The sequence below is a fragment of the Nematostella vectensis genome, chromosome 9, assembly GCF_932526225.1.
Source record: "Nematostella vectensis chromosome 9, jaNemVect1.1, whole genome shotgun sequence".
Classification (NCBI taxonomy): Eukaryota; Metazoa; Cnidaria; class Anthozoa; order Actiniaria; family Edwardsiidae; genus Nematostella; species Nematostella vectensis.
The window spans coordinates 3,610,443-3,753,276 of NC_064042.1; the positions used below are offsets into that span (position 1 = coordinate 3,610,443).

General features: G+C 39.7%; 9 protein-coding genes and 1 pseudogene across 28 annotated transcripts in view; 3 read left to right on the plus strand and 7 right to left on the minus strand.

The window, feature by feature from the left end:
• Positions 1-5,997: 5,997 nt before the first annotated feature.
• Positions 5,998-10,857, minus strand: LOC5517260 (lysosome-associated membrane glycoprotein 1). Its single transcript, XM_001637279.3, has 5 exons — positions 10,700-10,857; positions 9,749-10,110; positions 7,950-8,205; positions 7,458-7,643; positions 5,998-6,631 (listed from the first exon to the last, which is right to left on the minus strand). The coding sequence occupies exons 1-5, from the start codon at positions 10,743-10,745 to the stop codon at positions 6,471-6,473; spliced, it is 1,011 nt and encodes a 336-aa protein (XP_001637329.3). The 5' UTR covers positions 10,746-10,857; the 3' UTR covers positions 5,998-6,470.
• Positions 10,858-13,026: 2,169 nt separating this feature from the next.
• On the plus strand, positions 13,027-13,443 carry LOC5517307 (myosin heavy chain kinase C). The gene has a single exon (XM_001637229.1). It carries the CDS (start codon positions 13,027-13,029, stop codon positions 13,441-13,443), a length of 417 nt encoding a protein of 138 aa, XP_001637279.1.
• Positions 13,444-13,849: 406 nt separating this feature from the next.
• LOC116618303 lies at positions 13,850-15,933 on the minus strand (annotated as a pseudogene).
• Positions 15,934-28,605: 12,672 nt separating this feature from the next.
• Positions 28,606-32,467, minus strand: LOC116621546 (lysosome-associated membrane glycoprotein 1). The gene is made up of 5 exons (XM_048732746.1): positions 32,038-32,467; positions 30,810-31,051; positions 30,407-30,614; positions 29,921-30,076; positions 28,606-29,222 (listed from the first exon to the last, which is right to left on the minus strand). Exons 1-5 carry the CDS (start codon positions 32,078-32,080, stop codon positions 29,068-29,070), a joined length of 804 nt encoding a protein of 267 aa, XP_048588703.1. The 5' UTR covers positions 32,081-32,467; the 3' UTR covers positions 28,606-29,067.
• A 90-nt stretch (positions 32,468-32,557) lies between these two features.
• On the plus strand, positions 32,558-41,588 carry LOC5517261 (cysteine protease ATG4B). Of its 2 annotated transcripts, none has more exons than XM_032387376.2 (14): positions 32,558-32,729; positions 34,404-34,478; positions 34,682-34,780; positions 36,314-36,360; positions 36,443-36,497; positions 36,586-36,658; positions 37,984-38,063; positions 38,517-38,779; positions 39,016-39,094; positions 39,203-39,282; positions 39,498-39,560; positions 39,831-39,899; positions 40,267-40,387; positions 40,984-41,588. In XM_032387376.2, the coding sequence occupies exons 1-14, from the start codon at positions 32,606-32,608 to the stop codon at positions 41,052-41,054; spliced, it is 1,299 nt and encodes a 432-aa protein (XP_032243267.1). In that variant the 5' UTR covers positions 32,558-32,605; the 3' UTR covers positions 41,055-41,588. The 2 variants fall into 2 exon arrangements, with proteins under 2 accessions (XP_032243267.1, XP_032243268.1); XM_032387377.2 differs by having other exon boundaries at positions 32,562-32,729; positions 39,831-39,887.
• A 1,318-nt stretch (positions 41,589-42,906) lies between these two features.
• On the plus strand, positions 42,907-109,518 carry LOC5517308 (sortilin-related receptor). The gene is made up of 50 exons (XM_048732495.1): positions 42,907-43,240; positions 44,321-44,554; positions 45,708-45,869; positions 46,440-46,507; positions 47,711-47,769; positions 47,995-48,104; positions 48,189-48,278; positions 49,054-49,217; positions 49,583-49,781; positions 50,167-50,275; positions 50,665-50,738; positions 50,940-51,028; positions 52,414-52,592; positions 53,585-53,774; positions 54,057-54,167; positions 54,898-54,980; positions 55,405-55,599; positions 55,993-56,188; positions 58,265-58,466; positions 59,065-59,254; positions 59,568-59,741; positions 60,340-60,453; positions 60,759-60,875; positions 62,459-62,581; positions 63,063-63,197; positions 63,432-63,551; positions 64,050-64,205; positions 64,623-64,760; positions 64,878-65,024; positions 66,141-66,272; positions 66,905-67,027; positions 67,459-67,585; positions 68,564-68,748; positions 69,055-69,158; positions 69,301-69,408; positions 69,682-69,769; positions 70,220-70,320; positions 71,016-71,190; positions 98,034-98,131; positions 98,249-98,426; positions 98,738-98,844; positions 100,149-100,424; positions 101,931-102,227; positions 102,828-103,103; positions 103,649-103,924; positions 104,980-105,273; positions 106,031-106,318; positions 106,902-107,088; positions 107,329-107,532; positions 108,327-109,518. Exons 1-50 carry the CDS (start codon positions 42,962-42,964, stop codon positions 108,386-108,388), a joined length of 7,893 nt encoding a protein of 2,630 aa, XP_048588452.1. The 5' UTR covers positions 42,907-42,961; the 3' UTR covers positions 108,389-109,518.
• On the minus strand, positions 78,883-86,337 carry LOC116604483. Of its 10 annotated transcripts, none has more exons than XM_048732505.1 (20): positions 86,120-86,337; positions 85,295-85,428; positions 85,138-85,167; positions 84,784-84,825; positions 84,481-84,519; positions 84,295-84,348; positions 84,161-84,172; positions 83,975-84,016; positions 83,788-83,832; positions 83,633-83,680; positions 83,379-83,417; positions 82,797-82,844; positions 82,294-82,418; positions 81,588-81,685; positions 81,344-81,414; positions 80,685-80,774; positions 80,242-80,357; positions 79,831-79,884; positions 79,485-79,542; positions 78,883-79,131 (listed from the first exon to the last, which is right to left on the minus strand). In XM_048732505.1, the coding sequence occupies exons 1-20, from the start codon at positions 86,335-86,337 to the stop codon at positions 79,043-79,045; spliced, it is 1,452 nt and encodes a 483-aa protein (XP_048588462.1). In that variant the 3' UTR covers positions 78,883-79,042. The 10 variants fall into 10 exon arrangements, with proteins under 10 accessions (XP_048588462.1, XP_048588457.1, XP_048588456.1 ...); XM_048732500.1 differs by having other exon boundaries at positions 78,883-79,128; positions 84,116-84,172; XM_048732499.1 differs by having other exon boundaries at positions 84,116-84,172.
• LOC5521641 lies at positions 86,293-94,104 on the minus strand. Of its 7 annotated transcripts, XM_048732511.1 has the most exons (8): positions 92,631-94,094; positions 92,239-92,530; positions 89,367-91,679; positions 89,216-89,283; positions 88,748-88,888; positions 88,229-88,409; positions 87,713-87,930; positions 86,293-87,415 (listed from the first exon to the last, which is right to left on the minus strand). In XM_048732511.1, exons 4-8 carry the CDS (start codon positions 89,266-89,268, stop codon positions 87,256-87,258), a joined length of 753 nt encoding a protein of 250 aa, XP_048588468.1. In that variant the 5' UTR covers positions 89,269-89,283; positions 89,367-91,679; positions 92,239-92,530; positions 92,631-94,094; the 3' UTR covers positions 86,293-87,255. The 7 variants fall into 7 exon arrangements, with proteins under 7 accessions (XP_048588468.1, XP_048588471.1, XP_048588470.1 ...); XM_048732514.1 differs by lacking the exon at positions 89,216-89,283 and having other exon boundaries at positions 92,631-94,093; XM_048732513.1 differs by lacking the exons at positions 92,239-92,530; positions 92,631-94,094 and having other exon boundaries at positions 89,367-91,789.
• A 2,590-nt stretch (positions 109,519-112,108) lies between the features above and the next one.
• Positions 112,109-128,551, minus strand: LOC5517265. The gene is made up of 22 exons (XM_048732498.1): positions 127,038-128,551; positions 126,866-126,928; positions 125,382-125,459; positions 124,942-124,980; positions 124,599-124,653; positions 124,031-124,110; positions 123,679-123,730; positions 123,345-123,390; positions 123,160-123,252; positions 122,682-122,753; positions 122,371-122,452; positions 121,979-122,054; positions 116,859-116,920; positions 116,556-116,638; positions 115,874-115,974; positions 115,677-115,732; positions 115,388-115,565; positions 114,501-114,595; positions 114,092-114,160; positions 113,870-113,926; positions 113,143-113,233; positions 112,109-112,673 (listed from the first exon to the last, which is right to left on the minus strand). The coding sequence occupies exons 1-22, from the start codon at positions 127,056-127,058 to the stop codon at positions 112,573-112,575; spliced, it is 1,650 nt and encodes a 549-aa protein (XP_048588455.1). The 5' UTR covers positions 127,059-128,551; the 3' UTR covers positions 112,109-112,572.
• A 340-nt stretch (positions 128,552-128,891) lies between these two features.
• Positions 128,892-142,834, minus strand: part of LOC5517309 (DNA excision repair protein ERCC-5) — a 24,138-nt gene continuing 10,195 nt past the window's right edge. For 3 of the 4 annotated variants that reach the window (XM_048732496.1, XM_032387347.2, XM_032387346.2), the window contains 7 exons: positions 141,765-141,978; positions 140,960-141,028; positions 140,654-140,729; positions 140,316-140,382; positions 135,290-135,414; positions 134,409-134,493; positions 128,892-133,820 (listed from right to left, as the gene is read on the minus strand). In XM_048732496.1, coding sequence (XP_048588453.1) covers positions 133,002-133,820; positions 134,409-134,493; positions 135,290-135,414; positions 140,316-140,382; positions 140,654-140,729; positions 140,960-141,028; positions 141,765-141,978 — 1,455 coding nt within the window. In that variant the 3' untranslated portion in view covers positions 128,892-133,001. Of the gene's footprint in view, positions 133,821-134,079; positions 134,185-134,408; positions 134,494-135,289; positions 135,415-140,315; positions 140,383-140,653; positions 140,730-140,959; positions 141,029-141,764; positions 141,979-142,834 lie in introns of those variants that run through there. The other variant, XM_048732497.1, reaches the window with a different exon arrangement.

A 142,834-nucleotide genomic window follows, 5' to 3' on the forward strand; every position in this document is an offset into this window, starting at 1 on the left:
ACGGACTTAAAGCCGCATTGTCACCAGTTCACTTCCGGAGGTCCGACGGAAACCTCAACGTTAAAAGACAAAAGAATCTATTAGAATCCGAGATATTAAACAGGCCATCCGCTCTAAATTATCAATCACATCCTCAAAGAAACTTCCAATAAACACACTGCTTTCAATATTTTGAAATATTTTTCGCGTTTTCCGTTAAAAATCATCGGAGATTGTAACGAAATCGACCGGAAGTAAACTGGTGACAATGCGGCTTTAAAGACGAAATCTATCGTAGAATAAGACTATAGCACAAATAGAGTGGAATATATCTCCTTTCTTCTATTTTTTAACAATTTTAGAATGCCTGTTGAGTGGTTGCTACTAGCAACGGGTTTGTTTTTCTTTTGTTCTGGTAGCCCTTATCGCCAATCAAAAAAAAACCCTGCCCCCGTTTTCTTGTGTTCTGGTCCTCCTGTGCCCTATATGGCCGTATTTAGTTGAAGACTGAAACTAGAGCATCGAGATCGGGATTTAGCCGCAAATACATCGAACATATAAATCATTATACAAATTCTCTCGCGCCCATCGTTATTTACCTACATTCCTACATTGCTATATTCGACATTTCTTTACTCTTTCAAGAACAAAGTAACTATGCCTAAGTTTAGAACAGTAAGGCGCTCCAAAACATAACAAGAACACTAAAAATGCAGCAAACCATAACTTAGTACTTCCAAAGGCTCGGACTACATTAGCAAAAAACAGCTTTAAGTTTGTAGCAGCTAAAAGGTGGAATGCATTGCCACTAGAAATCAAAGAAGCCAAGTCAATCACCGCCTTCTCCGCAAAACTAAGAGAATACATCACAACTCTGTAAATAAGTTTATAAATCAGCAAAGGATTGTTATTGTAAATAGTTTCGTCAAAGATTTTGCTGTAAACAGATTTGTAAATAGCTTTTATTAATTTTGTTTCTGTTGAGGGCCATGCGTACATTATCATTGTGATATTAAGTGAATCCCTCATTAAAAAGGGCATCTCTCTCTCTCTCAAAGCGAATGTTTTATGGAAATTGGTTCACTCAAGATGCCGCGGTTCGTCCTCGTACTTCTATCTCATCGAAGAAGTTATCGGGTTCCGAGCTCCACAAGAATACAGAGAACAATCAAGTCTTGCCTGGGGCTCAAGCTATTTCTGGATTTTGCTTTATTGATGTCGATATTCTCCAACAAGTTTTCGCTTCGCTACCTTGTGCTGACTGCGGTCATTTTGAACTTAAACTCACGGAGAATACTCTCAACAGGAAGGGCTGCGCTTCCAGCATCCGTAGATTTTGTGAGAACTGCGGATGGAAGTCTGAATACTACACATCGAAAGCACATTCAAAGAGTTTCGAGGTGAATAAAAGACTAGTATACGCAATGCGATTGATTGGCAAGGGTCATAGTGGTGCCCTCGTGCATATGTCAAGAACGCCCTAGAAATCTCCAGTAAGGTCAAAGACATTGCTGAGGAAAGCATGGCTCGTGCTGCCAAGAAAATCAGGGAGCTTCATGGTGGTGATGAGGGAGATATTGTGAACTGTGGTGTGTCCTGTGATGGGACATGGCAGAGAAGGGGGTACTCTTCTCTAAATGGTTGCATCACTGCCATTTTCATCGAGACAGGGAAAGCGGTGGATGCAGAAGTGCTGAGTTTGTTCTGCAAACAGTGCCAGCTCCATGCACACATGGATAAAAACTCTAAGGAGTATGAGTTGTGGAGAGCCAACCACAACAAATGTAAGGCTAACTTAAAGGCTCATCCCCTGCCATGGAGTCAGAGGGCGCCAAGCGCATGATTGAGCGTTCTAAAGACAAGAACGTGCTCCGCTACACAGAGTTGTATGGAGACGGTGATAGTAAAAGTTACACAGAGGTGAAGGAAACATATGCTGCACATGAAATTATAGTAGAGTAGGAGTGTATTGGTCATGTACAGAAACGAGTCGGCACAGCCTTGCGTAAGATGAAGAAGGAGAATCGAGGGTTTGGCGGCAAAGGAAAGTTGACAAATGGGCTAATTGACAAGCTACAAAATTATTATGGCATAGCAATCAGAGCCAATGTTGGAAACCTGAAAGATATGAAGAAAGCTGTGTTAGTCAGTTTGTTCCATTGCGTTTCTAGCAAGGTTCACAACCTTCACCAAGACTGCCTCACAGGGTATTCAAGCTGGTGCCGCTACAACAGCAATATAGCAAAGGGGGTCAGCAATGCTAACTACAAACATGGTGCTGGGCTACCCAACAACATAATCAGAGAGATAAAGGCTGTATACCAGAGGCTGAGCAGTGATGAACTTCTCAGCAAATGTCTCCATGGCAAGACTCAAAACCAAAACTAGTCTCTCAATGCCATGATCTGGCAACGGGTCCCAAAGGAGGTCTTTGTCAGCAAATATATTATTGAATTTGGGATGTATGATGCCATTGCACATATCAATATGGGAGCCACCACAGTGGCCAAGGTTTATAAGGCCGTGGACATTCCCTGTGGGAAGTACACTATGGAGGGATGTAAAGCCCTGGATAAGTCCCGCATCAATAATGCAGAGTACAAGGAATCTCAGGCAGTGAAAAAGCGCAGGAAACTGCTAAGAGGGTCCAAAAAGAGAAAAGAGGACGAAACACAAAAGAAGGAGGGTAAAACATATGGTGCAGGAGCATTTTGAAGACAATCTTATGTATATAATTTTCTGTAACTATGTACTCTGAGCTTTAAAGCACATTTTCTCAAAAACAGGATTTTAGCACAGCATGGCATTGCTTAACACCAATAGCTCCATAAGTATTAAAGATATTTTAACCATATTTTTCAAGGATATTAACTAAAAGTGTATCTGTGCAATTGACTAACAACCATTCTAAAAAATTATATATTTTAATAAATAATTTGCATAATTTCTATTGGACAGCGGCCAAAAAATGATATTTTCTAAATATATCAATTATTTGTTAATTTGAAAGTGAAATGCCTATTAAAATTATAGTCAGTTGCACAGGCCCATCTTTAGAGAATGTATTTGTGAAGATTCCATATAATATTTTTCTTTTTACAGCTGATCATGAATGGAACATGGACGGTGCCAGATTGCTATGGCAACCATTCCACTTTGAAAACACATCAATTTTTTTCTCTTAATGAGGTTAATCTTTCTGCAGCATCACCAATTTGATAAAATTTGTTTTGAGAAAAAATGAGTTTTTGTGTATCATACCACTAAGGGATGTCTACTAAAGGGAGAGTCCTAATTTTTTTCACATCACTTAGGGGAGGGTCCTATTTTTTTTAAAACAAATATTTTGTGTGGAATATTTCTTTGCTCTATCACATAAACCTCAACAGGGAACCCATTATTAATCTGCACAGTTGTCACTTTACGAGTCAAACATTAACTGGCCGTGCACTTAACATTAAAGTAACGCAAAAAGTGGGTCATTTCTTTCATACTATGCTTTTTCCATATGATACCTATGACTGTGCAGCCCCCCTTCAGCCAATCCTGGGTACGCGCCTGCATGTGTTCGAGAAAAGAAAGAGGAAGGAGCCAAGGAGGAGGCGAAGAGAGAAAAAAAGCTTGAAAAAGTACGACAACTCATGACTAGATACACCCAAATAGGGGGCAAGCTCAAGAAGCTTAAGGTGTCGGTTCTTGATCTATACATAGAGAAAGAGAAGCTCAACTGCTAAGGAGTTGAAGGACGATCAAGTCGATGCCATCGCCTCTGCACGGAGGACTGTAGAGAACGCTAGGAACGTAGCACCCAAAAAATGAAAGTGGCCATTCAGAGGAGGTAAAGTAGGAGAATAAGGTTGTTATACATAATATTGTTAGTGACGATAAGGGGAGTTGTTCATCAGATGCATTGACAATGAGTCGGAGGCTGATGGGGAAGACGATAATTCAGAGAGTTACAGAGATGATAGGTCAGATAGTGTAGGAGAAGTTGATAATTCGGAGAGTGATGACTGATATAACTCTGAGAGTGACAGTGGAGACACGCTCCCGCAAAGGACTAGGTCCGGTCTGATATGCAGTACTTGAAGGGGCCGTTAATTGCACAAATGACATTTACAGGTGCAAAAGGAATGAAAAGTGCAAAATGAATAGAAAGTTCATGACAGGCATGTTTCACAATGTGTGTGACACTTTATATGGTTGAGCACAACCAGAACTTCTACATCCTTTTTACTTCGTCATATGCCGTTATATGTAGTAATATTTATATGTCGCTTTATTTAAGTAAAATACCCCAAGAATAGGCTGTTTAAAGCAAGGGGTGCACACACTAGACTGAGAAAAACACTGGTACCCTCAGTTTTGTTATGCGGTTGTGAGCAGGGGCGGCGGAGTAGTCGGGCCAAAATTGGGGTGGGGTGGGGGTGGGGGGGGTTGGTTGTGGTTTCAGGGGAGGGGTGGTTGGTGGTTTCAGGGGGAGGTGTGGGTGGTGGTTCCAAATTAGTTAAAAGAACGCAGGGATTTTAGACTGTTCATCAAATTTATAATAAAAATATATAAACAAATATAAATATATAAAAAAAGTGAAGCTCAGAAAATTGTGTGTGTGTGTGTAGGGGGGGGGGGGGGGGGTGGCCCCCTGACCCTCCCCTTACGCCGCCCCTGGTGAGACCTGGAAGATCTGGAAGGGAGATATTGCTGCCAGTACGTCCGGGATGTTTTCCAATTGAAATACTCAACATTTGCTGGGAAGATCACATGAAAAATGTAATGTAGCCATGACATGGGCACCTGACGAAAAAAGAAAGATTTTACTGATCGGGACACGAAACAACCCCGATCTTATTAGCCCCAAGGAATTGCTTTAATGGACTAAGGGAACGCAGAAGAAATGACTTGCAATTATAATTTCAAGCAAATGAATGATTAAAGAACGTGACATAAAAAAGCTACGAATTCCAATACGATAACTCTATTTATGACAATGTCACGGCGTCTGATGATCTGTGATGAATTTATACGACTAAACCCACGAACAGGGTCCAAAACCAGGGAGAGCCCCCCCTCCCCCTTCCAACAGCCAAAAATATACAGAAGAAAATGTTAGAAAACAAAGACACAACTTTCCTTTCCTAAAGGAATAAAGAATACAAACATAACCTCGCTAAAAAAGCCAAAATTTTACCATTCACACTTTCTTTTTTGTATGGGGGGTTCCCATTTTTTTACCCTATGGCTTGGGGTCCTGTTTTTTTACCCTATGGCTTGGGGTCCATAGGGCCCATTTTTTTTCGCTATTTAAAAAAAAAAAAAAAAAAAAAAAATCAGAGCCCACCCACCCGCTAAATAATGACACTTCCCTAAAATAGGTATATTCTGTAAATTTAGTCTTCACTTGTCATGAAAAAAAAAACAGATGGACCATGAGGCAATCATATGAGGGTAGGCTATATCGTTGTGAACCATAATTTGCTGACGGTTTAGTAGCGAAATTCCCCAGGAGTTTGAACAAGCCTAAATCTCTAATGTTAAAATTTTAACAAATCCTTTCAAATATACATACTCAAATACCCAAGAAAGAAAATAGCATCTTGAAGTGTGGGATTTTGTCCGGTTTATTATTATTTCTTTTTTCTTAAAAAGAGAGAGAGAGAGAGAGGGGGGGGGAGAGGGGGGGGGGGGCTGGGGGGAAGTGGACGAACCAAAGAGACACCAAACATCAAATTGTTCTCCCTAATGTAATCTAATAGGGGACTTCTGCTAAGAGATCAAGTGACCTTTCTGGGTGGCAAATTCAAAACAAAAAAATCACAGAAATGACTGTGCCCGTCAGTAACACTACAAAACAACGAAAAAATATCTCTGGCTTTTTTTGTAAGTGCTGAATAAGTTGGTTGTTTTTTGTCGCTGTTATTTTGCTGCTAAAAGCCTGAGCATGTGCTAGTTTGCACCCAAACAGTCACATGATCTTTGAGCGCAAGTTCCGTATTGGTTGCATTCAAAGTACAACAATGGTAAAGCCAGGTGATTATTTTAATAATTTAATTTGTCCATCAGAAGAGATAACAACAAAGAATATATCCGGACAAACCTATTTACCATTCTTTATGTGCAAGAAAACCAATTAGCATTACTTTCTATTCTTTGGGAAAACAAATCATTACGATAATCAAAAAGGCTGGAAAATAGCACAGAGGTTCTATCAGCCTTCAGTGAGTGTAGTGAAGGTCAGACTATTATCAGGCTTTTGACTCATGCTTGGGGAGGAACTGTGAAAAAGTTCCTCTGTGAAACTACCAAAAGGGCACAGAAAGCTTTTTTGTCTGTGGACTTGAGGGTGCTGACTGACCCATTATTCCAGTTATTAAAGGGTCTTAAACAGCACAGGTATCTCTCTCAATAAATCAACCTGAGTGTTTGACTGCAATATAAAAAGGTGACTCCAAAATAAGTCTGGTCAAGCCGTGTAGTAATGATCATAAAGGTCTTTAGACTTTTTCATAGCCGCGATGGCTCTTTCTGCGCCCAATAATGTATGCAATTAGCACAATAAGGACGAGTCCTGCAAGGGCACAGCCAACAGCAATCGGCACAATGTTATCATCATCTGGCTTTTTGGAGGGGTTCTCATTCTCGCAGTCTTCATAATCTGAAAAAAAATGAAACAAGTTAAACTAAGGGTTATAAATCATAATCATTTTTTTATGAATAACAAAATGAGAAAATACAGCCACTTGGGCTTCAAATTCACAAAAATAATGTTTCCATGCAATCACAAAATTAAAGATTCGCGAAATGTACAGTACTGAGAAATTTTTTACGAAATTTAAGATGGGCAAAAATAAAGAGCAAGGTATACTATGTTTTAGACACATACAGTAACTCCTTATTTGAAATCCACTGAGAATTGTTTTGTTGCAATCAGTGACAGGTCCTTACTATTCACATAAAATGTTTTGATTGACTAGAGCAGACATGACTTTAGGTGGATGTGATAGGTTTTTGGCATTGCCAATCTGCTAAATAATCATCACCCAAATAAAATCAAACAATAAGTGGAGTCTGAAGGTTTCTATGCATACCAGTTCAATAATGAGACCATGTTATTATGGGAGGTTCCCAAAGTAGCAATCAAAGGAAGCAACATATTATTTTTTCTGTAGATCTTAAAGAAGGCCAATCACGCCGTCTTTTCATGCTCCCACTCAAAACTGAGTCACACAAGCATCCATTTCCATGGGCTAATTCAAACGTGTAACCAAGATGTTTTCAATCAAACATCGTCAATAATGTATCAGATTTGATTTGTAGATTGTTATTCAAAAGTTTCCTTGTGAATAAACTGCTGTATTTTCAATGATAAATAATAACAAAGGAGAGGTTGATTGACATTCTTTAACCTGCTTGTTTCACAAAGGGTTCCACTTGGGTTTTCAATGTAAGTACGCAAGACTTTTTATCATGACCTAACTCACCTCCAGAGAAGGTTTCGTTCTTAGACGGACTCTTGACAAAAGGCTCTACTTTCACATGGTCAAGCTGAACAGAAACAGTGTCTTCAATTTTATATGATCTCTTTCCAGCACAGTTGTAGTATTTGCCATATTTGGCATGGAATCCAGACATTCCTGTACCATTAGATGCAACTTTGATAATTTGTTCTGAAAAGGAAAAGGAGATACATTATATTTAAAAGGATGAGACAATTTGTCATATGATGTTCATATAAACTGCACAAAGGAAAATCGTAAGAAACAGGATATCATATGTGATATTGAAACATATTGAAAATTATTCTTCCCTCGATGAAATCATCAAATAATAAAAGATTTTCAAACACAGACAAGCTATATAGGTTATACAAATCCTCTTTTTTGCTGCTTATTACAGAAGCCAGAAAATTGCAATGCATTTATTAAAAAAAAAAAACTAAAAATAAGACTTCACATAAATAGAAAAGAGTTTACCTGTAGCATTCTCAAAATCCTTATTATTGATAGTGTTCACAACAAAGGCGATATGCTTGATGTTCCAATCTGTGTAGTTTACGCCATTACTGTCCTCCTTGCTTTCTGCTGCAGCAAATGTCAGGGCAAATGTGTAGAACTTCTCTTTCACCGGCCAGACAACTTCCAGTGTGGAAATGCCATTCTCCTCAGAACACTTACTGTTTGATGTGTCAACTAAGCTTTTGTTAAACGGCATAGAGACTGTAGATGACATCTAGAAGGAAGCAACACATTAATCAGGCAATAACCAATACAAATAAATGGTACTGTATATGACTCTGGGTGGAGGCCAAACATCTGAGTGGTTCCAAGTAAAAACTGGAGTCAAACAAGGCTGCATAATGTCAGGCTTTCTATTCCTTCTTGTCATCGATTGGATAATGCGTGAAACAACTAGCCAAGGCAACCCTGGAATTAGATGGAAAATCAACACCCAACTAGAAGACCTAGACTTTTCGGATGGCATTGCGCTCATTTCGACCAACCACAGCCATATACAAAAGACAGACAAATTATCTGAGACAGCCCAAAAAGTATGACTTAACATCAGCCAATCAAAAACCTGAGTACTGAAAGTAAACTGCAAGAACCCAGAGCCAATCAAGCTCCAGAATGGCCAAGACATTAAAGAAACCAATGACTTCACCTATCTTGGAGACTGCATAAGCACTGACGGAGGTGATGATAAAGACATCGATACCAGAATTAGCAAGACCAAAGCACCTTTCAGGAAACTGAAAAAGGTATGGGGCTCCAAACAATACAGCAAGACCACAAAGATCAAGCTATTTAACACCCTCGTGAAACCTGTCCTCTAATATGGAAGTGAAACATGGAAGACCAATGTTAAGGACTGCAAAAAGCTCGACTCATTCCAGTACCCGTGTCTAAAGAGAATTATGGGCATCTTCTGGTCGTACATAACATCAATAGAGGAGCTGAACCAAGAAACAGGATCTACATGGATGAGCTAAGAAGTGAGAAGAAGGAGATGGAAGTATCTCAGGCATGTACTCAGAATGCTGCGACAACACCATTGTGAAACTGCACTTACAAGGCAGCCCGAGGGAAAAAGAAAAGTAGGAAGACCTAAGACAACTTGGGGGCGGTCGGTGGAAAAGGAGAGAGCAGAGGCAGGATGGAACTCTTGGGAGGTGGCAAGGGTGGTAGCTCGAGATTGGCACAAATGGAGGAGAAGTATCAAGGTCTTATGCACAACTGAGCGCAAAGAGGATAGGTGAGGTGATATGACTAGAAAAACCACAACAATCAATATCTAAGGGTCATCCTTGATGTACTAACACAAGCCAAATAGAAGAGATGCACCAAAAATGCTTGTTTTAGAGGCCTGGGTGCTTTTTTTATAGTGGACAATAATTCAAAGAGAAACTCTTATTTAAATCAGGGCACTTATTACAAAATACAGACTTCATCAATAGATATACAGTATTTCTGCTATTACTTTATTTCAAGGATAGAACTATTACTCTCCTTTATATGCAAGGAGGCACACTCTGAATAGCCATGTCCAGAGTGACCTCACCATGTTTCCAGTAAATTCTGTTGTTTTTTTTTTTTGCTGCAATCTGTAGACCAGGTCCGCAAGCAGTATTTACAGGGCATAAAACTGTGATTTGTATGACCCTTTTAAATAATTGCCTTTGATCATGAAGATTAATTTATAAAAGATATTTATACCAGCACACAGCAATAGATGTTGAAGTACTTTAAGAGCACTACAAGGCATTCATACTTACCTCTTCTGTCTTATTGCCTGCCTTCTTCTTAAGATAAGTGACATTGAAGGTAGCACTTAGCTGCGCTAGAAGACAGAACATGCCTTGCTTATCCTTTACACTATAGTCTCCAAATGTCGGCTTAGGAGGGGTGGTTGGTGCTTTAGTTGTGGTAGCTGGTGGAGTTGTGGGTGCCACACTTGTTGAAGAAGGCATTACTGATGATGCCACTGATACAGAGATTGACGGACTGGAATGCATAGAAATGGTTGATGGTACAATTGTTACTGGTGTTGTCAAAAGGGCTGCTGTTGTTGGTGGTGCCAGGGATGCCATTGCAGAAGATGGGAAGGGAGTTGGAGTAATGACTGTTGTATTGGTGCCTAGAAACATAGAAAATGTTAAGTAATTACATGCTCATTCCCCATACATTTAAATGGTTGTTAAAAAGCAAGGTTGCACCATGCTGTACCGATACAAACGTCAGATGTCCCATTTAAAAAAAAATCGAAATAAGTATCATATTTCACAATCTCAATATTGTACCACCAAATGTACCAATAAACCCCCAAATGTATCTCGTTATTTTAATGTTCAATGCCAAAAGTAGAAATAGTACTTAATTGTCGAGAAAGGGATGGAGAGACAGCTTGTTTGCCTATTTTAATTTGACATTTTTTACTAAAAGATGAACTAGCGCTACTGAAGCATGAGATATTCTTCTAATGCAGAGAGAGTGTCATCATATTCGAAGAAAAACATTCACGCCTAACTAAAGATCAGAAACACATTGCTATCTAGAACAATTTGTACGCTTTCCGCACGGCTCATATCAAGTGAATAAACATTTTCAGAACGAACTGATTGAAGGCAAACTCGCGCATGGCGCAATGTACACGACGTAAAAATCTACGCTTCCACACAGAAATAAACCCTTTCTCGAATCAACTGTGATATAAATGATAAACTTACCATACGCCATTGCCAAACAGGCAAGAAGTAGTGCAATATTTAACATTTTGACGTCTTTTCCCGAGTTCAATGCAGCTTGGTGGGACCTTACGCAAGCAGGAAAGAGAGAATGAGAATCTAACTACCGTCATGTGACTACCACGGGGGCCATTGATGCGCATGCGTAATGTTTTAAAAACAAAAGCGCAACAGTACGGAACAGATATTTGCATAAGCCACTGTCCGGCGTCCTCGATTCTATGCGACGCCATTTTAAGTAATCGTTTCACACGGATAAGATAACTTATCAAGCCTTCTACCAAGCTCAATGATAATAAACCCAAGCCTGTACTTGAGCACAAACTTTGAAACATTTCAAAATTTAACGTAAGCAATTTTTCTAGCCGAATTCTTTCAAATTTTTTTCAGGAAACGCATTAAAAATATTGATATGGTGGAAAAGAGCTTCTGAGGAGAAATGCGACCGAACAGTGCATTTGTATGGTGGCCGATCGCTGCCTTTCGATTTCTTTATTTTCTTCGAGGAAAAATCACATTTTTTTCATTCAAAAGCAAAATAAATTGAAAAAACAAAAATAATTTAAAAGCGAAATCGATGTTAAATGCAAACTAAATTGTAAAACCAAAACAATTTCAAAGCGAAATCAAAGTTAAAACCAAAATGAATTGCTAAACAAAGTATTCTGAAAGCGAAATCAAATCTAAAAGCAAACTTATTGTAAACAAAAACAATTTGAAAGCGAAATCAAAATTAAAAACAAACTGATTGCAAAACGAAAACTATTTGAAAACGCAATCAATGTTAAAAGCAAAATGATTGTAAAATCTCGTCGGCCTATCACTGCCATAGTATCCCATGGTGCACATCGGCCCTAAGCATAATAAAAAGCGAGGAGTACAGACTATATTCTTCTAAACACTTATTCGAGAGACCCCTTTCTTAGAGATCTGTCCTATTGGGCCTTGTTTTTGTCCCTAGAGAAACATTGCAAGGGAGCACGACAACGAAAACAAAAGGAACAATTGGCAAGTGTCGGTTGAAGACCGCCCGAACATATCGGATAGGCAAGTACCGACGAAGGTGCACGAAGTGCACCACGAACCTCGGAGAGGCGCAACCCAAACTCCTCGGGAAGCATCCAGGCGTTATACAAACAAGGACCCTGTTGACAGACATAATCCACTTCATAATCCGAGCCCCGCGCCCCCAACAGCGCAAGTCAGCTAACTTCCCTTACAAAACAAACACACGTTAGCGGTTTTCGTTGTCATTTTCATTGCCTCGCGCCCCCAACAGCGCAAGTCAGCTAACTTCCCTTAAAAAACAAACACACGTGAGGGGTTTTCGTGGTCATTTTTATTGCCTCGCGAGCCCAACAGCTGAACAGCGCAAAGCGCCGATTTGATCCTAAGCCCATCGTACTTACAGTATGGCCGGCTGGAAACAGTTCAAAAAGAATGTCAAAGAGAAACGGATTGGAGAGAATTCAAATAATGTGGTAAAGCAAGGTCGTTTGACAGTGCAGAGGCTAAGCGCAGAAGTCACGGGGAAGGCGCAGAAGTATTCACGGATGGTACCTCGTGAGTTCGTCCCGTACGAATTCGACTAACTCACCTTCGCCGGAATAAAAGAGGCATGCCGATCTCATTTTCGAGATCGGATAGGAAATAATGTCTGCGATATTCTGGCCGGCGAGCAAGGTCCATCATGTAAGACCCTCGACCAGATCCCCGACCTCAAACTGATCCACGTCAGATTTATCGAATCTGAAGCCGAGGGGGACGATGAGACTGAAGCGGAGGGTGCTGAGACGAGAAAGAGAAAAGCCGCCGCCTCCGGGATTGCACCAAACTCAAGCTCCGTTAGACCGTTAACTCTTCAAGGAACGCCAATGCAAGCGTGAAGAAATACCCCAAAAGTTTGTCTATTATTGAAATGATGCGTTTGGGGACAGCCATCCATGACAAACTAGAACAAATACATGAATTTGATATCAACGAAATGAAATGGTACAGTCGTCCACGGGGAGGTGGACTTCAGTATCGAAAAGGAGCCGTTTGCGAGTGGCGGCAGTTTCGGCTTGCCTTTAAAGCCAAGTCCCACGACAAAGGCTACGCTGGAAAGACGTTGTCAAAAAGTTTCTCTCTAAAACCTTGGAGGACGTACAAAAGTTGAATCTGACAGCTGAACAGCACACGCGGCAAGTTGTGCAAATTCACATGCTTGCTAAAAAACATCGCTGAAAAGCTGCGCGATGAATAGTCAAGGGAGACCGCCTTGAGGAGTATGGCAAGACTTTGTCTTACAATACTGTATACATGGGCGGATGACAAATGAGCTTGGACAGCACAAGTGGGTAACAATAGAGGAGTATGTGAAAGGAGACTTTGTCAAGTACATTACCAATGACGGAACGAGCTGCGATTCAGAGGATGGATACATGGAGATTGAGCAGAAGTGTGTAAGCCTGACCCACTTTTCTATTGAACATTCTCTGGGATTGCTATTGATAGTAGACCTGCAGGGGAGTGGTCACACGCTGTATGACCCAGAGATTGCCTCACGAGATCACACAAAAGACGGAAAATTTTTGTTTGCCGCTGGAAATCTATCTCAGACTGCCATGGATAACTTCCTGGCTCAGCATCGAGAGTTTAACATGTACTGCAAGTTACTCGAGCTAAAACTTGAGAAAGGAAAAAGACTAAGACAATCAATAATACCGAGAGTAAAACATTCATAATTGATTTTTGCACAATTGTACAAAATGATTGTAACATGTTTTGCAAGTTAATCGTGCTTAATAAATTTAATTTGAGAAAGGAAAAAGACCAAGACAAACATAATAATTCCAAGAGTAAGCATTCATAATTGATTTTTGCGCTTGGTAGTAATATTAATCGTTACAAAAGATGACAATGTTAAATATTTTATACTGTGTATTTGTATAACAAATTAAAAATCGATGCGTTGAAATATATGCATTATTTGTTCGAATTAAATCTTGAATCGATGATAAGGATATAGAACAAATATAGGATAGAGTTGTAAAGGCTTGTCATTTCGATTCGAGGAAAACGCTAAAAAAATCTCCCACCCACACCCTACTAAAACGGATGAAGATAAAGCTGAAGTGTAGTGACTCCTCATCATTTTGATTGGCATATATTTTATTTAAATGTTGAAGTTTTGTTTTAGGAAAAGATATGCTTCCTTGCAATCCTTTGCCTTTATATCATCAACATCTGGGATAAGGCTCTCACACTTGTGCCTAAATTCTGACTTTTCAGCAGCTTCTTGAAGTTGCTCCTCTGATATCATGAACCCTGTAGAATTTATCAATATATAATTACAGTCATTCCCAAAACGATAAATAAAGAAAAAGAAAATAAACAAAAAAGAAAAAGAAAATAAACAAAAAAGAAAAAGAAAATAAACAAAAAAGATTACCGCACTGTTAAAGCCCATACTCCTCTGGAAAACTGTATATGTGATTGGGAACACCAGCAGGCAACGCTGTTTCTTTTTGGTGTCTTATCCTATGGCTTTTCCAGATACTGTCTTTAAAGACATCAACTTCTTTTTGGAGATTAGGTATCATTATGTATGAAAGAAGCATTCTGCAATAAATCAATAATAAAATGTGTGAGTAAAGAAATTTAACAAAAGATACGTTTGGGGGAGGAGCAAATACAATTCTTTTATTATATTTACTGTCTTTTTTTACTGGAAATACCAAAGGTTGGAGAGGTCAAATCTCAACCATTTTTTTTTTTGGGTGACTTTTGAAATCGCAAAATAACAGCCTATGCTGACTGGGGTAAAAGAAGTTCATACGAGGGTATCAGTCTTCTGTCCTTGGAAGAAACATTCTGGAAAAAGATCCAATAGACAACTACATAATATCAACTAAAAGAAGTAAAAGAAGTTCATACAGTGGTATCAGTCTTCTGTCCTTGGAAGAAATCATTCTGGGAAAAGATCCAATAGACAACTACATAATATCAACTAAAAGAAGTAAAAGAAGTTCATACAGTGGTATCAGTCTTCTGTCCTTGGAAGAAATCATTCTGGGAAAAGATCCAATAGACAACTACATAATATCAACTACTTGACTGTATGGACTGTAAATACTTGGAAGGATAACTTATGATTGCCCCGTAATTAATTAACCTTCATGTCAACTACCACTAGCTTGTCTTTATTCATGCGTTGATTGACATTAATGAATTGGTTACACTGTACCTATCAGTATCATTATGCCGATCATAGTATCTTTGTTCCTTCAGCCAGCTTAGGTGTTCCTTGAAATATTTTTCTAGAAGCTCATGGAGCTCTCTCCACCATCTTTCAATCTATAGTATATTAAGGGAATAAAATCATATTCGCTTCCAAAGCTTTACCAATTGCAAATAATATCGCCCTCAATTAGCAAAACCTTAAAAACAAATTATATGTCCTGTGGGAAAGATTATGCCTTATGTAGATCAAAATAACGTAAATAAATGAAATCAGAATATGTTACCTGATTGGATGTTGATGGACCATAGATGACAGAGTCAATGGGATCGTCAAGATGATGGTGCCTGAGAAAGGCAAGCGTGGTAGCCATGATTCCCGTTTCAGTACCTTTCGTCCATGCGCAAATAAGCTGGGATACACATGGTTTCGTAAATATGTTCTAAATACCACCTTCCGACAATGGCTGGATCGGAATTTGTCACCCAAACACGTATCCAAAGCAGTTTTCTGCTACATGTATCTATGCACCCATAAACAGCCAGGGGAAAGGTGCTGTTTTGATAACCCATGATTTTATCAAGGCCATCAACAGAGTTCACGAAATCGGTACCCTTGGTGGTGAATACCCCTTTGGCTTTTTTCTTCTTCTGAACAACGGAACGATTTCTGGGTCTAACTCAAACATTACGTCATGTACTAAATCCCTCGGGACGTTTAAATCATGCTGCTGTCTTATCTTCTTATGCATGGCCTGATAACCAAGCAGTTTCCCTGGTCCGTCCAGTTCTTCTTTTACTGCATCCTTTACTTCTTCAAGAGTCACGGTAGTGTCGGTATAATAAATACTGAAGGATCCAGGGAGCGAATACTTCATGTGTAATGAGGATAATCCCTCTGCATATAACTCAATATCTCGTTTCTGTTCAAAATTTGATTAACATATTTCTTTAGATCATCTTTGAGGTTTGTTTCTTCCTTCCACGAATCGTTACGAAAGTATCCTACACTGGACGCCATTGTTTAGAGACTTCGCCTATCCGATATCATCGGGCGGTCTTCAACCGACACTTGCCGATTGTGCCTGTTGACAGACACAATCCACTTCATCATCCGAGCCCCGCGCCCCCAACAGCGCAAGTCAGCTAACTTCCCTTACAAAACAAACACACGTGAGGGGTTTTCGTTGTCGTGCTTCTTTGCAATGTTTCTCTAGGGACAAAAACGAGGCCCAATAGGATAGATCTCTAAGAAAGGGGTCTCTCGAATAAGTGTTTAGAAGAATAAAGTCTGTACTCCTCGCTTTTTATTATGCTTGGGGCCGATGTGCACCATGGGATACTATGGCAGGGACAGGCCGACGAGATTGCTTTTAACATTGATTGTGCTTTCAAATTGTTTTTGTTTTACAATCTAGTTTGCTTTTAATTTTGATTTCGCTTTCAAATTGTTTTTGTTTACAATTTAGTTTGCATTTAACATCGATTTCGCTTTTAAATTATTTTTGTTTTTCAATTTATTTTGCTTTTGAATGAAAAAAATGTGATTTTTCCTCCATGAAAATAAAGAAATCGAGCGGCAGCGATCGGCCACCATACATTTGGGGGTTTGAATTAGAAAGCTGTTTTACTCAAAGTTTCTAAGTTGATTGCCAAACTTCGTAAATCATTCACATTAACATGATCATTTCTTAGAAATCTTGTAGATCGGACGTATTTGGTTCTTTCCTTCACTAAAATTTATTGCATTATTGTTCACAACAATTTCAATGGCGCATTACGCCTTTCTGGTCGTTTAAAGCTTCTATTTAAAATTATAAAATTACCATAGTAAAGCTGGCAGGCAACTCAACAGGCAACTCGGTGAAGTTAGCAGGCAACTCAAATGTGATGATTTGTGTAATATCTCAGCAGGTATATGGCCGATTGTCACGAAATTTTGACACGATTGTACAAAAAGTACAACAAACATATTTATGCATGTATGATATCAAATATTATTAATCACGTGACTGTGTGACGTTGAACGTTCCAGCAGGCAAGTCGTTACATTACAATTGTCGCAATATCTACGTCCCATTTTCACCGATAGTCATCAAACTTTAACCTTAGTGTACAAATGTAATAACGAAGACAACGCCGTATTAGTTATTCTCATGACGTCATCAATCACGTGACCGTGGGAAAAAACATTTTCTCGAGTTCCTATTGAGAAAACATTACGAAACTTTCGAAATATACAAATAGCACATGGGATTTTACAATAATGAACTTTTAAAATATGACGTCATCAATCACGTGACCGTGGAAAAAAGTCGATATCTAGGGTTCTGACTGAAATAACAGTGCGAAACTTTCGAAATACGAAAAATTATGTATGTCGTTATTAAAGCCTCACTTTTTTTAAATGTTTTCGTGATTTACTTTTATAAAAACATATAGCAGGCAACTTGACAGTACAACAGGTAACTCGTGATGCACTGGGAATATCGTATTCGTCGTTATTAAAGCTTCACTTTTTTGGCATTTGTAAGTGATTAACTCGAATAGAACTGGAAATATAGTATTCGTTGTTGTTAAATGTTCACTTTTGGCACTTGCACGTGATTTATACATCTTAACCTGCACTGTAATTCCTACCGTTTCTCTGCCGTATCTACGCTTATTATTTTCGCTCGATATGGGCCATCGCTTAAGCTCATCGATTATCAGACACTAACCTAGAGCGCGAATCCTAACAAACTCTCTCTCTACACGACACAATAGAAAAACCCATACTCAAGGAGCCAACTGTCCAATACTTATATAACCACTATCTATCTTCTATTTGCCATCATTGCTTTGACCCCTATTTGCACGCTTTCAGATATTATTCCTCACCGGTCTTGTTATTGACTTGATTTTTCACAAGCTCACATTACACTCACAGGAAATTATCAACAGGTAATTATCACCCTCGTTCCAAGGTCAAATACACTGTTCTGCCCTAACATCTCACTCCAAGCCCGTTTTCTACATTTCATTTATAGCCACAACTCTTAACTAACATCCCCAATGCAATACACCATATATAATAGCCATAATTGCACACTTTAACCCACGCACTAACGTCTATTACCATACATTTTATAACCGCACACAGCCGCCTCGGTACGAATACCAGATTTAAATGTTCACGTTTTGGCATTTGTACGTAATTTACTCGAACAAAAACATATAACAGGCAACTCGACAGTACAGCAGGTAACTCGTTATACACTGGGAATATTGTATTCGTTGTTGTTACAGCTTCACTTTTTGGCATTTGTACGTGTTTATATTTATTAAAAACATATAGCAGGCAACTCAATAGTACAGCAGCTAACTCGTTATATACTGTGAATATCGTATTCGTGGTTGTTAAATGTTCACTTTTTGACATTTATACGTGATTTACTTTAATAAAAACATATAGCAGGCAACTCGAAAGTACAGCAGGTAACTCGTTATGCGCTGGGAATATCGTATTCGTCTACATTCAAGCTTCACTTTTTTGGAATTTGTACGTGATTTACTTTAATAAAAACATATAGCAGGCAACTCGACAGTACAGCAGGTAACTCGTTATGCGCTGGGAATATCGTATTCGTCGTTGTTAAATGTTCACTTTTTGGTATTTATACGTGATTTACTTTAATAAAAACATATAGCAGGCAACTCGATAGTACAGCAGGTAACTCGTTATGCACTGGGAATATCGTATTCGTCGTTGTTTAATGCCCTTTTTTGGTATTTGTACGTGATTTACTTTAATAAAAACATATAGCAGGCAACTCGACAGTACAGCAGGTAACTCGTTATGCACTGGGAATATTGTATTCTTCATTGTTAAATGTTCAGTTTTTGGTATTTGTGCGTGATTTACTTTAATAAAAACATATAGCAGGCAACTCGACAGTACAGCAGTAAACTCGTTATGCACAGGGAATATCGTATTCGTCGTTGTTAAATGTTCACTTTTTGGTACTTATACGTGATTTACTTTAATAAAAAAACATATAGCAGGCACCTCGAAAGTACTGCAGGTAACTCGTTATGCGCTGGGAATATCGTATAAAAACATATAGCAGGCAACTCGACAGTACAGCAGGTAACTCGTTATGAACTGGGAATATTGTATTCGTCGTTATTAAAGCTTCGCTTTTTAGGCATTTGTAAGTGATTTACTCTGATAAAAACATATAGCAGGCAACTCGACACTTCAGCAGGTAACTCGTTATGCACTGGGAATATCGTATTCGCCGTTGTTAAATGTTCACTTTTTGGTATTTATACGTGATTTACTTTAATAAAAACATATAGCAGGCAACTCGATAGTACAGCAGGTAACTCGTTATGCACTGGGAATATCGCATTCGTCGTTATTGAAGCTTCACTTTTTCGTGTTTATACATGATTTACTTTATTAAAAACATTTAGCAGGCAACTCGACAGTACAGCAGATACCTCGTTTTGCACTGGGAATATCTTATTCGTCGTCATTCAAGCTTTAGTTTTTTGGAATTTGTACGTGATTTACTTTAATAAAAACATATAGCAGGCAACTCAACAGTACAGCAGGTAACTCGTTATGCACTTGGAATATTGTATTCTCCGTTGTTTAAGCTTCACTTTTTTGGAATTTGTACGTGATTTACTTTAATAAAAACATATAGCAGGCAACTCGACAGTACAGCAGGTAACTCGATATGCGCTGGGAATATCGTATAAAAACATATAGCAGGCAACTCGACAGTACAGCAGGTAACTCGTTATGAACTTGGAATATTGTATTCTCCGTTGTTTAAACTTCACTTTTTAGGCATTTGTAAGTGATTTACTCTGATAAAAACATATAGCAGGCAACTAGACACTACAGCAGGTAACTCGTTATGCACTGGGAATATCGTATTCGCCGTTGTTAAATGTTCACTTTTTGGTATTTATACGTGATTTACTTTAATAAAAACATATAGCAGGCAACTCGATAGTACAGCAGGTTACTCGTTATGCACTGGGAATATCGCATTCGTCGTTATTGAAGCTTCACTTTTTCGTGTTTATACATGATTTACTTTATTAAAAACATTTAGCAGGCAACTCGACAGTACAGCAGATACCTCGTTTTGCACTGGGAATATCTTATTCGTCGTCATTCAAGCTTCACTTTTTTGGAATTTGTACGTGATTTACTTTAATAAAAAAAATATAGCAGGCAGCTCAACAGTACAGCAGGTAACTCGTTATGCACTTGGAATATTGTATTCTCCGTTGTTTAAGCTTCACTTTTTTGGAATTTGTACGTGATTTACTTTAATAAAAACATATAGCAGGCAACTCGACAGTACAGCAGGTAACTCGATATGCGCTGGGAATATCGTATAAAAACATATAGCAGGCAACTCGACAGTACAGCAGGTAACTCGTTATGAACTGGGAATATCGTATTCGTCGTCATTCAAACTTCACTTTTTTGGAATTTGTACGTGATTTACTTTAATAAAAACATATAGCAGGCAACTCGACAGTACAGCAGGTAACTCGTTATGCGCTGGGAATATCGTATTCGTCGTTATTAAATGTTCACTTTTTGGTATATGTACGTGATTTACTTTAATAAAAACATATAGCAGGCAACTCGACAGTACAGCAGGTAACTCGTTATGCACTGGGAATATTGTATTCTTCATTGTTAAATGTTCACTTTGTAGTATTTGTAAGTGATTTTCTCTAATACAGAAGGCCGTAGCAAGAGGTGGGTCACTTGGGGCAAGTGACCCCCCTAATATTTTCAAAAATTATAAGGAAATAATCAGGAGGGGCGTGGCTGTGTCCCCAAATATTTTCCTAATGTTTCTGTATTGAGCCCCCCCCCCCAATTTTTATGAATATTGTATTATTTGTCTTTGCTATAGCTTTCTTTCTATTGTATTTGCACAATTTTAACATTAGAAGATATAGCGGACATACTACAGTGTTGCTGTATTATATCTACTTTCCAACATGATTAGGGGGTTTGGTATTCTCTTCATACTGGTGTTTTAAAATTTCAAAATATGTTTGCGTCATGGAGTACTTGAGTAGTAATATAGTATATGTTTTTATCAGAGTGTATCACCTACAAATGCCAATAAAGTGAACATTTCATAACACTGAATGCAATATTCAAAGTGCATAACGAGTTACTTGCTGTACTGTCGAGTTGCCTGCTATATGTTTTTATCAGAGTAAATCACTTACAAATGCCTAAAAAGTGAAACTTAAACAACGGAGAATACAATATTCCCAGTGCATAACGAGTTACCTGCCGTACTGTCGAGTTGCCTGCTATGTGTTTTTAATAAAGCAAATCATGTACAAACACGAAAAAATGAAGCTTGAATAACGACGAATACGATATTCCCAGTGCATAACGAGGTACCTGCTGTACTGTCGAGTTGCCTGCTATATGTTTTTATTAAAGTAAATCACGTACAAATACCAAAAAAGGGCATTAAACAACGACGAATGCGATATTCCCAGTGCATAACGAGTTACCTGCTGTACTGTCGAGTTGCCTGCTATATGTTTTTATTAAAGTAAATCACGTACATATACCAAAAAGTGAACATTTAATAACGACGAATACGATATTCCCAGCGCATAACGAGTTACCTGCTGTACTGTCGAGTTGCCTGCTATATGTTTTTATTAAAGTAAATCACGTACAAATTCCAAAAAAGTGAAGTTTGAATGACGACGAATACGATATTCCCAGTGCATAAAGGAGGTACCTGCTGTACTGTCGAGTTGCCTGCTATATGTTTTTTAAAGTAAATCACGCACAATTACCAAAAAGTGAACATTTAACAACGACGAATACGATATTCCCAGCGCATAACGGGTTACCTGCTGTACTATCGAGTTGCCTGATATGTTTTTTTAAAGTAAAGCACGTATAAGTACCAAAAAGTGAACATTCAACAACGACGAATACGATATTCCAAGTGCATAACGAGTTACCTGCTGTGCTGTCGAGTTGCCTGCTATATGTTTTTATTAAAGTAAATCACTTACAAATACCAAAAAGTGGACAATAAACAACGACGAATGCGATATTCCCAGTGCATAACGAGTTACCTGTTGTACTGTCGAGTTGCCTGCTGTATGTCTTTATAACAGTAAATCACGTACATATACCAAAAAGTGAACATTTAACAACGATGAATACGATATTCAAAGTGCATAACGAGTTACCTGCTGTACTGTCGAGTTGCCTGCTATATGTTTTTATTAAAGTAAATCACGTACAAATACCAAAAAAGGGCATTAAACAACGACAAATACGATATTCCCAGTGCATAACGAGTTACCTGCTGTACTGTCGAGTTGCCTGCTGTATGTTTTTATTAAAGTACATCACGTACAAATACCAAAAGTGAACATATAACAACGATAAATACGATATTCCAAGTGCATAACGAGTTACCTGCTGTACTGTCGAGTTGCCTGCTATATTTTTTTATTAAAGTAAGTCACGTACAAATTCCAAAAAAAGTGAACATTTAACAACGACGAATACGATATTCCCAGTGCATAACGAGTTACCTGTGTACTGTCGAGTTGCCTGCTATATGTTTTTATTAAAGTAAATCATGTACAAATACCCAAAAGTGAACATTTAACAACGACGAATACGATATTCCCAGCGTATAACGAGTTATATGCTGTACTGTCGAGTTGCCTGCTATATGTTTTTATTAAAGTAAATCACGTACAAATTCCAAAAAAAGTGAAGCTTGAATAACGACGAATACGATATTCCCAGTTCATAACGAGGTACCTGCTGTACTGTCGAGTTGCCTGCTATATGTTTTTATTAAAGTAAATCACGTACAAATACCAAAAAGTGGACATTAAATAACGACAAATGCGATATTCAAATTGCATAACGAGTTACCTACTGTTTTGTCGAGTTGCCTGCTATATGTTTTTATCAGAGTGTATCACTTGCAAATACCAAAAAGTGGACATTAAACAACGACAAATACGATATTCCCAGTGCATAACGAGTTACCTGCTGCACTGTCGAGTTGCCTGCTATGTGTTTTTATTAAAGTAAATCATGTACAAATACCAAAAAGGGAACATATAACAACGATGAATACGATATTCCCAGCGCATAACGGGTTACCTGCTGTACTATCGAGTTGCCTGCTATATGTTTTTATTAAAGTAAAGCACTTATAAGTAGCAAAAAGTGAACATTCAACAACGACGAATACGATATTCCAAGTGCATAACGAGTTACCTGCTGTACTGTCGGGTTGCCTGCTATATGTTTTTATTAAAGTAAATCACTTACAAATATCAAAAAGTGGACATTCAACAACGACGAATGCGATATTCTCAGTGCATAACGAGTTACCTGCTGTACTGTTGAGTTGCCTGCTGTATGTTTTATTAAAGTAAATCACGTACAAATAACAAAAGGTGAACATTAATGAACGACGAATGCGATAATCCCAGTGCATAACGAGTTACCTGTTGTACTGTCGAGTTGCCTGCTGTATGTCTTTATAACAGTAAATCACGTACATATACCAAAAAGTGAACATTTAACAACGATGAATACGATATTCAAAGTGCATAACGAGTTACCTGCTGTACTGTCGAGTTGCCTGCTATATGTTTTTATTAAAGTAAATCACGTACAAATACCAAAAAGGGCATTAAACAACGACAAATACGATATTCCCAGTGCATAACGAGTTACCTGCTGTACTGTCGAGTTGCCTGCTGTATGTTTTTATTAGAGTACATCACGTATAAATACCAAAAGTGAACATATAACAACGATGAATACGATATTCCAAGTGCATAACGAGTTACCTGCTGTACTGTCGAGTTGCCTGCTATATTTTTTTATTAAAGTAAGTCACGTACAAATGCCAAAAAGGTGAAGCTTTATTAACGACGAATACGATATTCCCAGTGCATAACGAGTTACCTGCTGTACTATCGAGTTGCCTGCTGTATGTTTTTATTTAAGTAAATCACCTACAAATGCCAAAAAGTGAACATTTAACAACGATGAATACGATATTCAAATTTCATAACGAGTTATTATTATTAACGAGTATTGTTTTTATTAAAGTAAATCACGAAAAAATTCCAAAAAAGTGAGGCTTTAATAACGACATACATGATTTGTCGTATTTCGAAAGTTTCGTACTGTTATTTCACTCAGAACTCTAGATATCGACTTTTTTCCCACGGTCACGTGATTGATGACGTCATATTTTTAAAGTTCATAATTGCAAAATCCCATGTGCTATTTGTCATATTTCGAAAGTTTCGTAATGTTTTCTCAATAGAAACTCGAGAAAATATTTTTTTCCCACGGTCACGTGATTGATGACGTCATGAGAATAACTTATATGGCGTTGTCTTCGTTATTACATTTGTACATTTATGTTAAAGTTTGATGATTATCGGTGAAAATGGGACGTAGATATTGCGACAATTGTGATGTAACGACTTGCCTGCTGGAACGTTCAACGTCACACAGTCACGTGATTAATAATATTTGATATCATACATGCATGAATATGTTTGTTGTACTTTTTGTACAATCGTGTCAAAATTTCATGACAATCGGCCATATACCTGCCGAGATATTAAACAAATCATCACATTTGAGTTGCCTGCTAACTTCACCGAGTTGCCTGCTGAGTTGCCTGCCAGCTTCACTATGGTTATAAAATTAATTGTCATTGATGACCTCTTAGTTGGCTCACTGGGGTTTACCTTTGATCTAGCATACGGTTGATGTAACAAAGGCTGCTGATTTGCAACCATAGCTAAAAATGGGTCTTCTAACATTTTTTCACTAACCTTTTTGGAGCACTGCAACATGCACTGCGTGGTTTAAATTAGTTTTTAAACAAAAGGACTCTCGCGATTTTAACCGCTTTAACCTGACAAATTAGGGACTATGGGTCACATGACAGTTTGATGACTCTTGTCATAGAGAACCTATTTTGCAGGTTTTTTTTTGGTTAATATCAATCATTGGTCATACGTTTACATTTTGATTCGATTGAATCGCTTTGCTTAAAAGCTGGTAAAACAATTTTCATAAGTGAAACAGCCTACACTATCGTATAAATGGCATTTCACTTCTTCAGGTGGAGTACCAAAAGTAATGTTTCTAGCTTCAAAGAGGCTTAAGAGGTATCTTTCGATGATTTTCTATCCTCTCTCTCGGTGTCTTACCCCCATGGTAATGCTAAGAGGAAATTTACAATAAAAATCATGCTCGACTCATTAGCATAAAATCTCTAGGAGGTGAATAAAATTATATTTTGAGCCTTTTATTCGTTTTCATTTTCTAAATTGTATCTCATTCTAAAGAGTAATGTTCACGCATAATAACACAATTTTATTTAGTCCAAATAAACAAAATTTGGGAGGAAAAAGAAAAGTTTATTTTTTTTAACTCAGTTGCCATGCTGGAATGCACGGTCACTTGTTCATTTCATTCTTTTGCTATTTACGCACGCTTCTACGGCTAGAACAAAGATTTAGTCGAGACCGAGTGGATGACACACTTTTAAATTTATCCTCCTATTATGTAAACGCGTTAGGATCTTGAGCCCATCTCAGCCCATCTCTCATTGGTGCACCCACCATGAAGGATGCCGGCTGCTGTTTTTTTGTAGAAACCTACTTTATTATCTTTAAGACATTTGCCTATTCTCATGCCTCTCGGCCTTCAGCATCAATCATGGCCTTCGGGTAGTACTTGGTTGGTTTTACCTAAAGAAAAGTGAAAACAATTATAAGTATTTTTTCTTTCAAAACATCATTTTCATCATGCCATTTATAACCTTATTAACTTTTGACAAAAATAATAAATAAATAAACACAATAGATAGTATGCAAGATGCAGACAAAATAAGCCAAGCAAAAAGAATATAGGTAATAGGGGTTGCATTTTGTGTTTTTATTTTCGATAAGAAAATTCTCTTGTAACTGTAAAGTTAATATATAATAGTATATATAGTATATATAAGTTATTTCTAGTTATGATAATGTTGAAAAAGTTGCTGTACCTTCGAGACTAAATAAACAGAATATAAAGACAAGAAAGGTCTTCTTTAGCAATAAATGACAGGATGATATTTGTCAGCCTTTATTAAACATCTTAACGCAGTCAATAAAGTATAGAGAGAACGAAGAATATCAAAGGATGTTGTTATGCTCAAATTGTTTTATTTAGACCACGAATTCTCAAATCAAACTCTATAAACAAATGCATAAATCGAACAGTATTTCTGTCGTTAAATTCTTACTTACCGTGAGGAATATATGCCTGAATTTATAGAACGTGTAAGAATTTACGAATTTAACATTTTCATGGCGATTGCCAGTGGAATGAAAACCACTCAAGTGCACCCTAAAATTATAAGCCAATCGGAATTCAAGTAGATGGTATTTTAGCCAATCAAAATAGGGATAGATGACTTTGATATGACATCTTGACGTCAAACTGGTACGGTGTTTTAGCTTGAGCGATTGGTTTTGGAAAAAAAAAACAAGAGAACGAGCATTATAAAAGCACAACAATAAAAGAAAAATAACTGTGATATTCTCAATACAAACCGTCGTTCAAAACTCACCTTGGCAGTGGTTTTTGTCGCTTTCTGTTTGTCGCTTGTGTGGTTGTGTTCGCTTTTTGTTGTAAACTGTGAAATTGTCGACTTTTTGCTAGCAAGAAACTCGTCGACACAAGTGAATTATTTTTATAGCTGAAAACATACATCAATCTAAGGCCCTTTCTTCTCAGGATCTCCTTATAGATCTCCACAGATATAGACGTGAATGAATATTATTAGAATGGTAGTGTAGAGCCTCCAAGTCGTCCTCTTTTTGCTGCTGCAACCGACGGGATTCACGAACACTTGGGTAGATTTTACTATCGGCTCGTACTTCAGACAAAACGGTTCCTCAAAGATATCAGACCATTTGAATCCGCATATTTTCTCATTAAATGCTATTTTCAATCTGCCTTTTTTCGCTGTGAACATACGAACTTTGAAGGCGGTAAAAAAAATTAAAATACGTAAAAACGTAAGACCGAGGGGGCCTGGGAGTTGCACGATTGACTGGATGGATTGTGACACCACAGGGTACCCGTGCGATGACCACAAAACCAAGTCCCATAGCTATACCATATTTCTATACCTATGGAGCTCCGCGCGCGGCCTGCGGCCGCGCTGGCTTCGCTAAAAATTCTAAGCAACATATTATCCACACCGCCTCACGGTATAGGCGCGTACGGCTGAGCGCTTTTGGACAACATTTTTTGAAATTGTACTAAAAAAACACTTTTTCGTTATGAACACAGTTTTTGACAAAAAGTAACGAAAACGAATAAATAAATCAATCAATCAACGAGCATGACTTCCTTGGGGTCCGATGCCCGTGACCAAGGCACTGCTCCAAAATTTCCACAATAAGCTCCTTGGTCTCTTGCGCAGGATGCTAAATTCATGCTCACAGAACGTGAAAGAACGCGCGCCCAAGGCATGGAGTCACATTCCAAAGATGTCCAGAAGTTCGAACATTTTCAAAAGGAATTTACAAAAACGTAGGAAGAAACCACCGGACAGCCTCTATCTGCTGGTGTGCGTCGGACCTTGTGGTCTGCGTCGACAGTTGATTGATTAATAAAACCTTTAAAAGAAAAAGTCCACAACAACGCAGATTTATGTTTTATAGAACGATATTTCGGCAGGCCAATACCTGCCTTCTTCAGGTTATAAATGAGTTACAATGGTATGTTATAGCTAGTATATGTACAAAGTTCATTGATGATTAACTAACAAAAGGTAAAAATAGCGCTGGCACTCTTGAACCCGGTGGCCTCAACCGGCGTGAAGAAACCGTTTAGCTACTTAGTAATCCACACCACCCTATTTACCATCTTCCACAAGTCACTCAATTACTATTTTTACCTTTTGTTAGTTAATCATCAATGAACTTTGTACTTTGTCACTCAATTACTATTTTTACCTTTTGTTTTTTTCTTTTTCTTTTAAAGGTTTTATCAAAAGGAATGCCACGCACTTTGTACCAGCGCCTACCACCCTAGTCTGATTAGCAATTGCAAAAGGCTGAGGAAGATGAGGGGTATCATGCACACTTTGAGGGAAGGATGGAGCAAATGTAGGGAAGGGGAGCGCTTTGCAGCCGAACCCCCACCCTCCCCCATCCTTCTACGTCCCTAGCGTCGTTACTCTTTTTCCCCTCGATCTGTTACAGCGGTGTAGCCAGGATTTTTAATAGGAGGGGGCCCAAAAGGGATTTTTAAGGCATTTTCTCCTGTATTTTAGATAATGTCTCATACGTTTACTGTATTTTTGGATCCTAAAGGGGGGGGGGGGGGGGGCAGGCCCCCTAGGTCACCCCCCTGTGTTATATGGAACCTGCTACCCTCTGAGGTAGTGGGTGCTTCATCTCTTTTCAAAACGAGTGCCTTGCCAGCAATTCCATCCTTGTGAATCCCTGGATTTCTATGACATTTTAGACCTGTCGCCACCACCTAGACTTTAGCGCCAAGCTAGAATAGGTTTAATAAATTAAGAACAAGAGAAAAACGTGCAAAGGGTTACTACTCCTCTTTTATGAAATTCTTTTTATTTCTTCTTAGGGACCTTATGGAGAAAAATCTGCTAAATCTCATTCCCTTGTCACCCAGAAAAAAAACCAAAAAAACAATGGGCGACTTGAACTAAGAAGTTACGTGTGACTTTTTGAGTTGCAAATTCAACAATTGAAGTAAAAATAAGCAAATAGATGGCTGCAACCGTCATGGTAGAGATAGCCAAGAAAAAAGTAAAATCTCTCAATGAAAACAGGCCTTTTCTGACAAATAAACTTTATGGCTGATTCATTATCACTGGATAAGTTGCTTTTTGTTCTAGTTATTTTGCCAATAAAAGGCAGCACAAACGCAAATTTGCCACCAAAAAAGTCACATGATCTGTTAGTACAAGTTGCCGAATGTTAGCTATGGCAGAATGTATTTTCAAAAGTAAGTCCACATTTGTCCGTCATTGTATAGATCACATGTTCTCATATCCATGTTGTTTCCTGTGTTTTCCAACACAATAAGTAATGATGAGAATCAACACTAATCCAGCCAGAACACAGCCAACTACTAGAGGTACTACGTTGTCTGTTCCATCCTTCTGGTTATTCTTCTCTTCACAGTTGACAACTATTAGGGCAAGCAAAAAACAAAGATCAGGGGGCTTTGCTAAAAATATTATTTGCCTGTTATATTAAATACACCTCTGCCTATTAAGAAAATTAAGAATGCTGTGTAAAATACTGTAACAAGGTGCAAAAATGTACCATTATTGTTGAATAAAAGCTGAGATTCTTATATTTAATTTTTCATTTCCCAGAAAATAGGCGCTTACTGATGATGTGGCGATGTGATTATTTCAAAATCCATTAAATCTATAGATGAAAAGGCTTTTTCTCAATGTACAGGGAGCAAAAAACCTTGCAATACCACAAAAAAAGCTTAGTATATGATAATAAAATTTTGTGGTGGGTAGTACAGTTAATTTGTTACCCTTTAACAGTCCCCCTCTATATCAGAGTTTTGGAGTGCATTTAGGCAGTGAGGTGTTTATTCAAGGGAGGGGCTTATACATATTTTTACCTCTTAGCCAAAGGATATTCAGGGGAGGTGCTTTTTTATATTTTTTCACCTATGCAAGGCACTTATTGGGGGAGGTACTCATTTGGGGAGGCAATTATTAGATCAATTATGACCATTTGATATCTAACAATTAATGTGCTTATTCAGGGGAAGGGTGTGTTCATATTTTTTTCTCTAAAGCTTTTTCAGGGAGGTGCTTATTTATATTTTTTCACTTTTTTTTTTACTGTACCCAAAAGACTTACATTCCCCAAACTCATCAGAGAATGGCTGGACCTTGATACTCTTGAAGATCAGCAACACATCACTTCCAAGGTTGATTGAGTCTTCTTTCTCGCACAAGTAGCTATAGCCTTTTTTGACCAATATTGAACTGTCATTTGCCCTTGCCTCCACAACACCTTTTGACAAATAAAAACACTTGCCATGGAGTTGTGACCTTGAACCAGAGAATGAATATAATGTAGGCAGTTGACTATCAGTTTTGGCTTCCTAAAAATATTGGAGAAACTAAACCAATCCACAATAATCAATTAAAAAGACATAGACATTTTGTATAATTTAGTACATTGGGGGCTCAGAAAACATGATGAGGTGTGACTTTGGGAGGGTGGTTGGTAATGAGAAGGAAGTTATAATGCTGCCCTTAACCATCACTCACTATAAATACTGTAAAAGTGAATGTTTCACATAGATTTGAGACGTTTTTGGTTTAAAATAACCTTGCTCACCTGTAAAATTGGCAAGCAGGGGGTTCCCATTAGCAACAAACTCAACTTCACTCATTTTCCATATGTTACCATCTTGCTTGAATGTCAGGGTAAGATTGAGTGTAGATCTTGAGAGTGACCATGATAATGTGACTATGGACATAGCAGATTGGCTGCTGCAATTGCCACTAACTTTGGCATTACTAGGCAAATGATACCTCACAGATTCCTGTTTGGTAGACACAAGGAAAGCATACTTATTGCAGATTTTTTTCAATGGCTACTCTATTTGGTACATTTTCAAGTATGGGTCTAGTAAAGCACCACTTTCAGGTCCAGAAAGTCTTTGGGTTGGTGGAAGGGGGTTGATGAGGGGTATTCAATATACTAGGGCTATACTCGAGAATTTTTTAGGGGAACTTACAATGCTGGCTTTATAAGTAACTTTGATATCACAGTCCAGGTCGAGTAGCAGACAGGTGGTCCCATTATTGGAGAGAGTAAATTGTCCAAACTTTGGTAAGGGTGTGGCAGTCTGAAAGGGCACTGTAGATGGTTCTATGGTACTATTTGTAGTAGTGCTGCTATTTGGGCCCAGAGTGGAGGTTGAGGTTGATGTATTTGTTGTAGGTTGAAGGAGATCCCCAGATGTCAATACCAGAAAAACTGCAAGGAAAATATCATTGGTTTTACATGAGATAACACTGTTTTGGAAATGACCATTTGATATCTAACAATACAGTAACAAAAGTCAAAATTGCTTGAAAAAAATATCCATCAAGCAACCCTTGTACTTTGAAATGACCACAGAGTAACACTTCTCACTCATTGACATTAGCAACAGCATAGCTAGAATTTTCCCAGAGGAGTCACTTAGGCATATATACCATATGCAAAAATATTAAAGACTTATACACTCTTTAGGTCAGGTGTGTCAGGATTTGCTGAGGGTACGACATAGTATTTGCATAGGTGTGGAATGGAAAATGATAGCATTTGATGAGCTTTCAATAAGAAATGACCCACTTTTTGGTGGCAAAGAGGTTGAGAGAGGGGAGGAGGTGAGGGCATACACCTCAGCACATGCCCATTTGTGGTAGGAGGCTCAGCACCCCCTCTGACCACACCTAGCTCGGCATGTACTCTGTCACTAAGTGAAGGAAGGCTCCTCCTATTCCACTTCTTTCTAGGCGTCTAAACATGTCCTTGTTTATCATTAGATCTTGTTGACAAAGCTTCATCATGGCTAAAGCACAAGATCTCAACGAGGTTTACATTCTAATTGTATGCATTCGAATTAAAAAGTCGAAAATAGAACAATAAGTTTAGTAAATAATATTGAAGAGAGTCGAAGACAAAAAAAGTACATAAAATATATACCGTAATAAAGAAACAAAACATTAAATTTGAACATGTGCAAATAAAAATGAGTTGAACTGAACTGGACTGTTCTAAGAAATGGGTATAAGTAATTATTGATAGAGAAACTAACAAATCAATAAGTTGTTTTTCTCTTGCGAATCATGGTGCTAAATGGAAAAAGAACCTAAAACAAAATTAAAGTTTAGCAACTTGGAAGTGCTTGTAAAACATATACCGTGCTTAAAATAAAACATACTTAAAATTGTATAGGCAATTCGTGTTATACTTACCTGACAGCAAGCACACGAGCAAAATACTGCTCTGTGAGATCATTTTGTAGTGAGTTCTTCTGTGCGAAAGTCCTGTGTCCAACTGCAAATCATGCGTTCCGCATCGTTAAACTTTAACTCCAAAGCGTTGATTGACTCCCGCCAAAATATTGAATAGCTCCCAATCATGGTCCATTGAGTCAGTTGTTGACTGACGTTGATTGGTGTCGTATGATGACAATGTTGTCTTTGCACAAACCAAGAAAGGCTAGAGTAGAGGCGAAATTGAGAGGTGATCGATGGGACATTACGTCGGTTACCCTGGGTACCAGAGGCTCCGAGCTTCGCGGTACGCTGTGGTAAGAACAAAAAAATGAGCCATGCGAGTAGTATGCGGTATACGAATATGGCAGAAAAAGTCTAAAAAAATGAAAGAAAAAAAAGGAGAAAAATAAAATCCGATGTAGCCGGTGTAACGAACGTTCCAGCTTTGCTCGAACAACTTTTCACGCATACAGATTCCCGCGGGATTCCCGCTCCATCAGAAGACTGGGCCGAATGATGACATTGAAAACATATCTCCAACAAAATGGCGGGTCCAGTTATGGACGCGGCCTGTGTTACTTACGAAGGAGTTTCACACGAGATAGAGACGTTTCCTCGCACTGAAGAAGATGTCTGGATACTAGGAAAACGGTACAACATTCTACAAGGTGAGTTAATGAGCATGGTCTTTTAAACAGGGACGTTTTCCATTCTAAAAAATCTTGCGAAACTCGAAAATTCTCACCTCTAATGACCGCGCACTTCCACCATGTAAAAATGTTGTATCTTTTCATGAGATTTCGATGTGAGTGTTCTAAGAAATGATTTTTTTATGTAGGCTTATGATGAGTATTTAGTACTGGATTTTGGTTCGAAAGTGTTTTATACACATTTTTATCCCGTGATAATAGACCCAAGGAAGTCAAGACGGACAAGCAGCTCCATATCAAACTTTATCTGTTTATGGACGGTTGCTTGATGGAGTTTGATTCGCCTAGCGTAAACTATTGAATATTCTAATACGGATTTTCGGATGTTTATCAGCATTTTACATAACTAAGAGTTTTTGTGTTTGTTGAATTTTATTATGCCAAGGCCACACCGACCACCAGTGTTTTGCTCGCATAAATTTGCATTTAAAAACATCAATGTTGACAATTGACTGTAGTGTGAGATATCAAATACCCCAATAGATTCTTTTTCTTCCATATCTTATAAGAATAAGAGCTGATGTTTTTATGCCACTAAAGATTCTTTTATATTACTGGCTTAGCATTGTGGGGTATACATTCAAATCAAACTACTTAAACTTTTGATAAAGGACCTTGTGCTCAGATTTGAGACCTAATTGTGCCTCATTGAAATTTTTGTGTCATATCACAGGCTTACCATCCTCCCGTTGTTATAATCAGAATTATGTTCCGTAAATGATCTATTACAAAATAAAGATCGAATGAAAGGTCGAATCTCATAAAGTCGTATTTGATGTCAGCAATTTCTTTCAAGGCCGCGATGCATAGCCCCACTTCACATGCTTCAAATTTCAAACAAAAAGGAAGAATTGTGAAACGCACACCCCACATCAAGAGAAAACAGGTCTCCGCCACGTTTCACGGTCGTCCTTAATTTCGAGATGTATTAAAGCGGTTAAATATTTTACCTTAGGCAATGTTACGGCCAATCATCCAACGATCAAAGACAAGCTCGAGACCATTGGAATGCGAAGAGTGCAACCTGGTGTTACAGAGTAGAAAGCATTTCCACCTCTCTCATTATGTTCCCTTTTTGGTGGTAACTGTTTGGGTTACTGTTTTACGTTTCGTTAGACCATATTTCATAGTTTTTTTTTAGAGAAAAAACATCTTGAAATGCTTGGTGAGCTTTCTTTTTTATACCACATACTACAACCCTGCTTCTTCTTTTACGTTTTTAAAACAGAGGAAAGAAAGCGACTGCATGCATTAAATTTCTGGCCCGTAGCCGGGATTTTGAGCGTGGTGGTGGCTCGTAGTCGTACTCAATTTTTCTTCATTAAAGTGGACCTTCCAGTTGAGTGGGGTTGTTCTTCGAACTATTGGCCTGAATTTAAAGTGTTCTCCCTGTGGTGGATGTTTAAGCTTTAGATTTCTGCTGGTATAAAATATACTACTTGACATGACTTTTGAGAGAGAGAACAACAATAAAATAAAATATTTTGATGAAAATAAGCCCTAACTGACAAAATTTGCTGGAGCACACACATGTTTGCCACCCAAAAAGTTTTGATTTCCTGGTGCAAGTCACTTCTAGGAGATGCTGTGCATATATCATTTAAGTAAAGTTTGTTTTTGTTTGTTATATAGGTGACATGGGTTATCTCAACACAGATGTTAGATCAAGGATATGGTTGACATACAGGAAAAACTTCCCTAAAATAGGTACTGTACAAGGTATAGCAATGGTCATGTCTTCAGGGATGGAAAAAAATACAGTTGAACCAAAAGATCAGAGTTTTATACACATGTTTAATATACAAGAAAGAAAGAAAAGTATCATGGTGTAAAATTTATTTGAGATACGTTATTATGTGATTTTGCTAAGTTTTAATGGTATTATTTCTCGGACAATGCCATTATTTCAGGTGGTACGGGTCCTACAACTGATTCTGGATGGGGATGTATGCTGCGATGTGGACAGATGATGCTTGCACAAGCACTGGTTTGCAGGCATCTAGGGCGAGGTATTATATAATGGAATAAGGCACTGGTTTGCAGGCATCTAGGGCGAGGTATTATGGAGTAAGGCACTGGTGGTATTATGGAGTAAGGCACTAGTCTGTGGGCATCTACAGTGAGGTACATTATATGTTATTTACCAGCTGGGAGGTCCGTATCGTGAAATACCGTGACTGAGGTCTTGAAAATACTGACCGAGGCTGAAGGCCGAGGGTGAGGCTGAAGGTCTAGGGCGAGGTATTATCTTATGGAGTAAGGCACTGGTCTGTAGGCATCTAGGGCCAGGTACTGTATACTAGTCTTTAAGCAGGGCTTCTGGAATTACGCGCTTGTGCGGAAGCGCGTAATTTGGCTAAATTTTGAAAGACAAAACATTTAATTGCACAGCTGATGTGTTCTTTTAGGGTTCTTACCTCTATTACCCGTAAAAAAAAGAGAGATATTCTTCGTGAGAGTGCGATGTTTTGAACTGAATTTGGAAAACAAATAAAATGACTAGGCATTCTATGCCAAACCGCGAAGGCCTAGGACTAATAATAAAATACCTTTTTTAATTGGCTGGTGGCTAGGAGCGAATGAAAACTTGCCTAAGATATTTTCACGCAAAAAATAACCTTTTCAAGTTATTTCGTTCTTTCCTTCGGTACAAAATGTACTTTGGGCGTAACAGTTGATATTCTGTATAATTTAGCGTGTAATTCAGTAATGAATCCCGCAAATTTTGATTTTTAAAGAAAAATGCATTGCAAAATCCCGCGTAATTTAGCGCGTAAATTATTGATTTTCCGTGTAATTTAGTGCATAATTTAGCAAAGAATCCAGCGTAATTTTGAGTTTTTTTCTGCTTAATTCCAGAAGCCCTGTCTTTAAGGCACTAGTCTTTAGACATGTAGGGCGAGGTATTATCTTATGGAGTAAGGCATTGGTCTGTAGGCATCTAGGTGTCGTACAATTTATGATCTGATGCAGTAAGGCACTGATCTGTAGGCATCTAGGGTGAGGTAGTATCTTATGGAGTAAGGCACTGGTCTGTAGGCATCTACAGTAGGGCGAGGTACTGTATAGTCTTTGGGCACTAGTCTTTGGTATTATCTCATGGAGTAAAGCACTGGTCTAAAGGCATCTAGGTGTGGTACAATTTATGATCTGATGCAGTAAGGCACTGATCTGTAGGCATGTAGGGCGGGGTATTATCTTATGGAGTAAGGAACTGGTCTGTAGGCATCTAGGGCGAGGTACTGTATAGTCTTTAGGGCACTAGTTTTTGGTATTATCTCATGGAGTAAACCACTGGTCTAAAGGCATCTATGTGGGGTACAATTTATGATCTCATGCATTAAGGCACTGATCTGTAGGCATGTATGGCGGGTTATTATCTTATGTAGTGAGGCACTGGTCTGTGCCAATAGTTGATTGGTCCAATGCCATGCTCAACCAAGAGAGTCCAAGATTTGTTAGAATATGCAATGTTATATGCAGTGACCAGAATAACAATGAACATTGGAGAAATGGTTCACTTAATTAATCCTTTTATCTAGATTGGCAATGGGACCCAGAAAATAATACCACCCCAGAGTATATGCAGGTAGGGATTTATCATAGTTTTTTTTTTCATACTCACATTTCTTCATAGTTTTTCATTAATGCTCCACCGTCTTTTTTTACAGATCTTAGAGGCATTTTTAGACAAAAAGGACAGTTTATATTCTATACACCAAATAGGTGAGCATGTTACATTTGATTGATGGTTTGCATGATTAAACTGAGTAAATATGCTGCATCCAATACACTGTGTTGCTTGTTTTCACAGCCCAAATGGGTGTGTCCGAGGGCAAGGCTGTAGGTAGCTGGTTTGGACCAAACACTGTTGCACAAGTCCTCAAGTAAGCCATGTCTTATTTGATTCACTGAGTGAAATTTATGTAGGTAGGGTGGCACTTTAGTCGGCTTTGCAGCCACTTTCAGTGTCACATGGGCCTCTCAGCAGCTGCTGAAAACTGAACCACATTCCTTTCCCATTCTCGACCAATCAGAATCATGTTCCAGAATCCTTAACAGTGTATGCGCTATGCAAATTGCCTTAGCAATGACAGCGGAATATCCAGAAACTTTAACATCTGTTCAAGATTTCTTTTTAACAATCATCAAAAGTTGGCTATCAAAGCAATATCTGTAGACAAGAAATGTTTTTTTGGTTAATTTGCCTGCAGGTTTTGAACAATTCTTTATTTTCTAAGCTTTATTATACCAACTGTGTTTAATAAGTTTTATTCAATTGAGAGCTGGACTCATTGTTATTGTTGTGATTCCTTTGGTAAGCCTCTGAGATCTGGTTAATGTCCCTGAAAGCATCACTAAGCAAGTTGTATGGCCTCGTGTTTAAAAGAGGAAAGCAGAGTGATACAGTCGGGTGTACTTTGTGGTTTACTGTGCGTGGTGTGGAACGAAATGAAGAATATATTCATGAAACTTCTTAAACACATCAACTTTGAGCCCGTCGAGGTAGTCCCAGCAAATTCCCTCAAAATATATTGCTTGTTGGGTCCTGTTATCTGGTTCCCCATGTTTGGCATAAACAGGTCTCGTGATCTATGTTTACCTCAGGGTTTTCATCTCATGATTATTCCATGATTTTACGAATAGGCACAACACATACAAAGTATCTTGAAGCTGTGCTACAAAGATACTAAGGGCTGATTTCCCACAAACTGACTTATTGACCTTACCCATATTTCCAGGCGTATAATGCACACTTTCTTACTCCCAAAATGACCTTGAAAAATGGGGTGCACATTATATGTGGAACCCCTTGCACGGAACATTTATCTCATCTTGATACTTCTGTTACTGTTCTTTTCTGTTACTTCTTGTTACTTCCTTTTTGGTTGTTTCTTATTTCCTTGTTTTTTTCTATTGGGGTGGGTATTATACGAGGGTGTCCATTATACACCTGGAAATAAGGTATGCTCATCTAATTCCTAATCTCTGATTGGCTTGATTTCATTTTCAAATGAAAACAGCCAAACAATGGGAAAGGAATGTGGTTTTGGTTTACAGCAGCCACTTGTGGGAAAGGTGTACGTGGCATTAGAAGGGGCTGCTAAGCAGACTACTGTAGGTGGCACTGTTGTGAATGATTTGGTCTAAGCCTTTTTAGGGCACTTTCGTGTTGACTCTTACAGTATGTGTGATTATTGTTATTGCACAGGAAGCTGTCAGCATTTGACGACTGGAGCTCTTTATGTTTACATGTTGCAATGGATAACACTGTTATAATTGAAGACATAAGTAAGTAAATATAGGTTTTCTTGCTTGACTGATTAGCCCTCATTCACTATATATGACTACATAGACTACATAGAAGTTGTAAAATAGTAGGTGGTTTGCATAGACTTGGTGGAATCAGCGAAATAATTTAAAACAAGGTTGAAATGGTATGTTCTACGTTTCTGTAAAAAAAGTAGTTTTAGTGACATTTCCAGCAATGGACCTTCATCATTGTGAAAAAGGCTCTTTTTGTCTGAAGAAATAGCCTGGCTAATGCTTACAAACTTCAGCAAAACTGCTTGCATTTCCCCGTAATAGTAAAACATACCAATCCTTGTGTTGGTTTACTTTATTTCCCAATTTTATTATACAGTACCTGACCAAATCATCCACCCAAGTACAAAAAAAAGTTCTACAGTTATCAGGCTAGCTTGAAAAGACCTAGTTTCTTACTGATGCAGGTTCTTCTTTCAGAGAAACTCTGTAGGGTTGGAATGCCAAAGAGGACGTGTGGAGAAACATCATGCTACAATTGTACCACATCATCTTCTGCTGAGGCTGAACCCTCCCTTAGGCACCGGTCCCATCACAAAGAGTATTCCGCTACCTCTCCAAAACGCCATAAACACTCTGATAGGCGACGCCCGTGTAACCCTAGCTGGAGACCGCTGGTGCTATTTATCCCTCTGCGATTAGGACTAACAGAAATGAATGTTGTATATAATGAGCCCCTTAAGGTGGGTTGGATAGGAGATATTTCGTAGATTATTAGATAATTGTTTTTGAATACTGTCGTTGGCTTTTACACAATCATTACATTCGCATCATGAATGATATAACTGTTGATAGAACAAGGGAGAGGAAGAGGGAGAGAGAATTTTTTATGGATACTGTAATTGATTGATAACAGATGCATACTTAGGTTGTTCCAGTGAGAAGATTTCTAATAATAAGTTCTCTTTTCCTTTTACAGGCGTGTTTTACATTTAAACAGTCACTTGGAATAATAGGAGGAAGGCCAAACCATGCTACATACTTTATAGGATATTTTGGTAAACCCCATTTTACATGACTAGCATCTTCATAAGAAAAAATAATAAATACATTGATCTTTTTTGTTTTGTTCACCAAAAAACATTTGAATATTGTGTTTCTTTCAGGAAACAATTTAGTTTATTTGGACCCTCATACTACACAGCAAACTGTAAATCCAGATGAATTAAGTAGAATACCTGATGGGGTAAGCCAAGTGGATCATGTTCCACTACATACTGGAAGTATTTTTTAAGCCTTTTATACTGACTCCACTGGAAATTCCATGTAATTTTGTGTACTCAGCTTCTCCATGTATTGTTTATTTATTATAGGTAAATTTAGCACATTTCTAATCATAAATGATTTGGCAATGTATCAAACACAGCCAAAACTAACGTGTCGGTTTTGTTTTCTGTGCAGTCATTTCACTGTGTGTACCCATGCAGGATGAACATAGCTGATGTGGATCCATCAGTTGCATTGGTGGGTAAACTAAAATCTCTCTTTGTACTGCCTTTGGGTCCTGTTTGGTCAGCCCCTCTACCCCCACCAACACCCAAATTCACTTACCACTGTTTTTACTCCATTGTGATTTGAATGACATGTCTTTATTTAGCCATACTTTAAGTCTTGTTTTAAGTACAGAGAAGCTCTTGAATATCATGTTTGAGAAAAATTAAAAAAAAAATTAACAAAAGAAGAGCACTATATAAACTTCAGATTCTTATTGCAGGCATTGTGTTTGTGTTATAGGGCTTCTTTTGTAAAAGTGAAGAGGACTTTGATGATTTATGCCAGCAGATCCAAAAGGTACATGAAGAGGTATATGAGCTTTTTTTTATCATTCAATGTAAGACAGGATCCCTGACAAGGGTTCTGGCAGACTTTACTGACTAAGTGCTCAAATTAAACGAGATGGTAGCAACTCATATGATGTGAGTAGTGGCTATATTAATTAAAACGACTTTGTAGAGCTATACTAAGTGCTACGTCAGTCACCACATTATTTCTGGGTTTTCATAGAGTTTATCATTTTCAAACTGGTATATGCAGTACATGTCCTCAAAATCATAAAGACAGTTTATATATTGTAAGTGCTTAATTATAAGTAACCTTGAGCCGTTCACTCACTTGCCCTCTAGCCTTTATAGATGTATATTCATTTTTTCCTGTGTTGTTTTACTTACAGAAGATTATTGATGGCAAATCAAGGCCCATGTTTGAGATAGCCAAAGACAGACCTCAACACTGGCCAGTCCTAGAAATACCCACCCGACCCTGCGACGAGTTGAATAGCAGCTGTCAATCAGGTGATTACACACCCCAATCTTTGGGAGTGGCACAAGTTTAAGTACATAACTTACCACCTTAGAGTGATGCTAAAGCCTTGAGCAAACAGTGGCAAAATAGTGGACTTGTGCGGCGGTTTCATTAGGCCCCCGCGGCCGGCGGAAGAACCGGCTATTTTCCACCAAGTGCCGGCTACTTTGTTTTAAAAAAGTCGACTTAAGTTTTATTTGAACTAAAAAGATAAAATAACTCCTACCCCCTACTTATCAATCTCCACCGCCTGTTGTGCTAAGCCCTGTTGTGCTAAGATATCATTTGACCTTTGGGGTGGCAAATTCAAGCCAAAATAAATAAAAATAAACCCTTTTCAAAAAAATAATAATCTGTCGAGGGTACAAATCACTGTTTTTTAAAAATGACAAAATTGCCCCTCCCCCCCTGCGTCTCAGATTTTTGGCACCCCCCTGAAAAATTATTTACTTGACCTAAAAAAAAAAATTGTGCCAAGTTTGGTGCTTCTACTAAAAAGTGCACAAAACAGCCATTTTTTGCGCTAAGCCACACTTCTATTACAGATTTTGACATTAAAAAATATATATTTTGTTACTTGTTACAGACTTCACCGAGCTTACCTACGAGGATGAAGACAGGGCGTATGATACGGACGGCGAGTACGAGATCCTGTGATGCTCCCTAATGACCACGTGATTGATGATCACGTGACTACACAGCCACAGACCCGCAAGGGGGCAGGACGCTGCCACGTCGGGGGGGGGGGGGGGGTGGTCCTCCTACTACCATCCCACCCCCTTCCAGTCCCTTTTGCTCTTATATCTGCAGTTTCAGTTAGCCTTGTCATATAGACTCACTTTTTTAGTCACTGTAACTTGATGTTATGATAAAATTACTGCGCAACAAGTATTATTGATAAACTACGTGGTAAATGAAACTGGTTTTTATGATTTTTCGCTAAAGCGCACGGGAAAATACTTTTCACTTTCCATTGACAAAATTTATGTTTTCATATTTTTTCTTGTTGTTTCAAAAAGTTTTATCAATTGTTTTAATTTCCTTACGCTTCAGTTTTACTCACAATTTATTGTATATAAAGTACTACTATCCAAATCAGGGAGGGATATGTTTTAATTATTGATAGATTCGAATAAAGTACGGGTACGCAAAAAATGCAATTATTACAATAAAATTAATCTTCTTTCTGTAGTTTGGGATTTTACTGAATTAAAAGAAAAAGTAGACCATACTTTCAGACAACACAAAGGATCCTTAGGTACCCGCGCATTTATGGGGAGGCAATTACCAGGATCCCAGGCCTGTCTTAGTCAGTTACGCCACGTACAGCTCGAGATGTACACTGAAAAATATCGGGGTCTTTTTCCCGCTCGCATCTCTTGGGAATTAGCGTGTTGCCATAGTAGTGTGTTAATTTCGTCATCATACATAGTACGCGGTCACCTATAGGTGTAATTTATGACCGCCGTTAGCATTTTCCTCTGCTTTGCTCTGTCGCGCACGTGCATGTGGCATTGTGTCACGTGCTAAGAAACCTAGTCTTGCATCGCCATCCGGGGCATAGGGAGGGCAAAACAAGTGTGGCATGCAATTAAAGAAAACCTTTTTTCAATGTCTCTGCTTGAAAGTACACCAAACCATTGAAGGGCTGCTAAAGGATTGCCTGATATATAGAAGTGATTTGACAAGGGCATACAACCTCCTTCCCGGTACACGTTAAAATGGCATATTTCGCCGTTTGAATATGTTCTGATGCCGAAAATATCCATTTTAAAAGTTGCTGGGAAAGGTTTTTGTTATCCCCCATGAGGGACCATTCATTTTTTCCAGCACATGTATAATTGCCCGTAATAACCGATTGGGACGATTTTTTTTTCTAAATCCGCTTCAGCGCCCCCCCCCTCCCCCCCCCCCCAAAAAAAAAATAATAATAATATTCCCAGCACAATTAGCTCGACTCCACAAAATTTGCCAGCAGAACAATTCGGGAGGATTTTTCCCCAGCAACCGTGGGTACTCACATCTACCCAGCCGCAAAACAACGGGCTGTGGAACAGATATTTTGCGGAACAGATCCGTTTTGTGCCCTTGAGTTGAATCCAGTCTTTTTTTTCCTACTTGGATACCTGTATAGTATTTTGTTTTAATCTAATGATGATTTATTACAAATAAGCTTATAATAACAAAGTCTCTAATATAATAATAATGTCTTTGAAGTAGAAGGGTTGCCCTCACAAAATTTACTACAATTTGACCATTGAAAGAAACCCAACTATTTATTTTAGATTTTGAAAGTCATCATCATCATCCACCCCTTTACAATAGCTAAAATAAAATTTACTCATTGGGAGTTTCTTTAGTGTCCTAACTGTTGAAACTCGTTCCTTCAATATATTTTTTTATATTTTACTTTTTGTTGTTGTTGTGTTTTGAAAATTTTAAAAATAGCCTATGACGTCTATACTTGGTAAGTGTTGAATAAAATGTCACGTTATCACGTGAGCCGTAACACAACTCGGTACCATTCCGTAAACGCGCTACTTTACACTACGCCAGATGAAAACATGGCGCTCAAACTAGCGCTGTTTCTGGCCTTAACAGTGCTTCAAATATGTTCCACTGTACAGGAAACACAGGATAAAGAGCTATTGTCTCGGCACGTCTTTGTACAGCGCTCAAAACCTCAACCAGGTGCTCCGAAAGATTTGTACGAAGTCGGTGTCGACGACGAAACTTTGTCAAAATCGGTCAGCAGCAAATTTACATTGGAGAAGATTGTGCAGAAAGCCAGAGTTCGTGCTCGCCGTGGAGTCAATCCTGATCAAACTCCAGATGTCAAAGAGGTATTGTATAAGCTGATGGCTTTTTTTAAACTAATATTACACGTTTGTATTCCCTGAGAGAGAAGTTTCTTGGAGTTTATCCTTGTTGCCCTATGATATATAAGTAAAGAGGATTACAAAGCCTTCAATTAAATTGTCAGCTTGAAAACCCGTTCTTATCTTGTTGCTACGGAAAACGTCCCGCAATTCGTGTTTGCTTATAGCTATCTGTACTTGCATATGTTTGTATTTTTTGACAGTCATGTTTTAGCGGGTTTCAAATGACAACTTGTGCACCTTTTGAATTCACTGGGTTACTTTCACTTCCGCTTTACAAAAAAAAAAAAAAAAAAAAAAAAAACGTAAGAAAGCGGTAAGAAAACATGATTAAATGTTGATAGTAAAATTCGATCTTTTGCGCTTTCCTTATGATGATATATTACATAATAATTGGACTTCATAGAGTCTAACTTCGAGTTGTGCATATTTCATTCTCTGCGTTGCGCAAAATTAAGTCTGTTGTTTACACTTTCTGAAGATGCGCTGGTGCGTAAAAAGAAATGATTAGAAAGTAACTTATACCGTTATTTTAAGAATTGGTGCATAATTGTTATATTATTTTAGCAAATTATTCAAGTAAAGAATCAGACTGTTTAAAATAACCAATTTTCCTTGTAGCTACCATAATATATTTATTGAATTCAATTGTTCAATCATTTTGTGTCAAACAAATTAGATCTGCTCTATCTTCCAAATTTGATGATTTCTAAGCCCTTGCGGTGCCACGAGCATTTTAATTTGCCAACCCTTCTCAGTGCACCACCTAGTGAAGACACATCAAATCTTAATCTTAATTACCTTATCCTTAATATTGTTCAGCCCTTGAGCGGCTGCTGATCAGTCAGTCTGGTATGCGGAGGGGGGGGGGGGGGGTACAAGAAACATATCTGATTGACAACTCATCAAGCATTCCTGTTTCTATTTAAGATAGATTATTATATGCCAATTGGCCGAATTGCTTAAATTAAAACTTAGTTCAACTCATTGAAATTATAATTACTCTCTGGCCTTGTCATCTTAAATCTTGTATTTATTCCACAGCTGCATCTGAATGACAGTCACCTTATGGCCTACGTCCACTGGGCGGGGGACAGCAAGGATACCATTGTTGTGCTGACACGTGATCCTAATCCAGGGCCAAGAAGTACAAGCTTTGTCTGGATATCCAAAGATTATGGGAGGAGCTTTTCAAATTATACCTCTCTTTTCAACCAGTCGTCTGGCAGTATTGCTTCAATCACACTTTTCTATGCCTCTCCAGTGGACAACAACAGGGTGGGTATATTATGCAGTATGTTGTATGTGTGGGAAATTTGCTATCTGGGAACATTATTTTGTCTTGCACTACCAGATGTATATATGGGTCTTGTCATGCTCACAAGAAAAGGAAGGGGGGTGGGGGTACAGTATATTCCACTTCACTATTAGAGTTTTGAAAAACTCTATTGAGTATATACTTCAAATGTTAAAGTACCTTTAAGACTCTACCAATGATTTGCTCTATATTATAACTTCACTTGCAGGATTTGATCCACCTATGATAGGCCCCCTTTTAAAGATCAGTTTTCACACCTATACTGCAAAAGGGATTTTATTAACTTTCAGAGTAGGCAGTGGAGATTGATAAGTAGGGGGTGGAAGTAATTATCTTTTTAGTTTAAATAAAACTTAAGGTAATTCCCTTGAATTGCACTACGCACCCCTTCTGCGCATAGTGGCGCACGCTGTTTGTTCAAATTTTCCGGTATTAATTGCGCGCGCGCCACAGTTGTACAAGAAATACAGCAAAAGTTGCACGTTTTTTACTTAAAATCGCTTTGACAGAGAAACGAAGTCAGATACCCCCATTTTTTATTTGCTCAAATAGTTAAATATATACGGAAAAATGATATACTGAAAGAAGAAAAAAAGTTGGGTTGTAGAAGTTTTGTTATTTATCTTCAAGCCGTAAAAATACTTTAAAATGGCGCTTTTTACCGTATGAATAGTGGCGAAAACAACGTCTTTTTGTGCGATCTCTTAAAATGTGATTTGTTTTGAACATAAGCTACTACGGGTTATTGTTTAGGAGATCGGATTTTGGCAGCTCGACAAACAGAACTTAATTTTCTAAAGACTATAGGCACTCTTTTTGAAAACTAAGAGTTAGGATTTTTCCTTGCGCGATCAGTAAAAACGCATCAACTCTACGCCCCTCTGTTGTGAAAACCGGGTCAGTTCCCCTATTTTTTTATTACATTTTTTGAAAGCCCTTAGCTTCGATATTGTTTATGCCAAGTTTTAAAAAATTCTGGGTTGTAGAACCATTTCAAGAGAAATACCTTAAGTCGACTTTAAAAAAAGAGTAGCTGGCTCTCGATGGAAAATAGCTGGCGTTTCCGCTAGCCGCCGGGGCTTAATGAAACCCCTGGTAATTGTTTTCTTGTAGTATCTATTTGTGGACAAGGTGCGCAAGCTTATGTTCGCCACGCTAGATGACTGCAACACATTTACCAAAACTGAGCTGTCATTTACTGCCGACAAAATCCTGTTCCATCCCACTAATGCTGATGTTGTCTTGGCTTATGATACAACAGCATCTGTTAAAAGGGTAAGAGACATGGAAAACCTTGCTTCCTTTCTCAGGTTTCAATTTAATCTCCAGTTATTCATTTATTAATCATGGGCCCTTGGCATGACATTGCTTGACTCTTGTTTGACGAAGCAGTGGGAAAGGGGGACCTTGCCCTCTGGTATCTACATACAACCTCAAAATTTTAATCCCAATCTTTAAGTTTTGTCTTTGGCTCTCTTATCCATTTGATTTTGAGGTAAATGTCTACATTGCAAACTTTGAAGTCTGCATGTTTATACCCTGGTTGGCTGTGTAGTAGGAGAAGGGAGGGGGGGGGGGGGTACTAAGCCCCTGGTTGGAAATGACCACAATGTAATTGTAAAAAAAAAATACAAATTTTGATGCAAAAAATATTGATTGCAATGTCTCACTCTTTAATTGTGGTTTGCATAATAAGACCTCTGCAATATAATTTTTTCTGTTGGAGTTTACTGAAAGTGCATAATATGCATTTTTGTCAAGTACCACTAACTGGAAAAAATAATATATAAGGATGATTTTCAAAAGTTATGGTTCTTCATGTGTTCCGAATATCTTTTTCTCCAGCTCTTTGTCTCTCAAGACTTTGGCTTCACGTGGGTACTCAAAGATGAACAAGTGAGGTCGTTCTTCTGGTAAGTCCATCTTAGGGAATTATAGGACTAGTGCTAAAAGACCATGTGACCGTTCCGGGTGGCAAATTCAAAACAAACTAATCAAACAAACAAAAAATCAGAAATAGCTGCGCCCATCACACCCGGCAACAATGAAAAAATAAAATCTTTAAATGAAACTAAACCCTTTCTGAAAAAAAAAAATCTGCTTTTTTTGTAAGCACTGAATAAGTTGCTTTTTGTTGCTTTTTTACACTAGTTTGTCACCCGAACAGTAACGTGATCTCTTAGCACGAGTCCCCTATTATACTGTACAATGAAAATTGCAGTGCATTTGTCAATTAGTAAAGAAAATGAAGCAGGAAATATTTTATTACCTTTGACAGGGCTTCTGGAATTACGTGGGAAAAAACTCCAAATTATGCGGGATTCTTTGCTAAATTATGCGCTAAATTACGTGGAAAATCAATCATTACGCGCTAAATTACGCGGGATTTTGCAATACATTTTTCTTTAAAAATCAAAATTTTGCGTTATTTTTTACTGAATTACATACTATATTACACGGAATATCAACTGTTATGCCCAAAATACATTTTGTACCGAAGGAAAGCACGAAATAAGGTTTGCGTGAAAATATCTTAGGCAAGTTTACATTGGCTTCTAGCCACTAGCCAATTAAAAAAGGTATTTTATTATTAGTCCTAGGCCTTCGCGATTTAGCAAAGAACGGCTAGTCATTTTATTTGTTTTCGAAATTCAGCTCTTATGAAGAATATCTCTCTTTTTTTACGAGAAATAGAGGTAAGAACCTTAAAAGAACACATCAGCTGTGAAATTAAATGTTTTGTCTTTCAAAAATTTAGCCAAATTACGCGGAAATTTGTGGATTACGCGGAAAAAAGCCAAATTACGCGCTTCCGCACAAGCGCGTAATTCCAGAAGCCCTGCTTTGAACACTAAGCTGTTCTGATGGCTCAAAAAGGTTACGCAAGACCACAGCCAGTGCAAAAATTGCAAAAGTTCTTGGTTGGTTTTAAGCACAGTTTTTTACGACTTTGTAAACAAAAGGCCAGTTAAAATCTGAGCATCAAAAGCTATCAAAGACAGGGTATGGCATATCAACATGTAGACTTCAAACTTACAAATTTCAGATATCAACTGACCATTGTATCAGGTGGCATTTTGTGAAAAATTAGCATCTCTTTGTTGTTGTTGTTGTAGGGGCATTCCTCCACTTGACGATGCGAACACTCTGTATGTTGAGAGGCAGGAACTTCTAGGTAAGTTATTTTCTGAGGAAAAATGACCTTTCATTAATAATTCCTGTGAGATCCAGAACAGCTAAAACTTAGATTTATATGAAAGTTATTATTGTTTGCTTGGTTATTGTTATGCCAGGCTTAGAATGAGAATAAAATTATCTCAAGTCCCCTCTCCAAGGCAGGCATGTGGTTCTCACCTGTTAGTTTCCCATTTGAGCCTTTTTTATGATATTCTGTTTGTAGGAGGGAAATCCATTGTTGTAAAGACAGACTACTTCTCTAATAGTGCAGTCTCTCTTGTGTCCGGTGTCAACGATTTTGAAGTAGTTGACAACTTCATGTTTGCTTCCAAAGTAAGTTGCTTTGCATGTACAGTCGATTCTCTCTATTCTGTAATAATAGTGTGTTGTATCGTCTAATCTCCTTTCTTTTCCCAGACTACATCAGGCTCGGGCCTCTCTCTCCTTGTGTCTGTTGATAGGCAACCATTCAAGACGGCAAAAATATCTACCCGTCTTCCAATATTGGTAAGTATAATTGATACATTTAGGAGGCTTTATCATACATGGCAGTAGATAAAATTCTTCTTGTCTGACAGTAGGCAGTGCTTCTGGAATTACGCGAAAAAAAACTCAAAATTACATGGGAATCTTTGCTAAATTATGAGCTAAATTATGCGGAAAATAAATCATTACATGCTAAATTACACGGGATTTTGCAATACATGTTTCTTACAAATCAAAATTTTGCAGGATTTTTTACTGAATTACGCGCTAAATTACACGCTAAAGAATTACGCGCTAAAGCACAAAATAACTTGAAAAGGTTAATTTTTAGCGAAAATATTTTAGGCGAGGTATTTTATTGTTAGTCCTAGGCCTTCTTGGTTTAGCGCCTAGTCATTTTATTTGTTTTCGAAATTCAGTTCGAAATATCGCACTCTTACAAAGAATATCTCTCTTTTTTTATGAGAAATAGAGGTAAAAACCCTAAAAGAACACATCAGTTGTGCACTAAAATGTTTTGTCTTCCATAATTTAGCCAAATTACGCGATATTACACGGAAATTTTGTTGTTTACACGGATTACGCTGAGAAAGCCAAATTATGTGCTTCCGCACAAGCGCGTAATTCCAGAAGCCCTGATTAGGGGTAGAAAGGTGGAGAGGGGGGTTAAGTTGTCCATTGTTGTTACTAGGGGGTAAGATGACATCTCGTTTTTAGTCTATTCTATTGTAAATTAATATCAACTTTTCTTACAGCAGTCCTTTCATGATTCCAAACTCTGTATTCCTCTCCTCAGGATTTCCTTGTGGCTGATGCATCTGAGAACCAAGTGTTCCTGGCTGTTAGTCATAGCAGCCAAACCACCCATCTCTACATCTCCGACTCCACAGGCCTCAGTTACAGCATGTCACTTGAGAGGGTCCTCTACTTTTCTGTCAAGACAGGAAGCACATGGCTCAGGTAAACATACTGTGCTTCACATAAGGGATATTGTTTTTTTTTATATCTTTGGTCCACCATTGTATTAACAAGTAGGCCTACTCCATGAACTTTGATTTTGTCAATAGCTTTTTCTGGTTAAAAATTGCGCATTGCTTGAAACCAACCATTTCATCCCAAGGGATATAATTTGGGGTGTTTAATTGGATCATAGCCATGCTTAAAAAAAATACTAGGTGTCTGAACTCTGTAAACAGCGATAATCTAACATTTTGAATTGTTTAATGTTTTCCACCCTAAGTTTCTTTAACATATAAACCCTTCCACAATGCCATGAAATGACATAAGAAAGTGCCAGCCACAGTAACTGGTGACTTGTATTGCAGACATTACATTGATCACTCATTTGTTGACCTGCACAAAGTTGACGGCATAAGGGGTGTGTACATTGCAAGTCAGCTGACAGCCGGCTCTGTGGGGCATCGTAATATCATGTCGCTCATCACATATGACAAGGGAGGGGAATGGAGTGCCATTGCGGCTCCCAAGAATGATTACAGAGGCAAGCCTCTAAACTGTACTCTGGTAAGTACACACAAAACAATGCGTTATACTGATAGATTTTGAACAGTCTCTAACTAAGAGGAGAAAACTTCAGTCTATGTTCTGTTTAGAATTGTTTGAGAGGAGAGATATTGAAATTAGTCTGGAATTCATCAAGTCTTATAAGGGTACAAAGAATCCCGCGTAATTTTGGTTTTTTTTCCACGTAATTCCAGAAGCCCTGGTTTGGCACCTCTTTTGGGGTCTTGATCTTTTTAGAGAATTATGCAATCATGAGTGTATTTGTTAATGTTGTCAAGTGCAAATGGCAGTTATCAAATCATAATCCTATGACCAAAAGCCACATGAGGGTTTAATTTGTAGAGACGTAAAATGACAGCCTGATGGACTTGCTTGAAATCCACAGCCCTCCTGCTCTCTTCATGTGTCCCAAGAATTTGGCAAGTACTACCCCTACACCAAGTACTCCCCGATGTTATCCAAGACATCAGCACCAGGAATTATTCTTGCAATGGGTTAGTATTCACAGTTTGTTAAAGGATGATCATGAGAAACTACTTTTTTATTGGCTTATATTTGAAAATTTGATGGTCTATTTGCAAAAGCTTCCAGTTAATTATATGAGTACTAAAAATACTAAAACATCCCTAAGGGAACTCAATTGCAACTTGCGTACCTATCAACCCCTATCCCACCCCTTTAGCTACCAAAAGCGGTCTTCCATTTTCAAATAATCGAAAATTCTTAGACTTTTTAGTATACCATCAATGGCTATGCACATCTCCGCCTACACAGATCTCAAGTCAATCTACACAGTTTTGGGGATTCAAATCAAATAAAAAAACTCACTTTCATTGCAGAATGGTAACAGTGAATTACCCATTTTTTTTTTTCTTTTCTTCAGGTACTCTTGGAAGTAACCTTCGGGTTCAGGGAGACTTGTATTTATCAAGTGACGCTGGATACTCATGGCATCAGGTACTGAACTGTTCATTAACATTTGTAGAATACAGTACAAATAAAAAATATGCAATTTGGCCCAAAAAATTGTTGCCAAACTTTCAGGTTTCCGGTACTAGCTTATGATCACTAATAGAACTGCATCATAGAGATTTTCTGTGATTGCAGTGCTTCAAGACCCTAACTATTTTCTTTGTTTCTTTTTTGCTACATTTTCAGCTTTTAAAGGGTTCGTTTTTCTACAATTTTGGTGATCATGGCGGGATCTTTGTTGCAGTGCCAAGGAAAACGCTCACCAACCTTATCTAGTGAGTAGCGAGAGGAATGCTTGTCTGTTCACAGGACATGAGACGGCTTTTAGCAGGGGGGAGGAATGCTTGTCTGGTCACAGGACATGAGACCGCTTTTAGCAGGGGGGAGGAATGGTTGTCTGGTCACAGGACATGAGACCGCTTTTAGCAAGGGGGAGGAATGGTTGTCTGGTCACAGGACATGAGGCCGCTTTTAGCAGGGGGAGGAATGCTTGTCTGGTCACAGGACATGAGGCCGCTTTTAGCAGGTGGAGGAATGCTTGTCTGGTCACAGGACATGAGGCCGCTTTTAGCAGGGGGAGGAATGCTTGTCTGGTCACAGGACACGAGACCGCTTTTAGCAGGGGGAGGAATGCTTGTCTGGTCACAGGACACGAGACCGCTTTTAGCAGGGGAGAGGAATTCTTGTCTGGTCACAGGACACAAGACCGCTTTTAGCAGGGTGGAGGAATGCTTGTCTATTCACAGGACACGAGACCGCTTTTAGCAGGTGGAGGAATGCTTGTCTGGTCACAGGACACGAGACCGCTTTTAGCAGGCGGAGGAATGCTTGTCTGGTCACAGGACACGAGACCGCTTTTAGCAGGGTGGAGGAATGCTTGTCTGGTCACAGGACATGAGACCGCTTTTAGCAGGGGGAGGAATGCTTGTCTGGTCACAGGACACGAGACCGCTTTTAGCAGGGGGGAAGGAATGCTTGTCTGGTCACAGGACACGAGACCGCTTTTAGCAGGTGGAGGAATGCTTGTCTGGTCACAGGACATGAGGCCGCTTTTAGCAGGTGGAGGAATGCTTGTCTGGTCACAGGACATGAGACCGCTTTTAGCAGGGGGGAGGGATGCTTGTCTGGTCACAGGACATGAGACTGCTTTTAGCAGGGGGGAGGAATGCATGTTCTGTCTTCCTTGCTAACACTATCTATTGTTAGCCACATGAGGCCCATCTTGAACATGCCCAGCAACGTTCCTTTGCTAACTTATGTTATTCGGGTGTATTTCGTTAGATTTTGAATTAATAAAAAACAATTGTGAACAAATCTGTATGCCCCTGAAGATTGTTTATTCGTGTCACAAATCGTTACTACCCATCTTGGTTTCTTGACTCCTTTTCTTTGCCAACATTTCATGTCGTTTTTTTTAGTTATTTTCTTTTTTTTTCTTTTCTCTGTTTGATTTAGTGGGTTTAGTTTTAAAGTGTTGGCTCTGTAGGGTGGGGGGATAATGTGAAAAAGAAAACAATAATATTGTGTCTCATATTTTAATGTACAAAGAACTAATTCTCCCCTTCCTTTTCTCATATTTGTTCTTCTACTGCATGCCTATGCCTTTTTCCATGCAGTCACCATTAAATTGGTTGACAGTATTTTTATGTGCGGGGTACAGCTATAGCTGGAACGACGGTGAGACCTGGCTGACGTATGAGTTCCTACAAGATGACCGGATGGTGGTGTATGGACTCCTTACAGAGCCAGGGGAACAAAGTGCCTCCTTCACTATCTTTGGCTCGCATTCCGGGCACCACAGGTGGACCATAGTCCAGATTAACCTCAGAAGAGTCCTAGGTGAGGGAAAATGACGTCACTGACATTGTGCCCGATAAATAGTTTGGTGAATGTTCCTACATTTACCTTTGCTGCCTGCGCGCTACCGCTCGCCACAAAATGTAAATTACTTCCCTATGTGGTGAATTCTATTGCTAACTTTGTTCGCCACGGTGGCGAATTCCAATTTCCTATGCTAGTTAATTTTGAATCACGATCTTTCACCTAGAAATCTTATTTGTAGAACTGATAAAAATCGCAAAAACATCGTAAAAACACAGGGAGAAGAATGAACTCTCTCTCGTTTTGCACCGTTTCCTAGTTCCGGGTAGCATACTATTTTCACGAAGAGGATAATTCTTGACTAGGGAAACAAAACGGCAAATGTATTGAATTTTGCGATGTTTAAGTTAATTAATAATAGGAATAGGATTTCGCGGGGCTTAAATGTCGCGAAATTAAAGAGATCTATAAGGTATTTTTCATCTACGCTCAACATTAAACGGCAAAATAGCCAAGTAGGAGGAATTATTTGAAAATGGTCTTTAAAATCTGCCTGCTCTATTTTGACAAATCTTGAAAAAAAATATATCAAATTATCTAAAAATGTGAAATAAAGTTCTGAGCCCGGTATAGTGACAAAATAGTGCTCAGCAGAATGTGTCACTGACCTCACATGTCTGTTTTGGGTTTTGGATTATAAAATGTTATTCTGACCTTCTAGTCAATTTTTTTAGTGTTTCTGTCAGCTAACGATAGATGGCAGGTAATGAATTAATCTGTTGTTTTTTCACATAACCAGGGTCTCTGAAAATATTAAATAGCACTCTGAATACAATATAGGATGAAATAGTGTTCTGCGTAATGCATTGAACTCATAGATATTTGTCTATTTTTGGTTTTGGACCATAAAATGTTATTTGGGCCTTCCAGTACATTTTCCAGTGATTATGTCAGCTAACGTTAGATGGCTGCTAATGAACAAATCTCTGTTTTTTTCTTCGCATAACCAGGGTCACCTTGTGTGCCTCAAGACTACAAAACATGGATCCCATCAGATCAGAGAAACGGGTCCTGGTGCCTCATGGGAAGGAAAACTATCTACGAACGCCGCATTGCACATGCGCATTGCTTTAATGGCTATGATTATGATAGGCCAATCACAGAGCAGAACTGCCCTTGTACCAGAGAAGACTTTGAATGGTACTGTATATGCGCTTGCAGTGATACACCAAAAGAAGTTATGATATAGACTAACATTTTTGGGAGTCGCTACCAGTTTTTGCCATATTGACCAAATGTCAGGAACAGAATCATCAGGGGAATACATTGGGTAACTCGAACTTTCGTGGGAAGCCGAAATTCTAACTAGTGGGAACTGGAGTTATCCGAGCTCCAAATAACGTGGATACACTGACCTTTTGTGTGCACTGTTTTATATGTATTTTCTTACTTGAAGCTTCTTTTTTTGTTCTTTTCTCCTAGTGATGTCGGCTTCAGACTGTCGTTCGGCTCTAGATGTGTCCCTGATGGGATTCCACCAACCACTATCCCCCCCACCTGTCTCCCTGGAACTTTCTACACCAAGACAAAAGGGTAAGTAAGTCTGGGTTAAAGCAGCCGTGTCATGCTTTCTCTAGCCTAGCGCCCACCCCGATTGACCTCTTTGATGTTAGTGGACTTCTCCTTGTCCCTTCTCCATCCCTCTTCCAGATCGACAGGTTGCAAAGGTTGACAGTCCGCATGTACTCCCCATAGCTGCACATATTACGTTTCACAACAACTCACAATTTAGAAAGTTAGTGAGGAAACTGTGAGAAAGACAAGTCAGGTCTAGGGTGGTGTGGGCCATGCTGTCTATGCAAATTACATTCCAAGGATGCCATTTGACCAACTGCTATGTCCCGACCATCGACGGAAAGCTAAAATTGACGTTCAAAAATCATTTTTCACAGGTTTTTAGGCGGATTGCTTAAAAAACTCGATTTGGGGATAGTTGCATCTCTCTCCCATCCTTTACCGTTGTCAGTTATTAGGACTGCTTAAAATCCTGCAGAAAAAAAAAAACGCTAAAGCTGAGGTAGTCAGAATTAAGTTTCCAGCCTTGTGTTATTAACATACTTAGTAACTTCCTCGTAAAATAATAAACGGCTAAGTTTGAGGTGTTCTGCCGAGGCCAAGGGAATATGTAATTGGGTGGTGAGTCATGCACAGTTCCTTACCATACAGTAGTTTGTACAATGAGGCAAGCATCGATCTCATAAAGTTTCATCAGATTCTTCTATAAGAACTCCAGCATATCGTTTTAGTTCCTCTTATGTTTTAGGTATCGTAAAGTGTCAGGTGACACATGTGAGAAGGGACTTGAAGATGTGTATGCCCCCTACAAAATCTCCTGCCCTGTACCATGTAAGTAAAATTGGATATGTCCAATTGAAATAGCCAGTGTAACATGATACATCCATGATGCACAACAGTGGAAAAAAAAAAAGAAAAAGAAAAAGAAAAACGCCTTAGGGCCAGAAAGTCCTAACATTTTCAATGCATTGAAGATCACACATGATCACACATGATCACACACACACACACACAAAAATCACTGCAACGCTTAATTCGATACAAATGCTACATAGTGTACACTAGTACATCACATGTAGTCCAAATAAGAATATTCCAATAATTCACAGTTGTACGTCAGTGTAGCAAGGTTAAAATACTTAATCGATTGAACTTCATTGAATAATGCATGAGCTCCATTGGATGCATAAGTTGCTGTATTGGTATTGTGCTTTTTGACAAAATGCTGGGCTAATGTAGTCTCTAATGTTCACAGCTCTCCTTCAGTTCCTGTTGTATGCTCAGCGAACATCTATCAGGCGGGTCACATTGGGCGACCATCTTGAGTCGACCCTACCCCTGTCAGGACTGAGGAATGCCATTGCACTGGATTTTGACTATAGGGAAAACTGTGTCTACTGGGCTGACATTACAGCAGATACCATACAGCGGTCCTTCCTTAATGGGTCAGGTAGGCGTAACATTAAATGGGCTAATTGTTGCACCAAGCGTGACACACAGTACCATACAGCCGTCCTTCCTTAATGGGTCAGGTAGGCGTGACATTAAATGGGCTAATTGTTGCACCAGGTAGCCATGACATTAAATGGGCTAATTTTTGCACCAAGCGTGACACACAGTAACATACAGCGGTTTATCTGATCTGACTACACATCTTTATTGTTTCTATATCGAGAGCTAAGCAATTGCTCCCCCGTCCACTTCAAAAAAACTCTTGCAATGTTGTTCACTTCTGATGTATCCTAGGGCCAGATTCTTCATCACAGATTTGTATAATGGTAATAGAAGTTGATAACATTTAAAAGGGGTCTGAACATTTCCTGATCACTGTTTTTTTTTCCAGGAATCACCCAAGTATTACACGGCATTACTCAGCAGGTAGAGGGACTTGCCCTGGACTGGCTTAGCAACAACCTTTACTGGGTGGACGCGGGAGCCAAAAAGATTGAGGTGTCCAGGAAGGATGGGCGGTACCGCAAGGTCCTGTTCAAAGATAATTTGGACAGGCCAAGGGCCCTGGTACTTGATCCAGTCAGGGGGTAAGTCGTGTCATCTGGATGATAGCTTTCAAGGGTCCACCAACCCGTCCTCACGATCCATTGCCTAGTCATTAAAGGTGGACAACACTATACATGTTCTTACTCGCAGGTCTCTTTTTACCCCTCGCCTTGAGATACATGTACTCGATGATACTGTGCATGTTCTTACTCGTGGGTCTCTGCTTTACTTCTTGCTGTGTTGATACATGTACTCGATGATACTGTTCATGTTCTTACTCGTGGGTCTCTGCTTTACTTCTTGCTGTGTTGATACATGTACTCGACGATACTGTGCATGTTCTTACTCGTGGGTCTCTGCTTTACTTCTTGCTGTGTTGATACATGTACTCGATGATACTGTGCATTTTCTTACTCGTGGGTCTCTGCTTTACTTCTTGCTGTGTTGATACATGTACTCGATGATACTGTGCATTTTCTTACTCGTGGGTCTCTGCTTTACTTCTTGCTGTGTTGATACATGTACTCGATGATACTGTGCATGTTCTTACTCGTGGGTCTCTGCTTTACTTCTTGCTGTGTTGATACATGTACTCGATGATACTGTGCATGTTCTTACTCGTGGGTCTCTGCTTTACTTCTTGCTGTGTTGATACATGTACTCGATGATACTGTGCATGTTCTTACTCGTGGGTCTCTGCTTTACTTCTTGCTGTGTTGATACATGTACTCGATGATACTGTTCATGTTCTTACTCGTGGGTCTCTGCTTTACTTCTTGCTGTGTTGATACATGTACTCGATGATACTGTTCATGTTCTTACTCGTGGGTCTCTGCTTTACTTCTTGCTGTGTTGATACATGTACTCGATGATACTGTGCATGTTCTTACTCGTGGGTCTCTGCTTTACTTCTTGCTGTGTTGATACATGTACTCGATGATACTGTGCATGTTCGTACTCGTGGGTCTCTGCTTTACTTCTTGCTGTGTTGATACATGTACTCGATGATACTGTTCATGTTCGTACTCGTGGGTCTCTGCTTTACTTCTTGCTGTGTTGATACATGTACTCGATGATACTGTGCATGTTCTTACTCGTGGGTCTCTGCTTTACTTCTTGCTGTGTTGATACATGTACTCGATGATACTGTGCATGTTCTTACTCGCGGGTCTCTGCTTTACTTCTTGCTGTGTTGATACATGTACTCGATGATACTGTTCATGTTCGTACTCGTGGGTCTCTGCTTTACTTCTTGCTGTGTTGATACATGTACTCGATGATACTGTTCATGTTCTTACTCGTGGGTCTCTGCTTTACTTCTTGCTGTGTTGATACATGTACTCGATGATACTGTGCATGTTCTTACTCGTGGGTCTCTGCTTTACTTCTTGCTGTGTTGATACATGTACTCGATGATACTGTGCATGTTCTTACTCGTGGGTCTCTGCTTTACTTCTTGCTGTGTTGATACATGTACTCGATGATACTGTGCATGTTCTTACTCGTGGGTCTCTGCTTTACTTCTTGCTGTGTTGATACATGTACTCGATGATACTGTGCATGTTCTTACTTACGGGTTTCTTCTTTATCCCTCACTGTGTTGTTTCATGTACTGGACGATACTGTAAGTGTTCCTACTCGCCGGTCTCTGCTTTACCCCTCGTTGTGTAGATACATGTACTGGACAATACTATCCATGCACTCGCAGGGTCTCTGCTTTACCCCTCGTTGTGTAGATACATGTACTGGACAATACTATCCATGCACTCGCAGGGTCTCTGCTTTACCCCTCGTTGTGTAGATACATGTACTGGACAATACTATCCATGCACTCGCAGGGTCTCTGCTTTACTCCTTGCTGTGTTGTTACATGTACTGGACGATACTGTCCATGCACTCGCAGGGTCTCTGCTTTACCCCTCGTTGTGTAGATACATGTACTGGACAATACTATCCATGCACTTGCGGGTCTCTGCCTTACTCCTTGCTGTGTTGTTTCATGTACTGGACGATACTATCCATGCACTTGCGGGTCTCTGCTTTACTCCTTGCTTTGTTGTTACATGTACTGGACGATACTATGCATGTACTTACTCGCTTACTCGCGTATCTCGTAGATACATGTACTGGACGGACTGGGGTCAGTCTGCTCGTATTGTCCGGGCCTTTATGTCCGGGGACCAGCGACAGGACATCATCACTACGGGCCTTCGATGGCCTAATGGCATCACGGTGGACTACACTGAGCAGAAGCTGTACTGGACTGACGCGGGGTATGACAAGATAGAGCGCAGCGACTTGGACGGCAAGAGGAGACAGGTGTGTAAAACAGGCGATGCTTTCCTAAGCGATGGACCATTAAAAGAAGATAGGTGGGGGATGTGTATGCGAGAAAAAAGAACAAAAAAGTACTAGAAAGAAAAATAAATGCAGCAAAAACCAAAGGGAGAAGAGCTGCAAATTATTTTTACACTAGAGAATTGCACAAAACAATAATAAAAGTTAATTGAAAGGGTTGCAACAAAAGGGTCGTTCGTTAACGAAAATGTCCAAACCTTTTTTGAAGAAGAGTCTAAAATGGCAAAAAAGTGGCGCTTAGTTTTAAATTCCGTCTTTATGAACAACTGGCATGTCTATGATTATCTAGATTAGCATTGAATTCAGTCAACGGGGGAAACTCGTTTTCATTTTTATAAGACGGGACTTATTTGAAGGAAGAGGCTCTATTTAATATTTTGCGCTATCGAATGGGGTGCTTATTGTAAGTTGTATGCTAAAACGAGAATTGTACATTTTTATTGGGGACTTATTTGAAGGGGGGGTGGGGTGGGTGGGCTCTATTTAATATTTTGTGCCTTCGAAGTAGGGCGCTTAATGTAAGCTGGGTGTATTAACGGTAGTTGTTTGCCTTCTTCAGGTGGTGACGAGTAGGAGTATCCCGCATCCATACGCGATCAGCATTTTTCAGCAGTACATGTACTGGGACGACTGGTCGACTCGATCCATCCAGCGTGCGCTTAAACGTGATGGCAGTAGCCGCTTTACCATCAAGAGCGGGCTCACAGGCGTCATGGATCTCAAGGTCTTCCATCAGGATGCACAGACAGGTAGAATGGGATCCCTGTGTTTTTTTTTAAATTGCCGGTGTTACCTGCGTCTGTAAGTTGGGGAATATTAGAGTATTGAGTCCGACACTCATTGAGTCTTAAACACATTTTGTGGAAAGCGACTGAATCCCTGAAATGCATCAGGCAAAACATCGCATTTTTTACATGTCCTCTGTCGTAGTTTTTTAGTGCTTTTGTGCCCTGTAATCTTCTGTGTTTTTATCTTATTTGAAGAGACGTAGCCATTGGCTCTATTCTGTTATGAGGCATCATTATTTTCTTTCTTTTTTTTAACAAAATTTCTGTTATTCAGGAAACAATAGCTGCTCGCTGCGTTCCCCCTGTGATTTTCTTTGCCTGCCGACTCCTAATTCTTACCAGTGCGCATGTCCGGACAACATGCGTACGGTAAATGGGATGTTTGGGCGAATCATATGTCGATGCCAGAATGGGGAAGTGCTGGTCAACGGTCAATGCAAAACGCTATGTAGGTATCACGGTAATTCGTCTTAGTCTCCCAGTCTTTCGAGCCGGTTTGATTGACGAACTGTTAGGAATGTTGTATCAGGGAATTAAATCCAGTGCCGTAGCAGGCCTCGAAATATTGGAGGGGCACAATACAGAAACATTAAGAAAAATATTGGGGGCACAGCCACGTCCCTACTGGTAATCTAACTTTTGAAAATATTTGGAGGGGGGGGGGGCATGCCTCTAGTGCCCCACCCCTTGCTACGGCCCTGCAGTCCTAAACTAAACTCTCTCAAATCACAAAGAAATCCCATACATATTACAATAAAAAGTGGCTTAATTCTATTTCTGAAGCAAGAAACAGTCTAATGATAATGATGTTTTCCTAAGCTTTCAAAGATATTTCATATTCAAATAAAACCTGAAAAGAAAGTGTCATCAGTCGATTCAGTCGCGTTGTTGTGTTACCGGTTGCGTGAAAAAGCCTCCTTTCTAACGTGTCATTGGTCGGTGTGTATCTGATGCGCGACAAAGCCTTTCTATCAAGACATTGGTTGTTGTGTTACCGGTTGCGTGACAAAGAATTTCTCTCGTGACTTTCTTCTATGTGTTTCTAGCGGGTACGTGTGCTCCCGGGCAGTTCAAGTGTGGTAATGGCAAGTGCATCCCGTCGTCATGGAAATGTGACCATGACAACGACTGCGGGGATAACTCTGACGAGAACAACTGCCGTAAGTCGAATATTGTTTGTAAGACAACGTGTGACATAACAAACTTTTGAACTGTACACTAGCCTGCGTAGCAAGCGCAAGGCCTGGGGAAGATGAGATATCTCCTGTGTAATAGCTACCTGTATACCTGACAAGTACTTTAGAGATTTTTGTTTGTAAAAAAGTCATAACCATGATCTTAATATTGTTTCATCTAATCACGTGTCGTATTCGTTTTTACCGTATACAGCACATATGTTTCGTCACAGACATAACCATGATCTTAATGTTGTTCCTCTGATCACTTTTCGCCCTGGTGTTCACAGCATACAGCACTTGCAATCCATCACAGTTCAAGTGCGACAATGGGCGGTGCATCAGCTCCAAATGGCGGTGCGACCATGACAACGATTGCGGTGATATGTCCGATGAAAGAAACTGCAGTGAGTACCCTGACTGATTAAGGGTTTGATAGTCATTGTGGGATGATAAGGGCGTGGCGAAGATTGTGGGGTGATAAGGGCGTGGCAATGATTGTGGGATGATAAGGGTGTGTCGATGATTGTGGGATGATAAGGGTGTTTCGATGATTGTGGGATGATAAGGGTGTTTCGATGATTGTGGGATGATAAGGGTGTGGCGATGATTGTGGGATGATAAGGGTGTGACGATGATTGTGGGATGATAAGGGTGTGTCGATGATTGTGGGATGATAAGGGCTTGGCGATGATTTTGGGATGATAAGGGTGTGTCGATGATTGTGGGATGATAAGGGTTTGGCAATGATTGTGGGGTGATAAGGGCGTGGCAATGATTGTGGGATGATAAGGGTGTGATAGTCATCGTGGGATGATAAGGGTTTGATAGTCATCGTGGGATGATAAGGGCGTGGCAATGATTGTGGGATGATAAGGGCGTGACAATGATTGTGGCATGATAAGGGCGTGGCAATGATTGTGGGATGATAAGGGCGTGGCAATGATTGTGGGATGATAAGGGCGTGGCAATGATTGTGGGATGATAAGGGCGTGGCAATGATGACAGTGCTGACATGATGATGATGATGATGTTGATAATGACATGATAATGGTGATGATGATGATGTTGATAATGACATGATAATGATGATGACGATGTTGAAAATGACATGATAATGATGATGACGATGTTGATAATGACATGATGATGATAATGACGATGTTGGTAATGACATGATAATGATCATGATGATGACGATGTTGATAATGACATAAGAATGACGGTGACGATGTTGATAATGACATGATAATGATGACGATGTTGATAATGACATGAGAATGACGATGATGATGATGTTGATGTTGATAATGACATGATAACGATAGTGATGGCGATGTTGATAATGACATGAGAATGGTGATGATGATGTTGATAATGACTTGATAATGATGATGACGATGTTGATAATGACATGATAATGATGACGATGTTGATAATGACATGATGATGACTATGTTGATAATGACACAAGAATGACGGTGACGATGTTGATAATGACATAATAATGATGACGATGTTGATAATGACATGAGAATGACGATGATGATGTTGATAATGACATGATAATGATAGTGATGACGATGTTGATAATGACATGATGATGATAATGACGATGTTGATATTGACATGATAATTATGATAATGACGATATTGATAATGACATGACAATTATAATGATGACGATGTTGATATTGACGTTATAATGATAGTGATCACGATGTTGATAATGGCATGGTAATGATGATGACGATGTTGAGATTCATGTTTTTTATATCAGTAATGAATGGTGAAAATGATGTATCAAAGTTGGTGGTGGTTTGAATGATAATGATAACGTTGGTGATGATGATAATAGTATTAATGACGACGATGTTGAAAATGACGTTGTTGTGTTGACAAGAATGATACATGATGATAAACTCATGATTTAGCGTCTATAACATCTCGAAAATTGAAATGATTGATTGTGTCGATGTTTTGTTTTCAGCCTTCAGTACCTGCGCCTCTAACTATTTCCGCTGCGCCAACCAGAGATGTATCCCTATGCGTTGGGTGTGCGACTTTGACAATGACTGCCGAGACAACTCAGACGAACGCGACTGTACACCGAGTATGTATTTTTACGTTACCACCATAACTTGTGTCTTAAGATCGTTTCTGTGAGGTTTCAGCGGTATTAGAGAATAAAACGAGTATGACTGAACGGCTATAACTTCCGCTGGCTATCGCTGAAACCCCCAAAGAAAAGCTCACCACGCAGGCTAGCATATTTACGTCTTAGAGCTATGTATCTGTTGTTTAAATGCGAAATGTGTAAAATTGTAGGATTGAGTTGGTATGGTGGACTGTGCGGATTGCTTGTACTTTGCCGTCTTCCAAAACACAAGTTGATACAACATCAATAATTCAATGATGATAATATAAGATAAACAAGATTCATTTATTGACCCGAACATGATAACTAGAAGGATTCCGTCAAGCTCTGACATCTCACTGGTTCGCTAGTAAAGTTCATGCCAGTCAGATGGACACTGTCAATGTGGCCACGGTAGCGCGCGTCGAATTTAATATGAATGCTTTTCTGTATTCAGGACCTACGACTCCTGCACACGGCTCATGTCCATCCAACCGTTTCCGGTGTAATAATGGTCGCTGCATCCCCATGTCATGGCGGTGTGACGGCGATAACGACTGCGGGGACATGTCTGACGAGCCTCTAAGCTGCTGTGAGTAGACTATATTTTCATCTACAACAAAAGCAATCAAAGCCATACCATCCATGAACACAGCGTGAGTAATGAACCTTGCTGCCTACGACAAACTTTGCTGGACCCATCAATTCTACACTCTAGAGCACAATGTTTAAATGTGCTTGCAGAGGCTGTGACTGTGTTTGATCGAGAGGTCAAATAGCCCTCCCTGAAATAATTGTTTGACGAACTAGTCCGTATGTCTTTCAGCTGGGCGCTCGTGTAATTCTGGACAGTTCTCTTGCTCCAATGGGCGCTGTATCAGCCGCTCTTGGGTGTGTGACCGGGACAACGACTGCGGCGATGGGTCAGACGAACGGAACTGTTCTTGTAAGTAAAGGGGTGGCCTCTTAGCTTGGGGAGGCGTTGCTAAACATCACAACATCCCTTACGACTCTGGCAATGTTGATAAGGACAACATCACTTATGACCGGGACATAGACTGCGGCGATAGGTCAGACGAACGGAACTGTTTTTGAAGTAAACGTTTCTAATACAATATCTACGTAATCACGTTTTCCAACCCGTATACACTGGCGTTTACACGCCTGTTAAAATGACTTTTTACCATGTACATTACAGTTAATTTTTTTTGCCATGAGCACGGGAAGGAAGAGCCGTGTCAACACAATGACGTGAGCATTTAAAAACCAATCATACTGAAAACCAAAGTGTACTTTCTCCCATTTCGGCCACAATTAACAAGCCAAGCGTACGGATTATCGAGGTGCAAAAAAATCTTGGTTTTGTTATTACTTGTTGCTACACATTTTTCTTGACGTTCATCACTGCATATTTATATAATACACTTTTCCCTACTCTTCCCAGACCCGACTACAGGGCCTTGGACCACTCGACCCTGGACCCCCATCTCCTCCTGCCGGTCATGGGAGTTCTCTTGCTTGAATGGCCGCTGTGTGTTCTATCGTCTGGTTTGTGACGGGGTAGACGACTGTGGTGACAGCTCAGATGAGATGTCATGTAGTAAGTACCACAGAGTGGGTGCAGCTAGAGAAAGGGGAGTTATAATATGTTAAATTACAACAAGACCAGCAAATCCGCGAGCAGCGGAAATAGGTATGGAATGTTTGTAGTGGCCACTCATACGCGAGACATTAAAACGGTCGAATATAGACAACTCTTGACAAGTTTCTGTTGTCTTAATTTTCGCTTGTTTGCCAAAAGACAATTAGCATTTAACGCATATTTTTGGTTTTTACTGGTTCGCTGTTGTCTTTTGTGAGAAAAGTATTAAAAGTGACTCATTTTTACATTTTTACATCCATTGTTACAGCCATGTTCATCCGTGAAGTGACCACCTTCACACACTCAACTGAATTATCATGAAGGGCTAAATCAAAGAAGGCATTCATATTTTATCTTTGTTTTGTTTTTCTCTAGATGCGACTGCCACTCCTTTTGTACCTCGTTCCTGCCATTACTGGGAATTCCAGTGTGCGAACAGGCGTTGTGTCTATAATAGTCAGCGGTGCGATGGTCAAAATGACTGCGGAGACTGGTCAGACGAGACTGGATGCTGTATGTATATGAGCACCGCCTTTTCTCCCAACCCCCCCCCCCCCCAATCCATCTCAAGGGGCTGTTCCGACTAGGCCTCATGGTGACTCGTTCTTTGTTATTTTCTTTCTTATCCAGCAACGCCGCCTATCCCCACAACATGTCCTGCAGACTGGGTGAGGTGTTTCTATAACTCGTCCGGCCTTTGTATCTCCACCTCATGGTTATGTAACGGTCGTGTCGACTGCCCAGATGCATGGGACGAACAGCCTGCTCAGTGCAGAAGTAAGATTATACCTCATTTACTTGTGGACCTGCGACCCGCTTGCGACCAGCTTGCGACCTGCTTGCGACCAGCGCTAGTTATGGCCGCCATTTTGATATCCTTTGAGTTTTCATCCAAACGTTAAACTGTAAAGTTCTCGTTAAGGGCCTATGGTACTATCTTTTGGGTCCGTTGCTAGGGAAATTAGTTTGTTTTATAAAAGCTTCTGTTTTTTGTCACATCTCTTGGAACTTTCAACATAAGTGTTTTAGACATAAATGACACAAGTGATGACGTCATCTGACCCCTCTCATGGTCACGTGACCCAGAACAAAAAAACGTGTCGGAGAAGCTACTGTTCAAATCTACCATAATTTTTTTTGTAGAAATATTTTAACATCACTATTTTCTTAAACTTCACGCATCGGATTTGCGAAATATTGATACTGCGAGAAATGGCGAATATTTATGTTCTTCGAAAACCACATATTTGGTAATAACTTTTTCATTTCTTCAAAAATCAAAAATCCCATGCGCTAAGTTGTTAAGAATGGTAATATCAATGGTTTGAGTGAAAACAATTTCACAATTGTTGTAAAATTTCAAAATTAACGTGTTTTTCTCGCGCGGAAATGGCCGCCATCTTGTTTTTTCGCCATCTATTTTTATTCTCGAAGAACATATAAAAATTGCATTTTCTTCTACAAAATGCTGCCAATTTGGAAAGCTCTCTAAAGCGACCACTTAAAGCGTTAGATTCGTTAAAGTTAACAGTTGTCAATGATTGCTCATTCGACCGCTTGTGGTGCAGGTGGTATCCGCTATATGTCCGTTGATCCCACTTGCGTGAAGCGTGGTTTCGTACGGTATGTCTGTTCATTGAACACTCAGAACGATACTTGTACTTGAGAGGAAATCCGGGGAGTTCAGAGAAAGAAAAAGGATATGCTTATGCGGGGAATAGAAATCATAACAAACAAGCCTTTTTTTTTTTCAAGAAGAAAAAAACATTCAAAATATCCTGTTCACCTTACCTGGTACATTGTTGAGCTGACCTTTCATTTGAATCTATTTTTGAATCGTAAATCTCCTGCATGGCTTTCCCTCATTTTACAAGTTTTTATTTTTATTTTTAGCAAGCCCAGCTCCTATGCGGACGTGTTCGCCACAGGAATACCAGTGCGATAATGGTGCGTGTATTCCGTCCAGGTACGAGTGTGATGGGCGAATCCAGTGCAGCGATGGATCTGATGAGACCGGATGTACAGGTAGGGGGAAAACTCTCTTTTTATGCTAGAAAACAATAAGGTGGCTGGCTGAAGGTCTTTTTTTCTGATGAGTGACCCCGAGAATCCATGTCTCGTAACCCGCAGTGGTTCGTGGGTAATGTATAAATGGCTGAACCCTGATCTGAATACTGAGCCATGTGAATGTTTTCAGCGCAAGTAATGTTTTCCCATTCTCAGTGGACCGTAAACGCAAACGCAAACACCGCGCGAGTAAGTTTGCCATTCTTAGTGGACCGTAAACGCAAGAGCAAGCACCGCGCGAGTAATTTTGCCATTATCAGTGGAACGTAAACGAAAACGCAAGCACCACGCGAGTAATTTGCCCATTCTCACTGTAACATAAACAAAAGAGCAAGTACCACGCGAGTAATTTGCCCATTCTCACTGTAACATAAACAAAAGAGCAAGTACCACGCGAGTAATTTGCCCATTCTCACTGTAACATAAACAAAAGAGCAAGCACAGGAGAACGCAGCTGCTTTTGGTTTGACTGATCCTTACTTTTGTTGCGTTGCTTGCTCTTGTGCTTGTATCCGCTGGGCTATAATACCGAACAATTTGGCGCATGTATTTCGTTATTTATAAATGTTGAAAAACTTTTTATCCCATAGCCACTATTAGCCCCTCAAGCTGTCCGGGATTCCTGTGTGACGGCAACACGTTATGCCTTCCGTTTTACAAGCGTTGCGATGGCAGCTACGACTGCAAGGACTACACGGATGAGTTCAACTGCTGTAAGTCTGGTGCACTATTTCCATCAATATAAAAACGGGTGACACCAGAAAGCGCTTGTTTGTTTGTTTTCTTTCAGATTTAAGTTATATCTTTGTGACTTATAGATCCTTTTCCTTCTACTTTTACGTGGGTGTCTAAGAGTTTCAGTATTTTTTAACTCTACTTAGTGTCTGCTAGCTTTTAGATAGCGACTTTGTTGTTTTTAGCCAATTGTCTGTTTGTCACCTTTCAAAAGGGCCAATTCAGTCCCTCCTCTACTACTTCCTCATATTTCCATTATTCTCAAATGTCTCTTTAATGCGTATTTAATTACCATTTTCTACTCGCTTTTGAAATTCTCGTCTTTCCTTCTTGCATTCCCCTGTGGCTGTACTAATTCTGAATATACTACTTCTGTTCCCATGATATTCTGATGCTTTGTTGGTTTTAGCCATGCCCCTTATGGTAAGCAACCCTCACGTGGAAACCACGACTCCAACCTCCATCACTCTACGTTGGACACCTGTGACCGACCAACCATCTGGCGTCAGGATCATCGGCCACAGGGTCACTTACAAGTACGTGAATAATAAGTACGAGACACATGTGAAATACCGGGCAACGTGATGTTTAGTACCGAACCACGTGATGTAAGATACTGAACCATGTGATGTATAATACTGAACCACGTGATGTATAATACTGAACCACGTGATGTATAACAGCGAAGCACGTGATGTAAGATACTGAACAATGTGATGTATAATACTGAACCACGTGATGTATAAAATCAAACCACGTGATGTAAGATACTAAACCGTGTGATGTATAATACTGAACCACGTGATGTATAATACTGAACCGTGTGATGTATAACAGCGAAGCACGTGATGTAAGATACTGAACAATGTGATGTATAGCAAACCACGTGATGTATAACAGCAAACCACTTGACGTACGATACTGAACCATGTGATGTATAACAGCGAACCACGTGATGTACGATACTAAACCACGTGATGTATAACAGCGAACCACGTGATGTATAATACTGAACCATGCGGTGTATAATACTGAACCACGTGATGTATAACAGCGAACCACGTGATGTATAACAGCGAACGACGTGATGCATAGTACGAAAGTTGGAATTGGACTTTTTTATGTTAGCTACATAAAAGTTTAATTTTTTTAATGATATGACATGATATTTTCTGTTCCGAGCCATTTGAAACATATGACTGAGCCACGCGTTGCACTACACTGAAACGTATGGTATTTAAAACCTTTGAATTTGGAATAGGCGACGACGGCGACGGTGTTAGAATCCCTAACTCACTAATCTGTTACCCATCGGGATAAAAGCAACATCTGTTGCAATACCTAGGTCTGTAAACAACTGTTACTCCATATCTTTTGATTGAGATAAGGGACACATAAAATAAGTTATAGCAGAAAGCTATCTGTATAACTCACTTATTGGGTTCTGGTAATGATGATCTTCCTACCCACCCTAACCCCTAAAGTTACTGAATCCTGTAAAACCACACCCATAGGGCCATCACCCTACACTCCTACCCCGTGATCGACGACTGGCACATCGTGGACACCAATAGCATGAATACCCTCGTGGTATCGCTGCTGGAGCCGTGCTCTCTGTACGAGCTCCGTGTCCAAGTCAGGACCACCACTTTTGTTGGGCGAGCCACGCCTCCTCTCAAGGCATCAACAGGTTTTACAAGTAAGTGATAACAGCTGATATATGATGGCATATTTGACGGCACTGCTCTTGACGTTCACGTCACACCTTTTTGGTGACGTATTGCATTCCTTGTCGTGCTTCCGTCGTTTAAAACCCTCACTGACGGCCTCAGTTATCACGCCATCTAATCCACCTTGCGCCATGTTCTCCATTGAAACAGTTTCTTTTTATTTTTGGGCAAGTGAACCCACTCATCTTACGGCATAGACCCCGTCTTAACTGATTGGTTTCATATTGCTGGCGTTTCTTACTCTCCCCTGAGAATCTTTTATCTTTCATTTGTAGAACTTGATGCACCAGGCAACGTAACAGCAGTTCAAAAACGTGGTGACATACTCTTACTACGTTGGACCGCACCCAAGCCGTGTCACCCTATCACTAATTACTATGTGAGTACAAGATTTTGTGTTAAAATTTTAGTACATAAAGCTCCCCAAATTAAGTGTGGATACACCAAAATCAAAGATACCACATTAAACGATCCAGATACTATTATATGGCTTTTAAGTGTGATGTTTTTGCCCTCTTTAGATACTGTACAGAATGTCTACATCAACTTCATATAAGATTGCCATCACAGACAACAATGATCAGTACTACTTGACTGGGCTAACCGAAGGAGCTAATTACGTAATACAGGTGGGTTACAAGGAATCATATTCAGTAGAACTACCCCACGTTGGTCTACTGTAAAGTTATACACGTTGTGAGAATGCAATTGCTACATTGAAAATCTTGCAACGTTTCTAAGGCTTATTAATCCCCCCCCCCCCCCCCTCAGGGGTCTATATCTGGATGATAATATAATTTTTTTTAATCCTTCCTTATCTTGTTTACATTTTTATTCCTGGGTTGAGGTTTAGGGTACTTGGCGAAATAAGGGTTATTTCTAAATGCTCTGTTTGCATACAGATCGCTGCCTCGAACCTTCAAGATGGCAATGGGACGTTTTCTTCCCCCATTCGAGTCACTGTTTCATCCAGGACAAGCCCTATAATATGTGAGTACACCGTGCGCGCTTACGCTGACATTGGGATTAACGCAATTGGCCCCATAAGATGCGAAAAGACCGCGTGAATCAATTTGTAACAGTGAGATTAAACCGATTGGGTGTATAAGATGTGAGTAAACCTTATAAGATGTGAGTAGACCGTGCGGGCTAACGCTAATAGTGTGATTAAGTCGATTGGCCGTTATCAAGGTAATGAGAGTCCTTGTACGTACTTTTCTATTTATTTTACAGTGGGACATGCGCTACAGGGGCACCTTGACGGTTATGTGCAGAAATTTATAAACGAATTAAAACCAAGTGCATGCAAGAAACGTACAAAAAACGTATAAAAAGTACGACAAGCGACGCGCGGGCAACTGCGTCACTTGGCTTTCTCTAAGGAATGCCATGACTACATGAGAGGGGATTGGCACATGGTTTACATCTACTCTTTTTTAGATCCTGTGGATAGCTTAAGAATGGTAACAGTAGGCGCGCGCTTTGTTGTATTGGCCTGGAATCAACCGCAGCACCCCAATGGAACCAAGATTGGAATAAAGGTAATCACCAAAATCACTTATGTACGATAACCACCCAAATCACTTCACTAATGGATAAGATTGGAATATTGGTAACCACCAAAATCACTTATGTACGATAACCACCCAAATCACTTCACTAATGGAAGCCCATTAGAAACAAGATTCGAATATTGGTAACCACCAAAATCACTTATATACGATAACCACCCAGATCACTTCACTAATGGAACCCCAATAGAACCAAGATTGGAATATTGGTAAACACCAAAATCACTTATGTACGATAACCACCCAAATCATTTCACTAATGGAACCCCAATAGAACCACGATTGGAATATTGGTAACCACCAAAATCACTTATGTACGATAACCACCCAAATCAATTCACTAAGGAACCCCAATAGAACCACGATTGGAATATTGGTAAACACCAAAATCACTTATGTACGATAACCACCCAAATCACTTCACTAATGGAACCCCAATAGAACCAGGATTGGAATAACGGTAACCACACAAAACACTTCATTAATTGAGAGCCAGCTTACTCGTAGACCCATCACCGAGCATCTTTCTTTTATCCATTTTTTTTTCAAATATTGCATACCAGACTTCATTCTTGGCTGTCATGAGCTTTTCTTACAAAGTACTTATTTTCAAACATTAACAACAAGAAAATGAATGGCTTGATATAAAAGGTATTTATATACAGGGCTACCACTTGTACAAGTACACATACAGTGATAGAAAGCTCGTCAACACCACAGACCTGCACCAGATTACCGTATCAGGGCTACACCCAGGCACCGCTTACAGGTTCTCTGTGGCAGCTTACAATGAGATCGGCGAAGGACCGGCTGCATACATTGCCATCACTACTAATGGAGGTAATTCGCAAATCCTTGCATCTAGTCCATCCTCGGGAACCCGGTGGTATTTTCCTCTAGCGTCTCACTCGCGAGAACAATGACCCCTGGGGAACAGTAGGGAACGATTTTGGTCAAGAAATTCAAGGAGTTCAAAAATCCGGATCAGTTCACCGTCCTGGGCCATCGTGAACGATTCCAAAAATCCTTCACGATTTCGAAATCGTTCACGATTTTCAAAATCCTTCACGATTTTGGAAATCCTTAACGATTTCAAAATCGTTCACGATTTTAAAAATCCTTCACGATTTTTAAAATCCTTCACGATTTTGAAAATCCTTCACGATTTTTGAAATCGTTCACGATTTTAAAAATCCTTCACGATTTTTAAAATCCTTCACGATTTTGAAAATCCTTCACGATTTTTGAAATCGTTCACGATTTTGAAAGTCCTCCACGATTTTGTAAATCCTTCACGATTGAAAAAGGGGAAAAAAAGAAGAAAATGTTGAATTTATGATTTATGATCGCGTGAAACTTCAAATAATACGCTTTTCTATACGATGCCTATGACTACGCAACCCCTCTCTGCCAATCCTGGGAACGTGCCTGCTATTAATCCCGTTTAGACATCGGCGATCTCTTTTCGCCCTCCCACACACGAAATGAAAAATAAATAGGAGTTTGAGTAAAAAGAGGGACCATAAATATGTGTAAGAACAGAACGCTATAAGTTCTTTAACAGATGCCTCAGTCTTAAATTTTGTAAAAACGTAATCAGTACAATAGATTATTAATAATGTTGTGCGCGGGTTTGTTTATCAATACTTCTACACAAAAGTACTTCACAATTTATTGAAAAAAGGAGAGATGTTGCTTTTCGTAGTATTTTACTAAGACTGTGAACATAAGGTCGGGATCCGAAACAATTACGTGCGAGCTCCATTTTTATTTCCATAACATCGCGAGAAGAAGAACTAATCTAAAAACACCGTAAATCACATTAGCGTACAGTATCCAATAAGCTACACGCACCCCATAAAATAGAAGGCCCAAAGAAAAAGGCTGTCACACTAACACTGTTTTATTATCAAATAAGTATACATAATAAAATAATCTTTAAAAATCAGATCCTTATTATGACGTATTGTCTCGTGATTGAGGTCTGCCTTCCGAGGCAATCGAGAGAGTCGACGAGGTCCTTTCTTCGGCTCTGAGATCTGAAAAAGACAAATTTCGAAAAGGCCGGTCACCATCCACAATTAATGGTGGATAGTGACCGGACTGAACAGTGCCAATATTTGCATTTAGAGTTTCAGTGAATATATTTCCATAAAGCATTAACACGTTTTCTCAAATATCATCTATAACCTTGAACACTGATCACACTAAGTCACAGGGGGCTGTACTAACGTGTCAAAAAAACACACTTGTTCAACTGGAATGACACCGCCTAAATCGACCAGTCCTAAAAGCAACACTGAATGATAGGTGCTTCTTAGTTGCTTAGCGGACATCTACACCCCTATGTTACGTGCCCGAACTGACCACAGGCCTTTGCCATTGGCTGCACAGCGGTATATGCAGCAGGCTCGACATGACGGAAAAACATGACGTGACGCTTCAAATAAGCCCATTTCACATCGAGTAAGGCGGAGAATTTCTCTGAGTACTTAGTAACTTATAGCAAACAAAATATGAAGTGCGACTTTTTTTTAAATTGATGCGACTTTTTGTAGTGTCATTGAAATTTGAGCTTTTCGTCCCTGAACTGATGCACAGGGAAAAATTATCTTAAAAAGCCAAAATCTGCTTATGTGCACTTCGGCCTCACGTCATTTGTGTTTTGAAAATCAGTTCGTAGAACAAGGAACCTATAGCCGCCAGTGCTGAAAAACGCAAGACTAGTTCCAGTACCGCGCGGTTAAACCATCCTTTTTGTTTTGAAATGGCAGCTTTTTACCTGCGAACTGTCACATTTTGGCGAATACTAAGAAAACTATACCAAACCTAAGGCTATAATTTTCTTTATGACTTCCTCATTATCAAAAAAATCTGTCATCTTTTGAACAGTATGGTTTTAATGCTGTACAGTTAGTCAAATCAGCGACAACCTTTCGTACCTTTTCTCGAATGTTTTAACACTACGATTGTGCTTGTTTTCGCCAGAGCACGCGCATACGTTATTCAGCACTGTTCCTATATCCATTGTAAGTAATCGTGTCTTCTCTCTTTATCTGGAATTGCCCGTGTTCCAGGTTTTTCCGTCATGTCAGCAGGCTCAAACTAATACAACTTTTCACAAGAGTTTGCATCTGATCGCAACTAAGCAGCTGAGTCCGAAGTGAAAATGATAGGTAAGCAATTCAAGTTTCATTCATTCATGCATTTGGATGATTTTTCGTACCAGGAAAGCAAACTGAAATCACAATTCAATTCCTTTTTTGCATACAAACAAACAAACGTTGTTTCGCAGCTAGACTATCAAGCAGTCTCCCTGGAGCTCGATAGCCTTTGCCTGGAATCTTTTAGTAGAGTTCCCAGATAAGCTTATTACATATCTTGAACACATGTTTTCACTTTTTTGTCTTTGTGATAATGGCGCCCAAGATTTCTTGCTCGAAGTCATTGCAAGCAAAGTCAGTGGGAAAACTTAACATGTGTGAGACAGCCAGCAGGACTATGGTAGAAATTAACTTGCATCTATAGAAAATTTGAACTAAAACCAAAGCCCTGTCCAGATATAGGCGAATCCTATATAAGGAGTCCAGCGTCTGAGACAGCCAGCAGGACTATGGTAGAAATTAACTTGCATCTATAGAAAATTTGAACTAAAACCAAAGCCCTGTCCAGATATAGGCTAATCCTATATAAGGAGTCCAGCGTCTGAGACAGCCAGCAGGACTATGGCAAAAATTAACCGGCATAAATAGGAAATTTGGACTAAAACCAAAGCCCTGTCCAGATATAGGCTAATCCTATATAAGGAGTCCAGCGTCTGAGACAGCCAGCAGGACTATGGCAAAAATTAACCGGCCCCAATAGGAAATTTGGACTAAAACCAAAGCCCTGTCCAGATATAGGCTAATCCTATATAAGGAGTCCAGCGTCTGAGACAGCCAGCAGGACTATGGCAAAAATTAACCGGCATCAATAGAAAATTTGAACTAAAACCAAAGCCCTGTCCAGATATAGGCTAATCCTATATAAGGAGTCCAGCGTCTGAGACAGCCAGCAGGACTATGGCAAAAATTAACCGGCCCCAATAGGAAATTTGGACTAAAACCAAAGCCCTGTCCAGATATAGGCTAATCCTATATAAGGAGTCCAGCGTCTGAGACAGCCAGCAGGACTATGGCAAAAATTAAAAAAATAGAAAATTTGAACTAAAACCAAAGCCCTGTCCAGATATAGGCTAATCCTATATAAGGAGTCCAGCGTCTGAGACAGCCAGCAGGACTATGGCAAAAATTAACCGGCATCAATAGGAAATTTGGACTAAAACCAAAGCCCTGTCCAGATATAGGCTAATCCTATATAAGGAGTCCAGCGTCTGAGACAGCCAGCAGGACTATGGCAAAAATTAACCGGCATCAATAGGAAATTTGGACTAAAACCAAAGCCCTGTCCAGATATAGGCTAATCCTATATAAGGAGTCCAGCGTCTGAGACAGCCAGCAGGACTATGGCAAAAATTAACCGGCATCAATAGGAAATTTGGACTAAAACCAAAGCCCTGTCCAGATATAGGCTAATCCTATATAAGGAGTCCAGCGTCTGAGACAGCCAGCAGGACTATGGCAAAAATTAACCGGCCCCAATAGGGAATTTGGACTAAAACCAAAGCCCTGTCCAGATATAGGCTAATCCTATATAAGGAGTCCAGCGTCTGAGACAGCCAGCAGGACTATGGCAAAAATCAAAAAAATAGAAAATTTGAACTAAAACCAAAGCCCTGTCCAGATATAGGCTTATCCTATATAAGGAGTCCAGCGTCTGAGACAGCCAGCAGGACTATGGCAAAAATTAACCGGCCCCAATAGGAAATTTGGACTAAAACCAAAGCCCTGTCCAGATATAGGCTAATCCTATATAAGGAGTCCAGCGTCTGAGACAGCCAGCAGGACTATGGCAAAAATTAAAAAAATAGAAAATTTGAACTAAAACCAAAGCCCTGTCCAGATATAGGCTAATCCTATATAAGGAGTCCAGCGTCTGAGACAGCCAGCAGGACTATGGCAAAAATTAAAAAAATAGAAAATTTGAACTAAAACCAAAGCCCTGTCCAGATATAGGCTAATCCTATATAAGGAGTCCAGCGTCTGAGACAGCCAGCAGGACTATGGCAAAAATTAACCGGCATCAATAGGAAATTTGGACTAAAACCAAAGCCCTGTCCAGATATAGGCTAATCCTATATAAGGAGTCCAGCGTCTGAGACAGCCAGCAGGACTATGGCAAAAATTAACCGGCCCCAATAGGAAATTTGGACTAAAACCAAAGCCCTGTCCAGATATAGGCTAATCCTATATAAGGAGTCCAGCGTCTGAGACAGCCAGCAGGACTATGGCAAAAATTAACCGGCATCAATAGAAAATTTGAACTAAAACCAAAGCCCTGTCCAGATATAGGCTAATCCTATATAAGGAGTCCAGCGTCTGAGACAGCCAGCAGGACTATGGCAAAAATTAACCGGCCCCAATAGGAAATTTGGACTAAAACCAAAGCCCTGTCCAGATATAGGCTAATCCTATATAAGGAGTCCAGCGTCTGAGACAGCCAGCAGGACTATGGCAAAAATTAAAAAAATAGAAAATTTGAACTAAAACCAAAGCCCTGTCCAGATATAGGCTAATCCTATATAAGGAGTCCAGCGTCTGAGACAGCCAGCAGGACTATGGCAAAAATTAACCGGCATCAATAGGAAATTTGGACTAAAACCAAAGCCCTGTCCAGATATAGGCTAATCCTATATAAGGAGTCCAGCGTCTGAGACAGCCAGCAGGACTATGGCAAAAATTAACCGGCCCCAATAGGAAATTTGGACTAAAACCAAAGCCCTGTCCAGATATAGGCTAATCCTATATAAGGAGTCCAGCGTCTGAGACAGCCAGCAGGACTATGGCAAAAATTAACCGGCATCAATAGAAAATTTGAACTAAAACCAAAGCCCTGTCCAGATATAGGCTAATCCTATATAAGGAGTCCAGCGTCTGAGACAGCCAGCAGGACTATGGCAAAAATTAACCGGCCCCAATAGGAAATTTGGACTAAAACCAAAGCCCTGTCCAGATATAGGCTAATCCTATATAAGGAGTCCAGCGTCTGAGACAGCCAGCAGGACTATGGCAAAAATTAAAAAAATAGAAAATTTGAACTAAAACCAAAGCCCTGTCCAGATATAGGCTAATCCTATATAAGGAGTCCAGCGTCTGAGACAGCCAGCAGGACTATGGCAAAAATTAACCGGCATCAATAGGAAATTTGGACTAAAACCAAAGCCCTGTCCAGATATAGGCTAATCCTATATAAGGAGTCCAGCGTCTGAGACAGCCAGCAGGACTATGGCAAAAATTAACCGGCCCCAATAGGAAATTTGGACTAAAACCAAAGCCCTGTCCAGATATAGGCTAATCCTATATAAGGAGTCCAGCGTCTGAGACAGCCAGCAGGACTATGGCAAAAATCAAAAAAATAGAAAATTTGAACTAAAACCAAAGCCCTGTCCAGATATAGGCTTATCCTATATAAGGAGTCCAGCGTCTGAGACAGCCAGCAGGACTATGGCAAAAATTAACCGGCCCCAATAGGAAATTTGGACTAAAACCAAAGCCCTGTCCAGATATAGGCTAATCCTATATAAGGAGTCCAGCGTCTGAGACAGCCAGCAGGACTATGGCAAAAATTAAAAAAATAGAAAATTTGAACTAAAACCAAAGCCCTGTCCAGATATAGGCTAATCCTATATAAGGAGTCCAGCGTCTGAGACAGCCAGCAGGACTATGGCAAAAATTAAAAAAATAGAAAATTTGAACTAAAACCAAAGCCCTGTCCAGATATAGGCTAATCCTATATAAGGAGTCCAGCGTCTGAGACAGCCAGCAGGACTATGGCAAAAATTAACCGGCATCAATAGGAAATTTGGACTAAAACCAAAGCCCTGTCCAGATATAGGCTAATCCTATATAAGGAGTCCAGCGTCTGAGACAGCCAGCAGGACTATGGCAAAAATTAACCGGCATCAATAGGAAATTTGGACTAAAACCAAAGCCCTGTCCAGATATAGGCTAATCCTATATAAGGAGTCCAGCATCTGAGACAGCCAGCAGGACTATGGCAAAAATTAAATGGCCCCAATAGGAAATTTGGACTAAAACCAAAGCCCTGTCCAGATATAGGCTAATCCTATATAAGGAGTCCAGCGTCTGAGACAGCCAGCAGGACTATGGCAAAAATCAAAAAAATAGAAAATTTGAACTAAAACCAAAGCCCTGTCCAGATATAGGCTTATCCTATATAAGGAGTCCAGCGTCTGAGACAGCCAGCAGGACTATGGCAAAAATTAACCGGCCCCAATAGGAAATTTGGACTAAAACCAAAGCCCTGTCTAGATATAGGCTAATCCTATATAAGGAGTCCAGCGTCTGAGACAGCCAGCAGGACTATGGCAAAAATTAACCGGCCCCAATAGGAAATTTGGACTAAAACCAAAGCCCTGTCCAGATATAGGCTAATCCTATATAAGGAGTCCAGCGTCTGAGACAGCCAGCAGGACTATGGCAAAAATTAACCGGCATCAATAGGAAATTTGGACTAAAACCAAAGCCCTGTCTAGATATAGGCTAATCCTATATAAGGAGTCCAGCGTCTGAGACAGCCAGCAGGACTATGGCAAAAATTAACCGGCCCCAATAGGAAATTTGGACTAAAACCAAAGCCCTGTCCAGATATAGGCTAATCCTATATAAGGAGTCCAGCGTCTGAGACAGCCAGCAGGACTATGGCAAAAATTAACCGGCATCAATAGAAAATTTGAACTAAAACCAAAGCCCTGTCCAGATATAGGCTAATCCTATATAAGGAGTCCAGCGTCTGAGACAGCCAGCAGGACTATGGCAAAAATTAACCGGCATCAATAGGAAAATTGGACTAAAACCAAAGCCCTGTCCAGATATAGGCTAATCCTATATAAGGAGTCCAGCGTCTGAGACAGCCAGCAGGACTATGGCAAAAATTAACCGGCATCAATAGGAAATTTGGACTAAAACCAAAGCCCTGTCCAGATATAGGATAATCCTATATAAGGAGTCCAGCGTCTGAGACAGCCAGCAGGACTATGGCAAAAATTAACCGGCATAAATAGGAAATTTGGACTAAAACCAAAGCCCTGTCCAGATATAGGCTAATCCTATATAAGGAGTCCAGCGTCTGAGACAGCCAGCAGGACTATGGCAAAAATTAACCGGCATAAATAGGAAATTTGGACTAAAACCAAAGCCCTGTCCAGATATAGGCTAATCCTATATAAGGAGTCCAGCGTCTGAGACAGCCAGCAGGACTATGGCAAAAATTAACCGGCATCAATAGGAAATTTGGACTAAAACCAAAGCCCTGTCCAGGTATAGGCTAATCCTATATAAAGAACCCAGCATCTGAGACAGCCAGCAGGACTGTCCTGTTCAGATCGCTTTGAAATAATTTGATGTTCATGTATTTTCATTTTTGTCCTATATTTTCTATTGTGAAAAAAACTCAATAGCTTTGGTTCAATAGCTTTGGTACAAGTGCAACTAAAATGATGATGAGGTCTTGAGTATCTAACTAAACTACTCATTTATAATTACTGATCTACTGCCAATTTTGGTGTCAACTACTAAATATCTTTCCCCTTGTTGAACTTCTTTGCTTTTCTGCTTGCTTTGCCCCTAGCTTTTCTTTTCATGAGTTGCTTGTTGTTTTCTTCTAAAAGAGAAAATGTTTCTTTAGCTTATGTTTATTCAATCATATTGTTTTTCCCATACAATTACTATTGTCCAAAAACTTGTAATCGATCAAGTTTGTGTGTTTGCAAATCTGCTGTACTGTATAGTAAACTGAATATCATGTACAGATACAATTGATGTAATTGTTTTCAACTTATAAAGATAGCCTGGGCTCAGACCAATATTGTAGTACGGATAATTGTTTTCCACTATGAATAGTGCAGGCACTTGTAAACTGCAAGAATAATCCTTAAGGCTTAAACAAATTCTTGAAAAATAAGTGCAATGAATAAACTGCTTCCATGTTTCCATGTGGTCTGTCTATCGACTTACCTATTGTGGTGTCATTGCCCCCTATGAAAGTCTGCAACAATTCACTTTTGAAGTGAACCTATTCAATACAAACAAACTGTTAGTACTTAGAAAAGTATAAACTGGTATTCCCCCAGATCCTATTCACCATTTGTTAAAAAATAACTGAGGTTGGTAGACAATTATTTAAAGCCTCATAATTGATTAAATAGGGAAAACAATAATAATAACCAACATCTAGAAACAAAGTACAAGCATATATAGAAAAAAAAATATTTGTAAAATGTAGATCATGAGACAAAAGTAAATACGTCCTTATTCTTAAAAATCTTTTTCATTCAATTTTTTGGTCATATATTCACTTTACCTCATGCTCTTCGCCCGTATCTGATTTAGAATCCATGTCAGGATCATAGCCAGTCTAGAGAGGCAAAAAATAAGCCCAAAAACAATTATTAATAAAATAAGCTAAGTTAGAAATGATGATTCAGTTGGAACCTTGAACCTCTATAAAAAAGAGTCCGAAGAAACAAGTTATTTCCGTTCTTTAGCTGGACCAAAATTACAGTAAAGTGTAACAAAAATGGAAATGGAACAATTAACAATATTGTGTGAAGTTTTTTGCCTGAATTTTTTTACGACCTTAATTTTTCGTTGTTATTTATAGGCTAATGGCACAACATCTGCAAAAAGATTATATCATCAGCATAGTGTGTGAGGTTGAGCTTCAGCATAGGCTTACAAACACATTGAAAATAAAATTCCATCTCCTACCCACCTTGTGATCAACAGTTTTCTTGTTGTCTTTATTCCTTCTCTTTTTTTTTTCCTTTTTTTCCTTTATGCTTAGGGCTTTGAGGATGACCCTTCCATCAAAAGTGCTGAGATTGACATCTATTAAAGAATAAATTGTGATGTTAATGGGCCATCAATAAAATAGAAGAAAATTAAATATTTGAATTATTGGATGTGATGTGCACCTTGTTTTCAAAAGCCATTCAGTTATACAGTACATTTTACAGTGCAAATATGTCTTTAAATTTTTGAGTAACATCAAATTGACGTCAAAACAACTTGGAACAGTAAACAGAGTAAACAACATCGTCCCTACATCTCCCCTTACTAAGGGGGCCATTATTTGAGGCTTGGGTGGGAGCAATTTTGCTGCCAATAGTGCACAGCAATAATGCAACTCTGAATGATAATCTTTTAAGTACCAACCTTCTGCACGGGCAACAACTCCTAGGTTGGAACCAATAGCACGCAACACCAACAGTATTGGTTCCCTCCCATGGCCATGATTTCTGGATACTAAAAAAATGTTACAAGAGGGAATGACTAAACCCTTAGTGTGTTTTGGAACATAGTGGCTCTTGTGAATGTTTAAAAGAGGAGGCAAAAGCAAAAGGTGCTAGAGCTTTCCAGAGCTGCATTTTATTTACACTAATTCATGATAATACAGTATAAGACATTTTCCAGTTAAGTAGGACTTTTACTGTTACATGCGATGCAGATTTACTGCATCCTTCTTTAGGCACAGGCAGTAAGGGCTGCTATCTGTCAGTGGTTAATAAAGAAATGTTACAGTATGGGGAAATTTATATGTTAAAACTAAATCAAGTTTGGAAAGGCATGGAGACTCGATTGCCAAACTTTGAGTACATAAAACTCAGAATAATCCATACTCAATCCAGCACCAAAACATGTTGAAAACATAGCTTAGATTTCAATAGGAAGGAAGCCTCGTGGCACAGATTGACAAACCTCACTAATAACTTTAAGCTTTTTTACTGTTAAGAAAATGCTTTCTCCTTTAACATTTTAACAGCCCCCCCAATAATATTCATTAAGATACAGTTGCATCATTAAAAATACTATACCTGCCCTCTCATCATCTGTGCCTTCGAAACACACACATAGCAGAGGTTTGACCTCCAAGTCTTCGACATCCCTAATAAAACATAGCCAACAGTATTAGATTTGAATAAAAACATTTTGAACAACATGGGTCAAGAGGCTGAGAAGCAAACAGAGTAAAGATTTGTAGTAATGCTAAACAACATTGTTGGGGTTTAACTCAATTTTAATGATTGCTGACATTTTATCCATGACTATAGTGTTTACCTGAAGAAACTTGCCAGCATGTAGTTGGCTGGCTCATCTGGTTCAACCCCTGAGCAGATAAGCAATGATCTGCCAGAGTACTTGGCTTGTATACATGCCTAAACAAAGCATCATTCCATTGTTACACAATTTTGGGAAAACTTTAATACTGTAGATGTTTTATATACAAGAATATGTGCAAGAAAATGATGATGAAACTAACATAAACAGTAATATGGCAAGTTATTACCCTAAATGTGACGACTCAGGCGAAAACCGACCGTACAGCCATTTCGTTCCGTGAGCTTACCCGCGAATTTTGTTTTAGCAAGTCAAGAGGTTTTTTATTGGATCTCGTGTGGTCAGGATACCGGACCAATCAAAACTTGAAGAATGAGTCCATTTGTAAAATGAGCTTCAAATTATTAATGATAACACAACAAAAAAATATCCACACAGTGTGTGAGAAAAGGAAAGAAATTATGAGGCTTTAAAATATAAATATGTTAAACATTTTGCTCTTCCATAACGATGAGATTGCAGATACATACAGTAGGATATCTCTATAATAGCAAGGTGGCTTTGTATCTATACATACTTCTGTAGTTTATGGATCCTAGTGTTGCAACTCGGTATGCCTTAATTTAAAGTACCCCAAAATAAAAGAACCTCTTTTGCCCAAAAGGAGAAAATCTAGGTTCTCAAACACAGATTTATTTTACTGTACCTGAAGGTAATTTTCGAGTACCACACACAGGTCCCCAAGTGCCTGTGTGTGATACCACATCTGGCCCTTTGTGATGCTTTGGTTCAGAAAACCAAACTCATACTCATCCTCCCTTACTGTTCCAACTAAATAAAAAGAACCATTGCCTATTACAATTCCAACAATATGTATAATGAGAAATTTGTATTGAAGCTATAACATAAATGGTATACTATTTCAAACACACAAGTGGCCTTCATAAAGCAATTAAACTATTGCAATTAAATTAAAAATTAATACAGTATAATTAATTATGGATCTCTATAGTAAAATGATTGTATAATAATATGGCAGCTCTTTTTCCTTACTTTCCTCTGTTCCTCTGTTTCTCTCATATTAGCTGATTAATTAAACTATGCAAAAACTACTCTCTTTTCAGAGAGTTGCACAAAATAAAACTTAAAGCAAACCATGTATTGATTTTCCCCTGGTTTTATTAGCATGCGTTTGATTTGAATTCTTACCAACAACTCCAAAACTTGAGTGCAAATTTATTTCCTTTAAGAATTCTCCTGAAAAAAAAAATACAACTAATTGTCAATGGGGGCATTCTCCATATCCACTTGCTAAGAAGAACATAGGAAACAGTTATTTTATAATAATTAGGATCTCCACAGTATAACGCTTATTTTATAACAATAAGAGGACCACCACCCCAGCAGTATCTGCACTGAATATCTGCACTTAAATAATTTCTTATGATACAGAGATATTATAGGAAAAGTGAGATGACAAAAGAGAAAGATGTGCAATGAAAATACTATTTCATGATTTGTAATACATTTATGATGCAAATTAATAATGGTGATTCCATGGACCTCTGTCATGGGAACCCTGTCTAATGGACTACAAATCAAACAAAAATAATAATTAAAAAGAAAACTTGCATATGGCTAAATCTCTATGTATAATTTGAAATTTTGTTGGGTTTTGTAGATAATAAGACATATTCATTTTTTTTTTATATAATAGGAACTACTAGTATTCAATAGATGATTAAGACTCAAATTGTGTTGTCATCATAAATTGTTGTGAATCATATTCACCTTTTGAGGACGCTGTTTTCTTTATGGGAGTGCTGAGGGCTAGAACATAGAAAAAAACTTTTTTATTTATCATAACTCGTGCCGTCGATTGAAATGTAGAAAGTGAAAAAGCCAATAGAAATCAATACTATGACCAAAAGTTGTTAGAATATATATATAAGAAAGTGTCAAAGATAGAAAAAATAGGGAAAAAATTCATTTTTTTTATTTTCATGTTTAAAATGTGGTTGTCCGATTAAATAATGCAAACTCACGTTGATTATATTCATCGCTGGAGGAGGGTGATGGATCTCTGTCATGGACTACAATCAAACAATAATTAAAAAGAAAACTTACATATGGCTTAATCTTTATGTATAATTTAGAATTTACTTGGGTTTTGTAGATAATAAGATATATTCATATTTACCTTTAGAGGGATCCGTTGATTTTCCCTTTCCAGGGTTGCTAAGGGCTAGAAGATAAAAAAAAAATTGTTTTATCATCATTAAAATCTCCATTGTATCTGCACTGTAGTGGATTCCTATAATACAGAGAAATTCTAGGATAAAAGGAATTAACTAAAGAAAGAAATCAATAAATGTGCCCTTGCTTACCATTCAACTCGCTCTTCTCTTTGACTTCCTTGTATTCAAGAACTATGCAAATTAGAAATGGTTATGATTTTGTTTTCTTATTCAACATTTTTTAATGGAAACCAGCATTAGGGGAAAAATATAGGCTATAACAGGTCCTACCAGGTACAAGGTCATCCCCACTAGAAGGGGATGAAGATGGACTACCTCTGAGGTGGACTATAAAAACAAGAATAACAATTATATTTTAAAAAAGCATTGAATAGCTAAATCTTTATATATGTATAATAAGGGAATAATATGGTGGGTTTTGTAGATAACAAGATGTTTATTATATTCACCTTTAGAGGGCTTGTCAGGTTTCTTGCCTTTTCCAGGAGGGTTTATACTAAGGACTATAGAAAAAACTTTTTTAATTTTATTATAAGAGGAACTACTTGAAAAGAAAAATGTAATAGTCTAGTACTTTATAGATGATTAAGAATCAAAATGTGTTGTCATCATAAATTGTTGTAGATCATATTCACCTTTAGAGGACTCTTTTTTCTTTATTTGAGTGCTTAGTGCTAGAACATAAAAAAAACTTTTTTATTTACCATAACTAGTGTTTTTTATAGAAGAAGTAGGTGTGCTTTAAGCTAAATGATGGTATATATATATACTCCATTTGAAGTCTTTCACTGGGAGCCAAAATAGTGCTCAACTTTACAGGAGCTGTTATATATATATAGGTGAAAGTGTCAAAGATTGAAATAATAGAGAATAAGAAATTCATTTTCTTTATTTTCATGTTCAAAATGTGGTTGCCCGATTAAATAATGCAAACTCACGTTGATTATATTCATCGCTGTCGTCACCTTCATCACTTGTGGCTACATAAAACAGTTTGAAAAGTGAATAATAATAGAATTATAGACTCCAGCAGCACCCCCCTTCTATTCTTTGTTTCTTAGGGAAGGGTCAATATTTATTTGGGGGGTGGGAGGTGTGGAGGGCTTCTAAGTTGAATTTTTTGGGGTTCGAAAATATCTACCCTCCCCAAAAATGGGGTCTAAAAATTATGGCCCTCCCCCTTGGGGATGACTTCTTGGTCGCCCCTGTTATTCAATTATATTCTTTATTAATGATAGCACTTATTGAGTTTAGAGAAAATAAGTTTAGATAACTGACAAAGGGGGCCTTACCTGGTGTTGGGGTGGTGCTGCTGCTTAAATCTGCTCGCAAAATGATACAAATTGATACATGAAATTTGATTTGTTTTCTAAATGCTGCAATGAATCATGTAGACTTACTTATGCAATAAAGTTTTTTAGCACTTAGTTTTTTAAGCTCTTCTCTTACCTTTTGTCCTTAGACAGAAATACATCCTTTTCGTTCGATTAAACGCATGGTAAATTTCCTGGCCAGTAGGGACCCCGTAAAAGGCAACATTCCAGCCGTTGTTGCCTTGTGCCCCTGGCTGAAGGAACTGAAGTCTGGAATGAATGACAAAAGCGTTCAAAAGCAATATACATCTATAAACCAGCTTTCCAATCAGTGGTCCCAAATTAATCGCCACTTTCGATGATTCGTATACGCGCACGCGTTCAAATAAGCGACCCCACCCAATAGGCGCCCTTTGACCACCTTTTATGCCGAATACAAAGCGAGTGTTTCTTCACTTATAGAAAGCAGATGTCTATAGAATGTGAAAAGGGCTTTTAGTTAAAAATATATATGTTTTTAAAGCTGCTGTCGCAAAAACTACGCGGGAGTGAGCTTGGCCTTATCAGGGAATAGTTCCCTGGTCTTATATAAATGGGTTTTTACTGTAATAGAGTGGGCTTAATAGCACCGGAAATCCGGTGACATGTGTAATACATGTTCTGGCTATCATTTTACCACAAGAAGCGCATTTGAAATATAACCATTTTAATATGGTTTAAATTTTCCGTCGTTAACTATTTGGTACACGAAACTTCTAATTCACAGAAATAAAGTTTTGTTTCTTACACTTGGAGTTTACCCGGTGAAAACGACAAAGAGGAATTCGTTACGCAACAAATAACTTGTCCCTTGAAATGGCTTCACCGCATTGTAACGGATTGTAACTTAGGCCAGGGGCGAATTATATGACATCAATACTGGGATAAGAAAGGCAATACGTGTACTTGCAAAGACACTTACCTCTTTGGCAACTCCAGTTCATTACGTAGCGTCGGAAATTTTGATTTTAGGATGCTTAGGACATCCTCGCTGGAGTGATTGGTGGCCAGGTCTAAGGTTTGGACTCTCCCCTCTCGCTCCGCCTGTTTCAGCCTGCTCCCTCTGGGCACGCAATCAAAATTTAGGTCTTTTTCGGACAAAAAGATCGTTCTCAGTGAGGTACACTTTGCTTTTCTCATAGCTTCGTCTTCCACGTAAAAACTCGCACACTGATCAAGAACCTTCCGAACCGTGCTTAAGCGGACATAACATGTGACGTGTAATATGAGACTCGGTCAACAGGACCAATAAGCCGGCGTAGCTTGCGTGCATCCGGTATCATAGTTTTTACTCTGTTACAGAGTAAAAACTTCCAACCCGGATGCACGCAGGCTAGGCGTAGGAAGCATATTCGGGAACCAAGGGCGTTATGTAGGAAGGGGAAATTCGGTACTCCTTTGTATGAAGATTGAAAGGAATGTCGATAGCCCGAGGGGGGGCGTCTTGTAATCCCATAGCCCGGTTGTAGTTCTAAATACTGATTTCGGACACACTAGGCGTTCCGTGGTCAGACGAGAGCCATGCTAGCAGCCTAAGACACCTTCCTATTCCATCGACTCGATCGGCGCTTTTGTACTTAAAATTAAGCTGCAAAACATGTTGATGCTAGTAGTGCTTTAGCCTGCGTCCAGCCGGAAATAGTTCCGTTATTACGGTAATAATAGAACTATTTCCGGCTGCATGCAGGCTAGTAGTGCTTTTCCTAAGTGTTAAAATATATTTTGCCGACGATCACCACCTTTTTTAATTAATTTTAGATTTTCAACCCGGGGTAGTTAGGTAGTGGCGGCTCAAGGGAAGGGGAGAGGTAGAGGCGCTCGCTTTTTCTTCTCTAAGCCCCCCTCCCCCCGTCTCTCTCCCTTGAACCGCTACGCAGGCTAGGGGTAGTGCAAGTAGGTTCTAGCTTTCATTTCTGTGGACCCGCAGACAAAACGAGACTTAGCGACGGGTGGAAATAGAGCCTACGCAGAAGAAACAAAACAGGTTTAAAATTTTGATATTTATTTTTATAACACTATAACACTTATGCGACAAGTTATTAATTTTCAAAAAAAACGTTAGTTACTAATGAAGTCATAAGTAATAATTCCAAACGTAAACATAACTCTTCCAGAACTGAAATTTAATTTCTCAAAGGCTTCAGCCCTCACGCCAAGTAGGGTGCCAGGCGCTACGAACTCCTCCTCGATGTTCATGTTTATGTCCCCATTCCGTATCCTGCGGGATTGATAGATTGCATTAGTGAAATAGCAGCATTTTGATAAAGTAATGTAGCCATTTGGAGACCCCCCTCCCCGGTGATATAAACAGGACCACAATGATGCGCTTCCACTTATAAGCCACCTCTACAAAAATGCATTCCCCGGCAAACTGTGGGAATATCGTGTAAAGACAACAAGCATGTAAAAGTGTAACACACAATGCGAGGTGGTTGTTGTACATTCAATGGTTATACTCGTATATTTTAAAATTTCAGACATAACTTGGGAATTGGGAATATCAATCGTTACTTACGCAAGTTTAGCGACAACCGGAGATGGGGCTTTGACCAGCTGAAGGCCAATAGCACCCTTCACAGTCAGGAAAGCCCTCCACACTTGGCTGTTTTCTCTTTCTATGGCGGGGCTGAACAATATGGGGTTATCTGCCGCCAAACGCTCCTTTTTTATTTTCCATTCCAGAGACCACCTCTCTTCCTCTACTTTCTTGTAGTTTTTGTCTAGCTCCTCAAACTAAAGTAGTAAAATAAGAACAGTAAATTATGGTAGCAACTATTTCCTAAACCACAATTACTAGTTCTAAAACCCCCTTTCCCAAATTGGCAAGCTGAGACAATAATCACTTTCGAAAACCAGCCAAAAAGCTGACTCTTGTGCTTTCTTTCTTTTTTTCAATTTTCCTAGTCGGGAGACCGGTTTTATACTGCTACTAGTCTCCTGCGCAGCTGTCCTTTGTGTCGGGCACGTGTGAGCCTTACGCGAAGGACTACACTACTGCCATAGCAGCTGGGAAACTACAATTCTTACAAACCTTTACTAACGCTGCTTTTCGGAGCGTTCTGCATTCTTTTTGCAGAAGTTTGAGGTGGCTATCAGCCGCTGTAAAATTATGCTCCGCCATCTCGCTCTCATTTCCAATAAACCGACACCCGGCAATGGGACATTCAATTGCTCTTGACGGGCAAATCTTCATATGTCTGCTCACATCTATTCTGTAAAATTTGAAAATAAATAAGATAACATCAAGTAATTATATTAATCTTCCACAAAGATAAACTGTAAAATAAAAGCATCTACGATTCCTTTAATTTATAATGCACAATCTTTGTTTCTACCTTTAGCAGTAGATAATTACCAACATAAACAGTTGAAAAAAAGATAAAGGTAGCATTTGCCGAAACTTCTGAAAACATGATTCAAATTATTTTATTGATATATTGATATATCAGGTAAAATATGGTCACATAGTATCCCAAGGAAAAAAAGGATAGAGCACGCGTTCAAAAATGCGGAGTTCTACTATTAGGTTTTACAGTACTTAGTGACTCACAATTTCACTTTGTGGCTGGCCTTGGATCCAGGGGGTGGAAAAGGGCATTCCACCATCCTTCCACAGCATATTGCCTTGTGGTCTTTTAGGCTTCCCACAATCTCCATGCAGTCAGAACATGACTCCTCAGCAGGGCTTCCCCTTTAAAAATAAAACAAGGATACAGGTATAATTTTTATGTGCGTCATTGTTGCCCGCACAACCGACAACCGCCGTGCACTCTTCACCTTTAAATCTATTTTCAGTTGTGGCAGAGCCTTAAAAAACACAATGTGTATATATGGGTGAAGCATAATACCAATTAAGTATTATAGACACAATAAATTCTGCATCTTAGAACGATTCACTCTGATAAGAAAAGATTTTCCTAGTTTCTGAGCCTCGGAATTTTCTAAGCGTGTTAGATAAAAAGAGTGTATTTACCGCTAGAGAACGGAAACGTTTTTCAAACGTTAGACGATGACTTACCTGTTTTTTGAGCCGAACACACTGGCATTAGTCGCTCCAACGTTTTCTTGCATTTTAATTGCTACGTGCTGAATAGAGAATATCACAGATAGAAGTTGTATGCAATACTATACTATATTCTATCCAAACGCTTTGTTGAGATCTTTTTTACCCAATGCTGTAACAACGCTGACTAGGGAAGTAGACTCTATACAAACTATATATGAGGGATCACCGACTTCCGTTCCAGTTTCAGATCAAGACAAACCTAGCGGAAATTTAGGAGTGTGCTGGAGTGGTCACCTCTCTAGTCTCCTGCGCAGCCGTCTATCACCACTCACGAGCAGCAACATGCCTAGCCTAGCACACGTGATCTTGAGTTCCTCACGGGAAGCCTGGATTCTTTTATTATTACAAAGCAAGAACTACTAGCGAGTTTTTTTAACAAATGGACTCGACTAGGCCAAGTTAACAAATACAAATATTCGTCCTCGCCGGCGTCATTTTTTTAGGGCCGACTCAAAATTTCAACATTTGCTAATTTTCAAACTCCTATAATTAACCTTTTTTCGCGATTTTAGACGTTCCCTTAGCCTTCGTCAGTGAAAAACTCCATTCGTATTTGCTTTTGTTGGCGTTATGATATGGAGCCAGTCAAAAAATCCTTTTGGAGGTCCATTGTGGATAGATCAATAATAATGGTACAGGAAATACAGGAAATACAAATAAAAGCTACCCGCCCCACTTTCTCCTCGCCGTTCCGCCGCGCCGCCTCGCTCTTTCGCGTCTCATAACGCTGCCCGCGTCGCCTTGCTTCTCGAGGATTGCCCGCTCGTTTTTTTTTTTTTTTCCTAGAAATGCGGTTGGGAAACGTTTGTTTTATTTTACTTGGCAAATTAAATACAATGGGTATATCGATTTGCTATAATGTATGGCGTTGTTAGATGGTACTCCATCTCTATTTCCATTTGTATTTTATAACGTCTGAGTTAACGTCCTAGGGGAATATATGTATTGATCCGCCGCTCATGTGATTTAATTATTTTACTGCAATGGTGTAATGGTAAAATGACCGTTTATTTCATTCAAAATAAAATTAGAACTCTAATGTAATACAATGGAATATGAGTTCTTCTTGAAAGTAATGCACAACAAAGCCGGTTGAGGGGTTGTATTTACAATAGAGTAGTGAACAATGGCCGGCGAATCGCGCGCGAGCCGAATAAGGAACAAACGGCAATTAAGAAGCGGGCGCGCTAAAGAAATAGTTATTATCTATGCAAAGGATAGTTTCTCGATTATACCCAGGTAAGCTATGCAGCTAGAGAGAAAATGATTCTGTTCTACTTCTGGGTGCGCGAGTCTTTAGAGCCGTTATGTAAAGAAGCCGACGTAGTGGGGAGGTGAAAATGCCTGAGACACTTAAATGTATGTTGGTTGATGTCGATAAGAATGCGCGATTCATTTTCTCCGGATACAGATTTAGAATCTAGTTTTTTATTTACTCCAATGGGAAAATATACCTGACTTTTATAAGGGTGGATATCTTCGCCGCTCATATTCACCGGAACTGTTGATTTCTCATAAACTTACGCTTCGTTACCGGTGTGCCAAGCATGTAATCTGTTGCATGTGATTTTAAACTCAAACCCATCGCTTGGCTGTTCTAAATAAATGTGGAAGGTCTTTTTTAATTCAGAAAATTTAAGTTTAGGCTAAAAATATCGGATAAGTAAAATGACAATACTAGATCAGTACGAAGCGAAAAAGAAAAAAAATGATAGGTCTCGACCCATAAAGGGTTCACCTTTTACAATAGAGCAATTACAAAGGCATGTGAAATCAACACTTCCGGTGAATTTTAGACCAAATAACTTAGTAATTTACAAACAAAATGAAAAATCCGTGATCAGAATACTATATAATACTGACAAAGGGCCATTGATTCAAAAGAGATCGTAGTTATCTGAAACCTATGCCTAACCCAATGTGTTATTATAGGCGGAGTATTTCAATATTGGGATCGGCTTTAAATTGTGGTATTCCGGTAGTACCGACTAATCAAAAGTACCATGTTGTCGAAGGGGCATTTTTCTCCTCGCCATTGTCTCCACATCACTTCGTCTAGGTGGCTTTGCAGATCAGCTGTAGGGATCCCTTTTTTGCTTTTTACCATTCTTTTCACTCTTGCCCACGTAGACTCTATCTCTTGAGTGTTGACTCCAGTCACCGGGTCGACGAAATAGTCTTTATGGACCACCACCCGGTGACTGGAAACGTTGGGAGCATGAGCAGTAATGTTCCTGTATGTCCCCCAGTCATCCGAATGGAGAACACTTCCTGGCTGAAGGACTTCCTGAATAATCGGCGCCAAGACTTCTCTCGTTCGCTTGTTTACAACAGTGTAATACCCTCGGCAAGGCTGGAAGGCCGTAGTCACCAGACCAAACACCCATCTTTGTCGGGATATCCTTCCTCTGCCATACTATAAACATAATAAAGCAAATTGTTCTATAGTTAGTTTTTCTATCACATGTGAATCACCTGACATGACGGAAAAACCTGGAAAACGCGCAATTCCAGATAGAGAGAAAAGACACAATTTCTTACAATGGCTATAGGTTCCTTATATTACGGACTGATTTTCAAAACACAAATAAGATGAGGCAGAGGTGCACATAACCAGATTTTGGCTTTTTAAGATATTTTTTCCTTGATCATAATTGCCCTGTGTATCAGTTCAGGAACGAAAAGCTCAAATTGCAATGACACTTTACAAAAGATCGCATCAATTTAAAAAAAGTCGCACTTGCTATTTTGTTTGCTATAAGTTACTAAGTACTCAGAGAAATTCTCCGCCTTATTCGATGTGAAGTGGGCTTATTTGAAGCCTCACGTCATGTTTTTCCGTCATGTAGAATCACCTTAGAATGAATCCATTAAATGTCATTTATATGCACCTTGTGTGGCCAAGTAAAAATAACAAGACATATAATTCCAACCATACCGTTTTGTAGCAGTTACAGGATAGTTTTTTCACCCACCTTTCGCTTGAACGAAATAACGGTTTCGTCGCACTTGCAAACATGGTTCGGGCCGCCGAACGGATAGACTGGGCGATCGACGACATCCCGCGAGCACAATAGTCTTAAGGCCCTGCAGACTTTTCCAACCATTTGAGGTGTCATACCTAACATTGTGCTTGCCTGCACTTGTAAAACTTCCACCGACCAGAAATATATGAGAACAACGAGCTTCGAAAGGGGCGTCTTGGGAAACAATTCGAAAAAGCTGTTGGTTCTTAGGCTCCTACGAATAAGGCAACGCGGACATTTCCTAAGAGAACAAATAGAAGTTATGAGATTTCGCCTACTACGTCCTTAAAGAAGATATATCATGCAAAATTATCATTACCTACCAAATTATCATTACTTACCACTGATAACCATCGATATGTGTTGCTCTTTCTTTAAGCTCCATGTTAATTCCACACATCCCGCAGTAGAGTATTTCCATCGGCTAATTCAAGCAAGTATAAACTGAAGTCCTTTCAATAAAAAATTGTCGTCAAAGTATCATTATTCAATTGTGAATGGCTATTTATCTTGCAAATATACCATGCATTTTTAACGCAAAACAATACAAAGGAGTGTCAGATGGACATCCTTTAAGCAATGAGTACAGATTGCAGTCATCGGAATAGATGTGGCTTTGTTTCGCACGGACACTACTCAAACCATCGTGAAGCACAGGTGGGCTGGTGGCTATCACACTGGCCCCTCGACACTGCGGCCCGAGCTCGAACCCCGGTTCTGTACTCGTGAAAGACGCCAAAAAAAAGTCCTCAAAGTGCTACCCTGGCAACACCTCGCCAGAAAACTAAATGAGACTTGTTTGAAAACATCGAAATTCTGAATGGTGCTTTTGGCTATGAGATATGGGGCGTACGCAGCCTATAGGCCTGCAGTTACTGGACTGCAAAAGAATTTGGCGATCTTATTTGCATTAAGAGGGCAAAAAATCAAATGCTTACTCATTCATTTTTATGCACGTAGTTTTATATATATGATGAGGATAAAAACTATAATTTTCTTAATCATGTTAATCTACAGATGATTTCCAAACATATTGTTATGTCGTTCAGTGCCACGCGACGAATGAAGTCCTATTTCAGATCGAGGTTGACAGAGGATCGTGTAATATTCTGAAAAGTCTGACGCATTGACGCCAATTTTAAACCCAAAAGCGGGAGTTATGAATTCTTCTCGGGGATGCGGGATAAGGGGCCACGCCCCCATTCAGCTTCTGAATGCTTTGACTGCAACTTGTTAAAATCCTGCGTACGCCCCTGCTTTTTGGGTCTTTGTGGAGAGCAGCTCCTCTCTCTGCCTTATCAATGAAGTAGAAAGTATCCCTCAATTACCCCCAATTGGCTTAGGATTGTCAATGGTGATGTTCTTGATTTTTCTAGTTCCTCCTTTTCTCCGTAGCGTATTATCTGTATGATACTTCCATTTGGGGAGAAATGATAATTCAAGGTGGGAGAAACATGTAAGGGAAATATTTCCACTAATAAAGAAGTTGGATCCACATAACTGATTATCGTGATGGTTTAAGGAATCGTGTGCAGGTGTTACAAGTCCTTAGGGGTAAGAATTGTTGTTGACCACACCCTCAATGCTATCCGTCTAACCCGGTCAACTTCCCTCCCCTGTTATGACAGCAGGTTTGTGGGGAGGGAAGTTGACCGGGTTAGACGTATTCCTAGGGACGACACATTGAAAGACAGGCGTAAAGGTAAGAATGATCGTGTACCTTTTGTAGTCACTTTTCATCCAGCTTTACCTAATTTACCTGGTATTCTTCGTAATTTACAGCCAGTTCTAGAATCTTCTAGTAGATGTAGGGGTGCTATTGGTAGGGTACCTATGGTGGCTTATAGGAAACCTAGGAGTTTAAAGGATATGTTGGTGCACTCCTCTCTTAAAGAGGATAGTACTCAGGTTAGAGGTTGTGGTAAGTGTGGCGGTAAAAGGTGTAGGGTGTGTAACTTTCTTAAGACAGGGCGGGAGTTTCACAGTACAGTTACTAATAAGAAATATGTCATTAATTTTGACTTGGACTGTAACTCAGATTTTGTTGTTTAATTACTTGCTCTATGTGTAGCAAGCAATACGTAGTGTCTACTATCAATAGTTTTAGGAAGCGTTTTAATAATCATAAAAGTAGGTTAAATAAGCACCCTAGTTTACCGGTTAGTGAAAGAGTTAAGGATGACCTGATCTATCAACATTTTCATTGCGACAATCATTTAGGTCTTAATAATGTTATGGTACAACTTATAGATAAGTGTAACTCTGAGGCTCAGCTTAGGGAAAGGGAAGGCCAGTGGGCTTATCGGCTTAAGTCTATCTACCCGCGGGGTCTTAATAGTGATGACTTTTTTTGTAGTAGGAACCCACGTAGAGATGTGTAAATTCTTTTTATCCATAGCGCGCGCTATTCTAGAAAATGCGCGTTTTTGTCAGTTGTAATGTTTTTGCGTCTCGCGCCACTATTCTGATGTAAATAAGCTTGTAACGATTCACCTTCTTCAGTCTGCCCTGAAGAAGTCTTATTAAAGACGGAAATTTGGCAGAGTCGATTTCCAGTTTTTGGTGTATTTTAGGAATAAAGAGATTCAATTTGAGTATACGAAGGCAGAATTGCAGTTGAAAGTAAGTTTATAGTAGCGCGCGAATCTAGAGAGAGAAAAAAGGGAGAGTTATTTGACTAATTTTTAATCCCTTGCCCAAACTCCACTATAAAATGTGTAAACTGAAAAAGAAAAACATTTAATTAGAAAAGACTTTGGACCCGAAATTAATTTATTTTGCAAACCGGCTTTTACGCGAGGGTGCTCCACGGGCGCGACACCGCCCGTGAGAAAATTTGGATAGAAAAACAAAATGTACCTAACTATTAGTCCGGCGGATATGTGCAGTTTTTACCTTGAATTGCGCATTTTTTGCTAAAGTTACCAATTTTACAAGATAGGATATAGAGCCAAACTCAATTCGGCTTTAATTTCTGATTTAATAATGAATATTGATTTGGCCGCCATTTTGAACCAGTTGTACAACTTTTATACTAATGTAAATATATATTAATTACCATTACCATTTAACCCAGAAGAAAAAAAAACTAATTTCAATCAGTAAACTTATATAAGCATAAATAAAATTTGGGAACAAAAAGGGCTGATTATACTACAATGATAAAGAATACTTTTACTAACAATTAAGAAGAACTTTTGGAGGGGTATCAACACGAAACGTTACAAGAAATTGCGTATATTAACAGAAAACGACATACTGTACATAATGGAAGAACTTTTTCGAGAATCGATACGTGTTCATCTCCTGCTTACTTTTCTTCCTTTCACAACCGCAATGTGTGCTTTGCTTTCTTCAAAATGTAATTTTATTAAATTTTGAGAGTTTTTTCCCGTCGTTGATTTAAAACCTTTTTCATAAAAATGGTTTTGTCTGCAACGACGGTCAACGAAAACTTTTTAGAGTCCGCTTCACTTTTTGGTTTATCGTTTTAATTACTCTGGTACAACAAGTGGCTTGATCCAAGAGAGGCAATAGCGATCAAAAATAATCTTCGACGTTCAAGGTAAAAGTACACTGATTTAGAATAATATAATATAAATATGAGTATGGAAAACTATATTTAGATAACTAGATTACCTATACATATCAATGTTTTTTGCAACAAATAACATACTAGCTTGTACTACAAGCTAGTATGTAGAAGTCCCTCCTGTAGTACACAAGTGATTGACGTAAGGTCCAGTGTTCCATATCAGCTTCTCCAACTAAACTACCGGACCTCCTTAGGCAGTACTTGTGCGGATTCGGGTATCACTAGCTCGTGTACGCAGTTGGGCCAGGGAGAGAGGCGCTCATTGGACATAGAAGATGAACGGATAAAAAGGAACCGTCGTGTGGTGTGTGGATGTCAATGTGAGATAGATAAAAAGGAGGGGGGGGGGGGTGCTCATAGGGAAGGGTGAACTTATTTCAATATGCGAGATCGAAGAGGGGCGCTTATCTGAAGTAGGGCGTCCTTACCAGTCATTACGGTACTTAAATAGCTAGAAAAACCCGGTGATTTTTGAGTCGCCACATCACATGACTATGGAATGCTATTTCAACAAAGACAACTTATACAAATTACAAGCCCTTTATTTCATTATTATTATTTAATTTTTTGCTTGGGGGGTGGGGGATGGGGGGGGGGGGGGGAGGCGTCATACTTTGCGCCACCATTTTTACCTCGACCATGACCTCGAAATAGAGAAGGGGAGGTGTAACAGTTCATGAACGGACATGCCAATTATGTCCGGACACGGTAGAGGACGAGTTCCACTTTGTCGTGCAGTAAATATGCGCAGTTAAGAACAAACTTTTTCGAAAAATCTAGCAGATCCTGGTGATTTGATTTCGCTAAGAAATCGGAGAGACAGAATTTTGCTCTAAATACTTAACCCTCCAAAGATGATGGGGATGTTGATGAAGACTCTGACTTTATAATTCACTTTCAGCCAAACCTATGTACTAAATTTGTATACGGAGAAGTGGATAAGTTGCATTGTTTATTATCTAAAAAAAAATCCAAATTTTACCCCCCCCCCCCCCCCTCCCAAACGCGTATGTTCGATGCCGTGTCACTATATCTCCGAACTGAATGAAAAATACATGTTCAAGCTAACAAAGGTGATAGAGTGGTTTTCAAAATCCCGTGCAACAAAATGTAATTGTTAATGTGTAATAGTCAAGCCAGAACAAAAGAGAACAAAAATATTACAGTGTATTAGACTAAGTTCAAACATTGTATTACCCATGAGCAGTATTTTAACAAACTACTTCCTTCTATCTAAATGACTTGTGAAACCATTCGAGTGGGCGCACTTGCCGCATTCCACCGTGCACTGGTGGCTAAGCGAACGGGAAAGCTATATCCGCTATAACAATTTCACACAAATTCGAAAGTCGTGAAGCCGGACTAATACAAAAACGTGAACGATTTCATAATCGTGAAGGATTTCCAAATCGTGAAGGATTTTAAAAATCGTGAACGATTTCGAAATCGTGAAGGATTTTAAAAATCGTGAACGATTTTGAAATCGTGAAGGATTTTAAAAATCGTGAAGGATTTTAAAAATCGTGAAGGATTTCGAAATCCTTCACGATTTTGAAAATCCTTCACGATGGCCCAGGACGGTGAACTGATCCAAAAATCCGAGGTCGACCAATCACAGGCACATGTCCCAAACAACGGACCACAAATTATCAAACATGACTTCCAGTGTGAGCAACTTCGCATTTGACGAGCTTATTTCTGACTTTACCTCACCAGTCAAAAACACTTTAAATGTACTTTCATTGAAGGCAGATCAGCTTTTATGAGTCACTATTGTAAGGCCCCGGTTCGAATGGGGCATTTAGAAAATCTAAGGAGAGGGGCTCTATTCAAGGTGCCATCCGAAGGAAGCGGCGCTGCTAAAGGGGGAAGATACATTTAGCGCAGATCCAGCATAGTTGAGAAATAGAAAGGCGCACTATGTCTGATCACGGAACACAGCTGGGATCCAAATTGGTGGTGCTTTATGAGAGGGGAAAACCGTAAACCCCGGACCAAAGGCGAGAACCAGCAAACTCACCTCACGCCAGAACCGGGAATCAAACCCGGAACCCAGTGGTGCAAAGCATGTGGATTACAGAGCGACTTTGTCAGCTGTAGGATTCATGCTTGACATGAATTACATCTTAGTTAAGAATTGTATTTACAGCTCAAGTTGGAGCGCCCAAGAATCTGAATGCGTACCCATTAAATTCTACCGCCATCCAATTAAAATGGCAAGCTCCCCAAGGTGCTCCTGCTGATGAGGTAGGACAAACCACACCTTTATTTCTACTTAATTGAGTATTTTCACAAGCCGAAAAAGCGTGTTGTGCCACAGGTGGTCCTACATTTGCTAACTGTATTCTTTATGTGCATCCATAGCGTTACTACCTGTACATGGGCTTAGACGGAGCCTCACCCTCGTCAATGCCTTTTGCCAGCACGACTAAGCTGTCCTACGTGGTCACGGGGCTTACGGACTCGGTTGTGTACGAGTTTGAGGTGTCGCTTGGATTCGCTGGAGAACACAGCATTCCCGCAAGTGCCAGACCTGTTCTAGGTGAGCGTAATTTATTCCTGCAAGTGCCATACCTGTTGTAGGTGAGAGTAATGTATTTCCGCAAGTGCCATACCTGTTCTAGTTGAAAGCAATGTGTTTGCCACATCGTTGAGGTTCCGCTACAGTCAACTGTATTCATTGAGGCCGTCTTGCTGATTGTATGTATGGGTTGTTCTTCAAAAGATGTCTTAAAAATATGATATTGATCATGCATAACTTAGTATTATATTACTTTCAGTGCTCAAGTCATTGCGATAATACACTCAAAGCCTTTGTGGATTGTCAATTACAATTTTTCGTTCCATTTTCAGACCCAGACAAGGCATCTGTGGTTAATTTGAAGTACAGACTTGTAAACGTGACTACGATAGTGTTAAGCTGGCAGCCGCCACAAAGCGCCAAACCTGCCGACATACAGGTAACAAGTGTTGGGGTTTCTAACGAGAGTTGGGGTTGGGGCTTATGGCTAGGGCTGGGCAGTCAGCTGTTTCATCTTCATTTGCATTTATTTGGAACGGCAAGTTAACCCTATTTAGACCGGGCTTTTTTAGGCTTCCTCTGACCGGGATTTGGGGGGGGGGGGGGGGGGCTCTTTCGGCACCCCATCCGTAACTTTTTAACCATTGGTGCTATTATAACCAAATTTTCAAAGAATCATTATCTGACAAAGAGGAACAAAATGAGTTTTTGCCATAGCAACACAATATGACGTCATTATGACGTCATTTAAGGACATATGGTTATAAATAGCCTACCTTTCGAAACCTTTGCATAGAACATCCAAAATCCAAATAAGTTATCATAATCAGTTCGTATTCAAAAAGCGACCAATATTCTTTAAAAAAATTGTCTTTGTGACGTCACTTAAGTGAGTAGAAGCGAGCAATATTTCTGTTTTTGTTAGATGTGTATTTCTGTATTACTTTTTTCGATAATCTTGCAGTAGACATATATTATACTGTTTCTATGACAACAATATATGACACCTGTGACGTTATTGATTGGCATGGTACCTTTAATATAGCATAAGTTTGCAACTGGACTCTTAATTAAAGTAATAATTTAAATATCTTAACCAAAAGTGTTGTTTTAACTTTTTATTTAAAATAGAGTAATATAAACAGGATTTAGATGTTAGTTAAAAAAAAAACAGCGAATTCTAGCTAATTATGTGACATCAGCATCCGCCATCTTGGATTTAATGAAACACCACCCCTCCCCCCTAAAATAGAGATGTAAATTTTTATTGTGTTTTTTCAAAACTTGGTATAAAACGTTTATATGAAATGGATTTACGTTGAGCACGTCGTATTAAAAGTTGATCTTAACGACTTAAAGCGTTTTGCCTAATTTTCATTAAACCTATGTCTCAAAACTTGGTTACTATGGTTACCAGGGTACAAATAACAAAATTTTGTCAACACCAAACTGAACCCAGATAAAGGAAAAGTCATCAAATTTCAATGCTCTAGCCCTACTAGTTCAACAATTATTACAGATCAAAGGTGCTGGGGGCCTCAAAAGCCTCCCCCCCCCGGTCTGAATAGGATTAAAAAAAAGGATTCTAGACAGGGCTAAGGTTTACCCCCTTAACTCCTGGCTATTTGTTAGCTAAATTTACCAAAAAAAAAATGCTTTTATGGATTGTAGGTACTTCTCACGGCCGGTACAGGCCGGTTGAGGTGTCAATGGGTTAATAATTTTACAAATTATTTATTACAGTATTACAAGGTATCGTACACACTGCAGGGATCTTCCAAGACTATCACCTACAAGTCCATGCAGCCCTCTCAGACCATTCCATACTTACCCTTCAGCACCACCTTAAAGATTACCATCGTCATGGAGACCACTAAGGGGCCTAGCATCCCCAATTTTGTCATGGTTACGACAGGCGCATTCTCAGCATCGGTAGCGCCTCTTGTTTGCTCGCTAGACTTCAAGACGCTGAAGCTGAAATGGGCCGTCCCTTCATCTGTGGACCCTCTAGCTGTCAAGGTTGGTATTTTAGGTGTCTAGTGTTTAGCCATTGAAAGGTTAATGTGACAGTAACATGCTTTTTTTTTGGGGGGGGGGGGGTTGGGTGGGGGGTGGGGGAATAGGAGCTCTCAGGGATACGGACACGGGCTTTAATTTTAACAACTAATTGTAATTTTAGCCAATTACAGATCACACTTACAGTCAGCTCCTTGTATTATCGATATTAGCAACAAGATTTGTGTAAATAATTTGCTATGTTATGTGTTTAGCCAATAAGAGTTCAAGTTTACATTTTTGCGTTTTGAGGTATTGGTAAAGGTAAATTTGACACCACTGTTTGTTTTTGTGTTTTTGTATTTTTTTTGCAAAACCTGTTTCAATAGTTCTTAAACTTTATTTTTGCAAATAATTTTTTTTCCATAAATCGCATTCTAAGACGGCTAAAATGGGCCTCTGCTGGACCAGGTGTATTATCTCGCAGACCCGTATTTAATTCGACCGGTCGTATAAAATGGTTTTAGACGCCGAATTAACCATGTATAAAATTGTACAAATTTAATACGGCTGAATTTAATGCGGCCTTTAAACTAGGCCTAACTCGAGATTAGGAAACTAATTGGCTGACTCAGGCCTAGACCACAATCTACGCCCGTGGTGAATTGCTTCCCATTGTTTTGAGGCGAAAACTCGTGCTTGTCAGGCGTTACCTCGCGACGGGTTTTATGATATCGCCTTCAAATTTTCGGGATCTGATAGGTATATATGCCATGTCATAAAGTGTGTGAGGAATTTTCGATTTTCGACTGAATATCGCTTTTATAGCACTTTACGTGTCCAAATCTCGCCAGAAATGAGAGTTCCAACTTTGATTCGTGATATTTTGTTGGCAGTGTCAAATAACAAAAAGTCCTCACGCACTTTGGTAGATCATCTATCTGTCATTGAGATGCAATTACTTGCAAATGCATGCGCAATAACGCGAAGGTGCATTACGCTCTAGAGTAAACTCCGTACTTTTGAGTTTGAGGCCTCAAAACTTAAACACGGAATTAGCTATCGTAAAAAAATAAAACTTGCAGGAGATAATTCAATCTTTTATCTTTTATTTGATATATAATTTGTACATGTAGTGTAGCGCGACAATATTTTTTTTTCCGCGGACACGTCGTTTACCTTTACCGAGACCTTAAAAAACCTGTATTGCTGTCATGGCTATTTGGACAATAGAATTCAAGCTTTTAGTCTCGTGTTTTGTACATTGCCCTTGTCAGCCACACCTTTATTATTGCTTTCATTTAATATTGGAAGGCACATAATGTGCTAAAATCTCGAAATAACCATCCAAAAATTGTTAACTAATACTTTGTTCACCAAATTCAATCGAAAATATCGCTTTCCCATATCCGCCGATGGAAATGAATGCTTTTGCACTTGGCAGTTTGCTAGGATGACAAAATTGTGGCTGACAGAGGCTGTTTAACCAAGAGGCCAGAATAGATGTAACTGTCTTTCCCTTACTTACAGGATTATCTGGTATCGTGGACATGCTCAGGCAACGGTTGCATGGAATTCTCCATATCCCATAAGATCTACGTGCCATCCTACTCCACGATGCTTAATTTCGACTCCACTTACCAAGTTAGCGTCCGTAGTGAAGTCAGCACATCGGGCGAAAATCCAAGGCTGGGAGAGATCTCATCATGTGTCGTCAAAGTGCCCACATTCTCCGGCAAAGTCAAAAAAGTCCAGTATAGTCTCATTAATAACACTTTGGACATCACATGGCAGAAACCAGACGGAATACCGGACAAGTACATCCCGGTAAGGTCTTGTTATTTTGACCTTGAAGTGGCACTTGAGCGCTTGTAAGAAACAGCGTAAAACGAATGAAAATACTAATCTCACAATCATTTCTAAAAGGTGTATATGGTTTTGTGACCATATCTTAAGATTCAGAAAACCAATTACATATTTCGTTTTCAGCATGTTGTACAGGAGATATTAGCGTTTTCTGCATCTCATTACGTCACATGGTGACTTCACCACAATAGTCAACGCACTTGTGAAGTTCATCTTGCCGTATATCAGACCGTTCTCATTCTACAGGCGTGATATGCTATATACAGCTTTTCCTTTGGGGGATGATGGGGGGATAAGTGTGGTTAGTTAATCCTTAAAGAGTCATTGTCAGCCACTCCTTTGTTATTGTTTTATTCGAAATTCAAAGACAAATATTATTTCAAAATAATCTAAAGACTAAGTTTTATTTCCCAGTTTTGATCGAAAATATCACTATAGATTCCCCAAAACAGCCGATGGAAATGGATGCATCTCTCACTTGGTATTTTGCTACGGTGACAAAATAGCGGCCTACAGTGGCTCTTCAAGGCTATCGTGACGCTTGTGTATTTTCTCCCATAGGGGTATTCCGTGTCGTGGTGCTATCAGTGTGACTGGGAGGTGAACACCACCTATGTCACCGAGACCTCCGTGTCAGTCCCGTCCTTGATGTATGGGCACACCTATCATTTCTACATCAGTATCAACACCACCGTCGGTATCACCCAGACATACACCTTCATATTCCAAGTACCCACCCTTGACCTGCAAGTTAGCAGTTTGTATGCCTATACAACCCGAGATATATACGCGACTGTGTATTGGTATGGACCCTACGTCCTTCCCGGTAAACTGACGGTGAGTTCTACAATCTACATATAATAAATGTTTTTGTGTTTTGTTTAAATCCTTTCGCAGCCAGATGGTTAGAAATACACCTTACATAGGACAGATACACCCACTAATGAACTTCATTGTGACAAATTTATCAAAACGGTCAGTGTTTACGATAGGCTTGTGTACACTATTATGACGGAGGTTTTTTTATGGGAACAGTTTCTTAAAAAAGCTCAGTGGGCCATGGCTATCTAAAGTGCGCATAACGCGTTTTGAAGCATTAATTTTGCGTTCTTCGAAAGTCGGTAGTTTTGTAATCGCGCGCTTTTGTGCGCCTCCGTGCGCCTTCCCCGTAAAAATTGGAAGTTTTGATAACGCAGCCGAGGCGTACTCAATCACCGACCTTACAAGTAAACAGTTAACAGTAACTTGATTATCAAACTGTAGCGCCGCCTTAAAACCCTTAAGGTTGTTTGTCTCAATTATTCATCGGCTTTTACCATCGGCAGTTCTAGTTTACCTTGACAACTTATTTAGCTAACAGAGCCCTTTGAATTTCGTTACAGGGATTTCTCGTCCAATGGCGGAATACATATAGCAGTTGGCAGCGCGTTCAGTTACCAGCCAACCAGACACGCTTCTCGATATGGTTGCAGTACGGCAACGCTTACATTTTCCAAGTCACGCCCATGACCATGGAAGGCCTAGGTAAGGATAAGCAGATCCCAGTCTCCACGCCAAGATTTGACGGCAGGGTGACCGACGTGACGGGCTACGTGGAAAATATGACGCTTCATGTGTCTTGGACTCCTGCATACCCTTACGGCGATTACCGTTTCTATGTAAGTCTGGACTTTTTGTATAATCAGTTTTTCCAGCATCTCTACTTTTATCTATTGTGAATCCCTCGTCTTCTCGAATTAGCACGTTAAGCCGGAGGTCTCGTCTTTCGTTGCATTTGATTAACTTGTGTTAGGTAACGTAAAAAAGCCACTGGCTTGTGGTACAACCTTAGAAAGCCTCTGCCAGCCTCCATTTTGTCATCTTAGCAAAATACCAAGTACATTTCCATTGAATGATTTAAGAAAACTTGAAGTTAAGAAATTCGTTTTCATTTTTTCAATATTGCCTTATTTGCCTTGTAATATTGATTGAAAACAATAATAAAAATGTGGCTGTTTGCTCCAGGTCTTTACCCTGGTACCACAGGGTCGAGCTTCACTCGTTTACTGTCCAGGGGCTCGTTTCTCAAAACACCCGAGAATTCTCGGGCCCGAAAACTTAATTTTGCATTTTTGTTCAAAATTTCGCATGGTTTCCTTTTGGAGTGACCGCTTTCATGTTTTAGAACAGTTTGAACTTCCACTCGTTCGTATTTCAAATGATTATGTTCTATTTTAGGGCTATTTTCGAAGTTTTGCTGAAGCCAAAAAGTTACCCGAAAAGTCTCGGGTGACTGCGAGGTCCCGAGAACTTTCTTAATATTTACTCCTGTAAATTTTGGGCCCGAGAAATTCGGGAAAGATCAAAATCTATAAAAACAAAAAAAAATATTATCCTTCACATGAATCTTTGTGGTAAAATACGATGTTTGACGATATTTCAACACAATTAGCCAGCTTTTCAAATTTAAGCAATAAAACGTCTCGGGTTTTTCGAGAAACGAGCGCCCGGGCCGGGTTCCTAAAAAGCAGGTTGATGCTAGCCCAGAGTTAAATAAGGATGCTATCCAATCAAATGTCTCGATAACCATATTTATCCGTGGATAAGCGCTAATAACTTGCTTTTTAGGAACCCGGCCCTGTCGAGTAGATTCAGTCACATGTGTCTCGCCTGCTAAATTTGCGCTTTCAAAAAGCAAACTATTTACTTTTAACATTAACATTTTATACCGCAGTACTACTCCATTAAATACCAGTGCGTGGACTGCTATGCTAGTGGGATGATTTACCAAACGGTGTACGGTGGGATCAACAGCACGAATGTCTCCATCCCCGTCATGCCCGGTGGCACGTATAAAGTAGGGATCGCCAGCCGTTCTTCTGTTGGTTATGGATCATATGTGTCCCACACATTCAAGATACCAGCACTGAAGGGCTTGAAGATCTCCAACTTCGAAGTACACGTCCATAATAATACTGCTCGACTTAGTTGGAGCATTCCCCCTCGCTTTAATGAATACGATTTTAAGGTAAGGTGTATACAAGTATTTAAAAAAATTTCGAATTAGGTGTATCTCATGGCTTGTACGTAGCGAACACCGAGACGGGCCAATTGGCGAGCTGTGTACAGTTCGAATAATTTGGGGTTAGGGGAGAAGAAAGTGAACGTTCGTACAAAGTTGGGTTGGATGTTTAAACAGTGAAAAGAGCCGGTTCTAAAGGAAACATCTTCCGCTTTTGTTTGCTGGAAAAGGAGAGAGTAAAGAAGTTGGGAGAGGGGTGGGTGGCGCATTTGGCAGAGTGTTGCTCTGCCGTGTCTCTCGCCACTGCGTTAAGGTGTTCTCGGTACCGACGTGAGATGACTTGTGCTGGTTCTCGCCTTTTCTCCGATAATTTTTCCCCGGGTTTTTCTCCCTTTTCAAAAGACAAACAAACAATCTCGATCACAAAGCCGATCCTTTTTATGCCTTAACCTCAACGACTTTGTATCTTGGCGCTCTAGTCTTATGAAGCTTCGAGATATTTATTTATTTTTATGTTTGTTTTATGAATGCGAGTAATATCCTATTATTGAGTGAAAATATCTCAAAGTACAGTGGGTACTCTTCATTTGAGCGACCATCTTTTTTTCATCGGCCGGTACGCAAAGTCCCAAAATATTTTAGTAGCTAACCTTCACTAAGCGATTGTCTATCTCGGTCGCTAGGATGACATAGGTGCTACTCTATAGCGGATTTAGTGTTGTCAGAGGGGAACTTATCCACGTCTTATGTTCTCTACTTCTAGGGATTCCAAATAATGTTCAACTGCACAGACTGTGCGAACCAAGATCCGCTCATTGTTCACACTAACTCCACCGCCTATCGTGCAACCCTGCTCTACGGCAGTGCCTACGCTATCTCCATCCGTGGACGCACCCCTGGTGGGGACGGGGAAACAAGCATGGTCACACAGGTAGTCTCGCCCCTGTGTGCCAAGGTCAGCGGGTTAAGCTATAAGGACTGTTCTCAAGATCGCAATGACAGCGCGATCTGCCTGGAATGGGGAAGGCCAATTGATGGTTTTCTTGCGCAAGTAAGTAGGGAAGGGAAAGGAAGCTTGGCCGACTTTATCCAGAATTGCAGCCATAGGCTGAATTGCTCTGGATTTACATTACATGGGGTCTTATTCCGACTGCTATATAAGGCGCACTGTGCTGCCGCGCAGCTTACATGGATGAGAGTGTTAGTATGATAACGCCCCGTTTGGTTATGCGGCCAAGTACAGACACTGAAGATGGACTCTGCCTTCTTCAGTGGTTCTTTAACGTCCCACAATAACAGTAGCTCTTGTTATCGAACATAAGGGGCTCTGATGATTATATCAACACTTTCAAAGGCGCGCGCACTTTTTTTACTATTTTATTCGAGTATAAAAAAGCGGAAAAAGCCACAACATTAAAATAACAACATAACGACAAAAAAATATATATTTTTTTTGTCTATATAAGTATTGTCCATATAAGTTGCTCGTGTTTAACTGTCACGGTTAGCTCAAAGAGCTGTACCATCACATGATTGCGTGACGACGTTCTATTGTTCCTGTCCCGGTTAGCCCAAAGAGCTGTACCATCACACGATTGCGTGACGATGTAATGATGCTCCTTTCACGGTTTCAGGCATACGAGATCCAGATTCGTCAGAAGGGCATGTTCATAGAGGTGTTTAACTACACTGTCGTAAAGGGCACATATCCGTACAAGAACAAGATCGACACAACCGAGCTGAAAGGAGAGTTCCAAGCGATTGTGCGTGCGATGTCCCCCATTGGGTATGGCCTCAAAGACAGCGTCACCTTTCAAAGCCGTAAGTACTTCGCAATGCTCGGGACTGGCATATCATTACTTGGAATAACTCTATGTGATCAGTCGTTTGTGTACAGTCAGTGTACAGTCGTCGTTTGACAAAAGGTTGTCATCAACCGGCTTTCCGACCTTGCTTAAGGTCCCTATTGTCATTTTTTGTGTTATCCATGACGAATGGATTCGCACGATGCAACGTTATTTGACATGGTTTTCAGTGGGGTTTTTTAATATATGTACCCAGACATCAGCCCAGCCCCCTTCCGTGGAGCACGAAAGAGCCATTCCAGCCCGGTGGTATGGGCGGTTCCCGTCGCCATAGTGGGTCTCCTGCTAGTGCTGGCTCTCGCCTACTTCGTGCGCAAGTCCCATCGGTTGGAGAACTCCATGTATGCACTGCTGACAAGAAACTCCGGCTCGGGTGGGGACGAAGTTACCTTCCATCGAGGTAAATATATTTTAATAAAAGATCTAGAAACTCCATGTTTCCAGTGCTGGCATGAAACTCCGGCTCGGGTGGTGACAAAGTTACCTTCCACCGAGGTAAATATATATAAATACAAGATCTAGAAAGCGATCAACCGAGTAAGCGATCGAGCGATTTATAGTGGCGATTGAGCCAGGGATCGACCTAGTAAATAAGAGCAGAGGAATTGAGATTGAGCGAGCAAATGGGTGCGACCTGTTCAACTTCTCCGAGCATGGAATTTAAGTATTTTCTCAAATAATGGAGTTACTATGGAATAAGCGACTTTTACTAAGCAATGACATGACTTTTTGTGTGGCAAATTAAAAGCCAAAATAACACAAGAGAGAACATTCTGGCTGACTCGCAAGCGTTGAATAAGTGGCTCTTTTTTGTTGTTATTTTCCCGCCAAAAGCCGAAGCGAACAAGTTTGCCACCCAAAGAGTCACATGATTTCTTAATGAAGTCGCCCTTTTTTTTCTCGATATTGCCAAATTGGTGTTTACAGCCGTCTCAACTGTTCGCAACTTTTTTTTTTACTAAATTAGGGCCTATCAAGCCCTTTTAACCAGTATGTTTTCTTCCAGAGCTGTCGTAAAAAGGTGCACAAGCTACAAGACGGCTGCAAACAATCTCATTTTAAACTCTTGATTTCAAGTGAACATGTGCGCCCCTGCGTCTTCTAAATGACCTTTAAGATTTGATGTTTCCACGGTTTTTAATCCTTACTGTACTACTGTTAAACTAAATGTCAATTTCGCTCTCTTTTTACCAGACGAGGAAGACGAGCCGTTAATTCAAGGCTTCTCAGATGACGAACCGCTGGTTACTGCATGAGCATGCGCTACTGAAAATATTTTGTGAAAGAGTAGCACGCTAACTCAATGGAATTCCTGGAAAACATCTTTTCATAGAAAAGGGGGTTTTAAAGAACACAGAATTCCAGATAACTTTTGTATCATCAGAGGTAGATAATAGCGAAGAAATCAGATGGAACTGTATCAAAGGAAGCCCGTGCATCTGGGGAGGGGAAGAAAACGGTCGAGATGAATGGTAAAGATTTTTTTATGTAGATAGAAGAGAGTTCACTACCATAAATGGTAAAATTAGATAGAAACTAATGTATGAATAATCACTCAGATGATATCGACATCGCTTTGCTTTACTTTTAGCGTGGTTGAAAACCATGATCGCTTTGTTTAAAGCTACCCTATCACACCGAGCATAGTTCAAAGCATTTTTTTAAGTTACATAATCCATTAAAAGCATTAAATGCTTTCATATATCACTTTTATTTAATTATAGTACGCTTCGAGCACACTAGCGGTATATTTTAGAGTTTCCTTATGATCTCCCAAATTTCTGATGTATTGCATTTTTCAAGGCAATCGAGTTATGACCGGAAATCTTGTCTCGAATTTCCTTGTAAATGCCCTCTTAACATGCCAACATAAACTGCCCTAAAAACTTTTCCCACACTATTGTGCTATCAGTTATGATGAACTTGATATAAATAATTCTGACCTTGATATAAACTATGTTGACCTTGATAAGTAATGTTGACCTTGATATAAGTAATGTTAACCTTGATATGTTATGCTGACATTGATAAAAGTTGTTTTGACCTTGATATAAGTTATATTGACCTTGATATATTCCCGTTCTTGGTTATGTTATGTCGCTAGTGTTTTTATAGTACACTTGGAATATGTTAGCATCGCATGGAACTGTGGGTAGGGTGATAAGGTGACTTTAAGGTAATCACTACGCACTGGTTGCTTAAGTATCTAGATAAATGAGGTTGTATTGATATTATATACGTAGGTTAGATCAAGCGCAAACGATCGCCTCATCGAAACTTTTACACTTTTTGACATCTGATTGAACTAACCATGATAAAGACATTGTAAAATGCAAATGCTGGTGAAAATAATAAAGAATTTTACATATCTGCTGAGGCCAAAAAAGGAGTTTAATATTTGTTCCCCTAAATAATATCGCGCATTCCAATTTAGAAGAAGAATTTGTTACGGTACTAAATAGAACGAATAGAAGTCATGAGCTGAAAAAAAGGGGTATTTCGTATGTCATTTTGTTTGTTCCCAACCTAATATAATGAAGTTATTCAAAGTAGTATCATGAACTAAGCTTTCTAGGTTGATATTTTATTTGGATAATTTGTGACAGCAAAGGCTTGGAATATACAGCTTTTATCTAGCTCAACAGGTTAAAAATGCAACAAAATATTATTACAAATCCGGTCACATCCGCTTGTCTAACTGAAAACATTTCAGAATAGATTTATTAACTGTCAAATGACCAAAATGGTCAGGCAGTTGATTAAAATGAATACAGTGAATTTTAGGCTGTAAAATCGATACGCTAAAATTCTACAATACAATTATTCCTGCGATTTGTCAGCTCCTCTCGGTACATCAGCTGTCTGAGTGGACCACGGGCAATTTCAGGAATGCTATCCCACCAATTATTCGGGTCTCCCTCGTCCTCGAGTCTAGCCATACTCTGCGCCCATCGTCTGTTCTCTTCTCGCAGCTCGTCGCGTCGAGTGATCAACTCCGCTTTGGTGCGCGCCTTGTGGTGCGTGTCGCGTTCGGTGACTGTCATCTGGGATGAAGCCTTTAAGGATTTCCTAACCTTCAATGCGGACATTATCATCGAGCTGATCCCGAATTTCTCGTTTCTCGAGTCTTTCGCTTCGATCTCATTTTCAAACATTTTGGCAGTGCTTAAATGGCCTGAGCTTGTAGCAATGCTTGGCTGGCATGGTTTGGTGTGGCTGGAAAGGTGTGTCGCACAGTGTGTGAATGCTGTCCCTGAATACTCTTCCATGACCTGTCTTGGCTTGATCTAGTGTGGTATTTTCCATTGGGCGTTTCGTAGCGATCACTAGTTCGGCGTCTATAGCACCATGGAGCGAAGCTGTACGTTCTCCGCTAAAGGGTCTTGGCACACCACTTACAGAGGGAAGCCTTTTACCTTCATCAACGTTCTTGACTGGGAGCTCACCGCTTGGTTTGGTACTTTGTCCTTCTCGGACTCCTTTCTCTTGTCTAGGGAAAAGTTTTTTGACTCCACGGGGTTTTAAGAACAGTTCCATTTTAGCTGTAGTACTTGTCTTGTCTATGGAAAAGTTTTTTGACTCCACGGGGTTTTAAGAACAGTTCCATTTTAGCTGTAGTACTTCGAATACAAGGTTGTGGTTCGATTAAAACTGTCGTCGTTTGGTTTAACTTATATTAGAAGGATACTTCCGTCAGAATGTTTTATTATAACGTAAATGACAACAGCACATTCGTCAGAATGCTTAACTCTTACGTAAGTGACAAATTCGATTATTAGATTTATCCTAGCATTTTTTATTACTTTTTATTAGGTCGTCAGAATGTTTTATTATATCGTAAATGGCACCGGCTTATATGTCAGAATGCTTAACTCTTACGTAAATGACAAACTCGAAAATTGTATTAATCGTAGCATTTTTGTATTGCTTTTTATTAAAGGCCATATTGTTTTAGGTTTGTTCAGTTATACCATTGGAAAAGTATTTCATTATTTGTAGATCATTGAAAATACAAACCAATCAACAAACATTTTCACATTGATTGATGCATTCAATAATTTACCGATTAACCAGATTGATTGATTTGGAATGATTCACTTAGGCAAATGAGCATGGAAATCTATTATACGTAGCAATTAAAAGAGTTCCAGAATTAAAGTCGGCACATTTATGGGTGTATGTTATGTAACGTGCTTTTTTTTTTCGATTTTACAAATATATAAGCTAACTGCATTCAAAACTTATGTAAATTTCTACTAGGCTGATGAGCCTGCAAATCTATTTATTTATTAAGGCTATATCTACACGGTACCGGACGAATTCTCGTCCGCTCAGTAATCCGTCCGGAGAAGCGTCCCGTGTACGCGGCATCTGACCACAGGAGGGACGAATTTTCGTCCGGGTGAATTAATAAACCGCCTATAACCGTTGAATACCAAAAACCGGACGAATTCGCTACCGATGGTTTTTTGGCCCGGTGGCATAGCTGCTCAGGTGGTTGCCCTGTCCTGAGGGACACGAGCAAAAAATGGCAAAATTAAAATTGTAAGGTTGTGTTCGCTTACATTTTGTTTATATTTTGCCTAGAGGTTCACTGCATAATATATAAAAAAATATGCTTTAGTATTTTTTGGTAGATGATCCTTTCCTGAGATATGATTGGGCAAAGTTGCCATACTTCATGAAAAATGTAGCAATTTCGCCCAAATTGGGCAATTTCAGACAAATCAAGAGTTTTACAATTTGCAATATCTAAAGAACGGATTATCTACCAAAAATATTAAAGCTTATTTTGTTTTATATTACACAAGGAACATCTATGCAAGAAATCAATCGAATATAAGCTAACACGGCCTTACAATTTGAACTTTGCCATTTTTTTGCCCCTGTCCTTAGGCGCTTACGACCTTTAAACAACGCGCTATCAAACCGCCGCCGCCGCGGTAAATGAGTAACTCGACCCAAGCGGCAAATAATAAAATTATATCATTGTGTTTTTTATTTCAAAATAAATAAATGCCTTGTATCATTATTTCGATTAATTACCACTTGAATATAAAAAGATACCAGCAATATTGATTGCAATAAATTAGATCCAAATGGAGTATTTACAATGTAAGTGAGATTCGACAGTAAAATCTACATATGCAGTTATACTATTTCCATGCAATTCTAACGATAGCGTTTTGCCACATTACCACCATATAAGTCTCGAACCTATTTTTTACTGCTCGTCTCTGGCATGTCACTGAACGATGGACAGCCGATGAGAACTTCGGTGAATATTTATTTTCTCATTTGCCGATCCCATTTTTTGAGAGTCGGAAGCACTTTGTGTGGCCCTTTGGTACTGTAAGAAACATAGCCGATGACCTTCGGTACTATACGAAGCATAGCCGATAATCCTCGGTACTGCACGGGGCAAAGCCGATAACCTTCGTCACTGTACGACACACAGCTTAGACCCTTCGTTGCTATTGTTATAGACGCTCTTTTTTCGCAACGCCGTCAGAGTTTTCTTCTTAAACAAACGCGCCTCTCCTGCAAAACATCGGTAAACCATTGTCAAAAAGTTACAATAGGATAAAGGGGAAGTTTAAATATGTGGGCTGACAATGTTTGCACGGAGCTTACTACAGTTCTCAATTTTGCGAACTCTCGCCGAAAATTTCCAGCTGCTAAATCCGTCATTCAAAATCATTGAAGCGTTTTCATTGGCCAGTACTAAGATAGTTCCAAATAACGTCACCTCTCCGTAAAGCGTTGACCAATCAAAAACATCAAATGTTATCCCGTCAGTTTGAACGATGGAAAGTTTGAAATTGTTGACGAGAGCTCTCAGAGTATTGAAAATGGCAGTTTAATTGTGTGTAAATGGCTGAGCAAAATGTAAATGCGCATTTTAATAGCCCTAAACACAATATTTCTCTTCGGCGTAAGGCTGAAGTACTTTAGTATGGGAAAAAAGAAAAACTTAATAATGGTGACTTTGTAGTAACTCAAAAAATACCTTTTCCTTGAGTGATAAGACGAGCTACGCATAGAAACTCAAAGAAATCCACTGTCCCCGATGAGTCCACGTCCACTTCTAACATCGCCTCCTGGAAACCAATATGCAACGCATACATTATTTAGAAACCTATCGTCTTCAAGTGGGTATGCTGACTGAGTTGTACATGTTTCAACAAACAAAATGATCAAGAGACCCCCTCCTTGAGATGCAAATTTCATTAAAAAAGGAACAAAAAACTCAAGAAATCCTTCCCTCTTCCCTGACATTCACATGACATTCACATTAAAGAGAGAAAGAACTTTTTTAAGGCTGGTTTCCATTTGATCACTCACGATCGCCCGATCGATGAAAATGGTGACAGCGATCGTTAGCGATTAAATGGAAATACTTAAAAAAAAAAAAAACAAGCGATCGTGCGCGATCCAACGCATCACTGATTTCAGGGATCGGGCAATCTTGAGCGATCAAGTAGAAACCCAGCCTTAAGTAGCGCGTGAATCATACGAATGTGCTCTCCCGCGTTCTGTTCAATGTGAAAGCTACCAAATAAGGCACTGTCTAAGTTTGGGGTACGCGAACATAGGATATTTGGATATTACGTTTAACTACACTTCAAGGCAAACTCTGATTAAATCATTGCTGTTTGATTATATAGTTCGAAACAGATATCAGAAAGTAGTAAGGTTTTCATAGCTGGTTGAGACTCCATGTGTCTTGGCCTCACCTTAATTTCTTCTGTGGTTGCCATTCGCCCTAGAGTGTCGGGAATAGCCCGTAACAACTACAAGTAACATAGAAGTAATAAACTTTAGTATAACTATGCTTGGCTATGATATAGCCGATTTCGCTGCCTCAAAAATACTTGAGCGAATACTCATTTTGAAAACTCATTGTTCGGGTGCGTAAATGTTAGCGTATATAGTATGGATTCCTATGAAATAGTTACCTCTTGTGTATCAAGATGAAAATCGTCATTTGTGTCGAACACTTTGAACTGCATGAACATATCCTCGATCTGTGAAATATGAACTAGTTATCTTATAGCAATATGAGCTTACTTGCTTTCAAAGTCATTCAAAGTCCACGTAGACACACATTGTTAGCGATGCTAGGGAGTGAAGGATGAGCCAACCATTGCTGGAGTCGCAGAAAAAAGATCTGCGAATAATATTTTCTTTCGCCCTAGCAAAATCTTTAGAAAGTAGGGCCTCGAATGCAATAAGCGCCGATGTATTTTCTTCTATAGGTTGTATATCCACTTAAAATCGCACTAAGGAACTATCTACCTGTAGGCAAGAAGAAATACAATGAAAGAGAAGCGATGGTGCAAACTCATACAATAGGTCGGTACGTACCTCTTTTGCCGACCATTCTGGGAAGTGCTCCATAGTCTCTTTGATCAGCGGCTTGTTACTCGCCATATCCACTAATTGTGGGTGCACGCCAGTAACTGCACATGCGGCAAATAATCAAGTCACACAATCATGCTTTGCAACATACAATTCAAACAAAACATCGCGGGGCAAATGTCGTTAACGAGCGCACGTTTCCCCGCTGCTTAGCCACTCAAGTAAACATTTTGTTTAGTACGGGTCAAAGTTTCTTGGGCAAACAACAGAAACTAGCGCTCTAGAAATGTCGACAATGTAAGCTCGATTATAGGAGCGGCATTATAGAACTATGGCCACTGGAAGAGCACTTGCGCCATCAGATAGGGTTCTCAGATAAGGTTCTCGGAACGCCGAGCACCCAAGGGCGCAATAAGCTTTCTAACAGGTTGCGCCTTACTATTCGGCCGATGAACGGAAGGCGCCGAACGCCCAAAAGCACGACGGGCTTATGCCGACAGGTGGCGCCTTACTATTCGGCAAAACGTCCGAAGCTGTCGAACATCCGAAAGCGCAGCGAGCTTATGCCGACAGGTGGCGCCTTACTATTCGGCATAACACCCCGAAGGCGCCGAACACCGGAAAGCGCAACAAGGTCATGACGACAGGTGGCGCCTTACTATTCGGTAAAACACCTGAAAGTGCAACGAGCTTATGACGACAGGTGGCGCCTTACTATTCGGTAAAACACCCGAAAGCGCAACGAGCTTATGCCGTAAGGTTGGCGCATTAGTTCACTGCCTATAACGAGAAGACTGGGCTCGACCTGTATTTGGATATGTTTCTCCCACATTTTGCGAACTCACCAATATGGTAAATATATGAGACTAAGAAGGAATAAAATACGAACTTACTTTGGGCAGATTTGCCTTTTTTCGCGGAGTCATTGTTGTTCTTCCCTTCCCGCCAACCAGTCAACAGCGGGTGCTCAAAGTCTGTGCGGATGCCAGAGTTTTCTATTTCTTCTAGATGCTTTTCAAGATCCATGAAAGGTCGAGAAACTTTCTTTCCCAGTGGATGCCCGGCTAATTCCTAAAAAGACAGATCAATGGTTGTCCGAGTCCTTTCTCTCGCGACTAGGGAGGGATGGGATGGTGAAGGAAAACAAAATAAATAAAACACTAGGCGTATTTTGACACTTACGACATTAATGCCGAGGTAATGGGAAGGAAGTGTCGCTCTGAAGTCTGTCAGCGTCCCTGATAAACAACAAAAACAAAAAGAATTATGTGTGTTCTCATACCGCTTATCTCACTACTATTTTTTATACCATTACAGCACCTAAAGTAATAGCAAACTTTCTATGTTAAATAACATACCTTCCATGTTGAATAGCATACCTTCTTTCACCGCCACGTACATCTTGTTTAGCATAGAGGCGAACGCCTTCTGGTCCTTGTTGTACTCTTTCACAGTTAGATGTTGACGCTCCAGCATTACTCTATGGCGCAAGACGACATTCTAGTGTTTTGTTTTATTAACAAAACTTACACTTGAGGCGTTGGGCGTTGACAAAAACAGCGGAGTATCCGAGAGTGCTCGAAAGATGAGGGAAGGGGGGTGGGGGGGGGGGGGTGATAAATAATCCGTATTGCCTTCCATAAAATTCGTCTAAAATCTGTTGATTACGAAATTTATGAAGGCGATAACTTAATGATGACTATGATAGTGCGAAAACGTAGGAAAAAACACCGGACAACCTCTATCTGCTGGGGTGCGTCGGACATTGTGGTCTGCGTCGATAATTGATTAATTAATAAAACCTTTAAAAGAAAAAGTCGACAATAACGCAAATTTATGTTTTTTTATCTTTATCTTTTTCATCTTTTGTTAGTAAATCATCAATGAACTTTGTACATATACTAGTTGTAACATGCCACTGTAACTCATTTATAACCTGTAGAAATCAGGTATTGGCCTGCCGAAATATCGTTCTAAAAAAACATAAATCTGCGTTGTTGACTTTTTCTTTTAAAGATGAAAGTGTGGCTGATAATAATCATGATGACGATGAAGAGATACCTAAAGTCGCGACTCAGTCCGCTGATGAACCCAATATAATACTTTTGCTGCCTCTGCAGTTCACCTTCGGCGACAACAAGACTCTACAAAATCGAAAGAAAGAAACTTAAATTATCACTAATGCTAAAAGCCTTTGGTGAAGCGAAGATTGATTTGCACAAGACGACAAAAAATATGTCTATTACACGTTGAACTTTTCATTTACTGCGCCCATTTTAAAACCGTAATAGGTTTTTTAAAAGTATATTACTTAAAAGTATTAAATGGTCTTAAAACGAGTGATAATTGGGTCTTATCGCTTACTCTATCTTTCATGAATAGCTGCTGCCGCATTTTCTCCATCTCAGCCTGCGAAACGTTGCCTCCTGTTTGAACAGTTAAGAAAAGCTGAAGCGATCTATCTGCGTCAATGTCAGCATAGCGCTTTCACGTGCCTTGCCTCCTCTGTAACCTCTTAGCCCGCCCTCCCTTACATTCTTCCTAAACCACTTAGCCCGCCCTCCCTTACATTCTCCCTAAACCTCTATAAGCCCGCCCTCCCTTACCACGGCAAAAAAAGTCCGCGTTTTCCATTAATTTTCTAAGTGAGAAAACGTATAGAAAATCCGCAATAACCTTGAATATTCTTTGGATTTTCCCGTCTTTGTAAAATTTGAGATTTTCCATGGCGTTTTCCTCGCATTTTCCACATCAGATAATCTCACATTTCCAGGCTCCGTAAACCTGAGATATTCCAGGCATTTTCCTCGATATTCCTTTGCAAGAAAATTTGGAAAAATCTATCGCGTTTTCTCGGCGTTTACCTAGAAGGATAACTCGAGTAATCCAAAGCTTTTCCTGACTAGAAAACGCATGGAAAATTAACCCCGTAAAATAACCCCGTTTGGTCGCATTTTCCTCGCATTTTCCTTTGTAGGAAAATTTGGAAAAATCCATCGTGTTTTCCCGGCGTTTACCGACAAGGATAACGCAAGTAATCCAAAGATTTTCTGACCAGAAAACGCATGGAAAATTAACCCCATGTAATAACCCCGTTTGGTCGCATTTTCCTCGCATATTCCTTGGTAGGAAAATTTGGAAAAATCAATCGCGTTATCCCGGCGTTTACCGAGAGGATAACGCGAGTAATCCAAAAAAATTTCCTGTATAGCAAACGCAAGAAAAATTATCCCCGTAAAAATAGCCTTTATCTCGATAATGTTATGTGTAAGTTTGCTTTTCAACTCAAGTTTAAGATTGAGAAAATGTGGACAAAGTGTTTCCTCCTTTCTATGTGTGTTTATTATACGCTTCCTCTCAAGGCACGTCGATTTGGTAGCGTCTTTTGCCACACAGGAGAGAGAAGCAAAGCCAGGATGCAACATGATGATGGGTTATCCAGCTGGTGCTTTGAAGACCTTGGGGTCTTTATATCAACAACTAGATGTAAGGCATGAAGGGACATGTTTTCTTCAATTGTAGACTCTGGGATTGTCAGTAAGTAAAGCACCAGGAGACATTATAGAGGCTCTCCATGGCTGGATCACTGGAAAACCTGAGTAGAAGTATCTAGAATTTCATGGCATTTCATACAGCCCTTCTTGCAATGCATCTACAGTAAACACCCGCAATAAGAACCTACTTTTTTCTGAGTTGCTATAGCCCAAACATGTTCTTATATGAGAGGTGCTCAGTGATATTTTAGGCTATTTACTATAGGCTCTTCCTCTTATAGTAGATTCTTATTTTTATATGAAGTTGTGGTAGCATTGTCAGGCAAACTTATTGATGTAGATTATAAAAAGAGCCTTCTTATTTTTTTTTCTGACCATCCTCATCTCTAAAATTATGAACCTGCTCCAAATGCTTGGCCTAATAGGTTCTTATACAAAAATGGGGTTCTAATTTGAACATTTTAGGCCAACAGGTTCTTATATACTGGTGCTTACTGCAGTTGTAAAAGTTCAATATGTTCTACTTAAAAAAAAGATCTTTCTTTTTTGGCCCTCACCTTGTGGCATTTATTTATTTAGTGATGCTCATTTAGTTATTTTTTTTTATCGAATGTTTTTAGAGAAGCTCAGCGATTTTACCTAGTGGAAGATGTATTGCACAGTACCTTTTATACGAAAATTATATTATTGTTACTAGAAATGAGGGGGTTATTAGGTATCCTTTTACGTTCCAATTGTTTATGCGAGTTATAATAGTTTAAATACTTATTTATTTGAGAGCGATTACAAGTTGTTATTTAATATGAACAATTATAATGACATGCTGTTTATTTAAAGTATAGGATTTTAGGCAGGGAACATTTACAAGAAACTATTTATGTGCTATTTTGTAAAATTACGATACGATGTTAAATAAATTTGAATTTTATTAACATAATGTGTTGGTTATCTTTAAATACATAGACAACTCTGAGAGAGGAAAGTAAAAGGTTGATGAGCAGAGAAAACCCGAATTCTGAAGGAATAATCCTGAAAGGAATATGCTTCGAAAACTCGAATAATCCTGTAGGCAAAATGCTGGGAAAACTCGAATTATCTTGAATAATCTTATAGAGAAAATGCTGGGAGAACTGGAATTTTCTAAAATAATCCTGTAGGGAAAGCGCGCATTATCCTCGAATAATCCTACAATGATCAAGTAGGAAAACTTACATTTTCCGTCTGGTTAAACGCGAGTTTTCCTTCCGTTTTCCTTAGAAGGATAACGCTTGGAAAACTCGCATATTCCCATTCTGAAAACGTGAAAGAAAACGGCACGTACTACAAACTTGAAAAACTGTTAGGAAAATGCAGAGGAAAACGCGCGTTTTCCGATCGGATAATTTGAGGAAAATGCCAAGATTATGTTGCGTTTTCTGCGAATTTTACATTCTCCCTAAACCTCTTAGCCCGCCCTCCCTTACATTCTCCCTAAACCTCTTAGCCCGCCCTCCCTTACATTCTTCCTAAACCTCTTAGCCCGCCCTCCCTTACATTCTCCCTAAACCTCTTAGCCCGCCCTCCCTTACATTCTTCCTAAACCTCTTAGCCCGCCCTCCCTTACATTCTCCCTAAACCTCTTAGCCCGTCCTCCCTTACATTCTCAGTAAACCTCTTAGCCCGCCCTCCCTTACATTCTCCCTAAACCTCTTAGCCCGCCCTCCCTTACATTCTTCCTAAACCTCTTAGCCCGCCCTCCCTTACATTCTCCCTGAACCTCTTAGCCCGCCCTCCCTTACATTCTCCCTAAACCTCTTAGCCCGCCCTCCCTTACATTCTCCCTAAACCTCTTAGCCCGCCCTCCCTTACATTCTTCCTTAACCACTTAGCCCGCCCTCCCTTACATTCTCCCTAAACCTCTTAGCCCGCCCTCCCTTACATTCTTCCTAAACCTCTTAGCCCGCCCTCCCTTACATTCTTCCTAAACCTCTTAGCCCGCCCTCCCTTACATTCTTCCTAAACCTCTTAGCCCGCCCTCCCTTACATTCTCCCTAAACCTCTTAGCCCGTCCTCCCTTACATTCTCCCTAAACCTCTTAGCCCGCCCTCCCTTACATTCTCCCTAAACCTCTTAGCCCGCCCTCCCTTACATTCTTCCTAAACCTCTTAGCCCGCCCTCCCTTACATTCTCCCTGAACCTCTTAGCCCGCCCTCCCTTACATTCTCCCTAAACCTCTTAGCCCGCCCTCCCTTACATTCTTCCTAAACCTCTTAGCCCGCCCTCCCTTACATTCTCCCTAAACCTCTTAGCCCGCCCTCCCTTACATTCTCCCTGAACCTCTTAGCCCGCCCTCCCTTACATTCTCCCTAAACCTCTTAGCCCGCCCTCCCTTACATTCTCCCTAAACCTCTTAGCCCGCCCTCCCTTACATTCTCACTAAACCTCTTAGCCCGCCCTCCCTTACATTCTCCCTAAACCTCTTAGCCCGCCCACCCTTACATTCTCCCTAAACCTCTTAGCCCGCCCACCCTTACATTCTCCCTAAACCTCTTAGCCCGCCCTCTTCTCTTCAACTCTCTCGGATGCAACAGTGGATAGCCTTGAAAGGTTATGCCTGTGCCAGTAGCACTATTGGTACCCATTTTCCTTAGCCCCCCTTAATATGGTGGAGAACACGGGAGGATAAAGAAGGCAAATTACGCCACAATTGTATGCTCCCGCACAATACCGAGTCATTGAAAGTCCATTTCCATCGGCTTAATTAAAGCAAATAACTGAGAAACGTTCAATCAATTTCGTTAATAAACAATCTGACTAACTGATCGCGGATTGTTATTTTTTTGCAAATGAACCGTTTCATTTTCAGTTTAAACAATAACAAAGGTGTGGTTGATTGACATTCTTTAACCTCTCACTCCTTCTACTTCCTTGCCTTTCAGCCCCTCCACCATCCTCACGTTAACCCCCCCCCCATCCTTACGGTCACCTCCTATCCTTACGCTCACCCCTCCCCTAATCGTTACGCTCACCCCCCTATCGTTACGCTCACCCCTCCCCCCATTCTTACGCTCACCCCTTCCCCCATCCTTACGCTCACCCCTCCCCCCATCCTTACGATCACCCCCTACCCTTACGCTCACCCCTCCCCCCATCCTTACGATCACCCCCTACCCTTACGCTCACCCCTCCCCCCATCGTTACGCTCACCCCCCCTATCCTTACGCTCACCCTTCCCCCCATCATTACGCTCACCACCCCATTCTTACGCTCACCCCTCCCCACATCCTTACCCTCACCCCTCACCCCATCCTTACGCTCACCACCCCATCCTACGCTCACGCCCCCATCCTTACGCTCACCCCTCCCCACATCCTTACCCTCACCCCTCACCCCATCCTTAAGCTTACCCCCCCATCCTTACGCTCACCCCCACCCATCCTTACGCTCAAACCTCCCCACATCCTTACCCTCACCCCATCCTTACGCTCACCCCACATCCTTACGCTCACCACCCCATCCTTACGCTCACGCCCCCATCCTTACGCTCAAACCTCCCCAAATCCTTACGCTCAGCCCCCCATCCTTAAGCTTACCCCCCCCCCCATCCTTACGCTCAAACCTCCCAAAATCCTTACGCTCAGCCCCCCATCCTTAAGCTTACCCCCCCCCCCCCCATCCTTACGCTCAAACCTCCCCAAATCCTTACGCTCAGCCCCCCATCCTTAAGCTTACAGCTCCCCCCATCCTTACGCTCACCCCTCCCCCTATCCTTACGCTCACCCCTCCCTCCATCCCTACGCTCACCCCCTCCCCCTATCCTTACGCTCACCCCCCCCATCCTTAAGCTTACCCCTCCCCCCATCCTAACGCTCACCCCTCCCCTCATCCTTACGCTCACCCCCCCCCCCCCATCCTTACGCTTTGCCCCTGCTCCCTCCCTCAATGCCTGACCTTTCTATTCCTACCCACGTGTTCTTCCCACTTATTTCCCGTTTCTTCCCCTTGACGTACCTCCCCCTTGAGCTCGTATCGTGCCATTCTTCAGATCTTTCTCCATCTTCAGAAACTTCACTTGCTCCGTTAATTCCTAAAGATATTTCTGTGACATCAGTAAAACAGCAACAACAAAGGCCACCAAAAAAAACAATTCAACAACGACAGAAAAAGAATCTCAAGCTACATCAACAATAACGAAGCAACAAAAGCAGCAGCATCAACAACAACAAGAAACCAAAACAGTAACAGAAACAACCATAGGAAGAAGCAAAACGCAACGCAATCGCCTATAAAAGCTTATTAGCCCCTAACAGACGCTTCGGTGCTTACTCCTTTGTTTACCAGCCTGTGTAGCAAGAATATATGTGGGGTTTTCAGCGGAAATAGAGAGTGATCGAAGGCCTTACCTGAACGCGCCGATTGAGCCGAAGCTTTGTATCTTCACTTTGCTCCTTTAGCTCTTTGAGTTCTTTTCCAAGCTGCTCTTCGCTACAATCCCAAAGCAAGATTTGAACAGTTAGTGTTTCAATCTTTGCCACAACACGATGCCATTCATGTAACCGGATGCAGGCTAATAGGAGTGTTAAGGAATTCTTTTTCACGGCATCAGTTGTTGAGGATTTTTAAACCTCGAAACACCCTTTGACTATTAATAGCCGACTTCCAAAATAAACACAAAAATGAGTCTTAACGTGGTACTCAGTCTAAGATTACTTACTTGGACTTGATGTCTTGGACAACCTTTGCTTTTTCCCTCTGCCACAGACTAACAGTTCCTTCTCTCTGTAACCTAGATACAAAATATTAATTTTATCTTAATTTAATGCAATCTAAGGCACCTTTATTGCGAAAAACACTCGAACTGAGTAAAAAAGTGGCCGATTAATAGAGATGGACCGCTTGGGTGGGGTTTTATAAGAAGTGCAAAGACTCTAAATGCTTTATGTATTACAGCAATGGCTTTCAAATAAACTCTAGCAAGTTATTGGCTTTCAGGCGTGTTTTACAATAAATGTATCAACCATTATTCATTTTCAAAAGGAGGCATCATCGGATCTCCGGCCGCTTGGTTATAAAAAAAAAACTGTAAAGTCTACAGCACCGTGGCCGCCTTAGGTGACCGCTTACAGTGTGAAGTGTACATTGGACTGAAGATGGCAGCCGTGACCGCCTTACAGAGGCTAGCCGCTACTCACTGCTGTATCTGTCGGGATCTCTCATCAAGCTGCTCCTCCAATTTACGACAAGTCGCCAATACTGTGTTCTTCTCTGTCACAGCGTAATCATGACTGCAAAGTAAGTCAATAATGTGGCAGGTTAAAATGTATGAAGGACTTTGTGGTTTTAGGAAGGTCAAGATAAATTTTATAGTGGGACGTACTTTTGACGTTGATGCATGGACTCCGCTTGCTCCCTCTGAAGATCAACTAAAGCAAAAAAGAAAAAGATACCTTTTTACAACAATGTTTAAACAATGATTCCCCAATATGGCCTCCGTCTCTCCTCAATGACGGATTGTCGTCCTAACCTTAGTACACGACTAACTCTTGATTTAAAGATTTTCCCGTGATTGAAGTGTAATACCTTATTAACGATATTTGATTGGTAGTTACGTCCTTGAATTAGCCGATAGTAATGGATTCTTTGAGTTAGTCGGTATTGTGCGATGGCGGCGTGATTGGCCTTACAATAACCAATTTAACTTGTGCACTTACGTCTAAGTTTGAAGTTCTCCTTAGCGATATTTTCCTCAGCCTCTGTCTTTTCCTATGGAGAACAAATACATGACAGTTCGTTAACGTTAAAGTCAGCCTTTCAGGCTTGTAGTTAAGAACTGGACGACTAAAGCCGCCAAGTTCTGGTTGAAGAGATTTTTAGGAAGATAGAGCTTTAACAAACCCCACTCCTACTAGCCACATACACATTGCGCAGCGAATTGGTTTACTTGATCGAGTGAACCTCACATTATTCAAGCTCGTCACAAGATTGTCTTGCGCTTTCTCGTCTTTTCACCAATCAACATTTTGTAGGCAAGATACCCAAGATACTGTAAGTAACAAGGTTTACCTGAATGTGTCCGACAAGATCTGTCCGGATGGACTTGATATCGGACAAGATGCTGTTGACGTGCAGGATATAGTACTTATCTGCAGAGGATATAAAGATTGGTGTTTCAAGATGAAATAGAATAAGTTTCAATCTTGTCAAGATCTTCCTACTAAATAAAACACAGATCTTAAATCTGTTAAAAGATGGCTATGAAAACTATACAAAAGTAAGTATCCAAGCCCTCTATGAATAGACCCATATTTTTGCTTAATCTGTTAAAAGATGGCTATGAAAACTATACCAGTGTCCAAGCCCTCTAAGAATAGACTCATCATTTTGCTTAAGATGACTGGTTCTCTTGAACCCAACGAATCACGCCTGGATCCGCCCATGAAACTTATCTTTTTTTCCGCAACTTATCTTTTTTTCAATTGTTAAATGACCTTAAACATACTAAGACAAATTTGCTTTTTAAAGATCATATCCCAGTTTAAAGCCTGACATTTGACCGAGATCCCTCTCGGTAAAACCTCGGTAAACCGCTATTATAGTTTTAATTAAAGAAGCTAGAGAAGTATTAACATACCATACTCTGGAACATCCTCTGAAGATAACTGCTTCACCTGAGCCGGATCTGCGCTCTGTGGGTAAGCAAATAGGGGGTATTACAATAACAAATAGGGTATCGAGAGGGGCGGCAGGGCAGGAGAGAAGCGTTTGGGAGGGAGAAGGTAGAGCTCCATACTCATTTCGCAAACTTACAACAAGTATTGTCCAAGGCAGAAACATACAAAAAAGGATAAATTCAGAGAAACGGGATTATATGCGCTAGCAAAAGAAAGAAAAGGTACATTTATTGGAGAATCCCTAAGAAGGGAGATGTGCATCCACTCCTATACCATTTTGCAGATTTTGTCTGTCAGACGTACCTCACATTGTTCTTTTAACGCTTTCAATCGATCGATTTCCTGAAAACAAACACGAGCGTCAATCAAATATTGCATCGTGTTGCAGCAAGTTCCAGTTGCCTTGTGCCAAGTAGCACTGCTATGTATATTGGAAGGGGGACCAAATTGTTTGACTGAAGACTAAAATATGGCTTTCAAAAAGGGGCCAGGCCACCAATGCTGCATCCCACCCCCCCCCCCCCCCCCCCCCCCGCTGCTACGGCCCTCTACGTCAAGCCTCGTGCGACGCATACAAACTCATTGACAGTTATATCAGCGCGCTCCAGAAAAAAAGATTGGCTTTCAGTTCGTCAATCATTGGTCTCGCAACATCCTTAAAACTTAGGCGCTCTGTTACTACGAAACTGGCTAAGGAATGACATGAGCGCGCTTTCTTGTCATGTCCTTATGATACACCTTACCAAGTCCAGCCTTCGTTTTGCCGATTCACTCGTCGGGTTGTGGTTGAAGTCGACGATCTTCTCAAATAGATCGCATATCTAAAAAAATAAGGTCACTATTTTACTATTAAGCATAACTGTTCTTAAGTTTACACATCAAAACTCAATTTGGATTTAGGTAAATTAAGACCAAGTAAGAGAGTTCAGGAGAGCTTGCTAGGGAATGCAGATTACAAAAATATATCACTACTTATGGTTATGTGGATCTAGCGCTTTTTTCTTTTATGGGAGCGCCCTAAACTTCCACCAAAATAAAATTTATACAAAATGCATTAAAATTAACGTTAGTATTTTATGTTAACACGCCTCTACGTTGTGTGTCACTTCTATGAACGTTTTATACCGTCTAATCAAAATGTGGTGGGCATAATTTTAACCAAGATTGCACAAAACACAAAGAAAAGGCCGAATGGGGGTCATCGTGCCGGTACCGAAAAAGTCTATTAAAAATGAGATGCAAAGGAACGAATAAAAAAAGCATAATGCGCTTTGGACTTTTATAGGCAAAATAGGGAGACAACGACGCCAGAATATATTGGATTATTTTCTGCATTCTTAGCTGCCGTTTGAGTCGCGTAATGCGCCCATAATGTTTGGTTTTCGCTAAAGATTGAATCAAGTTCAGATCAAATCAGTCACAAAGACACTATTCCACATAAACCTCTAACAGAATATTCGCTGTCAAGACTCAAGAGAGTCTTCCTTGTATTAAACAGATTTATTTTCATCAAGATGTGCTGTTTTGTTTGCACAACGAACTCAAACAACTTGTATTTCACCTGCTCTAAACTGAAAGTTGAAGATTTTTATCTTGTGACACAGTTAGTTTTCAGACAGTCTATCAGAAAATGTCTCACCACAGAAGAAGAATAAATATTCTTTTTTTTACTGTTAAACAAAATCGACCCTTCGAAAGCCTATATCGAGAACTCAGATTCGGACGTCTCCTGTCCTGTTTTTGATCCTTGAGCAAGCATTGCTGGGAGAAAACATGGAAATTTATTCGAGAACTCACGTTTTTTATTATTATTTATTTTTTTCCCTGAAGTCATTTATCACTTTACTATGTCATGTATACTTAACGGAATGTTTTTTTTTAAAGAAAATACGTGTTACGGAATAAATAATTGAGTTTTGTTACAAGTATTACAGTATGGCTTTTAAGATAATGGTCGTACTGTGTTTGTTATGCACCGCTAACTCCGCTAAACTGATAATTGTTTGGCACGAAAAATAATAATTCACAGCAGGTCGAAAATCTCAGAATTACCAAGACTTTTAATGAGCAGCTTAAAATTATCATGTTCTTATACTCAAAAGCTTTTGAATCACAGATATACTTCATACAGATTTTATGGTAACCCATCTGGTTGCTTTGGAAAAAACGAATGGACAACTAAAAGTAATTTACTCGACATAATGTGTCAAAGAACAATCTCTATTACCTTAGAAAAGCTGGTCTTGAGGCTTCGTAAATTTTCTTTCAAAGCCAAGGCTTTTGGGTCCTCCTACAGGGAAAGAAAAGGCCTTTATAAGCAAAAGAACAGCAAATTCTACTCCGGTAGCAATGTTCAATGGTCGATTTAATACTATGGTACATAACAACCGACTTAGTACCTTATTTCTTCTGCTATTCATCACGCCAAAGCACAGTTAATGTAGCCTTCCATTGCTTGAAAAACTGCTCGTATTTACGAACTTAGTAACCAGCTAACCAGCTTAATTAGGAAGCCAGAGAATCAAAGTAATTGAATTATAACCAGGATTCACAATACCCGTAAAACCCCACAATAAGAGGTGAACAGTCGTAATGAGCTTGAACGCATGGGTTGGCAGCGACGAAAATACCGAATTATAAACATCGTAAAGAATTCATTAGAATAACTTAAGCTAAGCGAATGATCGAAATTAACCCAAAGAGGGTAAAGAGAGTCACTTTACGAACCGGCTGCAAGCAATGTTTTGACAAGAGTAAGTGAATTCTTGAATTGCTTAGCAACGACCCACGACTATGCGATACTAGTGAGAGGACACGACATGGACAAGCAATATACAGATCCTTAGTCAAACATTTGGGATTAATTGTCTGAAATCTCTAAATGATAACAAGAGACAGTATTGAAGACCCTGTCCAATAACCTTAACTTAGCATAAAGACCAAAAAATTGTTAACAGGTGCTGGTTATGCCAGCAACAACACCGTTTATCGAGTAGATGTGAATCATTGACACAAACAAGATCATTAAAAATAATAATTTTAATTTTGATTTGTAAAGTGTATAATGCCTTTTCGGTTACAACCAGGCGGGTGCACAGGGGGGCAAGAAATGCACATTTCTTCTTAAGGAATTCACATGAACTGTTTTGTGCTGTTAATTATTTTGTATCGTTCTTTGTTGTGTATTTCTGTCATTCATGAAAACCAATGGCAAAGAGCGTGTGCGGATAGCATGGTTAGGAACAATATTTAATCCGGCATATTTCTGCGCCTTTTGTCGTCGCTCTTAGGGACGGACAATCAGGAAAGTGATGGGGGAGGGGCGGGTAGTCTAGCCAAGTCGAAAAACCTTTTGTCGGTTTTGCGTGGTCGTGTAAGCTCCCAACCTCGATAATCCGGACAATTCTCGTGAAAGCCTTCGCCCTCTCACGTTCAAAAACAGTAATTTGGAATAAGTACAACTCCAAGAAGTACGACATAGCATTGTGTAGCATGGGCAAGATTATCCACCAGTAATCGTCGATAAACCTGTTGTACCTGTTTCTTCAATATTATTACTAGGGAAAATCAGGCCTAGTATAGCATAGTAAACAGTCGGTGACTGAATCAGGGAAGTCTATATTTGCTACGTAGACGTCAATTTTAAATGTTCTGCGAACTCTTGTCAATAATTTCTAACTGCTAAACCACTTTCTGAATTCCGTCATTCAAACCGTCATTGAGGCGGCGTGATTGGAAACCATTTGAGTGCTGGCCAATGAAAACGCTTTGATTTTGAATGACGGAAGCGATTTAGCTGCTGGGAATCGTCGACGGGAGCTCGCAGACTATTAAAAACCGCATTACGTCGAGAAAAAAAAAACAATTAGTCCGATAGGGTTGAGTCTAGCTTTTCGCTAAAGGGGGCTTTGGCTCAAGGACAAGGAAGGGGTGGGGTATTATTTTGTTTTGTTACATATGACTTTCTGACAGCCCAAAGGGGGGGGGGGGGGTTAAACCCCCTAAACCCTCCCCCTAGATCCGCTACTGTCCGGTCTGCAACAACGATTATCTATCACTTCTAAACTTACCTAAGCAGAGAACTGAGGCATCGGTAATGATAAATCATCCCCAGTGAATTCAATATCGTACATTAAACCAAAAGGATACTCTAAATGAATGTGGTTCACGGAAAAGGTTCATTCGCAGTAGCATTAGCTAATTTTGATTATCGCTCAAACCCCCTCAACGTAAAAAGAAAGAGTAGATTGATGCATGTTTTCAGTTATTTTTTTAACGATATGCACTGGGAGAAAGATACCTTCCCCGACAATGCTTATTTACGAAACTCTTTATCGCAATTCAGCTCAAGTTGATGTCTATCGCCATTAACGAATTTACATAAGAAGGAAACAGTGATACATTTACTTAATAAGTAACCAAATTCTTTTTTGTTTTCTCTATTTTATAATACTTTGTTTAATTTTTGAATGAACTAAATAGTTCTTTTTCAGCTCTCGACAGTAAAATCAGAAGGAGACGTGGATGATAATATTCAATAGATTATTGATCAACAATTTGTTTGCCTCAGGTATTGAAAAATATACTATATATCCTAATATATGACAGAAATGCACGCCCCCGTCGGCTAAAAGGCAACTGCAGTCTTCCTAAATCTTAGTAGATATATCTATAGAAGTCAAACTCGGAAGACAAAAAGGCTTAATCGTTCGCCTTTCAAGGTGTTTCGTGCAGCCCTTTATCTTGATGATTTTTGCATGGTTAAAATTTCTTCTTCATTTCGTTGAAGAATCCTTGAAAGAATTACGGAGTCATTTATACAATTCCAAGTTCATCCATTTCTTATTCAAAATAAAAACACATATCTATATGATTGCTCTCCCCCACGCTTCATTACAAATATCAGTTATTCACGTCTTGAAGTTTAGTAGTCTCCGTGGCGTCTTCAGCGGTCGTCTGAATCGCAGGTTTTAACAATGGTTTCGCCGCTCCTACTTTTTCTGAATTTTGCTCTTTCAGACCCGACGGTTCACTGAGCTGACGTCGATTCATAAATCCTTTCAACTTAGAATTGCCACATTCATTTTGATTGTTCCTTTTGGTGGAAGACGAGAAGCGAAAGCCTTCGACTTTTGGCGATTCAGGAGTTGGCGGTGGGGTTGTTGAATCGGGACCTGTGTCATCGTAAGAAGAAGACCTTTCGTATCGTCGTCTTCGTTGGGCTCTCTGTATGTAAGACAGCATGTTTCGATCCTAGACGTACTCCTTTACTGATCACAAAAGTAAAATCCTCAATAATAAGACATTTCATTAGCATATTCGCGACGATGAATATTCAATCGCCCCAAGTGTTTACTTTTAAACCAACCAATCACGAGGAAGACACAACATAACACAAGGTTCTTTCTTCCTTTCCTTTTGTTCTATTAAAGGGAAGTTGCTCCTATCTCTCTTAGCGCATAACAGGAACGTCATAATAAAAGTAGAACAATAGTTAACCAGAGCATGGCCTTCAGGAATCCAGGTACCCAACTGGTATTAATAACATTTCAAATTGGTGTCTTTATTAGAAATAATGTTAAATTGAAGCACTGACATGATCAGAAAGAAAAGATATTTTGATGAACGAAGTAGGTGGTTGCTTTTGTCTGCAATCAAAAGCTCATTTGCCAATATTCAATCACGTTCCAGATCGTTCGTTGAATAATTTTCCAACCGCCATGTGGTCTTCTTTGTAGAAATTATGCGAAATAAAAACATTAACTATTTTTGTGAAGACTGCAAAAAACCTTACGTCCATTGGTGAATGTTATAAAGAGAAAAGAAAGCTAATACAATTTTCATATTAAAATTTGTGTCTGCTTAGCAGCCGCCCTTAAATTATAGTGTGGAATAAAAAATAAGTAAAGCGGAGAAGAATTGCTCGTATTTTGGCTTTAGCTCGATGAGTTGCATGTGTTAAGTTAATTGAATACAAAAAGTGAATGGTTTCTAAACTATTTTAAAAAGCGCTTTTTTTGTAAGATGAAATATTTGACTTTTGTGAACAGTCATTTTCTTGCGGCAAAGGAACGAACGACATAAAAAGTTCTGCTCTTACCATGATTTATGTTTCGAGATTTGCTTTTTAGCATGGGGATTTGAAATTAAAGTGATTTTTGAAAAAAAAAAAAAAACATTTAATTGTTTTTCAAACATCGCCTCACTCAAAAAGCAACATCTCTCATCATGCAAAAGATTAACGCTCAGCAATAAGTTCAATGACCAACTAAGCTACAGCTAAGCTAAGGTTCATCGACATCACATCCCTAATATGAAACCAAACCACAAGTAAAGGCTTGTAGAATATATCGATTGAAAATATCGCTTGGGGGTGCATGAAAACATACATCTTTACGTTCTTTGTCTCACTGAAACCAAGTGAGTATCATCATTATGTTTGCCGATATGATTGGCAAGCTTCAATTTATCACAAAAAAGAAATCTAGCCTAAGGCCTATGTTAACCTATACGACGAAAAATTTTAACCACCAAAAGGTCCTATAAGGGGGGGGGTCTGAATTTTTTAAGCAATACTTTTCAGCTTTAATATTTATATACGTTGAACATTGTCCCTTTTTATACAGAAAAATATTCTTGACAAAAACAAAAATGCATCCACGCAAAACAAAACATTAAATTATGAAGGTCGATACTGATAGTTGTGAATAACAGCCTCTAAAATAATGATGAACTTGACTGGATCATCGACTCGGACAAAGATGGCAGCTTCTCAGTATCCATTTTCCAGATTGAAAGACATTTTTGTTTATTGAGGTCGGGGGTGGGGCTCTAAAAACTTTGGGGTTCTATAAGGGGGGGGGGGGGCACCGAAAAAAATATATACAATGAAAGGGGGGCTCTGAAATTTTAAGTTGTCTTGAGTAAAAATCTTCCCCCTCCTCAGTGTATTTAATGAACACTCCCTAAAGATGCTTTCTATTTAATAAACAATGAAACAGACGCCCATAATACCGACTAGAAGTTAATCATTAGTTTTTTTAGGAGTTACTGTTATCAAACTGGACAATACTATTTCTATTTCCTATGATTACATTTGATATCCCTGGGAGGGGCTAAGATAGCGAGATGTCTTTCTGTCACTTGGCATTTGAGGATTTTCTTATAAGCCTTTTACTTTATCTCTTAGCATGCCCTTGGCTACTGCATTTGTAGCATTAAAAACCTCTTCTTCGTTGTGATTAATGTGCTTCGGGGTTAAAGAATATCCATTTGCCACAGCGTTCTTTTTATATTCGAAAATACAACGGGCTGGTAGTTAGAATAAACCATCTACGAGTGAGTGATTGCTTGATTAAGGTGATAGTAGTACATGTAAATAAATTATTTCATTCTTAGCGCATGAAAATAGTTTAACCATTACTATTCATTTCATTATATGACAACTATTTTTTTTTTTTTAAGGAATGAATATTAAAACAGAGTATGCCGCAATAGAGATATCAGCTGGAGGGCATTGAGAACGCACCAAGACACTCTATCTCATTTAATCCGTGTATTGCTCTAGACTATTTCCTTTCCAATTAATACACAGCTTTCATGCGCAATTTTTAGGGGTAGTTTACTGATCTGATCTAGGGGGATAGAAAACCGTGTAAAAGTGAATAATATTGAGGATATGTAAAAAAATGATTTAAATGTGATTACAGATAAAACCTTGAGATCTGAGACCACTTCTCTTTGTCCTTTGGAGATTATTAAGGGTAAAAGATGAAATAAATGAAAGAATTTCGTGCTTTATTTGTCGCCACTCTGGCTCAGGAGGTAAAGAGATACGGTCAGACTCTCAAAAACGCGTAAGAACAAAGTGTCTTTTCGTGTTTGTATCAGATTACTTACTCCCTATTTTGAGTTGATACCTATTTTTGATTATTTTTTTTATCTCCTCACGCACATTAACGGCTGCCATTCCTAATGGGGAACAATTCTAATAACTCTTCCAATTCACATTAAGGAGAGGTTTACCTTTCAGGTAAACTAATGCCTACCATTTGCCTACTTATACCTAACCCGAAAAAAAAGGATCAAATACATGTATCAGATATGTACAAATACATAAAGAAAACAAGTACGGAGGAGAAGAAGAATATGCATGTATCAGACAAATAGCGAAAATGGGTAGGGTTAATTGTAGGTAGTAACTGTAGGATAATTTTATTATTATTTTGAACGTCATTCTCCAGCGGGTTCAGACTTGTGTATATCCTTTTTTAATAAATAATAATTTTTTTGGGCATGAATTTCTGGCAACTACGAGGGCTAGAAAGCCTATTTTAACCTTCTTCCTTTTCATTCGGAAAGTTCTACCTACCCCTTGAGCCACGCCCACGCCGCCCGCGTGCACGCCCCCTTCCGCTCCCTCTCCCTGTCTCCCTCCCCCTGACCTTCACACTACTCGCTACTGGTAATACTTTCTCCTCTTCTTCTGATTCGCTATCTGAAGTTGTCGAGTCCTTTGTCTCTGATTGATTTTGTTCTGTAGTCTGGCTGTTTGTCAAAGCACTTGTTTTTATGTTATCATCTCTATTCTGGGGTCTAGAGCTATAGTTTTTTGATATTTTACCAGTGAAAGAATTACCATGCCCTAAGTTTGAGGTCGAACGTTCCAGGACTGATACGATATCCTCATCTTCTTCGCTGTCCATATGAAATAGACACGGGTCTGAGACACTTTTTGGGGATATGCCCGAAACAGTTACATATTCCTCGGGAGATCTCGTTCCACAGGGTTCCCGTCGTCCTCTGATGGACTCACTCGTTTTCGCGCGCTTTCGGGGTCTAACATCATCTGTATTTGTATCACGTTTCGAGATATCTTGTAGTTCCACCGTAGTACATGTAACCCGTTGATGTTTTCTTTGTTTAGAGCCAGAAGGGCCCTTATCACGTGCCTTATCAAGAGGGCGTTGTTCTGTGTGTTTCTGCTGCTTACCGGAAGTAGATTGCACAGCCTTTCCGCTTGAAGTCCCAGGTCGCGCGCGGCCAGCCTCGTCCTCGCTACTGAGCCCGCTACTACTTGAGTCGTATCGCATGCGGTTTATCACTCTGCGCACGCGCTTACTGTGTTTTTTCCTCGTCTCCTGAAATTTGACTTGGAAAAACTTCTCCATGGTTGTCTGTGACTGGAAAAGGTAAATATATTAAATGTGATAACAGAGAAAACCTTAAGAACTGAGATCCCTCTCTTTGTTCTTGAGAGATTATTAAGTGTATAAGATGACATGAATGAAAGAATTAGTCAATTTTCGTGCTTTATTGTGTCGCCACTCTGGCTCAGGAGGTAGAGACTCATAAAAACGCGTACGAACAAGTGTCTTTTAGGGTTTGTATAAAATCACTTAAACTCTATTTTAAGTTGATACCTATTTTTGATTATTTTTCGATCTCCTCACTCACATTAACGGCTCCCATTCCTAATGGTGAACAATTCTAATAACTCTTCCAATTTACATGAAGGAGAGTCTTACCTTTCAGGTAAACTAACGCCTACCATTGAAAAGGTCAATAAATGAGATAAATGTGGCCAAGCAATAACTGGTTTGCGTTCTTACTGGCGAATCCACAGAGTTCCCCCCCCCCCCCCCCCCCCCCATTCGAACCAAAATTCTGAAAGAAATATAGAAATAAATAGGAGTTTTCCCGCTATCGAGAAATTCTGGGTCAATTACTGAGGGATCAGGCGAGGTTTGGACAGGTATTAAGATGATTACCTCGTTTTTGTTGAGTTCTTTCATGACAGGAAGCATAAGTTCATCTGTGCGCTTTGATGTCCATCCGAGCTTATCCGACGCAAACGTTTTCATAGTCAAGGAATATCATATCTCTCTTAAGGCTGGTTTTCACTAGGACGCAAGCGCAAGCGTAAGCGCAAACGGAAGCGCAACACAAGTGAGAATCGGTCAAACACAAGCGCAAGAAAAAAAATCAAGCAGTTGCGTTTTCTTGCGCTTGCGTTCTAGTGGTGGCGGAAAATTACGTGCGTTTCACTTGCGCTTACGTCCAAATGAGAACCAACCTTTATGTCACCATGGTCACAATGAGACCACTCCAAGTGTCAAGCGGTTAACTTCCAATATATTTTATGTTTCAAGATATTTATTATCCTCGAGGGTGGATAGCCAAGCGAAACACATGGAGAAATAAGGCCTCTGCTGCAGTAGGTTTGATCAACCAAAAAGCACGGTAGAGGTAAACAGAAGAATAAGCGAATTACAATAAGTGAGTTTCGGCAAACTCAAGCCAAAATAAACATAGAAGTGGCTGCGCTCGTCACCAGAGCGACAACAGATCCAATATCTCAATGGTATTAAATAACATTTTCTGGTAGACTTTGTGGCTAAATTGTAAGCGCTGCACTGAATCAGTTGCTTTTTGTTGTTGTTACTTTACTGTTAAAATACGGTAAAATAACAACAAGAGCATGCGTGAGTTTGTCACATGATCTGTTTAAAGTCGCCTATTTACAGGATCAGCACCACAGTACAATGATTTCCAGGAATATCTTTTAGGTGTTCAATACAAAACGAATAAAAAAGCAGGATGGTTACAAAAATCTCCACACCTTGTATTACCCGCGTATGATAAAGGATATATTCTGATCTCATGCAAGTCAGGTCGCGCCCACTCGAAACGATCACGTGATTCATCTACAACAGGGTCCGTATAGGCATCATAAACTTCACGAGATGGGAACCCTGTGGGCAGCGCCACAGTTCGCTGTGAAAAGGGTAATGCAAATTCAATGTGGTTTTATTTTCTGAGGTATAGTACTAAAAATAATAATAATAATAATATCCTAATCGTTGGGGTATAACATAATGCATGGATAAGTATATTTTCTAATAAGGAGAGTTTTCAGTTTAGGGAATAAACCGTCTAGCGAGTCGAGGGTATCAAGCCGAATCGGAGGTAGTTCAATAAGGGGACGAGAATCAACCCGAGTTAAAGGGGAATTTAAGAGTGCATCCAGGAGTGTACCAGGCAGGGGTGATACATGCCATCTCACCGATTTCAATGAAACTTGGTCAGATTGAAGTATCCACCCAACAACTCAAACTGCCGAAGTGGTTCAGATTTTGGAATAATCCGGGGGAGTTATGACCACCCCCCTGGTTTTTGGCCATCAATTCGGGAAAATCGCCTGAAATAAGCATGAAATGTTGACTCCACTCCTGATCACGGATTACAAGGGAATTCCATGATGTTTTATGTGAGTAAAGATCCATCCTTTCTTGATTCACAACCAAGGTTTCAAATCATTTGGAGTGACAGGTGCCAATCAAGGGCTACACGTGTCTACCATGTCACGCATGATTTCACTGATCGGGCAAAATAGCTCAATTTCAGTGTCAAATATCTCCGATGCGCAACTTTCTTTTCACAAATTGTTTGTACCATTACTCAAACTCATCTTCAAACCTAACAAATCCGTAATAAAATTCTCTGGACTTGGTATTTTTTCCGACAAAAATTATTCTAATCACCTTACTACTTATTGATTCTGGTACATAAAAAAATCAAATTTCACATTAAAAAATATTGCAGTAATGATTCTTGGGCTACAATTAGTAGCCTATATGTTTTAAAATGATAGAAGATATAAGTTATGAAGTTCTGTGTTGACTGAAGGTAATATCCGAATAAATATCCGTCACAAATTATGTACGTTACTGCAACAATGTCAGTTTCAAATCGACATTTTAGTAAAAAGCGCATTTGTGCCAGTAGTGCCGGTTTTTTCGTTCAAGGCTACTGAACTATTTACTTACAAGCTCAACATCATCTTGTCTTGCTATCTAATACATCCTTCTTGCGCTTTTCAACGACTGGACCTAAATATCTTCTTTGTGCAAAATCGATAAATTAGTGTAGTGCACATCGGTAAATCGGTGCACCATCTTTTTGTTAAACATCTTGTTTCTGAAATACAAGTTTCTCGTAGTACATAATCAAATGTATGGCTTATAATAATTTCAAAAAGCAGCTTTCTTTATAAACAATAAGTACTAGGTGAGTCAACACCAGGGGTCAACACAAGAACAATTCACTGATCATTGCGTGACAGCATTGTCACTCAATGATCAGTGTGATTGATTGTGTGAATGATTTGTGACTGAATGTCTACCAAAGTCTTGTTGACTTTGGTAGACATTCAGTCACAAATGGTGCACAGCCGCGCGCATTCGCAGTATTTTCATTTTTTTTTTTTTTTTTACAGCCAAATTCGTTGTTGCGCGACCTCTGCGAATCCAAAATCCTTGTCTCGTTGGGGAATAGCGCGTAGTCAGACACAAGCTTTTGGGGGCGGTTTGTCTTGTTTTGATTGTTTGGTTTGATTGACTAAGTTATCCTATACACAGGATGTAGCAAAGAGCGATATCATTAACAACCTAACCGCAAACCAGGTTCTCCTGATAATGAATTGGGCCATAAAATTTGTACCTGCCAGTTCAGAGAAACATAGCGAGACTCAGGCGCCTACCCAGGATTGGCTGAGGGGTGGGTGCGCGGCCATAGGTAACAAGGAAAAAGCCTAGCGTTTGAAGATACCTTAATAAGAAATGACCCACATTTGGCCGCCAAGGGGGGTGCGCGCGCACCCTGCGCACCCCCCTGTGTACGCGCCTGAGACTGGTATGTTAAAAAAAGGCAAATCATAGCATGTGACCGTAGCGATTACCAAGAGTATGGATGCTATTGAGGTAATATATACGTAGTTAAAGCAAACTAGATTTTGACTTACTTTCTACTTGTTGATAGATGGTGAGCAGCAAAAACACAAGCTTTCGAACAAAAGTATTGGTAGAAAAAGGATGCTTTGAAAAGCTAGGGGAGTATACTACGAGTAGTATTCTACGAGCAAAATAGTCAACACGGCGCTACGCCCCTCGTTGATTAGTTACTCATAGAAAACTCAACTCTTTATGTTCGTGTAACATTTTACCTTGCTACCATGACAACGCCGCATTAACGAAGGAATTCTCAGAGCCCGTTGTACATAAATCTCATTTGGTTGTTATGATCGTATGTAGCCTGTCGTTATATGGGGGGGGGGGGGGGGCATATTACACGCACAGCACACCACAAAGAGAAACATGACAGAAACCAGCTGTAAACAAAATGTTCTGTCCATAAATTACAGTGTGACTAAAGTATGTATTATTTTTACTCTTCTGTTTCATACCACAACGTACATACGTGCATTTGAGGAATGTACACAAAACTAGTTTGCGGTTGCTTCAAGAATAAAGCACACCCTTGAAACCCTTGAAGCTGCCAAACCACACCTCACCAAAGCGTTCCTCGGGCTGTTATCATTCTGCCTACCTTGTCCTGTCCCTGCCCTCCATTGGGAAGCGTGCAGGCATAAACGTAGCCAGGTATGATTTTAGTGACCCACAGGCGGGAAAGCATGTATGCGACAAGCGCACCGCTACAGTCAAGAGCCACATTCGAAGGTTCATCAACGAAGGGAACGACATAAAATGTGCAAAGGCGTGAAGGTTGCAATGGAGTCGTATGGTGGAATAAAAGGATGCCTGGCAGCGGTTGCTAAGGTCAACGAGGACAGCCAAACCATGAAAGCCCATAAAATATCCAGGCTCTTATCAACTTCTGCTTTGAGTCTAGAGATCTCCGAGCTTGGAAAGCCTACAATGTAGGGCCTGGTAAACGTTTTACGCCAGAGCAGCTAAGACGGTTCGGGCCAACCCAGGGTGCAACACGTCTAATTGTCTGTCTGCCATTTGGTAGACTGCAACAAACTGGCATTCTAAGATCAACAGTCCACAGGCAACCTCGTCAAGACCAACCACTCCCTACTCTCCTGTCCAGAAGATGGATGTATAAAGACATACCCGTCTTTTGAGAGTCTTCAAAACCACCTGGACACAGGAAAGCATCTGATACGACAAAAAAGAGAGTCTACTTACGACACACTATAAAGAAGAAGTGGGCATAAAACGACAAGGGAGATAACTGGTAGCTACTTGCATAGGGTAGTGCCAAGTGGAAACGTCGCCAAGATTGCACCATCTACGTCTAGCAGCCCTGTACGCCAAGCTGGTTGGGCGCTCAAGACAACCCATAAGGCAACAAGATTCTATAGCGACTGCTATAGATGTCTGTGCAAAGATGCAATCAGCTCATGATGCAAGCAGCAATAAACTGTTCAAAAAGGAAGGGAGCTTTCCGCAGATCAGATTGCTCGATATTTCAGCCGATTGTCCGTTCTTTATAGGAGTGGGCGACTGGCCATTAATCAGGCAAATCTGAGTCCCGACCAGGACAAAGAGGACTTTGTTCAAGACGCTGAACAAATGCAGACAAGACTCGAGATCCAGAGAGAGCTAGAGCTTTAAAGATACACAGCTATGTACTGTCTCTAAGACATTCACTCCTTGCTGTTTTAGTAGTTTATTCACTTTGTGTAGTGTCAGGCTGCTATTGAAATGAGTTATAACGTCATGAGTTACATGGCGCAGCTATATTACTGATTTTTGTCTAAAATTCCCAACTGGAATGGCATTGTTAGCATACCTTGTCCCTTTTTCTAGCTTTTTTAGGAAATTCAGTTTACTGACAAATCAAAGATGGCGCCAGCCTTTTTCTTGTCCATTCTTGATAATGTCACGACCCCCTGCAGCGCCCTAATATATGTAGATGTGGAGATATGCGTTGGCGTGTACGTCCGAACCGAAGGTTAAGGTAGTTATTGCCGTTATTATATTAATAGAAGAATAAGGTCGTGAACAACTTTTAAGTAAACAATTTGATCCCTGGTAACTGATATATCAGATGTTTTGCTTATGTAGAACAAAATGGGATTTGACATTCCCCCATTATTGTTGTAACCATGGCAACCCAGTTCTTAACTTATTCTTAACGTATAATTGTCAAACATATAAGCTGCGAATTGTTGCCAAAGAATCACAACCGCTTTTTTTTATAAGAAATTCGAAATTTTCTACATACCATCATCAGTGAGTAGTAGGATGATTAAAATAATTACTGTTTGCAAAAAATATCAAGTCCCGAGAATTTTATTACGGATTTGTTAAGTTTAAAGATAACTTTGAGTGATGGTAAAAACAGTTTGTGAAAAGAAAGTTGCGCATTGGAGATATGTGACACTGAAATGGAGCTATTTTGCCCGACCAGCGAAACCATGCGTGACATGGTAGACACGTGTAGCCCTTGATTGGCACCTGTCTCTCCAAATGATTTGAAACCTTGGTTGTGAATCAAGAAAGGATGGATCTTTACTCACATAAAACATTATGGAATTCCCTTGTAATCCGTGACCAGGAGTGGGGTCAACATTTCATACTTATTTCAGGCGATTTTCCCGAATTTATGGCCAAAAACCAGGGGGGTGGTCATAACTCCCCCCGGATTATTCCAAAATCTGAACCACTTCGGCAGTTTGAGTTGTTGGGTGGATACTTCAATCTGACCAAGTTTCATTGAAATCGGTGAGATGGCATGTATCACCCTTGCCTGGTCCACTCCTGGATACACTCTTAAGTATTTGGGGAAATCAGAGTTACACGAAGTTCGCGTTATAGGGGTTCCATCCTAATTTCCTACCTGTGCTTCCGCTTAGAGGGAAAACTCACCAGCTTTGTTTTTATTTTGGTCTCGTGCTTGGTGACACCATTGTCCAACGCCTCATCATACCATTTCCTATAATTCATTATTTACAGTCAAACATGGAGGTAGAAATAGGCAAGAAAGTAACTGAATAACGGTACTGTCACTAAAACGGTAAAGGAGCAAGATGTTTTAACGTTTTAAGGAACAGATAACTTTTGTTGAAATGTTCGGTTTTAAATGAAAAGATCTTCCACAAAACCATTTTTTTAATTTCGCATAAATTCATCCACAAATATACAGTAGAGGTATGAACTTATTCACGAAAAAAGAAGAGTAAATTTGCATTAAAAGCATTGTTTACCTTAGTTCCTTGAGTGCAGCAAATCCATCTTGGCTGAATTCATGAAGAACCTCCATTGCGCTAACCGCCCCTAGGCCTTGAGTCACAAAAAAGACACACAATCATCAACATCATCACCATTACAATCTGATCATTCATACGGGGAAGAAGAAGAAAAATAATGCGTCACAAGTGATGAGAAAGAACAAGGGGCAAGACGTGTATAGAAGTTTTACCTTGGATCCCTTCGGTGTAATCGCTTCCGGTGACAAAAGCGTCACAAGCGATGAGAAAGAACAAGGGACAAGACGTGTATAGAAGTTTTACCTTGGATCCCTTCGGTGTAATCGCTTCCGGTGACAAATGCAAGCTTGATCATCTTACTGCGACTCAACGCTACAAGACAAACGCCGAACAATGGTCAGGTACCTAAATTACGTTGTACCGTTTGTTGTTCTAATAATGTCGGCCTAGTCTTTTGTTGATCCGGTTCATAATGACGTCGGTTTTGTTCAAAATGAGTGTGCCGTGTTCGTGTACGATGCGTTTGAATTTCGTGTTGACACGAGTGCCGGACATATGTCGTAAAAACGTCGGCTCTCATAGTGATAATATCGGAGCCAATCGCACAGCTTGCATGTCACTTAGTGCAAAGCTGTCGGCAGGACTCCGGTTTATGTACGTGGACGCTACGACTCGCAATCGCACTCGAACAGCGAGTACAAGGTGCTTACCACGAAAATATGTATTGTTGTTTTGACATCTATGAATGTTGTCATAGTTACACTAAAGGAATTCTACCCCCACTTTGTCTGTGATTCCATACCCCATTATCTCTTAATTCAAACACCTTCTTTTCATACCTACGCCCCTGTCTATGCTATCGCATAGTTCTGGTTGAAGATATTCTTGAACATCCATTCTCAACCCTCCTTCTCTTCTCATTACTCTAGATCCCATTCATAACTAGATTCTTGTCCATGCCAACACCCTTCTACCCTGGTCCCAGAGCCTCGAGCGTCTCTCTATTCAGTGGCCAGCGAGGTTGAAAATACTCAACTTCGCTGGCCACTAAATAGAGAGACGCACGAGGCTCTGGAACCAGGGTAACACCCTTCCGCTCTTTTCATACCTAGTCCCTTGTCTATATCTTCGCAAGTGTAACACTCTGCGTGCTTGTTCTGGTTGAAGATATTCTTGTACACCCTTCTTCCACCAAAGAGAAACACATCGCTGTCGTCAGTGATGGTACCATCTGTCTGTCCAGTCATGTCCAGGAACGCGCACTGAGCCTCGGCCTCCATGGGACTAACCAGGAAGGGAACACCAAACAGGCGTAAGAGCTCCTGGAAATCGCAAGTGCAGAATGAGGTCATTTTTCTCAGACAGTACATTGAGATGTTTTTGGGTGAATAAACAGACTACTAGACACGGTGTACCTTGCCTTCGCTTTCCAAAAGAGTGGGGTGACTTTCTTTGCAGAAAGAAAGCACTTGATCATCGAGAAGCCTCGTTTCTAGGCATGTTCCACGGAGGGCCGGATTGCTCATAAGCAGTTGTGTAATCAATACATGTTTTGGCCTTTCGAAAATCAAGAACGAATGCGAGGGCTAAGCGCACTCAAAAGCGAAAGCATACCAACACCACAAAACAACGCGAGCACATTTCCCTAATGTCGAAGTTTGTAAACATATTTAAAAAAAAACAGCTGCCAATGCAAATGGAAAATGACATGCAAATGGCAAGGCTGACCGCTTCTAATTGTTTTTAAATAGCTACACCCTGCGCGCAGGGTTGACTGGGATACCTGAGATATGCAACTTGTTTGTGTGACATGTATGACAAAGATTTTACTGCCTACTTAGGATATAATAAAAATGTATATATAATCTTGTTTTTATTGTAAATGCAATATCACAACACTGGGGCAAGAAAGGTAAGAGCATCATCTCTTCAAGACTCGACGTGGACTCCATGAAACTAGACAGGGCTGATTGTCCTATCTTCAAATACACCAGAGTTAGCACCGATATAAGATTATGGAATGCTGAAAATGTGTTTTAAAATAGTTATTTCTTAAACATTTCTTTGGTTTACTTCCCTCAATGTGCTATCACTTAGGGGTAAATTTATTTTAACACCCAAAGTGAGTCCTATGGTATTAACAATATCATTTTATTTAAATGTATTATTTTATTTATG

What these genes read in the sequence shown, in the direction of transcription:
- LOC5517260 (XM_001637279.3), bottom strand. Translation starts at nt 10,745, where the DNA reads ATGTTAAATATTGCACTACTTCTTGCCTGTTTGGCAATGGCGTATG. An exon ending in GGATTTTGAGAATGCTACAG is followed by an intron (nt 7,644 to 7,949) that starts GTAAACTCTTTT and finishes TTTCCTTTTCAG; the next exon opens with AACAAATTATCAAAGTTGCA. An exon ending in GAACGAAACCTTCTCTGGAG is followed by an intron (nt 6,632 to 7,457) that starts GTGAGTTAGGTC and finishes ATTTTTTTTCAG; the next exon opens with ATTATGAAGACTGCGAGAAT.
- LOC5517307 (XM_001637229.1), top strand. Translation starts at nt 13,027, where the DNA reads ATGACAAATGAGCTTGGACAGCACAAGTGGGTAACAATAGAGGAGTAT.
- LOC116621546 (XM_048732746.1), bottom strand. Translation starts at nt 32,080, where the DNA reads ATGATCTCACAGAGCAGTATTTTGCTCGTGTGCTTGCTGTCAG. An exon ending in GCTCGTGTGCTTGCTGTCAG is followed by an intron (nt 31,052 to 32,037) that starts GTAAGTATAACA and finishes TTTTCCTTGCAG; the next exon opens with TTTTTCTGGTATTGACATCT. An exon ending in TTACTTATAAAGCCAGCATT is followed by an intron (nt 30,615 to 30,809) that starts GTAAGTTCCCCT and finishes TCTACCAAACAG; the next exon opens with GAATCTGTGAGGTATCATTT.
- LOC5517261 (XM_032387376.2), top strand. Translation starts at nt 32,606, where the DNA reads ATGGCGGGTCCAGTTATGGACGCGGCCTGTGTTACTTACGAAGGAGTT. An exon ending in GAAAAACTTCCCTAAAATAG is followed by an intron (nt 34,479 to 34,681) that starts GTACTGTACAAG and finishes CCATTATTTCAG; the next exon opens with GTGGTACGGGTCCTACAACT. An exon ending in TCCAAAAGGTACATGAAGAG is followed by an intron (nt 39,900 to 40,266) that starts GTATATGAGCTT and finishes TTTTACTTACAG; the next exon opens with AAGATTATTGATGGCAAATC.
- LOC5517308 (XM_048732495.1), top strand. Translation starts at nt 42,962, where the DNA reads ATGGCGCTCAAACTAGCGCTGTTTCTGGCCTTAACAGTGCTTCAAATA. An exon ending in CTCCAGTGGACAACAACAGG is followed by an intron (nt 44,555 to 45,707) that starts GTGGGTATATTA and finishes GTTTTCTTGTAG; the next exon opens with TATCTATTTGTGGACAAGGT. An exon ending in CGAACGCGACTGTACACCGA is followed by an intron (nt 62,582 to 63,062) that starts GTATGTATTTTT and finishes TTCTGTATTCAG; the next exon opens with GACCTACGACTCCTGCACAC.
- LOC116604483 (XM_048732499.1), bottom strand. Translation starts at nt 86,337, where the DNA reads ATGAGAAAAGCAAAGTGTACCTCACTGAGAACGATCTTTTTGTCCGAA. An exon ending in CAGCGATGAATATAATCAAC is followed by an intron (nt 84,520 to 84,783) that starts GTGAGTTTGCAT and finishes TTTATGTTCTAG; the next exon opens with CACTAAGCACTCAAATAAAG. An exon ending in GAAAAAAGAGTCCTCTAAAG is followed by an intron (nt 84,349 to 84,480) that starts GTGAATATGATC and finishes TTTTTTCTATAG; the next exon opens with TCCTTAGTATAAACCCTCCT.
- LOC5521641 (XM_048732510.1), bottom strand. Translation starts at nt 92,710, where the DNA reads ATGGAAATACTCTACTGCGGGATGTGTGGAATTAACATGGAGCTTAAA. An exon ending in CATATCGATGGTTATCAGTG is followed by an intron (nt 92,531 to 92,630) that starts GTAAGTAATGAT and finishes TTGTTCTCTTAG; the next exon opens with GAAATGTCCGCGTTGCCTTA. An exon ending in TTATTTCGTTCAAGCGAAAG is followed by an intron (nt 91,680 to 92,238) that starts GTGGGTGAAAAA and finishes TTATGTTTATAG; the next exon opens with TATGGCAGAGGAAGGATATC.
- LOC5517265 (XM_048732498.1), bottom strand. Translation starts at nt 127,058, where the DNA reads ATGAATAGCAGAAGAAATAAG. An exon ending in CAAAACGAAGGCTGGACTTG is followed by an intron (nt 124,981 to 125,381) that starts GTAAGGTGTATC and finishes GTTTGTTTTCAG; the next exon opens with GAAATCGATCGATTGAAAGC. An exon ending in AGATCCCGACAGATACAGCA is followed by an intron (nt 122,754 to 123,159) that starts GTGAGTAGCGGC and finishes TTTTGTATCTAG; the next exon opens with GTTACAGAGAGAAGGAACTG.